Source organism: Salmo trutta, chromosome 14 (assembly GCF_901001165.1).
Source record: "Salmo trutta chromosome 14, fSalTru1.1, whole genome shotgun sequence".
In the NCBI taxonomy this organism is placed as follows: Eukaryota; Metazoa; Chordata; class Actinopteri; order Salmoniformes; family Salmonidae; genus Salmo; species Salmo trutta.
This window is the reverse complement of record NC_042970.1, coordinates 37109529-37234978: the sequence shown is the minus strand read 5'-3', so window position 1 is coordinate 37234978 and position 125450 is coordinate 37109529. Positions and strand designations below refer to the sequence as shown.

Genomic DNA, 125450 nt, shown 5'->3' with positions numbered 1-125450 from the left:
TGATTTGATTTAGTCCTATTCTCTAACTTTGATTCTTGATTGAGATGGAGACGTGAACCCAACATATCAATTATTAATTTAGGTGATCAAATACTTATGTCATGCAATAAAATGCAAATGAATTACTTAAAAATCATACAATGTGATTTTCTGGATTTTTGTTTTAGATTCTGTCTCTCACAGTTGAAGTGTACCTATGATAAAAATTACAGACCTCTACATGCTTTGTAAGTAGGAAAACCTGCAAAATCGGCAGTGTATCAAATACTTGTTCTCCCCACTGTACTGCCCACCACTGCGACCTGTATGCTCTCGTTGGCTGGTCCTCGCTATATATTCGTTGCCAAAACCAATGGCTCCAGGTCTTCTATAAGTATTTGCTAGGTATAGCTTTGCCTTATCTCAGCTCACTGGTCACCATGGCAATACCCACCCGTTGCACGCACTCTGGCAAGTATATTTCACTGGTCATCCCCAAAGCCAACACCTCCTTTGGCTGCCTCTCCTTCCAGTTCTCTGCTGCCAATGACTGGAACGAATTGCAAAAATCACTGAAGTTGGATACTTATATCTCCCTCACTAACTTTAAGCGTCAGCTGTCAGAGCAGCTTACCGATCGCTGCAGCTGTACACAGCCCATCTGTAAATAGCCCATCCAACCAACTACCTACCTCATCCCCATATTTGTTTTTGTTTTTCTGCTCTTTTGCATACCAGTATTTCTACTTGCTCATCCTCATCTGCACATATATCACTCCAGTGTTTAATTGCTAAGTTGTAATTACTTTGCCACTATTGGCCTATTTATTGCCTTACCTCTTTACTTAATTTGCACACACTGTATACAGATTTTTCTATTGTGTTATTAACTGTACGTTTGTTTATCCCATGTGTAACTCTGTGTTGTTGTTTTTGTTGCACTGCCTTGCTTTATCTTGGCCAGGTCGCAGTTGTAAATGAGAACTTGTTCTCAACTGGCCTACCTGGTTAAATAAAGGTGAAATAAAAAGAAGAAAAAATAAAATAAAACCTGGTCTCAAGCATGGATTTCACTTGAGGCCCCTGCGATCTCCACAGAGTTGGGTATTGCTGCCTTTTCCTGTTTTGCTCCTTGCTTATAGAATATCCTGCAAACCAAACTTAAACTTGTGACTCTTGTCCCCCTTGCCCATTTTAAACATTTATTGGAGGATTTTTATTTTTGTATTGTTTGTAACTGCTTCGGGTAATGTAAGTTCTTGTGCTATTAGGGGAATAACCTATGTGTAAATGTAACAATCTGCTGTTGTATTTTTTTGTGTTATCTGTGATCGTTTTGTTTGTCTTGTGTAATTTCTTAATCATTATTCCTAAACTGTATGTGTAAACATGTATACGCAGGGCCCAGCTGTAAAAGAGACCTTGATCTGAGTCTGTGTTCCTTGTTGAAATAAAGGTATAATAACTAATGATTTGTTTGATTCACATCTCCATCTAATCCTGAAGTTAAAGAATAGGATTAAGCCAGTGGCTCAGATGAAACTATCGAAGCATTAGATATCCTTTAAATATTGATATGTGATTGTGTTGGCAACCAAACAAAACTAAATTTTACTTTTGTAATACAGTAATTAGCTGTAATAAGTTAAGGCTATTTTATAAACTAATGTAACAGTATTTATTCAAATTTAAATGAGTAACACATCCATGGCCACATTTTGAAGTTAGCCTACTGTAACTATAAATGTCTTATGTAATCATAGAACACAAGATAGCATGCAAAGGTTGCAGGTCTGTGGAGATCTTCACAATTGCTTTAAAAATCTGTGCAGAATCTCGAACAGTGTTGATCACTTGCACCATGTACTTTTCACATAATCTCAACTGCAATCCAGATCATTTGATGAAGCACAGTGATAAGACATTAAAGGGTTGTATAAATACAAATTAAATATTGTATTCCCATTGGAATTTGGTTGTGCTTTTAGATGGTTGAAAGCATAATGATAACACATCAGGAACTCAACAAACTTCTGGTTGACTTTTCTTTATAGGTAAAAAAATATTACCCACATTTCTGTGTTGAAATTACATGACATGCCCAGTGGGAGGGTTCTTCATTACACTGTTGTTAATTTCCCTGCTGCTGGTTGGAGTAAGTTACTGTATTTTTTTCTATCTGTATTAAGGTATTATTGCTGAAAGGGACAGTATGCTGCTGTATTGTGATTACTTGGGAGTCAACATCACTTGGGATTTGAACTCATAACCTCTCGGTTGCCAGCAACCTGAATTTCCTGCTACGCCACTGTGTCTGTGGGTATAACAGAGATTAGAACCAATAGACATTATGTCATTTGTTCCAATGGGGGAATCCTTTCTGGTGCCATGGAGAACCTTTAGATTGTTTAGAACCCTCTCATGAAGAACCCTCTTGATCCAGGTAGAACCAGTGACCTATTCTACAGTTATACTTATAGGATACTTCAGGATGTGCTTATGGCACACAAAATGTAGTATAAATGGTACATTTTTCTACCCAATATATTCCATATATAAGGTACAATTATTACAGCACTTTAAAATGTAGGTGGGGTGGCTCATTAGCATATTTGGGGGTATGTTGTATTTGTGCCAACCGTTAGTGGAAGTGTTGTACCAGTTTGAGTGGTTTTATCATTATGCTGATGAAGGTTGAGCACCTCATTTGTCCACTCCCAGTGCTACAATCTTTGTAAGAGCTTGTGACAATCAACAACTGTGCATTTTCCAATAACTCAATGACAGTTGGTCACCAGGAAGTTCATGTTTATTTTTTCAATAATATACTGTCAGCTTGCTGGCAGGAAGCACAAGTGGGGCTGACTACATTTAGTCAACTGGTCGATTGTTTGTTTGATAGGCTTTTGGTTGACCAAGATTTTTTTAGTCGAGCAGTGGCAAATATACACTGCTCAAAAAAATAAAGGGAACACTTAAACAACACAATTTAACTCCAAGTCAATCACACTTCTGTGAAATCAAACTGTCCACTTAGGAAGCAACACTGATTGACAATAAATTTCACATGCTGTTGTGTAAATGGAATAGACAACAGGTGGAAATTATAGACAATTAGCAAGACACCCCCAATAAAGGAGTGGTTCTGTAGGTGGTGACCACAGACCACTTCTCAGTTCCTATGCTTCCTGGCTGATGTTTTGGTCACTTTTGAATGCTTGCGGTGCTTTCACTCTAGTGGTAGCATGAGACGGAGTCTACAACCCACACAAGTGGCTCAGGTAGTGCAGCTCATCCAGGATGGCACATCAATGCGAGCTGTGGCAAGAAGGTTTGCTGTGTCTGTCAGCGTAGTGTCCAGAGCATGGAGGCTCTACAAGGAGACAGGCCAGTACATCAGGAGACGTGGAGGAGGCCGTAGGAGGGCAACAACCCAGCAGCAGGACCGCTACCTCCGCCTTTGTGCAAGGAGGAGCAGGATGAGCACTGCCAGAGCCCTGCAAAATGACCTCCAGCAGGCCACAAATGTGCATGTGTCTGCTCAAACGGTCAGAAACAGACTCCATGAGGGTGGTATGAGGGCCCGACGTCCACAGGTGGGGGTTGGGCTTACAGCCCAACACCGTGCAGGAGGTTTGGCATTTGCCAGAGAACACCAAGATTGGCAAATTCGCCACTGGCGCCCTGTGCTCTTCACAGATGAAAGCAGGTTCACACTGAGCACATGTGACAGACGTGACAGAGTCTGGAGACGCCGTGGAGAACGTTCTGCTGCCTGCAACATCCTCCAGCATGACCGGTTTGGCGGTGGGTCAGTCATGGTGTGGGGTGGCATTTCTTTGGGGGGCCGCACAGCCCTCCATGTGCTCGCCAGAGGTAGCCTGACTGCCATTAGGTACCGAGATGAGATCCTCAGACCCCTTGTGAGACCATATGCTGGTGCGGTTGGCCCTGGGTTCCTCCTAATACAAGACAATGCTAGACCTCATGTGGCTGGAGTGTGTCAGCAGTTCCTGCAAGAGGAAGGCATTGATGCTATGGACTGGCCCGCCTGTTCCCCAGACCTGAATCCAATTGAGCACATCTGGGACATCATGTCTCGCTCCATCCACCAACGCCATGTTGCACCACAGACTGTCCAGGAGTTGGCGGATGCTTTAGTCCAGGTCTGGGAGGAGATCCCTCAGGAGACCATCCGCCACCTCATCAGGAGCATGCCCAGGCATTGTAGGGAGGTCATACAGGCACGTGGAGGCCACACACACTACTGAGCCTCATTTTGACTTGTTTTAAGGACGTTACATCAAAGCTGGATCAGCCTGTAGTGTGGTTTTCCACTTTAATTTTGAGTGTGACTCCAAATCCAGGCCTCCATGGGTTGATAAATTGGATTTCCATTGATTATTTTTGTGTGATTTTGTTGTCAGCACATTCAACTATGTAAAGAAAAAAGTATTTAATAAGATTATTTCATTCATTCAGATCTAGGATGTGTTATTTTAGTGTTCCCTTTATTTTTTTGAGCAGTGTATATATTTTTAAATTATGGTACGAGACAACTGTCTGATTCACGACTTTCTGAGTGGACTAATACATTGGGAGGCCGCAGGGATGGCACACCAGTAGTACATTTACCATTAATTCCCATAATTCCTAATCTACAATGTTTGTTTGGTTACGGTAATTTCTGTTAATGCATTCAATATATTATTACTACAGTCTTACCGTTGTCATTGTAAGAGTGGACACGTTGTTTGCAGAGCACATAACCTAGGCTACACTGTTTATTTCATTCCATTTACGAGTTGTCAATTTATTTATTGTCTTTTGTTTGGAGCGATGCTGTCAATCTTGAGTAAGGACATGTACCTGATTACGCATATAAACTCAGCAAAAAAATAAATGTCCTCTCACTGTCAACTGCGTTCATTTTCAGCAAACTTAACGTGTAAATATTTGTATGAACATAAGATTCAACAACTGAGACATAAACTGAACAAGTTTCACAAAAATTGAATAATGTGTCCCTGAACAAAGGGGGGGTCAAAATCAAAAGTAACAGTCAGTATCTGGTGTGGCCACCAGCTGCATTAAGTACTGCAGTGCATCTCCTCCTCATAGACTGCACCAGATTTGCCAGTTCTTGCTGTGAGATGTTACTCCACTCTTCCACCAAGGCACCTGCAAGTTCCCGGACATTTCTGGGAGGAATGGCCCTAGCCCTCACCCTCTGCTCCAACAGGTCCCAGACGTGCTCAATGGGATTGAGATCCGGGATCTTCGCTGGTCATGGCAGAACACTGACATTCCTGTCTTGCAGGAAATCACGCACAGAACGAGCATTATGGCTGGTGACATTGTCATGCTGGAGGGTCATGTCAGGATGAGCCCGCAGGAAGGGTACCACATGAGGGAGGAGGATGTCTTCCCTGTAACGCACAGCGTTGAGATTGCCTGCAATGACAACAAGCTCAGTCCGATGATGCTGTGACACACCGCCCCAGACCATGATGGACCCTCCACCTCCAAATCGATCCCACTCCAGAGTACAGGCCTTGGTGTAATGCTCATTCCTTTGACGATAAACGCGAATCCGACCATCATCCCTTGTGAGACAAAACCACGACTCATCAGTGAAGAGCACTTTTTGCCAGTCCTGTCTGGTCCAGCGACGGTGGGTTTGTGCCCATAGGTGACGTTGTTGCCGGTGATGTCTGGTGAGGACCTGCCTTACAACAGGCCTACAAGCACTAAGTCCAGCCCCTCTCAGCCTATTGCAGACAGTCTGTACACTGATGGAGGGATTGTGAGTTCCAGGTTGTTGCCATCCTGTACCTGTCCCACAGGTGTCCCGCAGGTGTGATGTTCGGATGTACCGATCCTGTGCAGGTGTTGTTATCCTGTGCAGGTGTTGTTACTTGCCACTGTGAGGACAATCAGCTGTAGCACTGTCTTAGGCGCCTCACAGTACATTTACATTTACATTTACGTCATTTAGCAGACGCTCTTATCCAGAGCGACTTACAAATTGGTGCATTCACCTTATGATATCCAGTGGAACAACCACTTTACAATAGTACATCTATATATTTTTTTTGGGGGGGGGGGGGGGGGGTTAGAAGGATTACTTTATCCTATCCCAGGTATTCCTTAAAGAGGTGGGGTTTCAGGTGTCTACGGAAGGTGGTGATTGACTCCGCTCTCCTGGCGTCGTGAGGGAGCTTGTTCCACCATTGGGGTGCCAGAGCAGCGAACAGTTTTGACTGGGCTGAGTGGGAACTGTGCAGGGCCTGATCAGAGCCTTCAGGCTCTGATCAGGCCCTACACCCAAACAAGGGCACTGCGTTCATCCACCTCTGGCCTGCTGGCCCTGCTACCTCTGCGGAAGCACAGTTCCCGCTCACAGCTCCGTTCCCCTCACAGCTCCGTAGGCAAGCACCATGGTCTTGTAGCAGATGCGAGCTTCAACTGGAAGCCAGTGGAGTGTGCAGAGGAGCGGGGTGACGTGAGAGAACCTGGGAAGGTTGAACACCAGACGGGCTGCGGCAATTTACCAGTATGGACATTGCAATTTATTGACATGGCCACATCTGCAGTCCTCATGCCTCCTTGCAGCATGCCTAAGGCACGTTCACACAGATGAGCAGGGACCCTGGGAATCCTTCTTTTGGTGTTTTTCAGAGTCAGTAGAAAGGCCTCTTTAGTGTCCTGAGTTTTCATAACTGCGACCTTAATTGTCTACCGTCTGTAAGCTGTTAGTGTCTTAACAACAATTCCACAGGTACATGTTCATTAATTGTTTATGGTTCATTGAACAAGCATGGGACACAGTGTTAAACCCTTTACAATGAAGATCTGTGAAGTTATTTGGAGTTTAGAAGTAGGACTAGTGTTCCTGGCCTTTGTGTAAATGTAGGCCTATAAATGTCCCCATTTGGGAATCTGATAATATTTATGGTTGTCTTAACTCACCATCACTGTGGAGTTTCTCAAAGTAAGTTTTTCTTTGCCTCAAACAGCAAGTAAACAAAGTCTGTTTTTACATCCATTGATAATGACAATAGCTCCTCAAAGTCATCTTTCCAGCTCTCTCCCTTTCAATTACAACTCAGCATGAAAGGGGGAAAACAATTGTATGCTCTGATCTGGTGGAAACGTCAAAATAGGCCTACTTGACTACTTCCTATCACCTTGCAGAAATAGCCTAAAGCAGTGTCCCGAGCTCACTGGCGCTGAGAACTCAGAAAATTTTACACTTCAGTCATTTAGCAGACGCTCTTATCCAGAGCAACTTACAGTAGTGAATGCATACATTTCATACATTTTCATTTCGTGCCTTTTTTAAAATTTTGTACTGGCCCCCCCGTGGGAATCAAACCCACAACCCTGGTGTTGCACACACCATGCTGGCGTTGCAAACACCATGCTCTACCAACTGAGCCACAGGGAACACAATGTTGCAAGTTTGCTAGCACAAGCTTCTGGCCTGACCAAGTTAATACAATGTTTCAAGTTCCTTGCAGACAGGCCATGCATAGCCAATGTGATTTATAGGATATTTATTTTTATCAGGATAGTTTCTGTTGGCTTTATGTAGGCTATTTTCACATATTGGCAATAGAAGTTACTTTTAGATTTGTATAATTTTCATTTAGATATAATTTTGAGATATGAAGACTTTATTATAAATTCAATTAAACTGTTCCACGAAAATGTGCATATGAAAACCATAACTGGCACGCAGATCAGTAGAAATGGTACAATAACTTGTCACTCCAAATTGAAAAGATTGCCGACCGATGGTGTAGCCTATTACCGGCATCTTCAGGAGCATAATGGCAGAATCTGCGAAGGCCAGCAGAAGCGAGCAGATGAGGGTTGGGAACATTTTTTTTTCTTCTGGTTAGGCTATATTGATCTCTGGCGCCCTCTTAGTAATTTGTGTGTCTTCATTTTTAATCGCAGTGCTTAAAGCATCAGACAAGCTCAGTAGCCTATACATAGTTGATTTCTTTCAAACAGAGTGTCTATACATGGAAAAACACACTTTTAAAATGTCGACCAATTAATTGATAGAAAGAATAGATGATTCTTGGTCGGCTAAGGTTTATTTTGGTTCGGGAACAGACCTAGTCCCATGTGTGCTCACCACAAAGAATGCATAGTAGTTACTGGCAGCTAGTTGCAAGTAAGTTACTAGCAGTTACTGGCTATTAAGATACTGAGATTTTTACAATAACTGACCGACAGCTGGTTGTCAGTTAGGTCATGTAAAATTCACAGCAAATTCCAGGCAACTAACTGCTATTCGAGTTACTGTGAAATGCACGTTAAGGTTGAATCGGGATGTGGACATGAAGCTAGGGTTTGGATTTGGATTAAAGGAAAAATCCACCCAAAACCACTCATTCCTTTAATTTACAGTGTTAAATAGCACTAATGAGTGGGAACAATATTTTTGGTAAACAAATGTTTCATTTTGGCGTTATAATAAGGTTGGTAGCAACCAGTGACGATTTTAGTATGTACATCTTGGTGGGGCAAAAAATAAATACACTGTTTTTGATGTATGCCAGAAAGCCACTACACAACACAACACTAAACAATATATTAATTGCACTATAACAGTGGCAAACCGTGCCCACAAACTATTAGTGCCTACAGAAAACTGTACCTGCAGAGTCCTAACACCTTACCAATGCTAATTAATTACTTAAAAATCATACAATGTGATTTTCTGGATTTTTGTTTTAGATTCCGTCTCTCACAGTTGAAGTGTACCTATGATAAAAATTACAGACCTCTACATGCTTTGTAAGTAGGAAAACCTGCAAAATCGGCAGTGTATCAAATACTTGTTCTCCCCACTGTAGCATGCAGACAGAGAAACATAGCACAAAAAGCAACAACACAAAATCCAGAAAAGCAACAAAATGTTTCCACACCTCACAAGCTACAGATAACATGGAAAGCGGCAATACACAACTAGGGATTATGTTCACAAATCTGATTGGCCTTTAGCCATGTCTTCATGTTTTTTTGTGAAAGTGTGATAGGTGGTGCAGTTATGTGTGTCTGATGGCAGTGAATTCCAAACATGGGAAGCTCTCACAGAGAAGCAGATTGACTAAAGGTGCTTTTCCTTAAGGGAATTATACAGTCACCTCTCATGGCAGACCTTGTGGATCTGCTGCCATATGTTTGGGTTTTCTGTTTAACAAAAATACTGAGTGGAAGGGGAGCCAGGCCATTTAGGATCTTGAATACAAGACATGCGTCGGTGTATTGCACAAGATTTTTCCAACTCAGGAGCTCATGCATTCTGAGGATGTAACAGTAATGATGGCTATTGGGCTTCCTATCAAGCACTTTGAGAGTCTGTTTGTAGACAGACTGAATGGGTTTTAATGTTGTACAGCAAACTTGGGCCCAACTAGTCAAGCAGTATGTTAAGTTGGCGAGTATCATAGATTTGAAGTACAGTTTTGCTATCTCTGTAGTCAAACAATTTCGTATAAATCGGAAATTAGCTAGGTTGAATTTGGTTATTTGATTTACCTTTTTCACCTGCTTTATAAAAGAGAGGTTGGAATCAACTATGATGCCAAGGTACTTAAAATCAGATACCACCTGGAACTTCTCCCCTGACACATAGACATCTGGCTCAGTAGCATCAGTTGCCCTCTTTGTGAAGAACATGCAGACAGTTTTTTTTCACATTGAGATGCAAACATGAGTCACTGAGCCACTTTGTAACCTGGTCCATTACAGTAGTGTGTTCTTGTGCAGCTTGTTGTTTGCTCTCTGCATGCACATATATTACTGTATCATCTGCATACATTTGAACTTCAGACCCAGTACAGACAGAAGGCAGATCATTAATGTACAGGCTGAACAGGAGGGGCCCCAGTATTGACCCTTGGGGCACGCCCACATCATAGCTAAGAGTGGGCGACAGCTCATTGCTCACTCTGACACACTGAGTTCTGCCTTCAAGGTATGATTTCATCCATCTCAAGGCATCGGGGGAAAAGTTGAACTTCATGGAACCTCATGGTTAAGAGTATCAAAAGCCTTCCTTTGTCCATCTTGTACTTCACATTTTCCAGACGAAAGCAGTTGGCCGTTTTTGTGGAGTGTTTTGCTCTGAAGCCAAACTTCATTGAGTGTAATGTGAAGGGGCTGTTGTTGAGGTGGGGAATCAGTTGCTCTGCTACACACTTTTCAACAACCTTCGACACCACAGGTGGTATACTAATGGGCCTGTAGTTACTCACCTCAGCAGGGTCACCAGATTTAAAGATGGCCGTTATTATGGCCAGCAGTCACCGGATCTCACAGTCACCGGATCTCAACCCTATTGAGCTGTTGTTGGAGCAGCTTGACCGTATGGTACGTAGGAAGTGCCAATCCAAATTGTGGGAGGTGCTTCAGGAAGCATGGGGTGAAATAGCTTTAGATTACCTAAAATAATTGACAACAAGAATGCCAAAGGTCTGCAAGGCTGGAATTGCTGCAAATTAAGGATTCATTGACGAAAGCAAAATTTGAAGGACACAATTATTATTTCAATAAAAAAATCCTTATTTATAACCTTGTCAACGTCTTGACTATATTTCCTATTCATTTTGAAACTAATTTCATGTATGATTTCATGGAAAACAAGGACATTTCTAGGTGACCCCAAACTTTTGAACAGAAGTGTGTATATGTATGTATGTATATATATATATATATATATATATATATATATATATATATATATACAGTGAGGGGAAAAAGTATTTGATCCCATGCTGATTTTGTACGTTTGCCCACTGACAAAGAAATGATCAGTCTATAATTTTAATGGTAGGTTTATTTGAACAGTGAGAGACAGAATAACAACAAAAAAATCCAGAAAAACATGTCAAAAATGTTATAAAATGATTAGCATTTTAATGAGGGAAATAAGTATTTGACCCCTCTGCAAAACATGACTTAGTACTTGGTGGCAAAACCCTTGTTGGCAATCACAGAGGTTAGACGTTTTTTGGAGTTGGCCAGCAGGTTTGCACACATCTCAGGAGGGATTTTGTCCCACTCCTCTTTGCAGATCTTCTCCAAGTCATTAAGGTTTCGAGGCTGACGTTTGGCAACTCGAACCTTCAGCTCCCTCCACAGATTTTCTATGGGATTAAGGTCTGGAGACTGGCTAGGCCACTCCAGGACCTCAATGCGCTTCTTCTTGAGCCACTCCTTTGTTGCCTTGGCCGTGTGTTTTGGTTCATTGTCATGCTGGAATACCCATCCTCGACCCATTTTCAATGCCCTGGCTGAGGGAAGGAGGTTCTCACCCAAGATTTGAAGGTACATGGCCCCGTCCATCGTCCCTTTGATGCGGTGAAGTTGTCCTGTCCCCTTAGCAGAAAAACACCCCCAAAGCATAATGTTTCTTGGGGTCATAGGCAGCATTCCTCCTCCTCCAAACACGGCGAGTTGAGTTGATGCCAAAGAGGTCCATTTTGGTCTCATCTGACCACAACACTTTCACCCAGTTGTCCTCTGAATCATTCAGATGGTCATTGGCAAACTTCAGACGGGCATGTATATGTGCTTTCTTGAGCAGGGGGACCTTGCGGGCGCTGCAGGATTTCCGTCCTTCACGGCGTAGTGTGTTACCAATTGTTTTCTTGGTGACTATGGTCCCAGCTGCCTTGAGATCATTGACAAGATCTTCCGTGTAGTTCTGGGCTGATTCCTCACCGTTCTCATGATCATTGCAACTCCACGAGGTGAGATCTTGCATGGAGCCCCAGGCCGAGGGAGATTGACAGTTCTTTTGTGTTTCTTCCATTTGCGAATAATCGCAAAAACTGTTGTCACCTTCTCACCAAGCTGCTTGGCGATGGTCTTGTAGCCCATTCCAGCCTTGTGTAGGTCTACAATCTTGTCCCTGACATCCTTGGAGAGCTCTTTGATCTTGGCCATGGTGGAGAGTTTGGAATCTGATTGATTGCTTCTGTGGACAGGTGTCTTTTATACAGGTAACAAGCTGAGATTAGGAGCACTCCCTTTAAGAGTGTGCTCCTAATCTCAGCTCGTTACCTGTATAAAAGACACCTGGGAGCCAGAAATCTTTCTGATTGAGAGGGGGTCAAATACTTATTTCCCTCATTAAAATGCAAATCAATTTATAACATTTTTGACATGCGTTTTTCTGGATTTTTTTGTTGTTATTCTGTCTCTCACTGTTCAAATAAACCTACCATTAAAAATGATAGACTGATCATTTCTTTGTCAGTGGGCAAACGTACAAAATCAGCAGTGGATCAAATACGTTTTTAGTATTTGATCCCCTATATAATTTATAGGTCCAAAAATGGATGTAGCAACTACAGATTAAGTCTATCAAAAGTGTGCAAGTTTGAGCATGTGTCCATTGGGCCCATGGATTGTTTTTTATCAGCATGAATTAGATTGAGCAATAAAAGCCCCACTTTTATTCCATAGGCTTGGATCCACGCTATGCACATTCAACTGGCTGTCCACTGGTTTCAAAAACAATGACTGATAGGCAGCTTAATTCAACCATTATTGGGTTCAAATACACATTTATCCGTAAGGCACAAATAGCAAAATAAGAGAGCAGCAGTGTGATTCACATCAATGCGCTATGAAGATATCCATAATAAGTGATCTCCGTATTGACGTAGACTACACCACTGCTGTCATCCTTACCTCCAAGCGTTTATTGAAGTTGGATAATCTTTTGGATGCCGACAGCAGTCGCATCATTGGAAGACAGCTTGGACTGTAGCCTACAAAAGCCTATCCCTGCTCTTTTCCCACCAAACAAATTTGGTGTGTCATCATAGTGGTCTCTGAATTTTGGTCAGACTCACTCACGTGGAACAAACTTATACTTGTTCCTTTTTTCAATGCTGATTTGAATGTCAGAGAAGTGTCAAAGATTTTTTCCACAAACATCCTTTCTTAATTTAAAGTAATCCTCGAAGTAATCAACTAGTTTTTCAAAAGTATTATCAAGGCACAAGGCGAGACCCAAATGCAGACACAGGACGCAGATGGTTGGAGTCTTACAATGTTTATTAATCCAAAAGGGGTAGGCAAGAGAATGGTCGTGGACAGGCAAAAAGGTCCAAACCAGATCAGAGTCCAGGAGGTACAGAGTGGCAGACAGGCTCGTGGTCAAGGAAGGCATAATGGTCAGGCAGGCATGTACAAAGTCCAGAAACAGGCAAGGGTCAAAACCGAGAGGACTAGAAAAAGGAGAATGTAAAAATGCAGGAGAACGGGAAAAACGCTGGTTGACTTGGAAATATACAAGACGAATTAGCACAGAGAGACAGGAAACAGAGGGATACATACACTGGGGAAAACAAGCAACACCTGGAGGGGGTGGAGACAATAACGAGGACAGGTGAAACTGATCAGGGTGTGACAGTACCCCCCCCTCTAGGGACACTACCTGGCGTCCTACCTGGGCGCGTTCCCGGTTGACCGGGGTGTCGGCGGTGGAAGTTGGTGATGAGGGCTGGATCCAGGATGTCTCTAGCGGGAACCCAGCACCTCTCCTCCGGGTCGTAACCCTCCCAGTCAACCAGGTACTGGAAACCCCTGCCCCGTGGTCGAACACCCAGGAGACGTTTTACCATGTAGGCCAGATGACCATCAATGACACGGGGAGGGGGGGTGGGCCTAGGGAGAAGAAGACAAAGAACAGTGACACACGGGCTTAATCTCAGACACATGGAAGGTAGGGTGAATACGGAGGGTACGGGGTAACACAAGATGGACAGCAGTGGAACTCAGGACTCTGGAAATGGGAAAGGGAAAGGGACCAATGAAACGAGGGGACAGTTTGCGGGACTCTACCCAAAGGGGCAGGTCCCGTGTGGACAGCCATACCCTCTGCCCAATGCGGTAGCGGGGAGCTGGGGTCTGGCGACGGTCCGCTTGTCGACGATACCTGGAGTTGGTCTTGAGAATAGCGACCCTGCCTCTTCTCCAGGTACTTCGACAGTGGCGGACAAACATCTGGGCAGAGGGTACGCTGACCTCCTGCTCTTGTTCAGGGAAGAGTGGAGGCTGATACCCCATGGAGCACTCGAAAGGGGAGAGTCCCGTGGCAGAACTGGGAAGAGTGTTCCGGGCATACTCCACCCAGACCAGTTGACAGCTCCAGGTAGTGGGGTTGGTTGAGACCAGGCACCTTAAGGTGGTCTCCAGGTCTTGGTCGGCTCAGTCTGACTGACCGTTAGTTTGGGGATGGAATACAGATGACAGGCTGGCCGACGACCCAATAAGGGTGCAGAACGCCTTCCAGAACTGAGACGAGAACTGAGGACCCCGATCGGAGACCATGTCTACCGGAAGTCCATGGATCCGGAAGACATGCTGCACCATTAACTAGGCCGTCTCCTTGGCAGAAGGTAGTTTGGGGAGAGGGATGAAATGGGCGGCCTTGGACGACCGGTCAAATACCGTCAGAATGACAGTGTTGCCATCAGATGGAGGGAGCCCAGTGACAAAGTCCAGAAATATATCAGACCAGGGACGATGAGGAACCGGTAGTGGGTGCAGGAGGCCAGAAGGAGCTTGCCATGGAGTCTTGTTTTGAGCACACACAGGTGCATGCGGTGACAAAGGCAGAGACGTCAGGGACCATTGTGGGCCACCAGAAACGTTGTCGAAGGAAGGCTAGTGTACGACGGGACCATGGATGACAGGTCAGCCTGCAGGAATGAGCCCATTCCAGGACCCGGGACCGGACTGGATTAGGGACAAACAGCTGGTTAGCCAGGCCCCCTTCAGGTCCAGGCTGGGAGCGTTGTGCCTCGCGGACCAGGTTCTCAATACCCCAATCCACAGTGGCAGCAAGGCATGAGGTAGGTAGAATGGTTTCAGAGGTCGAGGGTGTGGCAGAGGGACTGTATAGGCAGGAGAGGGCGTCAGGCTTCACATTCTTTGACCCTGGGCGGTAGGAGATGGTGAAGTTAAATCTGGTGAACAGGAGGGCCCACCGGGCCTGCTTGGAGTTGAGGCGCTTGGTTGTACGGAGATATTCCAGGTTTTTATGGTCGGTCCAGACCAGGAATGGCTGTTCTGCTCCTTCCAGCCAGTGCCTCCACTTTTCCAACTCCATCTTCGCCGCCAGGAGTTCTCGGTTGCCAACATCGTAGTTCCTTTCAGCAGGATTGAGACGATGGGACAGGAAGGCACAGGGATGAAGCTTCTGGTCCTGGGCAGATCGCTGGGACAGGATGGCCCCCACTCCAACATCCGAAGCATCCACTTCCACAACAAATTGACGCAAGGGGTCCGCATGGATGAGGATGGGTGCTGTTGTGAACCGATGCTTCAGGTCCACAAAGGCTTTGTCGACAGCTGGAGACCATTTGAACGGTACCTTGGGAGAGGTGAGTGCCGAGAGGGGGGCCGCCAGGGTGCTGTAGTCCCGAATGAAATGGCGGTAGAAGTTTGCAAACCCAAGAAACCATTGCAACTGCACCCAGGACGTTGGTTGAGGCCAATCCACCACTGCTTTCACCTTTCCAGGATCCATCTGAACATTGCCCTCAGCAATGACATATCCCAGAAAGGTGATTGTAGAGAGGTGGAACTCACACTTCTCGGCTTTCACGAACAGTTGGTTCTCCAGGAGGCGCTGGAGGACCTGTCTGACATGAAGAACATGTTCTTGGGCAGGTCGGGAAAAAAACAGGGTGTAGTCAAAGTACACAAACACAAACCGGTTTAGCATGTCCCGAAGCACATCATTAACCAAAGCCTGGAAAACAGTTGGTGAGTCCAAATGGCATGACCTGGTACTCATAATGTCCACTGGCTGTGTTGAAGGCTGTCTTCCACTCATCCCCCTCGCGTATCCGAACCAGGTGGTAGGCATTTCGAAAGTCCAACTTGGAAAATATGGTAGCCCCCTGGAGAGGTTCAAATGCCGAGGAGAGGTAGGCGCCATATCGGGTGCACAAGTATGCCCAAGACCAAACCTCCTCTCACTCTTGCATTCCCTTAGGCGTCCATCAATTTTAATGGTTAAGGCGATAAGGAAGTCGAGGTCCACCGGCAGTTCCCGAGCAGCTAGCTCATCCTTAACCTCCTCAGATAATCCGTGCAGAAAAGTATCGAAAAGAGACTCCAGATTCCAGGCACTCTCGGCAGCCAATGTGCGAAAGTCCACCGCGTAGTCTGCCACACTACGGGAGTTTTGATGTAAGACAAGCAGTTTGCTGGCCGCCTATTTCCCGGATACCGGAGACTCAAACTTTTCTCACCTCTGCCATGAATTCCTCCAAATACCCGCAAATGACAGATTGTTGCTCCCAAACTGTCGTAGCCCAGGAGAGCGCCCTTCCCGACATTAGCATAATTATATATGCTATCTTCAATCGGTCTGAAGAAAACGAAGATGGCTGTAGCTCAAAAATAAGCGAGCACTGAGAAAGAAAACCTCGGCAGGCATCAGGATTCCCCGAATATCGCTCTGGAGGAGGTAAGCAGGGTTCACGGGGAGTCGGGATAGGCTGTACTAACTCACCACAGATAGGGGAAAAATTACTGGGTGATTGGGGTTTTTCCAGAGGTGGCAGACAGTCTCTGAGCTAACTCCCTGATTTGCTCCATAATAGCCTTTAACCCATGGTCGTGGCGCTCCGTCAAGGAACTGAGTACTTCCAAAAGGCCCTGTAGCAACTCCTGATGTCTTCCAATGGTAGCTCCCTGCAGGGAGACAGCGTGGCGGAGCTGGTCCAAGTCTGCTGGGTCTGTCATGGCCAGTTCGTACTATCAAGGCACAAGGCGAGACCCAAATGCAGACACAGGAGGCAGATGGTTGGAGTCTTACAATGTTTATTAATCCAAAGGGGTAGGCAAGAGAATGGTCGTGGACAGGCAAAAAGGTCAAAACCAGATCGGAGTCCAGGAGGTACAGAGTGGCAGACAGGCTCGTGGTCAAGGCAGGCAGAATAGCTAGATCTTATCTGTTGGAAAGATATCAGTTTGTCTCTGTGAATGGTTTGTCCTCTGACAAATCAACTGTAAATGTCGGTGTTCCTCAAGGTTTCGTTTTAGGACCACTATTATTTTCACTATATATTTTACCTCTTGGGGATGTCATTCGAAAACGTAATGTTAACTTTCACTGCTATGAGGATGACACACAGCTGTACATTTCAATGAAACATGGTGAAGCCGCAAAATTGCCCTCATTAAAATCAAGACGGAAAATATTTACACAAGAAGCAACCTAATATTACAAAGTCAAACTCTCAGTCATTTAGTATGTCCACCATTGTGTTTCAGACATAAGGAAGTGGATGGCTGCAAACTTTCTACTTTTAAAACAGAGATGCTTGTTCTAGGTCCCAAGAAACAAAGAGATATTCTGTTGAATCTGACAATTAATCTTGATGGTTGTACAGTCGTCTCAAATAAAACTGTCAGGACCTCGGCGTTACTCTGGACCCTGATCTCTCTTTTGACGAAGATATCAAGATTGTTTCAAGGACAGCTTTTTTCCATCTACGTAACATTGCAAAAATGTTCTGTCTGACATTTTCTGTCCAAAATTGATGCAGAAAAATGTATCCATGCTTTTGTTACTTCTAGGTTAAACTACTGCAATGCTCTACTTTCCGGCTACCCGGATAAAGCACTAAATAAACTTCAGTTAGTGCTAAATACGGCTGCTAGAATCCTGACTAGAACCCCAAAATTTGATCATATTACTCCAGTGCTAGCCTCCCTACACTGGCTTCCTGTTAACTTCTTGGTGACAGGGTGCAGTATTCGGAAATTCAGATGAATAACGTGCCCAAATTAAACTGCCTGCTACTCGGGCCCAGAAGGTAGGATATGCATATTATTAGTAGATTTGGATAGAAAACACTCTGAAGTTTCTAAAACTGTTTGAATGATGTCTGTGAGTATAACAGAACTCATATGACAGGCAAAAACCTGAGAAAAAATCCAAACAGGAAGTGGTTTGTAGTTTTTCAAGTGATTCCCTATCCAGTATACAGTGTCTGTGGGGTCATTTTGCACTTCCTAAGGCTTCCACTAGATGTCAACAGTCTTTAGAACGTTGTTATATGCTTCTACTGTGACTGGGGAGAGAATAAGAGGTCCTGGAGTCAGATGACTGAGAGAATGACATGAGTTCAGTGGCGCGCGCTCCCGTGAGAGTTAGCTGTGCTCCTTTTCTTTTTTGAAGACAAAGGAATGGTCAGGTTGGAATATTACTGAAGATTTATGATAAAAACATCCTAAAGATTGATGCTATACATCGTTTGACATGTTTCTACGAACATAAATATAACTTATTTTGACTTTTTGTCGTGACATTTTGCGCGCGCTTCCTGCATTTGGAGTAGTGGACTAAACGCACGAACAAAAAGGAGGTATTTGGACATAAATGATGGACTTTATCGAACAAAACAAACATTTATTGTGGAACTGGGATCCCTGGGAGTGCATTCTGATGAAGATCATCAAAGGTAAGTGAATATTTATAATGCTATTTTTGATTTTAGTTGACTCCAAAATGGCGGGTATCTGTATTGCTTGATGTTGTTGTCTGAGCGCTGTACTCAGATTATTGCAAAGTGTGCTTTCGCTGTAAAGCTATTTTGAAATCGGACACAGCGTTTGCATTAAGGAGAAGTGTATCTATAATTCTTTGAATAACAGCTTTAATATTTTATCAACGTTTATGATGAGTATTTCTGTAAATTGATGTACTCATTCACCGGAAGTTTTGGGAGGCAAAACATTTCTGAACATTACACGCCAATGTAAAATGGGGTTTTTGGATATAAATATGAACTTTATCGAGCAAAAAATACATGTATTGTGTAACATGAAGTCCTATGAGTGCCATCTGATGAAGATCATCAAAGGTTAGTAATTCATTTTAGCTGTATTTCTGTTTTTTGTGACGCCTTTCCTTGCTTGGAAAATGGCTGTGTGGTTTTTCTTGTCTCGGCGCTGTCCTAACATAATCTAATGTTATGCTTTCGCCGTAAAGCCTTTTTGAAATCGGACAATGTGGTTGGATTAACGAGAAGTGTATCTTTAAAATGGGATATAATAGTTGTATGTTTGAGAAATTTGAATCGTGAGATTTTTGTTGTTTTGAATTTGCCGCCCTGCTATTTCACTGGCTGTTGAATAGTGTGTCCCGCGGGTGGGACGCACATTTCCCAGAGAGGTTTTAAGGCAAGGGCTGATTTCAAGGTTTTACTGCTAACCTACAAAGCATTACATGGGCTTGCTCCTACCTATCTTTCCGATTTGGTCCTGCTGTACATACCTACACGTACGCTACGGTCACAAGACGCAGGCCTCCTAATTGTCCCTAGAATTTCTAAGCAAACAGCTGGAGGCAGGGCTTTCTCCTATAGAGCTCAATTTTTATGGAATGGTCTGCCTACCCATGTGAGAGACGCAGACTCGGTCTCAACCTTTAAAGTCTTTATTGAAGACTCATCTCTTCAGTAGGTCCTATGATTGAGTGTTGTCTGGCCCAGGAGTGTGAAGGTGAACGGAAAGGCACTGGAGCAACGAACCGCCCTTGCTGTCTCTGCCTAGCCGGTTCCCCTCTCTCCACTGGAATTCTCTGCCTCTAACCCTATTACCGAGGCTGAGTCACTGGCTTACTGGTGCTCTTCCATGCCGTCCCTAGGAGGGGTGCGTCACTTGAGTGGGTTGAGTCACTGACGTGGTCTTCCTGTCTGGGTTGGCGCCCCCCCTTATGGTTGTGCCGTGGCGGAGATCTTTGTGGACTATACTCGGCCTTGTCTCAGGATGGTAAGTTGGTGGTTTGAAGATATCCCTCTAGTGGTGTGGGGGCTGTGCTTTGGCAAAGTGGGTGGGGTTATATCCTGGCTGTTTGGCCCTGTCCGGGGATATCATCGGATGGGGCCACAGTGTCTCCTGACCCCTCCTGTCTCAGCCTCCAGTATTTATGCTGCAGTAGTTTGTGTCGGGGGGCTAGGGTCAGTCTGTTATATCTGGAGTATTTCTCCTGTCTTATCCGGTGTCCTGTGTGAATTTAAGTATGCTCTCTCTAATTGTCTCTTTCTTTCTCGGAGGACCTGAGCCCTAGGACCATGCCTCTCAGGACTACCTGGCATGATGCCTCCTTGTTGTCCCCAGTCCACCTGGCTGTGCTGCTGCTCCAGTTTCAACTGTTCTGCCTGCAGCTATGGAACCCTGACCTGTTCACTGTGATTACTATTATTTGACCATGCTGGTCATTTATGAACATTTGAACATCTTGGCCATGTTCTGTTATAATCTCCACCCGGCACAGCCAGAAGAGGACTGGCCACCCCTCATAGCATGGTTCCTCTCTAGGTTTCTTCCTAGGTTTTGGCCTTTCTAGTGAGTTTTTCCTAGCCACCGTGCTTCTACACCTGCATTGCTTGCTGTTTGGGGTTTTAGGCTGGGTTTCTGTACAGGACTTTGATATATCAGCTGATGTAAGAAGGGCTATATAAATACATTTGATTTGGTCAGGCAGGCGGGTACAAAGTCCAGAAACAGGCAACGGTCAAAACCGAGAGGACTAGAAAAAGGAGAATGCAAAAAAGCAGAAGAACGGGGAAAAACGCTGGTTGACTTGGAAATATACAAGACGAATTGGCACAGAGAGACAGGAGACAGAGGGATAAATACACTGGGGAAAACAAGCGACACCTGGAGGGGGTGGAGACAATAACGAGGACAGGTGAAATTGATCAGGGTGTGACAAGTATCTGTAAGCTGATTACAATATTTTAGTTGGTAACGTAACGATTTACAGTTACCGTTTTTTATAATCCTTTACATGTAACGGATTACATGTAATCCGTTACTCCCCAACCCTGTCTGTGGCCAATGACTGAGCCTTGTTGGATTGGCACTTCTAATGCAACTTTATTGCAGCACCCCAAGGGGCTTGGATTTTTGAGCTCTACCCGTAGATTTTGCAATGATGTAGTGACCCATGAGTGACAGAACACTGAGCCAATCACGTCGTAACTACAGAACATTACCAACCCCTACGCTCCATTTTTTCTGTTGGCTTCCCCACCACCACAGACAGCACTGAGCTAGGCTGAAACACCTGCCTTACTCAAGAAAGAAAAAAAGAGACCATGTTTGTATGTGGCTTTATTAACTAAATTGTTATTTTTTTGTACAATGTTTGCAAACTGATATGTAACACGTATTGATGCCAAAATAACAGGCAAAACTGGCACAACATTTGTATTTTATTTTAGCTAAACAGGTGGGGCTCAAAATAGGTGAGCTCTGCCCTGAATGACGGGTCGCCACTGATAACATGGTAACATGGAAGATCGTTGTGGAAATCTGTTGCAGCTCAAGTCAATTCCAAAATCCACAATGCAATGCTCTCGCTATGGGCTGGCTAGGTAGCTAGCTAGTAAACGTAGCCACACAATAATACCAAATACAATATCATCATGTGAAGTAGCTAGTTAGCAGTAAAATCGGCTAAATAAACTGCATTATCAATATAGGGGTCCACAATCTCACCATGTTCAACCTGCAGATCGATTTGCCCCACAGAGTGGAGTCTAACATTCTCAACGGCAGATATACTTTTGAGGAGATGGGAATCGTTGCCCATGCTACGTCAATGGGCCGTGCGGTGCATTCTGGGAGATTCTGGGACAAGGAGCGCCCTCCTTCAAGGAGTGAATGGGAGTCTATTGGGCTCTAGCTCAAAAACCCAACATTAGCACGAATTTTGTCCACAAGAAGTACAACATTACAAATATTTCCCGAGATGTGAGAATTAACTTGCTATCTGAAATATTGTATAGCTTTGGAATCGTGACAATCCTAGCTTCATGTCCACATCCTGGTTTAACCACAATCAGGGTTAGAAGATACCGGTAATTTACCATAAGTAATTTTTATGAAATAATTCCATTATTTTCAATTAACTATGCAGACTATTGACTTTTTTCACAACTGCCACCAGTTTGGCACCAAAACATTTACAACAAAGATATGAACATAGTAAAATAATTAAGTGTGTAAAAAAAAAAGGATATTTCATGCTGAAACCCTCATATTAAAAAACGATGGTATTCACTAAGTTGATGGTTTATATTTAGTTTAGTGTTTACAGCTTTTCCATTGTATTTTTGTGATCATCATCACAGGTGTCTCGCTGTTAGGAACGCTGGGCCAGTAACTGAAAGGTCGTTGGTTCGAATCCCCCAAATTGTCTGTTAAATGATTAAAATGTCAAACGAAATAATTGGAAGTTCTCAAAAAGGTCACTAGATGTCATCTGATAAAATCGTTTTTGTTGTTGTTGAAAAATATCAAAATTCTGGTAGTTTACTGGTAAACTTCAAAGGATTCCAGTAATATACCTTTCCTTTGCAACCTGAAACCTAGCTTTAACCACAATCCTAACCCTAGCTTCATGTCTACATCCCGGTTCAACTCGAACCCTTAACTACAACTCTAACCCTAGCGTCATGTCCACATCCTGGTTCAACCCTTACCCTAGCCTCAACCACAACCCTAACTCTAGCCTCAACCACAACCACAATTTGGCATAACCCTAACCCTAGCCTTATGTTTAATCCTGACTCAACCCTAATCCAGAGTATTGTATATGCAGAGTATTGAAACAGCAAGAATGTTTTGTTTGTGTCAAAATAGCAGGCTCTGATGCTTTGTGGATTTTATATACATAGCAGGTGAGCTTTTCAATCAATAGTCTTGAATGAATAAATGAAGAATGTCAAGCGAGCTCAGAGAGATTTTTATTTGTTGGGTTCTTGCATTTGTTTAGAGACATAAACTGAACATAATCATCATCATTGTGTTTTTACTGCCTTGATAAAATACATTACGGTTTATGGCTTCATTTGAGATCTGGTGGAAATTCTATGTACATAACACCTTGAAATACTATTTACAAATAAATGAGTAGTAAAATGAGAATACCCCAGTCAACAAAACAAAAGACAGACCTCTGATGAAAATAACAACCTTTCACTCAATAGAATAAAATAAGAGTATAGTACAAAAATAAAGGGTATCAGAATAAAAACAGCAATAACTTCAATGACTCAACAGAAAGAAAAATTTCATTTCAGTATGATTTGACCTAAAAAAATAAATAAGTACATAAATACAACAGATAGAGATAAATCCCGAGTCCATAAAGCAAACGTACTAGGTAAAGATTCCACTACATCGCCACGCCAGGAGTCTTAGCCACCATGGTGTTGCTAAGACTCCTGACCGGGGCATGACCCATGTTTTTTGGGGTTTGGCCGCAACGTAGACCAAAGGATACTATGTTTTATGAGATGATTGTAAAGCGAACGGCCTTCATGTCAAACCCTTGTTTTCATTTTGACATAAACCAGACGGGCTTGAAAGGGTGGAATGGTAGCAGATTTTCCTGAAGACTACCTCTTCAATTCATATCTATTTGTTCTCACAGAGGACTGTGTATACAGTAACAGTCGGATCTCCATTTTTATGGTATAACAGAGTAGTTATTTTTTTAACTCAGAGGGGGGAGAGGAGGGAGCTAAAGGACAGGCAAGGTTGAAAGTGGGATTATGAACAATTTTCAACTAGAAAAAGGTCAAATTCATGTCAGTTTTGAAAGATCACTTGCTTCTGAAAGCTCAGAGTTTGGAAGCACAAGGATGTCTTATCCCTGAAGGAGTTTCTGGGGAGTTATGAAGTTGAAGTGGATGGACCTATACTGAACAAAAATATAAAATGCAACAAGCAACAATTGAAAAGATTTTACTGAGTTACAGTTCATATATGGAAATCAGTCAATTGAAAATAATTAATTAGGCCCTAATCTATGGATTTCACATTAGTGCGTAAACAGATATGCATCTGTTGGTCACCTTAGAAAAAAGGTAGGGACGTGGATCAGAAAATCAGTCTGTATCTGGTGTGACCACCATTTGCCTCATGTAGCATGACACATCTCCTTCACAGAGAGTTTATCAGGCTGTTGATTGTAGCCTGTGGAATGTTGTCCCACTCCTCTTCAATGGGATGGCAGATAGCCTAGTGGCTGGACTAGTAACCAAAAGGTTGCAAGATCGAATCCCAGAGCTGACAAGGTAAAAATATGCTGTTCTGCCCCTGAACAAGGAAGTTAACCCACTGTTCCTAGGCCTTCATTGAAAATAAGAATTTGTTCTTAACTGACTTGCCTAGTTAAATAATGGTTAAAAAAAATGGCTGTGCAAAGTTGCTGGATATAGGCAGGAACTAGAACATGATGTTGATCCAGAGCATCCCAAACATGCTCAATGGGTGACATGTCTGGTGAGTATGCAGGCAATGGAAGAACTGGGACATTTTCAGCTTTCAGGAACTATATACAGATCCTTGTGACATGGGGCTGTGCATTATCATCCTGAAACATGAGGTGATGGCAGTGACAATGGGCCTCAGGATCTCTGTGCATTCAAATTGCCATTGATAAAATGCGTGTGACAAATTCTCTAAAATGACATTGGAGGATGCCTATGGTAGAGAAATTAACATTGAATTAACATTGAATTATCTGGCAACAGCTCTGGTGGACATTCCTGCAGTAAGCATGCCAATTGTATGCTCCCTCAAAACTTGAGACATCTGTGGCATTGTGTTGTGTGACAAAACTGCACATTTTAGAGTGTATTTTTATTGTCCCCAGTACCAGGTGCACCTGTGTAATGATCATGCTGTTTAATCATCTTCTTGATATGCCACAATTGTCAGGTGGATGGATTATCTTGGCAAAGGAGAAATGCTCACTAACAGGGATGTAAACATATTTGAGAGAAATATGCGTATGCGTTTGTGCGTATGGTACATTTCGGGGATCTTTTATTTCAGCTCATGAAAACAACACTTTACATGTTGCGTTTATATTTTTGTTCAGTGTACTTATGAGGACATAATCAAGTACACGGGCAGGAAGGGAGGGAGGAGTCCATGTCCTTCTTAGTGTCTCTTGGTGCTGTTCTGAAGTGGGCGTTTAAACAAGGGGTGTGTCCCAAAATGGATCCCCATTCCCTATAGTGCACTTCTTTTGACTAAAGTAGTGCACTATATTTAGGGAATAGGGTGCCATTTGAGATGCAGTAAAGTTCTCTAATCGGCTAGGATCTCCTATCAGTTTATATTCTGTTCGCAAAAGAAGAATGAAACAACTGTACCAAAAAAAAGCGATAGGTGTTTAGCCACAGACAGGGTTGCCACAACCTGAAACTACACACAGTTGAACATAAAAAACATGTTTTTGGCAGCCAGAGGGAATTTAAAAGACATTTACATACAGCACTTCTCCATTAGCATAACCTCAGATTCTAAGAAATGCTAAATGTATGTAGAAACACAATACTCTTCCTTCTGCAACAAACATCTGTAAGCCTACCTAAACACTTGAGTGTATCATGGTGTAGCATCTGCAGTACAGCACTAGTGATTGAATAGCACATATGTTGTCTTAATTGTACAACAGTAAATTGATTGAATGTGTGTCTGTCTAGGCAAACATTGGCCCATATTGCAGAAGTAAGTAACTACTCTATGTCCAGTGGGGCTGGATCGTTAATACTTCACAAGGAAGGACTATATATATATTTTTGCTTTAGTGGAGCATTTTGTGGACCCAAAGTAGGGTTATCGTTTCTGGCAGAATAAAGATGGACCCTGTGCCAAACTAAATGTCAGAAGACTATAGCAGGGATTCAATCCAAGGTGAGTTATAGAGCTGTGGACTAAACAGTCGACAATACACCTTTTAAAGGCATTTCCCCGACATTCACAGAGATCGCATTCATGGTAAACACTGTACGTGTCAGATAAAGCATGCATTATCTTCAAAAGTCTGTTACATTACGCTGCTCTTGAACATGCTTTGGATTGAATCATGGCCCATGTATGCAAACTCAGTTTATAGTCAGTATAAAGGTGGATGAGTCCTGTTACTTGTTTACTGTTTCAGCATGTCAAACTCTCATTTTGAGTATTAAATGGCAGCTTAGTTGAGAACTACATTTTTAATGGTGGCAGTCACACGCTGCCTTTATAATGCTGTTATAATGGTATTATTCCTGACATAACTGTTTCACTACGTAAAACAGTCTGACAATGCATCAAACACGTGTAAAACATTTGACTCTTGGTTGAGATTCTTAGAATTTCATTGTCCATAACACATACACTACTAGGTAATATCTGGTCATAAGGCTAATATAATGGCTGTTGTCTTGATCCGCCACTATCTGTTACTTCAGATGTTAGGTCGATTTCTTTGTCAGTGTTACAGTAAGTTGTGATACAGTACAGTATATGGCAGCTTCAGGGAAAGAGTGAACTTCAAGAGCTCAAAGCTATTGTGGAGACACTGCATTAAGTCTCACTCACATACACTCATCCATCGATCCATACATACCCACCCACACTTTTTTCTTTAACTTAACCCTTTACACTCATGGGAATTGGCCTAGATGGATAGGGCTAAATGTAAATGTTTCTTACAGAAGAAATATGAAATGCATAACCATGGTATCAAGTGAAAGGGAACAGTTTGAAGATTATGGGGAAATGAGTTGACCAAAGGTGAGGACAACAGTTCATCTGACACAAGACTGAATCCAAACATAACACTTGATTACATGAGCATTTTACATTTACTGTACTTTTAGCCGCATTCGTTGATAACGAAATCTGAAAATACTCTGGATACATTCAGTAACATGATAAGAATATTCCTGGAAATTGTGGGGTAGGTGCAACATAAGACAAAACAATGACAACGATTTGAGTGGCTACACACCTCTCCAAATTGTGCACAGTTCCTAAGTAATGTCAATGTACTTTTATCACTCAAATAAGAGTCTTCAACTATAAGGTGCTATTTGAGCTCTCCTAGCTGTGCCGTTCAGGAACTAAAGCAAGCACATTTGTAGTTGTTCAGGTTGGAACGCAACCCTGCATCCCCTCCCTCACACAATTACTGTTGTTTTTAATGCAATCCAAAAACGGTCCATTATAAATTGCAATCTGGGTCAGGTGGGCATCATTTGAAAGCTTATTCTATTACCAACATGACTAGCTAAGTAATAAAATACAATATTACAGTGTTAGGTTTTACAATGGAATTCAGGGAAACAGATCGTCATTTTGGTGCGCATAGAAAGGAGTCATGAGTGCTTGTGCCTCGACACATTTTCTTCACAATAGACAAAACACAGGCTTATTCTGTTCAGAACATCTTGTAACTGTACATCAAACATATTGATCATAAACGTTGACACTGTATATGACATGAGTTTTATCCTATGAAAATGTGAAGTACACATTTGGATTCATGGGTGTTTGGCTTGCTTGTATGACATCAAAGCGGTATTTATTATAATCCATCTTTCAAAATACATCGAGTCCTCTTAATTTACAGAATGTCCCTCACTCAGACAACAAAAATGTGCAAAGGTTGCCCAATTAGCTGGAGGGATGGGGGCAGCTTCTTGTCGCACGTGGTGCTCAAGTTCAGAATGGCTGTCAGTCAAAACCCATACAGCGCTGTGAAGCACAGAGACAGAGATCTGAGGTCATTTATAGCATGTTACTTTACAGCCACTGCATTCCAATTTAGGCGTTTATCAGTGCCCAAATCTGCTATTTTCAACCCGTATACGTGTATGAGTGTAAAGGGTTAAAGTAACATGATATATAACATATGAAAAGCACAACAGTTAAAAAATAAATAATAACATTACAACTGAAACCATGGAAGTCTATGACAAATGTATGATCGATCACCACATTGCATCACATTTAATGGACGGTAACATGTTATTTTTTCTGGCGTTAAAGGCAGCCCAGTTCTACGTGACCAAAACATCTCTACGTCCAGGGCAGACAAGATAAACCCCTGATACCAGCCACTTCTTGGGAACCGATGATCCCAGTTACATGATTTAACAACAATTCTTCAGAACCAGGCCAGAGTGAGCGTGTGGCTGTGGCTGTCTCGAACTAGATGATGTTTTTTCCATGCATCTCGTTGGTGTGTGTTAGGCTTGGGCGGTATACCGTATACCGGGGTATTTGGAAATAGTCACGGGATGGTTTTTCAATACAGTCGCGTTCTTCATTTCACCTGTTAAATAATTATTCATTATGAAGCTTACTGGTAGTACCCAGACACGTGGTGTTTGTTTTACAAGCACACAATGACCGGAGCCTTGTGAGTCACTCACTGTTGTGCAGCACGCGCCATCTAGTTAAAGTATGACATTCACAGCTAAATGTTTGCCAGCTAGATATCTTATAACTATTAAGTTACCTGTCTAAAATGTGCTAAATTCTCTGCAGTAGCTAGTTAGCGATCTAGCTAAGTGGTTGGTTCTTCCAAAATCAAGCTTTGCTTGCCAGTAACAGCAGAGAATCCCGTCCTGGATCAAGAGCCTTGCTGTCTAATATTTGTTTTGTGCATGCAGCAAACTGTGAGTAGCATTTACTTGTATAACTTTATGAGCTGGGATATCTGTCCTGAAAACAGTTTAGGTCAGAGACTGTATAAAATGTTCGCAATGTGCTCATTAGCATTTAGTTAGCATTCTCTATGGGACTTGACATGTACTTGTTAGCATTGCTAACCTTCGGATTAGGCTCAGTGGGGTTTGAAAATAGTGCCCCTTATGTCCAGTGCCAATATTACCAAATATCCCGGTATGGCACAAGGTCGGTATGAAGGTATGACAATCTGGATACCGCCCAACCCTACTGTGTGTGTGTACAGTTGAAGTTGGAAGTTTACATACACTTAAGTTGGAGTCATTAAAACTCGTTTTTCAACCACTCCACAAATTTTGGCAAGTGGGTTAGGACATCTACTTTGTGCATGACACAAGTCATTTTTTCAAAAATTGTTTACAGACAGATTATTTCACTTATAATTCACTGTATCACAATTCCAGTGTGTCAGAAGTTCACATACACTAATTTGACTGTGCCTTTAAACAGCTTGGAAAATTCCAGAAAAAGATGGCTTTAGAAGCTTCTGATAGGCTAATTGACATCATTTGAGTCAAATGGAGGTGTACTTGTGGATGTATTTCAAGGCCTACCTTCAAACGCAGTGCCTCTGCTTGACATCATGGGAAAATCAAAAGAAATCAGCCAAGACCTCAGAAAGAAAATTGTAGACCTCCTCAAGTCTGGTTCATCCTTGGGAGCAATTTCTAAACGCCTGAAGGTACCATGTTCATCTGTACAAACAATAGTACGCAAGTATAAACACCATGGGACCACGCAGCCGTCATACCGCATCGGAAGGAGACGCGTTCGGTCTCCTTGAGATGAATGTACTTTGGTGCGAAAAGTGCAAATCAATCCTAGAACAACAGCAAAGGACCTTGTGAAGATGCTGGAGGAAACAGGTACAAAAGTATCTATATCAACAGTAAAACGAGTCCGAAAGCAAGGAAGAAGCCACTGCTCCAAAACCGTCATAAAAAAGGCAGATTACGGTTTGCAACTGCACATGGGGACAAAGATTGTACTCTTTGGAGAAATGTTCTCTGGTCTGATTAAACAAAAATGTAACTGTTTGGCCATAATGACCATCGTTATGTTTGGATGAAAAAGGGGGAGGCTTGCAAGCCGAAGAACACCATCCCAACCATGAAGCACAGGGGTGGCAGTGGCAGCATCATGTTGTGGGGGTGCTTTGTTGCAGGAGGAACTGGTGCACTTCACAAAATAGATCGGATCATGAGAAAGAAAAATGATGTGGATATATTGAAGCAACATCTCAAGACATCAGTCAGGAAGTTAAAGCTTGGTCGCAAATGGGTCTTCCAAATGGACAATGACCCCAAGCATACTTCCAAAGCTGTGGTAAAATGGCTTAAGGAGAACAAAGTCAAGGTATTGGAGTGGCCATCACAAAGCCCTGACCTAAATCCTATAGAAAATTTGTGGGCAGAACTGAAAAAGCGTGTGCGAGCAAGGAGGCCTGCAAACCTGACTCAGTTACACCAGCTCTGTCAGGAGGAAAGGGCCAAAATTCACCCAACTTATTGTGGGGAGCTTGTGGAAGGCTACCTGAAACATTTGACCCAAGTTAAACGATTTAAAGGCAATGCTACCAAATACTAATTGAGTGTATGTAAACTTCTGACCCACTGGGAATGTGATGAAAGAAACAAAATCTGAAATAAATCATTATCTCTACTATTATTCTGACATTTCACATTCTTAAAATAAAGTGGTGATCCTAACTGATGTAAGATAGGGAATTTTTACTAGGATTAAATGTCAGGAATTGTGAAAAACAGAGTTTAAATGTATTTGGCTAAGGTGTATGTAAACTTCCGACTTCAACTGTATATGTGTCTGTGTGTACATTTGAGTTGCGCTGGTCTGTCGTATGATGCTTGTTGCTTGGAGGACAACGGTGTCCAATTCTCAGCCTAGTTCCTCAAATGATGTATGTGAACATCAGTCAACCTGAGGGTGAGTTTTCCAGCAGTATTAACCAGATCTCAGTAACACAGAGAGGGTCAGCAGTAAGAGGTGTATGTGGAAGCGGGAGGAGGTACTTCAACTCGGTCTGCCTCAGGGGCTGGCCCCACCACTACAAGAAGGGATGGGTGTGCCTCATAGCAGGGGTTTAAAGGGTGTCAGTCGTTCCGTTTCTCTCTCTGCTCCCCTCTCTGTCCATGGGTCCTTGGGCCTGTCAGCCCTGGCTGCCACAGGAGGACAGGCTGTCGTAGAGGGAGTCACTGAGGGATTCGGGCGTCTCTCTCGGGGACATGATATCTTCTGGTCTCTCCTTCACCAGCTCCAGCCCTCCGTCCTTCCCCACCTCTGGGGCGCTGGGCGTCCTTCCCTTACCCCGTGGGCTGAGTCCCGTCTGGGGTGGCAGGGGGAGGCTGCCTGGGTCAGCAGCCAGGGGGCCCTGGGGGACACACTGTTTCAAACTCTTGGAGGAGAGGAAAGGTGGGCACATGAAGAAGGGGGTGGGTGGATGGGGAAAAAAGGGGAGGATTTGGATGGTAGGGATAGACAGGGATCAGAAGGATGCTATAGTTAATTATTTTATTTTTCAAGGGAAACATGCATTTATATCTGCCACTTCAATAAATGCTTTTGTCAGTAACCATGTTTCCAGCCAACCATTTTTATGGTAGTAAACTACCTGTTGGATAAAAAAAAGAACTCACAACAGGCCTAATGTCAGTAAATTTCCTAAATGACATCAAAAAAAATATATTTCACAGGAGTGGATAAAATTTTTCTTGGTGAAATAGATCATGCGACAAATGGCAGTGAACATTTTTTTTTTTTTCATAGAATATTGTTGATATTGCAATTGTTGATAAATTTGCAGTCACGTAATGCTATGTTGTGTGGTCCTGCCACTACGACTTGGAAAAGCATGCAGTTTATTAGGCTACCGATCAAATAAGTTATGAACTTCACATGGTGGTGAATGTGCACTGTCATAAGATTGATTCTCCTTTACAATAAATATTGAGGGTCTTAACTTGTATGGTGGTGACATGATGATCGCTGCTTAACTGCCAATTGACAAATAAAAATGATCTAGCTTTTATTAATTCCCTCAACATGTACCCTCTACACTGTATCTGTGAGCACGTGCCAAGATGAGTGGGCACATTTGCCATTTTTCGCAGGTCTTTGAGACAAAACCATTAAAATCGGTACATGAAAAGTTATACGACGAAGTGATTGTTATATGCACTAGCTACGTCATTATGCACAGCTCTTTATTTGCAAAAAGACCGTTTGTTTGAAACACACTGTTGCTGAGAAAATGCACATATTTCTTTGTGCAAATGTTAGAATAATTTATTGCTGGAAAATCTTTCCAAAAATGGGATGGAAACCTAGCAAAATATACTCTGAATGGTGGGTTGGAGTTTGAATGGGCCATTGCACTCTTTCCCCCCCATGAACTTTCTTGCTGTAATTTCTTAAGAAAAGCAAAGGAGTCTCCGGAGGGAACTTGCTGTGCATTTCAGCCCAGGCTGCCATTAACACAGCCCATTCAAAAGGAGAGAGTCAAAAACAAGTTAGTCAAAACTCTTTTTGACTCGAGAGACATGATTGTGCCTCGTTCATTATGACTGAGACTTGTAAAAGTGTGTTTTAAACAATGTACATTTGTGATAGCTAGGCATAAAATAAGATTATTTCTCGATTCCCTTGAAACAAGGTCTAGTTGCGACAGCAACCGGACTATATTGTGAAACATTTTTGGCAGAATGCTTGACTGCTGAGAGGATTGACGGACCTTCATGTCTTAAAGTAATGATGGACTTGGTCTTTTACCAAATAGGGCTATCTTCTGTATATCACCCCTACCTTGTCACAACATAACTGATTGGCTCAAAGCCATTAAGGAAAGAAATTCCACAAATTAACTTTTAACAAGGCACACTTGTTAATTGAAATGCATTCCAGTTGACTACCTCATGAAGCTGGTTGAGAGAATGCCAAGAGTGTGCAAAGCTGTCATCAAGGCAAAGGGTGGCTAATGTAGAAAATAGTAAAAATAAAGAAAGTAGGTGTGTCAAAACTATTGACTGGTACTGTGTATACACACACACATATTTTTTGCTCAATCTGATTAGGTGGGCCTGGCTCCCCAGTGCCTACACACCTGCCTACAGCAGGACTGATACATGCTCCTCCAGCTCACTGGCTCCAGAATTATCCGACCAACTACTGTCTATCATTTGTGCGCACAGGCAGCATAGAGAAGAAAAATGCATGTTTAGAACTGATAATCGGCCGCATGGTGCAAGAATTAATACAATTAATTGATTACAATACTGTGCTTAACACCCTCTCGGCAGTCAAGCATTCCGCCAAAAATCTTTAACAATCTAGTCCGGTTGCGGCCACAACTAGACCTCGTTTCAAAGGAATCAAGAAATGATCTTATTTTATGCCTAGCTATCACATATGTACATTGTTTAAAACACACTTTTACAAGTCTCTGTCACAAACAACTGCTCCAATAAGCCCCTTATGGTGAAAGAGGGGCTTGCAGAATCATGACCCTTTTGAGTTTTCAGTTCATCATTCGCCTGTAGGGGGTCCTGAGTGCTCTGGGCATTACTGAATCGAATGAACGAAACGAGTCGGGGAGACGGGGAGTGACTGAACGAGTTGAAAAGATCAGAGTCAGTAAGCTGAACTTCCCATCACTAGTCAAAACCCCTTCTCCATCTAATTTCCACAGCAACCCCCACCTCCCCCATCCCTGAGAAGTGGCATGAGGAGTTAGGCGTCTTTCAATCTAAATGCAGATAACTAACATTGCACTCCTCTTCATCCCTCCCTCCTTCCCTCTCTCTCTCTCTTGTTGGAGGGCAGAATCTGAGGATAATAATGTCAGCTAATGGGACTACGGTATAAAGTGCTGACAAGGGATGACAACTGACAGGCGAGAGTGATCAAGGCCCCAGCTGTCTTTCTATCAGCCTCATCTCTTAAAATATTAATGAAGAGCGGAGCTTTCGTCATTTCATTTTTCACTGTAGATGAGAAAGTTGGCACGTCAGCACAGAGTACTACATTTCTTGTTCCGATGGGAGATGAACTCAGCTCGCTGACTCACTCACCCTTCTGGAGGGGGTCCTCTGGCTGCCCGGGTCTCCCTGCACATCCAGGTAAACATCACTGACTCCTGCAGAGCCTTTCAGGTTGGGAAAGGTCCAGTTCTTGGTTGGGGGATTTTGCATATGATCCCCGTAGGCATCAATGTCTGCATAAGAACAAATGTAATTCAAGATGTAAAAACAGAGCTTAGCTCAGGTGTTTTGTTTCAAGATTTAAGCTTATGTGAATAGTTAGTCTACAGTTTTAATGAGACACAAAATGTTGGTTTTGCAGAACTGATCAAACTTACGCAACCATATCTAAACCACTAATGTAAAATGTCAGCATTGAAATGGTCTATATGGGAACACAACAAGTCCTATGGGAATACAAAGTCCAAGATTCCAAGCTGACCCTCATGGATGGTGCTGGACAGGTGCATGTTGGGACCTTTTCCCTCCAGTCCTGAGCCATACAGGATAGATGGGTTGACCTCATCCAGAGATGACAGCTCTCTCTCCAGCGTATGGGCCTTCCGCAGAACTTTCATCTTGGCCCCATGTTTCCCCTGGGAGCCTGAAAACCCTTGCTCTCCCTGTGGCTTCCCCTTAGTGATGCTCTTCCCTGCTGCGTTACTGGCATAGTCTGGCATGGGGAACGTGCCGATGCCACTGTCGAGGGTACGCATGGATGCACCAGAACCTAAACAGTGAGGAAGGAACAATGAAGTGAGACTAGAGTCAGGGGGAGACGGGGAGTGTTAGTCAAGGGAAATGGATGACAGACATTATTATGACTCAGCATTATGCTGCTCTCACCTGTAATGTGCTGGGAACTAATGGACTCTGCCAAGCTCTCGTCTGATGTGACCTCATCCTTGCCAATCATATCAGAAGCCTGAAACAACAAGGGTTACACTCCACGTAAGATTGAATCATATTACTGATGTGTCATTTATTAATTTGTCTATAGTGTATAAGAGGAAAAAGAGAGAGAGAAGAGAGTTTACCTGCTCCATCTCATCCCTGCTCTTTGTGTGGCTGATCCCATCCCTCTGGTGACCGAAGATGGGCCGCGACCTCTTCGAGTCAAAGGAGAGGCGCCTGTGTGCCATTCCAAAGGTGGTAGGTATAGCTCCCCTCTCGTCCACCCTGTTTCCAGAACAAGACGTCGAGGGACTTAAGAAAGAAGAAGTTACAAACTCATAGGGGAACTAGCTTTCGACATATACTAATCAAATTAGATCAGATTTGATCATACGAGAAAGAGTTTAACCCTCTGGCAAGTTTTGTAATTACAGTGCATTCGGAAAGTATTCAGACTTTTCCCACATTTTGTTACGTTACAGCCTTATTCTAAAATTGATTAAATCGTTTTTCCCCCCTCATCAATCTACGCACAATACCCCATAACGGGATTTTTGCGAATTTATAAAAAACTGAAATATCATATTCAGTATTCAGACCCTTTACTCAGTACTTTGAAGCACCTTTGGCAGCGATTACAGCCTCGAGTCTTCTTGGGTGTGACGCTACAAGCTTGTCACACCTGTATTTGGGGAGTTTCTCAAATTCTTCTCTGCAGACAATCTCTAGCCGGTGAAGTTGGATGGGGAGCGTCGCCGCACAGCTATTTTCAGGTCTCTCCAGAGATGTTCGATCGGGTTCAAGTCCGGGCTCTGGCTGGTGCCACACAAGACCATTCAGAGACTTGTCCCGAAGCCACTCCAGCATTGTCTTGGCTGTTTGCTTAGGGTAGTTGTCCTGTTGGAAGGTGAACCTTCAACCCAGTCTGAGGTCCTGAGCACTCTCGAGCAGGTTTTCATCAAGGATCTCTCTGTACTTTGCTCCGTTGATCTTTCCCTTGATCCGGAATAGTCTCCCAGTCCCAGCCGCTGAAAAACATCCCCCAAAGCATGATCCTGCTGCCACCACCATGCTTCACCGTAGGGATGGTGACAGGTTTCCTCGAGACGTGACGCTTGGCATTCAGGCCAAGAGTTCAATCTTGGTTTCATCAGACCAGAGAATCTTGTTTCCCATGGTCTGAGAGTCCTTTAGGTGCCTTTTAGCAAACTTCAAGCAGGCTGACGTGTGCCTTTTACTGAAGGGCGGCTTCCATCTGGCCACTCTACCATTAAGGCCTGATTGGTGGAGTGATGCAGAGATGGTTGTCCTTCTGAAAGTTTCTCGCATCTCCACAGAGGAACTGCGGAGCTCTGTGAGAGTGACCATCGGGTTCTTGGTCATGTCCCTGACCAAGGCAATTCTCCCCTGATTGCTCAATTTGGTCTGGTGACCAGCTCTAGGAACAGTTTTGGTGGTTCCAAACTTCTTCTATTTAAGAATGATGGAGGTCACTGTGTTCTTGAGGACCTTCAATGAAGGTACCCTTCCCCAGATCTGTGCCTCAACACAATCATGTCTCGGAGCTCTACGGACAATTCCTTCAAGCCTTATGGCTTGCTCTGACATGCACGGTCAACTGTCGGACCTTATTTAGACAGGTATGTGCCTTTCCAAATCATGTCCAATCAATTGAATTTACCACAGGTGGACTCCAATCAAGTTGTAGAAACATCTCAAGGACGATCAATGGAAACAGAATGCACAGGAGCTCAATTTCGAGGGTCTGAATACTTACAGTACCAATCAAAGGTTTGGACACACCTACACATTCAAGGGTTTTTCTACATTGTAGAATAATAGTGAAGACATCAACACTATGAAATAACACATATGGAATCATGTAGTAGATTCTTCAAAGTAGCCACCAGTTGCCTTGATGACAGCTTTGCACACTCTTGGCATTCTCTCAACCAGCTTCACCTGGAATGCTTTTCCAGCAGTCTTGAAGGAGTTCCCACACATGCTGAGCACTTGTTGGCTGCTTTTCCTTCACTCTGCTGTCCAACTCATCCTAAACCATCTCAATTGGGTTGAGGTCAGGTGATTGTGGAGACCAGGTCATCTGATGCGGCACTCTCCTTCTTGGTCAAATAGCCCTTACACAGCCTGTGTGTTGGGTCATTGTCCTGTTGAAAAACAAATGATAGTCTGACTAAGCGCAATCCTGATGGGATGGCGTATCGCTGCAGAATGCTGTTGCAGCCATGCTGGTTAAGTGTGCCTTGAATTCTAAATAAATCACAGACAGTGTCACCAACAAAGCACCCCACACCATCACAACTCCTCCATGCTTCAAGGTGGGAACCACGAAGATCATCCGTTCGCTTACTCTGCGTCTCACAAAGACACGGTGGTTGGAACCAAAAATCTCAAATTTGGACTGGTCAGACCAAAGAACAGATTTCAACTGGTCTAATGTCTATTGCTCGTGTTTCTTGGCCAAACAAAGTCTCTTCTTCTTATTGGTGTCCTTTAGTAGTGGTTTATTTTCAGCAATTTGACCATGAACACCTGATTCACGCAGTCTCCTCTGAACAGTTGATGTTGAGATGTGTCTGTTACTTGAACTCTGAAGCATTTATTTGGGCTGCAATTTTGGAGGCTGGTAACTCTAATGAACTTATCCTCTGCAGCAGAGGTAACTCTGGGTCTTCATTTCCTGTGGCAGTCCTCATGAGAGCCAGTTTCATCATTTGATGGTTCAACGCTTGATGGTTTTTGCGACTGCACTTGAAGAACTTTTAAAGTTCTTAAAACTTTACGGGTTTGACTGACCTTCATGTCTTGAAGTAATGATGGACTGTCGTTTCTCTTCGCTTATTTAAGCTGTTCTTGCCATAATATGGACTTGTCTTTTACCAAAATCTTCTGTATACAACCCCTACCTTGTCACAACAAAACTGATTGGCTCAAAGGCATTAAGAAGGAAAGAAATTCCACAAATTAACTTTTAACAAGACACACCTGTTAATTGAAATGCATTCCAGGTAACTACCTCCTGAGAGAATGCCAAGCGTGTGCAAAGCTGTAATCAAGGCAAAGGGTGGCTACTTTGAAGAATCTCAAATATAAAATATATTTAGATTTTTTTAACACTTTTTTTGGTTACTACATGATTGCATATGTGTTATTTCATAGTTTTGATGTCTTCACTATTATTCTACAATGTAGAAACTATTAAAACCCTGGAATGTGTAGGTGTCCAAACTTTGGACTGGTACTGTATGTAAATAAGGTATCTGTTTTTTATTTTTATCACATTTGCATACATTTCTAAAAACCTGTTTTGCTTCGTCATTTTGGGTTATTATGTGTAGATTGATGAGGATAATATTTTTTATTACAAAATCTGGAAAAAGTCTATGGGTCTGAATACTTACCGAATGCACTGTATTTTGTAATCATCATTCAGTACACTTATGGCTGCAATATTATACGTTTGTGCAAGACTTCTGATGAATTTAATTAAATCTTAGTAACATAATTTCAGATTATATATCATTCTGACCTGTTGAGGAGCTGCTGCATGAAGTTGTCTGCGGTCACTCCTCTGTACATGAGTGACAGTTGGCCCTGGGCCTGGTCCATCACCACCTCACAGGAGTGGCCCCTGCCGGAGCGGTCCATCCCGACCCCGTTCACATACGCCCGCTCCTCCTCCAATGCCTTCCGCAGGTCCTCTGCCTTCTCCATCAGCATGGAGATGTTCAGGCTCTCCACCACCTTCCGGGGCCCACCTGACTTAGAGTCCTTAGCCCCTCCGCCGGAGGCAGAGGACGACGAAGGAGAGGACGACATGTTGTTCTTGAGCTTGGACACTTCTGGTTTACGGCTGAGGGCGGGGAGCTTGCTCTTCCTCAGGCCGAACCAGCTGGCGATGCCGTTGGAAGCCTTTTGCTTGGGCTCAACCAACTGGCCCCGGTCCTGCTCCTGCAGCTTAAGCATGTTCTCCTCGATGCCACGCATTACTTTCTGCTCGATGGCCGACTGGGGCACTGGTGGGCCGGACGAGTACTGCTTCTTGTCGTTTTTCACGATAGTTTCAGTAGACGACCGCGGTGGCAGAGGAGGAGGAGGCGGGAAGCTCTCTGCATGGACAAAGGTCTTCTTCTTGCTGGCCAGGAGTTTGCTTTTGTCCTCCAGCCTAGGCGGGTGTCTCTGAGCCAGGGCGCGGTCCTCATGAGCAGGCCTGACCCCTCGGGGGTAAGAGGAAGCCTGGCCGACCTTTGAAGGGGACTTTGAGGGAACTTTAGTGGGGCTGTTTTGGGGGCTAGGGGCAGTTTTACTGTGGTGGCTCCGGGTGATGGGGCACTTCCCATAGCTCCTCACCACTGAAGGGGTCTCTGTACTGGAGGATAATGTGCCCATCTTAATCTTTGGACCATCTGCTTTCGCTACATATATCCGGGGAGAGAATGATGACTCCTGCTCTCCCTTGGGTATGGATGATGGGGTAGCTGATGATTTGGCGCCTGATTCATGTATTGGACCTGGCACCCTGGGGTGACTGCAGGGGCTGGTTTTGGGGTATTGCTTCCCTTCCAGGGAATCAGTGTATTTCTGATGTCTGTGCTGCTCTGTCCCAGTTCTCTCGCCTTGCCTTTCAGCAGTCTTGCTTTTCTCAATATTGTTGGTGGGGGGTTTACCCACATTACTTTGTGCATTCTTCTTGTCCACGGACTGTGCGCCTATTGGCAGGTTCTCTGTGCTCTTCAGTTTCCCCAGAGCAGCCAGGCGCTCTTTGAATGGGTGGTGACTGGACTCACTCTGGGGTTTTCCCTGCACCAGCCTCTTGGGGGTGGAAGACCCAGGTGACCGGTCACCTTGCCTGGCTGCAGACTGGGTTGGCTGGGGGGGTTCACAGATTGGCTGACTGGGCTCCAGAGTTGCACGGTGCTCCTGGTGCCTGTCCCTCATGCTGGAGTAGCTGGGGCGACTACTGTGTGCTTTACTAGCAGCGGCGGAGGATGAGGAGGGTAGGCTGAAGTGTTGGTGGGGCTTGTGCCAGACAGGGCTTTCTGAGTCAGTGCCCTGGTCAGTGCCCTGGTCAGTGTCCTGGTCAGTGTCCTGGTCAGTGTCCTGGTCAGTGTCCTGGTCATCTGGTTCTGGGGATGAGTCAGGGTGTTGTGAAGATGGTTGGCTGAGGAGGTTCTCCTCCTGCTGCTGCTTGTCTACAGGCCCCTCAGGTTGGGTGTAAGGGAGGTACTGGGGTGTCCCATCTGACGTGCAGACTTTCTCGTAGTGGGCCACCTTCTGAGAGCCCCTTTGTGTGTGAGAAGAGGAGGAGGGGGCTGCCTTTGTATTGTGGCTGGGTTTGGGCGCAAAGTGGCTGCTGAAAGCCATCTCCTTGACTGTGGAAGAGGGGCCCGTGCTGTCCTCTGGCTTGGGTGGCGAGGTGGGGGCAGAGTGCGTGGCAGGGTAGGGGGATGAGGACAGCTGCTTCTCCCTCTCTGTGGTGGTGGCTTTGCGGGTCAGGACAGGTGAGTGGTACACCTCATAGTTGTTGTTATTCCTGCAGGGGATCTTGGAGCTGCGGGTGAGCTGGGGACTTAGACGGAGGGGGTTGCCTGGTTGTGCCTGGTTGATCCCTGTCGGGATCTTCAGGAACTTGAGCAGCCGGGACGGGGAGGAAATGGGGGAGGGCTTGACTTCACCCAGGCCTGAGGAAAAGGTGGGGCTGAATGCAAGCTTGCTCTTGCCAGAGGGAGGCAGGGCCTGAGCTGAGCTGGTCCTCTCGGGAACCGGGGCTGGAGAGTACAACTCCACCGCCACCTTCTTGCAGACAGCCGTCTCATTGGAGGAGAAGTAGAGCCCGTTGCAGACCTGCTCGCTCACTTCCTGCTCCTCTTGATACCCTGGGTCCGTCTCCGTGGCAACAGGGTCTGTATGTGAGTTAGGGGTGTGCAGGCTGTTGTTCACATTGGGTGCCACTGATGCGGCCTCTTCTTCCAGGTAGCAGCACTCCTCCGGACTGTCCCCGTTTTGGGTCAGCGACGTTACCATGACTGCCTTTATGTGCTTCACATCCTCACTGTGAGAGGGTTGCACCTCAGCCCGAGGCAGTGGTTTGCCAAACGGATGCCTGTCTTTGTGTCTTTGAATGTTCCTGGTCTCCTTCCGTAGCATCCCGTTGAGGTTTGCTTGGATTAGCGAGGAGATTGGATCAGAAAAAAACAGAAGTTCTGGAGGCTGCTCTAGAGAGTCCACTGCTGTTTTGTGCATGTAGCACTGGCTTGTGCTGCCAGTAGAAAGGAGGTGGGGGAGAGCTGCTGCCTGGGGAAGGCCTGTGCTCTGTGCCAACGCCCCCTGGTCCTCTGCCCAGGCCTGCCCGTTGAGGCTCTCCACTCTGCCCGGGTGTGCGGTGCCGTGGCCCTGGGCACACTTCAGCAGGCTGTCCAGGCTACTCTTCTGGGAGAGCATTTGGCAGGACTGGCAGTCCCTGTGCTGGTGCTGTCTGTGCAGGGCATGGTCCTCCTGGAGAGCCCCTTCTCTGTTGGTATAATCATGGATGTCCGAGTCTGAGCTGGAGAAGTGGCAGTGTGACGAGGGATGTGCTACCAGGCGCTGAGAAGAGGGTAACCCCACAGAGGACATCAGGGACATCTGGTCTCTTTCCATGGAAACCAGCGCCTGACCCAGGTCGTGGTGTGGGGACAGGCAGGAGGAGGGGTGGAACTTGAGGGGGTCTGACTCCTCCAGCTTGCGCAATACTTCCAGGATGTGTGCTTTCTTTTTGAAGAACGGAGACAGGGCCTCTATGGAGGTGGCAGGGGCTGGGGCCAAGCCGGCTGTTCCGTTCTGTGTGTGGTCCCCATTGCTCTGCATAAACAAGGACATCAGGTTGTAACTCCACTACATCTTCATCAGACAATACAAACTAAAAAAGTTAAGTACAGTATGGCTAAAATCTAAAGAAAAGTTCAAACAGCCTCCAACATCTAACACATTGCGTGCATAGTGCAGCAGGAGTCATATGTATTGATTTCTTGTTGACAATCGATTGCGGAGGTTCCTTTTTACTTTGAGGAGAACAAAACAACATTTGCTTAGATACTTCAGGACTTTTTGAGGGGACCTGTAACTCATGTTTCAAGTGAATGTACTGCAGTGAACTAACCGCCCAAGTCCACAATGACTGTCACAGCAAAAGAGGACATCCTGAGAATGCTGAGCACCCCAGTCCTGACAGGGGGAGGAATAAATTAACGAAGGAGAGAAGAGTGGAGAGGCAACTGAAGTCACTTTGGTTACACATGGCCAGCCAACCTTAGGAAGCAGTCTTTATCTTTAATTAAAGAAGCAATTAATTCTGTAATCAGTGAGAAAACTTATCCTCCACCCTCCTCCTCCTCATCCCGTCTTCTTGGAGAGGAGCCAATCTGTTAACTAAAATAGTCACCGCCAGTGGGGACCTCTGGGATTATCCAATTAAGACAGAGGGGCGTGAGACAGAGCCACTTGCTTAGCTTACACAGACCATTCATTCTCTTCCCCTGTCATTATTTCCACTACTACTCCACTGGCATTCTCCAAAGCCATGGCATGTCAATTTGATGAATCCAAGCAACAGGCCTGGTTTCTACAGGTTAGGGCCCACTTGATTACCTCAGCATACACTGTGCATTGTTTTCCCTTTTCAGTCTCCCTCCATCTCTCCCAAGTGAACCCAAAGAGCCATCGCGTGCAAATTTGACAAACCCAGTCGAATGAGGTGACTTTGAAAACCACTCTGCCATCCTGCAGAAGTGCCTATTCTGATGCAATGATTTACGTCTACCTAATAAATTCTCAGTCTACACCTGGGAGCTCTGATAAACCCATATATATGCAGTATGTATATATACACAATCTGGACGGGTGCTGCACTTGGATCAGGGGAGCTGGGAGTGATGCAGAGCTTAGCTGAGGATGTGGGGATGGAGAAATGAACTGTATGGGATTCGGTCAGTCAGTCAATGCATTTCTCTACTCATGGTCCATTAACGGCCCAGTGCAGTCAAAAACATGAATATACATTGATTTTACCAAACATTAGGAACACCTTCCTAATATTGAGTTGCCGCCTCACCATCCATGAGAGAGGATCTATGTTGTAAAGTAGCCCTTCAACAGTGGACTCCATCAATGTGTGTGATGGGTTAGTGGTATGGGCTCTCTTAAGGGGTGCCGCATTGATCCAAAACCTCCATCCCACTATATTCTTGTTTAAAATCCCAGAGCCATATGGATGGTATACTAAATGCTTTGAGACTTGGGGCCAGAGAGAAACCATTGGCCAAGGAGATCTGATGGAAATAAAGCCTCAACCTCACAGAATTACGGAGGAGTGGAGACGGAGGGAGAGAAAGAGAGGAATGCATAAGGCGAGTGTTTGTTCAGAGGGAAACAAAAATCTATATTCAATTTGACACCTCTCTCCCTGCCTGATAACAAGAAACCAATCAGTTGCCCTCAGGGTTGAAATGACTGGGTCTCTCTCGTTCCTGTCTTCCACTTGCTTCTCAGTCATTTGTCAGCAGGAGTCTAGTGCTGCTCCTGGGGGCAGCAATAACACCGGCCTATTTTAAGAGAGAACATTACAGAGGGGCACGGTCAGCGCCGTTGGGGGTACTTTGGTGAGTGGTGGGGCAAAACAGGAGGAACCTTCAAAGCAGAAAATGTTATGGTGGCGCTAGAACATTGAGCGAGCCGAGCCCCTTTAAATTATATTAATTTGTGGTTGAATTAATCCTGGGAATGAGAATGGACTTTGTTCACTGGGGAACCTCCTTGGAACATATTAAATCCTTGCAGACATCAAATTAGTGGATTTGGCTATTTCAGCCACACCTGTTGCTGACAGATGTATAAAATCGAGCACACAGCCATGCAATATCTACAGAAAAACACTGGCAGTAGAATGGCCTTAGTGAAGAGCTCAGTGACTTTCAACGTGGCACCGTCATAGGATGCCACCTTTCCAACACGTCAGTTCATCAAATGTCTGCCCTGCTCGAGCTGCCCCGCTCAATTGTAAGTGCTGTGATTGTGAAGTGGAAACGTCTAGGAGCAACAACAGCTCAGCCGCGAAGTGGTAGGCCACACGTTCTCACAGAGCGGGACCGCCGAGTGCTGAAGCGTTGAAAAACAGTCTGTCCTCGGTTGCAGCGCTCACTACTGAGTTCCAAACTGCCTCTGTAAGCAACATCAGCACAAGAACTGTTCCTTGGCCTAAGATCACCATGCTCAATGTGAACCGTCAGCTGGAGTGGTGAAAAGCGCACCGCCATTGGACTCTGGAACAGTGGAAGCGCGTTCTCTGGAGTGATTAATCACACTTCACCATCTGGTTTGGCGGATGCCAGGAGAACGCTACCTGCCTGAATGCATACTGCCCACTGTAAAGTTTGGTGGAGGAGGAATAATGGCCTGGGGCTGTATTTCATGGTTTGGGCTAGTCCCCTTAGTTCCAGTGAAGGGAAATGTTAACGCTACAGCATACAATGACATTCTAGATGATTCTGTGCTTCCAACTTTATGGCAACAGTTTGAGGAAGGACCTTTCCTATTTCAGAATGACATTGCCCCCATGCACAAAGCAAGGACCATACAGAAATGGTTTGTCGAGATCGGTGGGAAAGAACTTGACTGGCCTGCACAGAGCCCTGACCTCAACCCCCTTGAACACCTTTGGGATGAATTGGAACGCAGACTGTGAGCCAGGTGTAATTGCCCAACATCATTGACCGACCTCAATAATGCTTGTGGCTGAATGGAAGTCCCCGCAGCAATGTTCCAACATCTAGCGGAAAGCCTTCCCAGAAGAGTAGAGGCTTTTATAGCAGGCATTGGAGGGGGGACCAACTCCATATTAATGCCCATGATTTTAGAATGAGATGTTCGATGAGCAAGTGTCCACATACTTCTGATCATGTACTGTAGTGTGTGAGTATGAAAATAAACATCATGATTACTAACAGAATGTGTCCAATGCTGGTGAAGCAGAGGTAAAGAAAATATGAGTTTGCTGAGCTGATTAACTTCTTGGTGACAGGGTGCAGTATTCGAAAATTCAGATGAATAACTTGCCCAAATTAAACTGCCTGCTATTCGGGCCCAGAAGGTAGGATATGCATATTATTAGTAGATTTGGATAGAAACACTGAAGTTTCTAAAACTGTTTGAATGATGTCTGTGAGTATAACAGAACTCATATGGCAGGCAGAAACCTGAGAAAAAATCCAACCAGGAAGTGGGTTGTAGTTTTTCAACTGATTGTCTTTCCAAACTACAGTGTCATTTTGCACTTCCTAAGGCTTCCACTAGATGTCAACAGTCTTTAGAACCTTGTTTCATGCTTCTACTGTTACTGGGCAGAGAATAAGAGCTGTCTCAAGCCTGGGACCAGTGAGTTGTTTACTGCGCGCCCACACAGGCGCGCCGCTCCTTCTTTTTCCTCTGTAATGAATACGCTATTGTCCGGTTGGAATATTATCGAAGATTTATGTTAAAAAGACCCCAAGGATTGATTGTAAACATCGTTTGACATGTTTCTATGAATGGTAATGGAACTATTTGACTTTTCATCTCGGTTTTTGCGCTCATGCATTATGCCTTTAGATTAGTGATCTGAACGCGCAAACAAAACGGAGGTATTTGGACATTAATATGGAGTTTATCGAACAAAACAAACATTTCTTGTGGGAGTCCTGGGAGTGCATTCCAACAAAGATCAGCAAAGGTAAGTGAATTTTTATAATACTATTTCTGAGTTTAGTTGACTCCAGAACTTGGCGGGTAACTGTATAGCTTGCTTTGATGGCTGAACTCTGTACTCAGAATATTGAACAATGTGCTTTCGCCGTAAAGCTATTTTGAAATCTGACACAGCGGTTGCATTAAGGAGTAGTGTATCTATAATTCTTTCAATAACTGTTGTAAATTTTATCAACTTTTATGATGAGTATTTTTATAAATTGATGTGCTCATTCACCGGAAGTTTTGGAGGCAATACATTTTCTGAACATCACGCGCCAATGTAAAATGGGGTTTATGCATATAAATAATAACTTTATCGAACAAAATGAGATTGTTGTTGTTTTGAATTTGCCGCCCTGCTATTTCACTGGCTGTTGAATAGCTAGCGTCCCACATGTCCCAGAGAGGTTATGGGTCCCTCCCTTTGCCCTCAGATCAGCCTCAATTCGTCAGGGCATGGACTCTACAAGGTGTCGAAAGCGTTCCACTCCAACGCTTCCCACAGCTGTGTCAAGTTGGCTGGATGTCCTTTGGATGGTGGACCATTCTTGATACACACAAGAAACTGTTGAGCGTGAAAAACCCAGCTACGTTGCAGTTCTTAACACAATCTGGCTAGGGCTGTGGTGTTCACGAAATTTCATCAGCCGGTGATTGTCAAGCAAATAACTGTCGGTCTCACGGTAACTGACCGTTAATTAAGATAAACACATTTAGTATCTCCTGGCTTCCACACAAGACATTTTAAAAAGAATAATAAATCCATGTAATATAGCTTATTACACCTTCACAATAAATCCATGATTTATTTTAGACAGGTCTAAAGAAGCACGATATGAAGAAAAATGTAGTCTATTTCAGAAGAACAGAATAGCATACTATGAGTTTCCTTATGTTAGGTCCCGATGTGGCTATGCCAAATGGCTGTGGGCTACAATAGTTCATTTAGCAGACACAATTTGCTTAGAATTCCGTGGCATTACTTTATATTATTTTATAGTTTTAAGAATAGAATTGAACAAAAATATAAATATTTTCTCCAAACGATTTGAGGGAGTGCGCACGTGTTGAGCGGTTAACAAAGAAATGGGTACTCCTATACACTTAATTTAGAGTTATTAATGTAACTTTAGTTCTACAAAGGTTGGGCTGTATGTTTAGATTTTTAATACATTGTAAGGCTGCATGATGAGACCAATGATGATTTGAAAAAAGTCGCTTGAAAGGCATGAGCTCTGCTCAGTTTTTTTGCGCAGGCTGTACACACTCCAATTGTCTCTTTCACAATTTGACAAGCACTTGATAATGCCTCGAATTTCACGGCGGCATCCCCTTTGTGGCCGTAATACACCCTAAAAAAAAACATGCCTTTTGCGGCCCGGAGTGCTGCGTTGTGCCCGTCTCCCTGAGTGTGCTGCTTAATCCAAACCTTCTCTCACTCACATGGCTCTCCGTCACGTGAACGGGTCTTTCTCACAGGCTATAAGTTAAGACAGACACATCTGGGACACAACTGCACACGTCCTTATCCAATTCCGAGGTGCATATTGAAGATATTGGAAGAACTGTCCACATTTACTTTTCGTCAGCCAACAAGATGAGTAGGCCTAATGAACAGCAGAAGCACTAGCCTATGTCAATCTACTATCCCCCATATTACAAAAGTCAACCTATTCTATTCTGTGCAATAAATAATATTCCAAACAGTCTGGGACAGTTGTGGGATGCGATAGATCCCAAATTAATACAACCACTAGTATCAAAAACCTTTTTTATGCAATGAGGCTGACGCAACAGATCAGAACATTTAGCTTAAAATGTTGAAAACTATTAGGCTATTTCTTCACATTATAAACGCAGCAATGCACACATGGCAGTAGGCTATAAGCGCAAATGTTCCATTAGCGGGAAAACACCATTATCAAAAGTGACCGCAAATGCAATTATGCATGTAATGTTTTTATTATAAAGGTGCATTGTTATGGTAAAAATGATCTTCCTCAAACTTGAAACTCAAGAGCTGCTTTTATATGCCAGTTAGGCTCCACAACCCTTGTAAAGCGGTTTTCATGTGCTTAATTTTAAGAAGTTATTTAGCCACTTTAGTTGTGATACAAACCTTATTAAAAAAAATGTAAATGTTATTCCCTGTGGCTCAGTTGGTAGAGCATGGTGTTTGCAACGCCGGCATGGTGTGTGCAACGCCAGGGTTGTGGGTTCGTATTCCCATGGGGGGCCAGTACAAAAAAATATATATAAAAAAATAAATGCATGGTATGAAATGTATGCATTCACTACTGTAAGTCGCTCTGGATAAGAGCGTCTACTGAAATGTAAATGTAAAAATGTTATTAAAACATATAGGCCTATGGGCTAGGCTACATGAGGTGTGAGACTATAATTTGAACATTCACAAGTGATAGGCTAATATTGTCACCCATCAGACTATTCTTGATTTAATATTGTCTTTACATATACTAAATAATATATGTGTGACATTAGTTTTGATTTAGAATGGACCATTATTATGCACCTGTATCGAAACAGGGGCAGCTGGAAAAAATACATGTCAACTATGCACTTAAATAGCGACTGGAGGACGCTTTCCCCCGTGGTTTATTTTCATCCCAACCAGGTATGCTGTACTCCTGTTGTAAAGAGAAACAATAATATTAGGAAAGTCCAGAAATAAATATAGTAGGCCTAGAAAGCTGATGGGATCCTCCTCTTTTCAGTAGAGGCCATCACTCCACTTTCTCCTGCAATTGCATAGCCTATTGAAATGTTGCACAACATGAGTTCATGGGCTTTCATGATGTTTGATTAGATTTTTCGAATACTTTTGCATTGATGTCAGAGGAATTAGAGGGACAATAGAGTGCTGAGTACCAGGCAGTTAGAAAGTTTGGTAGGCTACTAATAACCATCAGCAGCATCAGAGCTTGGAGAAGCCTAACTACCATGACTAAACATTCATGTGGAATTTGACTGCCTTCATTTTGCACAAATTTGTTTACATCCCTTTTAGTGAGCATTTTTCCTTTGCCAAGATAATCCTTCCACCTGACGTGTGGCAATTTAAGAAGCTGATTAAACCGCATGATCATTACACAGGTGCACCTTATGCTGGGGACAATAATAGACACTAAAATGTGCAGTTTTGTCACACAACACAATGCAACAGATGTCTCAAGTTGAGGGAGCATGTAATTAGCATGCTGACTGCAGAAATGTCCACCAGAGCTATTGCCAGAGAATTGAATGTTCATTTCGCTACCATATGCCATCTCCAACGTCGTTTTAGAGAATTTGGCAGTGCATCCAACCTGCCTCACAACCGCAGACTACGTGTAACCACGCCAGCCCTGGACCTCCAAATCTGGCCTCTTCACCTACGGGATCGTCTGAGACCAGCCACCCGGACAGCTGATGAAACTAAGGAGTATTTCTGTCTGTAATAAAGCCCTTTTGTGAGAAAAAATGTCATTGATTGGCTGGGCCTGGCTCCCCAGTGGATGGGCCTGGCTCCCCAGTGGATGGGCCTGGCTCCCCAGTGGATGGGCCTATTGACTGATTTCCTTATATGAACTGTAACTTAGTAAAATCTTTGAAATTGTTGCATGTTACGTTTATATTTTTGTTCAGTATATGTGTTTGTAATTCTATGGTCAAAGTGAAGTTTTAGTCAGGGGTCAGGGTTTATGTGTGGGTCAGTTGCTCACCTTGAGCTCCCTTTGGCTCTGGGACACCAGCAGCTTGTCACTGTCCATGGTCAGGGGTTCTGTGCTGTGCTCTGGGACAGACACCAACTGCAACTGGAACGGGAGAGAACAGAGAAAGAGGAATGACAGTAAGGGCACCATATTGACAATTGTCATTCTCTGCACCCTCTCCTGATTTCCTTTAACCTGCCTCCTAATACACAGATAAAAATGGCATTAATGGAGCGAGCCAGGCTCTTTTCATTCCCATCTCAGCCCTGAGTAATTAAATTGCTTCGACAGTGAGATGGCATCAGTTTTCCTTATGATTATTATATTCATCACAAAGAAAGGCGATGGCGGGGGAAGAGGCTCTCACTCCGTATGCGAGGAAAGATGTTTATTCTTTCCTCACAGGTAAGAGACGCAAAGAGAACGATTGAAGAATACAGAAAAATGGAGGCGTGGGGGGAGAAGAGAGGTAGGGAGAAGGGGCTTTAGATTTGGGGGGAGTTGGGGACAGTTGAAATTTTCATTTACAGTAATAGAGAATGTGCCATTTTGATCCCCTGGCAATTACAGGGCACATTTGTTTAGATTAAATACTGTATTGAGATTTCTGCAGCAGATTGCTTCTTTCTCCTATCCGCTCGCTACCGTGGAGCGGTTGGAATACTAATAGAGTTGATAAGAAAGAGAGAGCGAAGGAGTTGGGGTTAATAAACAGAGCTGAAGAAAGAGCAAGGGAGGGAGGGGGATAGAGAGGGAGACAAGTGGAGAAAGAGGTGCCCTGTGTCACACACAAAGAAATGAAAAATATGACCAAGGTCACTTAACATCTTTATCAAAGACAATCTCTGCCTCTGTTCTTTTGAAGCCAAATTCTCAGAAACTTAAAGAGTTTCTGTATAAACACCTCAGCAGGGGATTCTAAAACTATACTATCACAACAGCACTTTTGTCCTTGGTTTCTTTCAACAAGGCCAAAATGGATAGAGAGTAAGAGCTCCAAAGAGCTTTCGGGCTCCAAGCTACAGTCCATGTTACAATTAATATTAGATATCAGTTAGGATAAAATAAATCCAAAAGAAGGGATATCTAAACATCTATCGGACCTCATATCAATGCATAATACATCACTAGCTACACTTCAATAGAACTACAAATAACCGTTCCACATTTCACCTTGACAACAGTCACCTAAGCAACAACAGTGATGAGATCAGTGTGACAGAGATGAGGGAGAACTTCTCATCTCCCTCCCAAATAAAAACAGATTCAAATCAGAAACACTGTGCTTATTAGGTAGGAAACAGAAACAGCATGACACATAGGACAATATTATCTTTTAAATAAAAATGTGATAAATCAGCGATATAATCATAATGAACAGGAGACAAGCAAGGCAGTGGTTTAGATACAGATGTACGATCTTCATTTGATCACTCTGTCACAGAGAATTTTCCTGCGCACTTGAAATGCAAACTTGTAGTGTATTTGAGGTTTAAAAAGGCTTTTACAGTGCCTTCAGAAAGTATTCACACCCCTTTACGTTTTTGACATTTTGTTGCGTTACATTTAAAATGGATTCAATTGAGATGTTGTGTCACTGGCCTACGCACAATACCTCATAATGTCAAAGTGGATTTATGTTTTTCGAAATGTTTACAAATTAATTAAAAATGAAAAGCTGAAATGTCTTGAGTCAATAAGAATTCAACCCCTTTGTTATGGCAAGTCTAAATAGGTTCAGTAGTAAAAATCTGCTTTATTAACACGTTCTATAATAAAGTTGCATGGACTCGCTCGGTGTGCAATAATAGTGTTTAACATGATTTTTGAATGACTACCTCATCTCTGTACCCCACACATACAATTATCTGAGTCTCAGTCGAGCAGTGCATTTCAAACACAGATTGACCCACAAAGACCAGGGAGGTTTTCCAATGCCTCGCAAAGAAAGGCACCTATTGGTAGATGGGTAAAAAAACAGAATATCCTTTTGAGCATGATGAAGTTATTAATTACACTTGGAGAGGGATAAAAATGCTCAGGGATTTCACCATGAGACCAATGGTGACTTTAAAACAGAGTTTAATGGTTGTGATAGGAGAAAACTGAGGATGGTTTGACAAAATTGTAGTTACTCCACAATACTAACCTAAATGACAGAGTGAAAAGAAGGAAGCCTGTGCAGAATACAATTATTCCAAAAACATGCATCCTGTTTGCAAAAAGGCACTAAAGTAAAACTGCAAAAAATGTGGCAATGAAATTAACTTTATGTCCTGAATACAAAGCATTATGTTTGCGGCAAATCCAACACAACTCATCACATTTTCAAGCATGGTGGTGGCCGCATCATGTTTTGGTTATGCTCGTCTACGGCAAACACTAGGGATTTTTTTTTAGGATAAAATAAATGGAATAGAGCTAAGCACAGGCAAATCCTGGAGGAAAACCTAGTCATTCTGCCTTCCTACATACACTGGGAGAATAATTCACCTTTTAGCATGACAATAACCTAAAACACTCAGCCAACTAAACACTGGAGTTACTTAACTAGATGACATTGAATGTTCCTGAGTGTCCTAGTTACAGTTTTGACTTAAATCGTCTAGCAATGATCAACAGACAGCTTCACAGAGCTTGAATAATCTTTTAAAGAATAATGTGCAAATATTGTACAATCCAGGTGTGCAAAGCTCTTAGAAACTTACCCAGAAAGACTCACAGCTGTAATCACTGCCAAAGGTGATTCTAACATGTACTGACTCAGGGGTGTGAACACTTGTGTAAATGAGATATTTCTGTATTTCATTTTAAATAAATTAGCAAACATTTCTAAAAACATGTTTTCACTTTGTCATTATGGGGTATTACACGTAGACGGGTAAAACATGATCATATTTAAACCATTTTGAATTCAGGCTGTAACAACAAAATGTGGAATAAGTCAAGGGGTATGAATACTTTCTGAAGGCACTGTAATTTCCACAAGCATTTTAAACTTGATTCCACTTACCAAAAAAATTGATCAACCCATGCAAAAATGTCCATGAATTATAATCCACATTTCTTGTTGCGTCGGGCTAATTTTCCTGCTCTAAGAAAATTGTCAAATTAAGATAGTACATCTGTATGCATTGCGTACAAGCACACACACACACACACACACACACACACACACACACACACACACACACACACACACACACACACACACACAAATCCCTTCTTTGGTCACACTTTCAACAACTGTCTGTCAGTACTCATGACTAAATCTAATTAAATTCTCCTGTCACATTCAATCTAGGGTAGAAAAAAAATGACTGAAAATAAAATGAAAAGCAACTTACTGCTGAGAGAGAAAAAATGTCACACACACACGTTCTGTACCTGTTGCAGAGAGCTATCCTGGGGGTGTAGTTTCTGGGCAAAGAGCTCAGTCAGAGTTCTGTTCTGTCTCTCCAGGTCAAACACACGCATCTTCAACTTAATACACTCCTCCCGCAGGTCCTAGGACAAAACACACAACACAAATAAAAAACAACAACCGACACACACACACACACACACACACACACCTTGTTGTGTAAAGAACTGTTCCTTGACCTGTTAGACTTCAGTCTGAACATCATTGATTTGTCTTGATGCACCATATCTTACCTTTTGACTCAGAAGGGCCTGTACCACGTGGTTGGCAACCTGAATGAAATATAATACAAGTTAAATCTTTGCTTCGGTCTGTGGTCAGAAATTGAGAATGATTTTGGAGTCTTAAGAGTGGACAGTAATCATAGCAGAGTATACAAGCTGAGACATTTTATGTGATGGGTACAGAGACAGAATACAGTGTGAAAGTGTCAGGATGACATTCTAATGTATATGAAAACTCACCTCATCCAGACACCTTTCATAGGCCTCTCTCTGGCTCTCATTCGCAAGGGCCAGGACTGAATTATCAGCCTACAAAGGAGAGAGAAAGGAGAGAAAAGAGATAGACGTATGTAATCGGTGTCTCTATCGAAAGCATTCATTTGACAACAAAGATCAACCTCAGGAGATTCATCCCCACCTCTGTTTCATATGATCAGTTTCAAATGTCTACACCTAGAATGAAAAAAAACCTTGATTTCACAATCTTTCCCAACAATATGTTCTGTTTCATTTCATGGAGAATTTAACAGTGTTAAAGAATGGAAGAAAGAGGAAATTATGAGGTATGTCTTTTTCTCTTCTTCTTCTCCTTGCTCTGATAGGTGCAGATGGAGTCAAAGACAATCCGGCCACCGTCTCATTCGCCATGATCAAAAGCGCGAATATGTCACCGCGGCGAAGACGAAATCGAAGGGCTGATAGGGGACAGGCTGAGTGATGGGGAAAGAAGGAACAATGTAGAAAGAGAGGAAGTGGAAAGAAAGGGAAGCATTCTGAAAGACTGAATGAAAGAGGGAAACAGAGACTAGATGAAGAGGGTTAGTAGTTTGATTTATTTGAAATTATTAGGATCTCTTTTAGTACTCATTTGGACTAATCTTCTAAGTGTCGTTAAGTAGTGGAGGAAATAAGGAGAAAGAAAAAAGAACGAACAGGCTGATTGGAATAAAAAAGGGAGTGAGAGCAAGAGTGACAAAGAAGAAAAAAATGCATCCATAGAAAGAGGCACTAAACCCACCAGTGTCTGCACATCAAAACAGCCCTCACACATTTAATGCTCCCTCTACAGTGGGTCACAGGAGCTGTGACGGGCCCAAGTGCTCAATGATCAGGTGAACGGTGAGGGGAAAAGGAGGACGAGAGACCAAATCATTTCCCCGCACTATAAATTCACATCTCACCCGAGCAGAGAAAACAGAGTTTTCTATCGGCTTGTTTATGAGGTTTCGAAGCGGAACACGAATCAGAGACTAGCTTAGTCAAAAATCATTGCATTCTCAAGTAAGGGAGTGTGTGTGTGTGTGTGTGTGTGTGTGTGTGTGTGTGTGTGTGTGTGTGTGTGTGTGTGTGTGTGTGTGTGAGTGACAGAGAGGGAGAATGTGTGGGCAAGCCAGTTCAGTTCAAGCCAGATAAATGGCGAGATAAATTCTTAAATAGATAAACATATACACATTGGTCAATGTATAATCTTATGGAGATTTGGTTCGGCCTCTGATTTGAGCATTAATCACCTTTAAAGTAGGGCTTGGTGGATCCCTCAGTGAGCAGTACAAGATGATCACAATCAATATAATTACAGAAATTCTACCCAGAGACACCGCAGAACGGGGAAGAGACACAGCAGCAATTACAGCCTGATTCACACATCAATACACCACTGTGCTAAGGGTGAAGGTGTGTGCACGTGTATACAAATAGGGACAGGGAGAGACAGTTTGTGAAAGTTTCATCTTTGTAGTGTGTGTGTGTGTGTGTGTGTGAGTATATATATATATATATATATATATATATATATATATATATATATATAAATACACTCAAAAACACACAGAAAAATTCCCTACACACACTACAAAGATGGAACTTTCACAAACTATATATATATGTATGTGTGTGTGTGTGTGTGTGTGTGTGTGAGATGTGTGTGTGTGTGTGTGTGTGTGTCACGTCTGAAACTCAATGGGTCGCTCAACTAACTACCCAACCTGAGAGCAATATGTGTAATAAGCTTCAATACATAGTGTGGGTTGTCTGACATATAGAAGGCAGAGGACCATCACCTGATTCTGCAACATTTCATAAGTACTGCAGGGCCTCAGTCGAGAGTATATAACCACAGTAACAGTAAGAGCCCTCTCCATCACAGTGGCATGATTATAAAACACAAAAATGTAGTTTTTTTTCTAAAAAGAGGCTCTGAGGAGAAGTGTTTTAAAGCACTTTCTTTCCCACCTCTCATTCTGCCACTAGGGCTCGGGAGATAGGGTCAGAAGAGCTGGGAGACTTCAAGGTGTTGTAACAACTTTTAAAGTGCTGCAGCGGTCTATAGTGCCGCGTTAAGAGATTTAACACAGGCACTTAAGGCTCTAATGGCAGAGTATTTTAGATTTGTCGATAAAGCAAAGCCCTGAAAGTAGCTGCAGGTTACTCAGTCGTGTGATATCCATCATCTTGTACTAAGCTGAGAGGAGAGTGGGGGTATGTCATGCAAAGTGGCCCCTGGCTCCCCGAACATCCCTTCCAAAATACCCTCATCGCCAAAAGAGATAAAAATAGTGAATTAGTAAAATGCGGTGAGGGATCTTTGACTGACAATTCAAATCCAATACTATTATTGAGCATATAAATGGTATATTCACTTGCCATGCCAGGCTCTCAGCTGACTTCTATGGCCTCTCACCCATCACTACATACATAAGCACCCTATTCATTCAGAGATCAGACTGTATGTTAAAACAGCTTATTTCACGGGAGGAGGGAGACACCTGGTGGAATATGATACAATTAGACGCATAATCAGGGCTATCAAGAGTCTAAGAGTAGGAGTGCCGATCTAGGATCAGGGCCCGTATCCACAAAGCATCTCAAAAAAGGTTCTAGGAATCCTGCTAAAACCTGTTTTAAGACAAAAACAAAAACAACTCTTAGCTCAGAGTAGGTTTAAGGATGGTGTTAAGACTGCCCTGACAAACTGTGAGCCAGGAGTAAAATCAACTTCTAAAAGTTTCTCAGCTCTGTAATCACAACAACTTGAGGTACAGCAAAGATAGTGATGACTCTCATTGACATTGCTGCAAATTATGGGGAATAACCAATAGCAATGAGGCATGCCAACTGCGAACTCCATAGCACGCTTCAGACAACCACAGTGAATGTGACTGTACATCAAATGGTGCAGCCCGTCAGAAAGTTCAGGACCCAATATCACAGGGCAGGGTTGAGACCCAGGGCCTCCAGCTTGATGATGAGCTTGGAGGGTACTATGGTTTTGAATGCTGAGCTGTAGTCAATGAACAGCATTCTTACAAAGGTATTCATTTTGTCCAGATGGGATAGGGCAGTGTGCAGTGTGATGGTGATTGCATTGTCTGTGGACCTGTTGGGGCGGTATGCAAACGGAAGTGGGTCTAGGGTGGCCAGTAAGGTGCAGGTGATATGATCCTTGACTAGTCTCTCAAAGCACTTCATGATGACGGAAGTGAGTGGTACGGGGCGGTAGTCATTTAGTTCAGTTATCTTTGCCTTCTTGGGTACAAGAAAAATGGTGGCCATCTTGAAGCATGTGGGGACAGCAGACTGGGATAGGGAGCGATTGAATATGTCCGTAAACACACCAGTCAGCTGGTCTGCGCATGCTTTGAGGACGCGGCCGGGGATGCCGTCTAGGCCAGCAGCCATGCGAGGGTCAAGACATTTAAAATGTTTTACTCACGTCAGCCACGGAGAAGGAGAGGGGGGGCACAGTCCTTGTTAGCGGACCACAACGTCCCACAGTTTGTTGTCTAAAGTACTTTTAGATCCCACATCAATACAACTTTGAGGAAATACACTTTAGAATTAATTTGAGCTGTAAATAGGGTAGAAATGCTATATTATTCAGGCCAAATGCTGACATCAGCTCTTGGAATGGTATCTTATCTCCGTCCCTTACAACCTACCACACCTGACTGATGTTTTGGCGTTGCCAGGTGATATTAGCCAATGTTTTTCCCCTGCAGTAAACATATTGTTCCATATTGGACATGAAGGGAAGGATTCTCCATTGATAGATAACCTTAAATTAAGTATCTTTGCCACTTCACAAGAGAACTCCTGTAGTGGGTAATCTATCTTGCAGTGGAACTTGGGGTAATACCATAGTGATAAGGAGGTCGACTTATGTTCCGTCACAATTTCTTCCTCTAACCAATCCCAGGTGCCTGCTATTCCCCCATTTGTATAGCCACATGCCAGTGGGTATCTTGCATTATATGACAAGTAGTACAAATACACATTAGGAACACCTAAACCACCCTAACTTGTTGGCATGGATTGTTTTTTTGTGGTTAATTCTAAGTTTCTTTTCTTCCCACAAGAAGCTTGAAAAGAAACTGTTTATCTCTTTAAACCAGTGCTGAGGGCACTGAAGTGGTATAGCTGACATAAGGAAAGATAGTCTAGGGAGTATGCTCCTCTTTATCACCTCTGCGCTACCCCATAGTGATAAAAGGTAGAATATAATGTTGTAATGTCGTCCCGAATGGTTTTAAGGAGACCTGGTCCATTTAGATGAAATATCTTATTAACTGGTGACTTGATATTTCCCCCAAGGTATTTCATGCAAATGGAGCAGTACCCTTGTGAGCTGGAAATGTGTGGTGGTTCAGAAGAATAGCCTCACTCGTACTCCAATTATACCTTATATCCAGAAAATTGGCCAAATGCTCGTATGAGCTGTTGCACACCCAGTATCGAACTGCTGGGATTTGACAGTGTTAATAAGATATCATCAGCATATAGGTTGACTTTGAAGTTATGATCACTCAGATTGATAGAGATCGATCAGACCCCCGGGCTCTGGCTGGGCCACAAAAGGATATTCAGAGACTTGTCCCAAAGCCACTCCTGCGTTGTCTTAGCTGTGTGCTTAGGGTCATTCTCCTTTTGGAAGGTTAACCTTTGCCCCAGTCTGAGGTCCTGAGCACTATGGAACGGGTTTTTATCAAGGATATTTCTGTACTTTGCTCCATTCATCTTTCCCTCGATCCTGACTAGTCTCCCAGTTAGGTCTGTGGCGGTCACGAAATTACGTCAGCCGGTGATTGTCAAGCAAATAACTGTCGGTCTCACGGTAATTGACCGTTAATTAACATAAACACATTTAGCATCTCCTGGCTTAGAGGTGGATCAGGGAATCGCCCGCAGCAAGAGCGACATCATTGATATATACAGAGAAAAGAGTCGGCCCAAGAATTGAACCCTGTGGTACCCCCACAGAGACTGCCAGAGGTCCGGACAACATGTCTGCAAAGTAGTTGGTGAGCCAGGCGAGGCAGTCATTAGAGAAACCAAGGTTATTGAGTCTGCCGATAAGAATACGGTGATTGACAGAGTCGAAAGCCTTGGACAGGTCGATGAAGACGGCTGCACAGTACTGTCTTTTATCGACGGCGGTTATGATATCGTTTAGTACCTTGAGCGTGGCTGAGGTGCAACCGTGACCGGCTCGGAAACCGGATTGCACAGCGGAGAAGGTACGGTGGGATTCGAAATGGTCAGTGATCTGTTTATTAACAGGTCATCTATGCACTTAAATAGCGAATGGAGGACGCTTTTCCTTGTGGTTTATTTTCATGCCAGACAGGTATGCTATACTCCTGTTGTAAATATAAGCAATGTGCTTAATAATAGGAAAGTTGAAAAATAAATATAGTAGGCCTAGCCTATAGAAAGCTCATCCTCCTCTTTTCAGTAGAGGCCATCACTGTTTTCTCGCACAATTCCATAGCCTATTGAAATGTTGCACAACATCAGCTCATGGGCTCTCATGAAGTGTTTGATTAGATTTTCGAATACATTTCCATTGGTGTCAGAGTGATTAGAGGAACAATAGAGTGCTGAGTACCAGGCAGATAACAAGTTTGGTAGGCTACTAATGACCATCAGCAGCATAAGAGCTTGGAGAAGCCTAATTACCGTGACTAAGAGGCCACGTGGAATTTGACTGCCTTCATGGCTCATGACCGTGGTAATACAGTCACCGCAATAGCCCTACCCCCAGTCCCTGCTGCTGAAAAACATCCCCACAGCATGATGCTGCAACCACCATGCTTCAGTAAGGATAGTGCCAGGTTTCATCCAGATGTGACACTTGGCATTCAGGCCAAAAAGTTCAATCTTGGTTTCATCAGACCAGAGATCCTTGCTGACCGCTTCTCTCCCAATTGCTCAGTTTGGCCGGGCGGCCAGCTCGAGGAAGAGTCTTGGTGGTTCCAAACTTCTTCCATTTCAGAATGATGAGGCCACTGTGGAGACCTTCAATGCTGCAGAAATGTGCTGGTGCCCTTCCCCAGATCTGTGCCTCGACACAATCCTGTCTCGGAGCTCGACAGACAATTCCTTTGACCTCATGGCTTGGTTTTTGCTTTGACATGCACTGTCTACTGTCTACTGTGGGACCTTATATTGACAGATTCTACCTGTGGATTAACTTATGATCCAACCTCTGCAGGTTACTTTAAAGGCTTCCCACACCATATGGACAGAGGGGACAGAGTTTAGATTAGTGGTGATGAATTCAGATATTTTCTCCCTCATTGTCGACACAAATTCCTCATCTGTCAATAGAGAGTTGTTGAATCTCCACTGTTTAGTTCTGCTTGTGTTGACAGGTGGGGAGAAAATGACTGACATGGGAGAGTGGTCTGAAATGATAATGCTATGAATCTGAGAGTCAATCACATTCTCCATTAGAGATTTTGATAATGAGGTTGTCTATTCGTGAATACGAATTATGAGCAAAAAGTATATTCACGAGAGTGGGGGTTGACTAACCGTCATACATCAGTCAATGCCAAAATCCCATTCACGTTCAATGAAATCAGATTTATATAGATTTAGATTCCATTTGTGACAATGTGTATAATATCAGCCTTAGCGTAACCATCATAGTAAGGAGAGAAAGGACTCGGTATCAATGTACAATCGTTTGTATTCTGTACCAGTAGGGAGGGAATGTGGAGGGAACACGCATGACAAACAAACATAAAAGATGTCACGAGGCAAATAGATAACGCGAAACAAAAGTTAGATAGATGCCCTATCCAGCTCTTATTCGTGAAAGAACAGATGTAGGCGCTGTTATCCACCATAGCCAGACCTCTTATTAGGTGGATTTGTTTCACCCTCACTGTGCTCTAGGTGGGCGGGGTAACCCCCAGACCAGTGCATTGTTCGAGACTGCACGGCGACCGTGCGCAAACGAGAGTCAAAACGAACCCACCAGTTTCAAGTCTACACCAAAACACTATTTGCACAAATTTGTCTCCGTTATTGCATAATGTAAGCTTATATGGCTATAGCTGGTAAGCTGACTATAGCCATATTTTAGATTGCCTTTAAACGCATTTATAGCCCTTTTTCTGTATATATTTTACCAACCCTCGGTCAATACAAGGGGAGAAAAGTAACAATCTCAACAAAAACATTAGAGACTAGTGCAGTCCTTCATCGCCTCATTAACTTGCCCGAGTTATATATAAAAAAAATGTTAGGCAGCTGTAAATTCAAGTCCTTGACCGCATCTTCTGCACTACTGTAGATACTGTATGTTTCACCCCATCTGTGGTGACGATGTGCCTGTCTGCGCTAGAGATACTGTTGCATATGGGTCTAGATTGTTTATGGATTGATCACATAGAAATGTCAAAAACATTATTTTAACTCCAATTCAAATTGCATGTGGCGCAGGAATCACTGACTCGCTACATCTTTCTATTATCAAGACACCTGCTGTTACCTCTTAAATGGTTAGGACAGCTCATGAGGTCTCCTAAATATCTGTCAACTACGTGTGACTCTTATGACTAAAGACGGTTCATGCATAACTTTTACTTTTACCCATAACAGTAGGAGTAAAATGTCTCTATTCGCAGCAATTTTCTACTCTGAGACACTATGTGTAAACGGGCCCTGGTTCTTCCAGTCCATGTAATCTTATTCATTGAGATCTAAAATGCATAACTGTTCCTGAAATCAGCACTCCTACCCTGAGACACTTGATATATACGCCACCAGGTGCACATCTATCAAATTGGCATCATCTTGAAAATAAATATGAAATACAAATTCTACTAGCATTAATAATGACACAGTGCTACTGATGGTATTACAAGTAAATATCACTGCTGCTCTAGGATGAATCAAAGACTGATTCTTTGAGTTTGGTTGTTTGGACTGAAGCATGTGATCGTTTCGACAGCTGCAGGTCTCAGTCAAAGCAAGAAACTGCATTAATGAAATGTTGCAAACTGTTATTCGTTTCCATTGAATGCTTTGACTGATGCAGCTCTCAGTCTCCAGGTGTACCCAGATAGTCACCAGCTCCAGGGGTCAAGACTAAAGGCCTTTTTCAATTCATCTTTCTCTCCTTCACAAAACCAATTGAAGAAGAAGATCCAAGGGGAGGGAACCTTGGACTTTCTCATCCAATACAGTTGAGTAGGTGAGGAGATTAAATTGGCATACAGCCTAGAGTTCTCCCAGCCCTGCCCTCCTTCTCCCTGGGTCTCACCTCCAGCTCCCTGAGCCTCTCTAGGAGCTCCCTGCTGCTCGCCGGCTCCTCCAGGTATGGCTCCACATCGCCCTCTTCTGACTCAAAGGCCTTATCACAATCTCTCAGCTCTGTCTCCTCAGACTCCATTACTACCTGCAGTGTAGAAACGACGGTCAGGGACACGGTTAGTAACGGTGCAGGGTTAAGTTGCCCCTAGAAGATGATCTTGGGTCAGTTTTGCATCCGGCTAAGAATTAAGGTTAGGATTGGGAGAGGGGACCTGAACCTAGGGGAAAATTCACCCCGAAGCTTAGAGAGAGGTTGGGGACACGGTTACCATAGTAATACAGAAGCCGGGTAATAATGTCACTGCACACAATAACAACATCAACATTTCATGGGGATTTGTCATGGTTCACACTCTTTCCAGGGTGATAATTAAAAGAAGCTTTTATATTTTCACCTACATTTCCCCTTTGACAATGAAAACTGGATTAATTGAGATTTAAATGAATGCTGTACCTGAATAAAAAGCTGTACATATTAATTTTTAACACCCCTGATCACACGTGTATGACAATCACATTCATGAAGCAGCGGATGATTCTCTAGATATAGTTTCATTTGATCACCAGGTCACCATGGCTGGGCCAGAGGCGGCGAGACAGAAGCTCTGTGGTTTATACAAACTTGCCAGACTCACTTTCCATCTAAGGTTTCAGAGTCCTTTATCAAACCATCAATCACAATCTTGTGAAGGTGAGGTCTCGTGATTTATTAGGAAAATAATAGAGTTATTCAGTAGAAAGTACATTAGAGTTTTAGTCTGAAATACATAATAACACTACATTTAGGCCCTACTTTGAGGTTTAAAAATGGAACAGTTGTGTCTTTACTCTTCTCCCCAGCTCCCCAGTTTTGTGCTTTTTTGGGAAGGGCTGCCACCTCAGGCCATAAACCAACCAACCAGTCTATTGTATCCATAGGATGGGCGGTAGTCAGGGCCAGTAAATTAAAGCATAGTCGCCCCTATTCTAACCCCTTTCTCTGCCCATCCAAAACAACCTATTGACCCCTTTCAAGACGGCCAGAGGTATCTGAAGGGTGGACTACGTGGGGCAAACTGCAGTCTTCTCGCCTGTATGCGATTCCGCAGAGTTTTAAATGGCTGATTTACATCTATAATACATTATAAAAAGGAACAAAAAGATGAATAATGATGGAGGACACAGCAGACATAAAACAAGTATGGGGTGACAGAGAAGTAAAGAGAAACTCTCTCAGGTGAAAAATACATGAGGTACCGCTTTGAAGCACACTCCACAGAGCAAAAGTTCATCCTTTGCATAACTGCCAGTGTTGCGACAGTCTGCAGTAATTGTCAGTTTATGGTCCAATGCAGCTGATCAGAGCTGAGGTAACTGTCTTTGACCAGGGGATTAATTTAAGGAGGGATCAAAGTGAACACGAGGCTGTGTGCCAGGGTCTGATACTGCACTATATAGGACAGGGGTGGGCCATCATTTTGTCTCGAGGGCCACATCGGGATTTCAAAATTCTATGGAGGGCCGCACAGATTTTTTTAGTCAAAAACAATTTGCTGGCCAGAAAAAGGGCTTTTGAAAATATAAGTCCATTTTAATTTCTCCAAATTTTGTAACTACTTTTAGATTTTCAAGTGTGCCCTGGAGTCTTTTTTTAACCCAAAATAATAATCCCCCCCTCAAATATGGGTTTTGCTATGGTCAACCCCTAATATAGGGAGTAGGGTGCCATTTGGGACGTACACAGAGAGTCCAAAGAGTCTAGGCCAGACAGAGAGCACTCTCAGGGACATGTGATGGGTGCCACATGCCGGCTTGGATCAATACACTGCCGCCGCTGCAGCCTCTCCTCTCCCATGTATCCCTCTTTCTGAGAATCCAAAATAAACAGGGCAGTTGTATAATCAGACTTGCGTAGGTAGGGGCTAATTTTCACAAAGTCACATGAAAGGTAAAAGGGAACATTGACATTTTGAGTGTTCCTTCACCTTTTCCTATCAGTCTGCAGATCAGTGCTCTTTTCCCTTCTATTTTGTGACGACGTCTGTCTGTTGACGTGATACAGCTAAGGGGTTGGCTTTTGATTCAGCTAAGAATTCAAATAGACATGGCCTAAGTGGTTCAAAAATGACTAAAATAGACTCAGGTGAAATAGACTGAGTAGAGTAGACAAATAGACTCATGGTGATGAATGTGTGTGTCTGTGTGTGTGTGTGTGTGTCTGTGTGTGTGTGTGTCTGTGTGTCTGTGTGTCTGTGTGTGTAGAAGGGGGTACCCACCTGTCAGGCTGGCTCTACAATGTGCAGAAAGGACAAAGTTTAGTTATGATGCCCTTCAGGCCCGCTCCACAATTTACCTGAGAAACACATAAAAAAAGGACAAAACTTTAGTCTCTCCAGAGTTAACTATTTAGTTTAACATACATCTTCTGTGAAAAAGACACATCAAAAAACAACATTGTAATCCCCCAAAATGTAATGCTAAACATTCTTTCACTATTTTCGCAGCCATCCTCTTTAAGCATTTGCCATAGCATGTGGCACTTAGACATGACACAAGACAAACTAAAAACAGCCTACGCCATCCAGTCCACTTCATTGACATTTACAGTGCCCTATCCAAATAAACCTGCAAAACATTCTCTATCCAACCCTACAGATAAACAACTGCATCCAAACTATAAAGACAAGACACTATGTGACATTAGGTTCATTAAACTAACCCTCCCGTTATGCTAGCCCTGTCTGGCATTTCCAAATCACCAGATATAAAGTGCTACATCTTTAACCATTTTCAAACCTTTTCAAATAAAAACATTATAGCAATAAAGCTCATGTCCATTCCCCACTATGGGATTTGTAACAAGTTCATATGACTTAACAGATAGGGTCATGAACTGATAGTACCTCAGATGGTAAACCAGGACACTACAATGCATTGTTTCTCATTAGCTCAAACCCTGCACCTAACTCAAAGCTCAGGGTTTGCGATATACCTGCAGGGCTGAGTTCCAAGTGGTTAGTCTACTAATGGTTATGTGGGGGTGGTAAGTTTAGAGATGGTTGCGGTTTGAGATCTGATTGGGAGCGGATCGGATGTTTAGGCGTCGGCCTGATGGAATGCACAGCCTTTGAGAGGAATTTGTTGACATAAAACATAGCCAAATATGGAAGCTTATATGACCTATTGAGAGCGAAAAGCTGATTCATCACCAGAGTGAAAGCTGATAGATCAGAGTGAAAAGTGAGAAACAAAGGAAGACTTAAAAAAAAAATTTAAACTCTGCAGTGAAAGATTCTTGGCAGGCATTTTCTTCCTCTCCCCCTCTCCACACCCTGTTCCTCTCACCGTCCGTCCCATGTCACTTCTGACAGGCAGTTCCCCATCTCATCCTCCCCTGGACTCCCTTGGACCCCTTCAGGGGCCAACGTTTACAATTAGATAAGCATTTGAGAGTATGTGCCCTATCCTCCCAGGGTTCCCCTCTCTAGAAAGCACAGACAGGCAGGGCTGGCGCTGCCAGGTGGGATGTGCTTTCCCACCACCAAACAGGTGCTTCAGAAGAGCCCCTTAAAACCTACCTCAGTCTTGACATCAGCTGCTGCCTCCCAGACATTACTGTAACCCCCCCCCCACCCACACGTTAGGGGAATGCCTTCTGTTCGGGCAGAGGGAAAGAGAAGGTAAAAAAAGAGATTGCGATGGACATGGTGTTGTTTTATCAGCCCCGGCTGTCTCCCTTCAAACCTAACAAAGATAATCCACCACACATAGAAAACAAATAGACGCCGCAAAGATGCTTATAACATAATTGAATAATACTGATCTATCTATGCAGCAGAATGTTAGGCTACATCGTTCAGTAGATAACCTAATAACAGTGCTCTCTCTACAGTGGGCCGAACGTATAACCTATCTAATCTCTGATCTACAAGGTAAACTCTACAGTGAACGGGGACCCGTCTTATGACTACAGACACTAATTGCTAGGGTTAGGCTATAGCCTCACGTGCCAGGTTTCGATGGTGAACAAGACAATGTATGGGCTGAACCCAATGCTGGGATCCTGTGAATCATTCCAATGATAAAATGCCCTGAGGAGTCAGCAGACAATGCATCGGAATGAGGAAGACCTATGAGGCCTGACTTCACCAGCAGCCTCCGCAGCGTTAGGGCTAGAGAGACTAAAACTGCTCTGTGTCACTGTGCACCTGGAGGCTGGGGAAGGGGGATAGGCAGGCGGCAGGACATTATTTCAGCGTGAGTATCAGGGAGGGTAATTCCACTATTGTCTGCCAGGAGTGGGCATCAGAGATGGAGGCTCAGTGGGTTCACAGGTTAGTTTTTCGGAGAGTGGGTATGTGGAGTCAACACACAAAAAGAAAGAGGCATAAAGAAAGATATACTGAACAAAATATAAAAACGCAACATGCAACAATGTCAATGATTTTACTGAGTTACAGTTCATAAGGAAATCAATACATTTAAATCAATTCGGCCCTAATCTATGGATTTCACATGACTGGGCAGGGGCGCAGCCATGGGTGGACTTGGGAGGGCAGAGGCCCACCCACTTGTGAGTAAGGCCCAGCCAATCAGAATGAGTTTTTCCCCACAAAAGTACTTTATTAGAGACAGAAATACTCCTCAGCACCCAGCACCCCTTCAGACGATCCCGCAGGTGAAGAAGCCCGATGTGGAAGTCCTGGGCTGACGTGGTTACATGTGGTCTGCGGTTGTGAAGCCGGTTGGACGTACTGTCAAATTCTCTAAAACAACGTCAGAGGCGTATTATGGTAGAGAAATTCATATTAAATTATCTAGCAACAGCTCTGGTATACATTCCTGCAGTCAGCAAAACTTGAGACATCTGTGGCAATGTGTTGTGTGACAAAACTGCACATTTGAGAGTGGCCTTTTATTGTCTCCAGCACAAAGTTCACCTGTGTAATGATAATGCTGTTTAATCAGCTTCTTGATATGCCACACCTGTCAGGTGGATGGATTATCTCGGCAAATCCGCTACAAGTCCATGGTGCTTGCCTACGGAGCTGTGAGGGGAACGGCACCTCCGTACCTTCAGGCTCTGATCAGGCCCTACACCCAAACAAGGGCACTGCGTTCATCCACCTCTGGCCTGCTCGCCTCCCTACCTCTGAGGAAGCACAGTTCCCGCTCAGCCCAGTCAAAACTGTTCGCTGCTCTGGCACCCCAATGGTGGAACAAGCTCCCTCACGACGCCAGGACAGTGGAGTCAATCACCACCTTCCGGAGACACCTGAAACCCCACCTCTTTAAGGAATACCTGGGATAGGATAAAGTAATCCTTCTAACCCCCCCCCCCCTAAAAGATTTAGATGCACTATTGTAAAGTGGTTGTTCCACTGGATATCATAAGGTGAATGCACCAACTTGTAAGTCGCTCTGGATAAGAGCGTCTGCTAAATGACTTAAATGTAAATGTAAATGTAAAGGAAAAATGCTCACTAACAGATGTGCACAAAATACGCTTTTTAATGTGCATATTAACATTTTCTGGGATCTTTTATTTCAGCTCATAAAACGGGATCAACATTTTATGTTGCGTTTATATTTTGTTCATTATACAGTGCAATCGAAAATTATTCAGACCCTTTGACTTTTTCCACATTGTTAAGTTACAGCCTAATTTTTAAATTTATGAAATTGTTTTTTCCCCTCATCAATCTACACACAATACCCTTAAAACAGGTTGAAAAAAATTGCTACAAACTTGGCTCACCTGTATTTAGGGAGTTTCTCCCATTATTCTCTGCAGATCCTCTCAAGCTCTGTCAGGTTAGACGGGGAGTGTCGCTGCACAGCTATTTTCAGGTCTCTCCAGAGATGTTCAACTGGGTTCAAGTCTGGGCTCTGGTTGGGCCACTTAAAGACATTCAGAGACTTGTCCCGAAGCCACTCCTGCGTTGTCTTGGCTGTGTGCTTAGGGTCATTGTCCTGTTGGAAGGTGAACCTTCGCCCCCAGTCTGACGTCCTGAGCACTATGGAGCAGGTTTCATCAAGGATCTCTTTGTACTTTGCTAAGTTCATCTTTCCCTTGATCCTGACTAGTCGCCCAGTCCTTGCTGCTGAAAAACATCCCTACAGCATGATGCTGCCAGGTTTCCTCAAGATGTGACGTTTGGCACTGAGGACAAAGAGATCAATCTTGGTTTCATCAGACCAGAGAATCTTGTTTCTTATGGTCCTAGAGTCTTTAGGTGCCTTTTGGCAAATTACAATCGAGTTCTTGGTCACTTCCCTGACCAAGGCCCTTCTCCTCCGACTGCTCAGTTTGGCCGGGCAGCCAGCTCTCGGAAGATTCTTGGTGGTTCCAAACTTCTTCCATTTAAGAATGATGGAGGCCACTGTGTTCTTGGGGACCATCAATGCTGCAGACATTTTTTGGTACCCTTCCCCAGATCTGTGCCTCGACACAATCTTGTCTTGGCGCTATAGACAGGCGTGTGCCTTTCCAAATCATGTCCAATCAATTGAATTTACCACAGGTGGACTCCAATCAAGTTGTAGAAACATCTGAAGGATGATCAATGGAAACAGGATGCACCTGAGCTCAATTTCGAGTCTCATAGCAAGGGGTCTGAATGTCTAGACCTGTTTTCGCTTTGTCATTATGGGGTATTGTGTGTAGATTGATGACGATTTGCATTTATTTAATCAATTTTTGAATACGGCTGTAACGTAACAAAATGTGGAAAAAGGGGTCTGAATACTTTCCGAATGCACCGAATATACACAGAAATGACGACGGGGAGAAAAAGGTGTCATGACAGAATTGGAGGAGAGAAAGTGGTATAGCAGGAGAAAATTAAAGGGGAGCAAGAAGAAAGAGATATACCAATATAGAGATGCAGACAGAGGTGTAAATTGTGGGGGTGGGGAGGTGGATTTGACTACCCCGTCTGAACGCAAATCAAAAAGAATTCTACCCTCGGGGGCATTTCTAAGCTCCTGCCAAGAGCCCCTGCCCCCTCCTTCCTCCCCCCCACCCACCCCAACCCGCCTTGGGAGCTCTCATTTCCCTAAAAGACTGGGTTAGGGTACGATCACAGAAACTAGAATATTAATCCACACTCCCATGCATGATAAGTCCCATTCCACTATAATTAGCTCATCAAAACAACTCAAATATATGCAAACGTTAATTAATCGTGTTTCGGGTGGGTGGAAAGGGAGGGGGAGTGATCGGAGCTGTGGTTTACAGATTAAAATCAGGTGCTTATAGGAGTTAAAAATAGAGCAGATTAAACAATAAAACAGTCAAACAATAACACATTTGAGCCAAGGGCCCTTTGAACATGGCAGGGTAAGAATTCTGCACGTTCTCCAAAACAAGCCACCATCTGTTGAAATGAATTGGTCATGACAGCGGGAGAAACTCCTGGAAAGGGCATAGAAGAACTGAGTCCGAACTGTACAGCTACAAGGAAAAAAGTTATCCAAGCGTTTTAAGAAACCCTATCCATTACTACTGCAATAAAATAGCTGTGTCTGTTTGCTGTAAGTCACAGGGTGAACTGCAAAGTTTGGAAAACACTAAATCCTTCCCATCTTTAAACTTAAAACAGAGGCCAACATTAACAAAGAATTACAATCTTATCAAAGACCCCTCAGACATCACTCATCAACCCCCCCCCCTTTCATCTTTGCCAACTCTGATGGGCACAAGGACAGACAACCCCCACATCCATGTTTCTCCCGCGTCCCTTTATACACAGAACTCAGCTAAACATAGAATCACATGGTTTATTCATCTCTCTGTGACCGCCGGTAACTTCATAAAAAAGTTGACTACAAATACAAAGTTGCCAATGTCTTTGCAATTGATGCAAACAAGTGACGTATGAAAACCGAGATGACTGCATTCAAATATAAACAGTAGGCCATAGGCCTATTTCAACCATATTGAAATACATTACCGTGCCAGTGTCTAAAGCTCCCCCATCTTGATCAACTTTACCTCAAAAACTCCTTCGAGTTTGAGCTCCTGAGAGTTACAGCCTCTGTCTGACTGAGTCAGTGCTGTGACATTGCAGTAGTCAGCAAATTCACCCAACCGAGCGTAGCGGAGCAGAACAAAACATAGGCTGGGGCAGCTGAGGAGCTATAAAAACCAGACCCCGTCGGTCATTAATGAGACATAACCTCAAATACCTCAGACTGGCTTATCAACAGAAACAGCATCTGTCTGTACTTTAGTGGAGGACCCACTGTGTCCTGACTTCACCAAGGGATATTTTTGAGGCTTCGTGAGAGTGTTGTAAATTCACCACTCATTCGAGGTTTTTAGGCTCTTTTGAGCCCTTCTGTCTCTGTGAAGGTTGGTTGGCTGTTCTTTGAGGCACATGACAAAGTTAGCTGTATCAAACTCTGCTGACAAGATGAGTTACAGACGTGTCCTCAAAGTCACGGGCATGTCATCAAAGTCACGGTCACGGTGAGATGTCTAGCTCTTTGAACATCCCCAACTGCATGGCATACATACCCAACACGGGCCAGCCATCTGGAACGAATACCGCGTGCTTAGATGACTCCTGAAAAGGGATAAAATACTGTCGACTGGGTCTCACATTTGAGGAGACCAGACCAGAACAACAAATCAATATAGTGTATGTCCCAAATGGCACCCTAGTATTCCCTTTATAGTGCACTACTTTTGACCAGAGCCCATAGTGCCATTTGGGACGCACACTTGGCCTTTGTTCTTTGTAAAATAACAGCAAGCACTAACTAGTCCAGCTATTAAAACAATTTAGCACGCAATACCTAGTGAGAATTGAGAAGTTATGTGTTCAAAACCCTTCAGTCTGGAGGAGTTGAGGCACACTCAAACACCACCCTCATTGCTAAGCCTTATGTCAACACACCAGTGTATCACTTCCCCAGGACTTATTACAGTTTAGCAGTATGAAGGCCCACCCACAACACAACACTGGTTAAACAAACAAACCAGTGATTTTAACAAAGAGAAATACACATACGGGAAGATCATGATAGAGCTTGGTATAGGGCCATGGCGCGGGGGTGATATTGGTATAGGGTCATGGCGCGGGGGTGGTATTGGTATAGGGTCATGGCGCGGGGGTGGTATTGGTATAGGGTCATGGCGCGGGGATGATATTGGTATAGGGTCATGGCGCGGGGATGATATTGGTATAGGGTCATGGCGCGGGGGTCATATTGGTATAGGGTCATGGCGTGGGGGTCATATTGGTATAGGGTCATGGCGCGGGGATGATATTGGTATAGGGTCATGGCGCGGGGATGATATTGGTATAGGGTCATGGCGCGGGGGTGGTATTGGTATAGGGCCATGGCGCGGTGGTGATATTGGTATAGGGTCATGGCGCGGGGGTGATATTGGTATAGGGTCATGGCGCGGGGGTGATATTGGTATAGGGTCATGGCGCGGGGGTGATATTGGTATAGGGTCATGGCGTGGTGGTGATATTGGTATAGGGTCATGGCGTGGGGGTGATATTGGTTTAGGAGCCTCTTTTCCCTGTTTTGCCCATATTCCTCTAAGTACAGTCACGCCAGAGCTGCAATTGGCAATAATTGTAATGTGTGTAGTGTAGGATAAGAATGCCATTCTACTCTATAAACAGTTGCTTTAAGCTTTGTTGAAACATCTTATACACACTATAATATCATGCTGCTGACTAAGTAGAACGGAAACATCAAATGAAGCCTGCAATGCCCCCTTCCCAATGCCCCAAATATGGGTTACTCCCCCTGCGGGCATCTGGTTATGACTACGCCAAGTTGAGTATTTGGGGCTAGTAGCTGATCCATGCCAACGGGTGACTCCCGGTCACGCACCCCTTTCCACAGCAGCCCAGCTGTTCCATCCTGCTCCCCCTCCCCCGTCATCATGTAGAGAGCTTCTGATCACCGCCCGCCACAACAAAACCCAGGCAAAAGCCTGCCAGCCAGGGGATTAGCAACCCGCTGACAAAATTAGACACAGAGAGAAAAAACAACCATACACACACACACACACACACACACACACACACACACAGAGAGAGAGAGAGAAAGCATATAAAAACATGAACCTAAATTCTATTGCGTACAATGCAAACGTGTACACTGACACACACATGCTGCATGCAAAAATGAGCTACAACACACACACATGCACACGATCTAATAAACACATCCACATGCATACAGTCCACATACACAAATGTGCACAAAGAAGTACACATTATGCACAAAATAAGTAGGCCACCATCTTCTGAAAATACACAAAATAAATACTCACACACGATAAACAAAGCACACCAGCCCACGTCGACAGAGCTCCGCATTTACAGATCTCTGGCAAAAAATAGCATCCCTCCTTTCTTCCAGTTCATCTCCACTCTTCCCTGATCATCACCTCATAGGGAAAGCACCGTCACAGCATCCTAGACGTTCCAGAGCTCCTGTGTGGGGAATGTCTGGGATCAATATGGAATAAACCCTATGAACATACGATAATGAGAAAATGTCCCAAGCACAGAGCGCCTCTGCCAGCCAGTCACTGCTCCTAGTCCCAGTGTCAGCTGGGCCAGCCTCGTGCTGCAGTTACAGCCTCTCTCCCCACCAAGAGAGGAGGCAGAGGAGGAGGTAAAGAAGGGATGTGTGTCGTCTCTAGAACTCTCTCTATCTGAGGCTCAGTGCTGAGACGTCAGGGCCATCCTAGTGCAGCAGTAGCAGTGGTAGCAGCAGCAACGCTGGCATATTGTGTGTGTCTGCAGTAGCGACTGTCATTGTTCCAGAGGCCGAGCAGAGAGAGAGAGAGAGAGAGAGAGAGAGAAAGAGAGAGAGCACACTAGCCAGAGCTAAAGCACATAAGAGCATGTACTGTAATAGACAGAGGAAGGGGTAGAGCGAGTGAAAGAGAGTTAAGCCCTCCTCCACTCAGACAAACCCAGGCTACTACACTACAACAGCTGTGGACGAGCCCACGTGCGCTCCACCTCCTCCTCTCCTTGTGCCCAGAATTAACTCTGTAGTTGCTAGCTTGCTGAGAGGGAGCAGAGGAGCGAGGGATGAGCGAGGGAGGGAAGGGGATGTCATAGAAAGAAAAAAAGGGGATATTTTTTTCTAAAAGGGAACAGAGTTAGCCTATAGACAAAGCCTGGGGAGGGGAGCGTAGTGTACAGTACATCCACTCAGCTCCACAGACATTTGAGCTGGACGGGAGGGGGGACGGGGACGGGGGGGGACAGGGGTACGGGCAGGGAGCTGTCAGCTAAGAGGATTTCCAGCCCCTGAAAACGAGTGCGCAGTCAAAAAAGTCACACAATGAAATGAATGGGGAAGTTGAGCACTCCTAACTGAGAATCGATAATGTCAAATGTTTCATTTTATTCTGTCAGGAATAAGAGGATTTATAAAACTGAAGGGGAGGGGCGTGGAGGTCTCCTACACTACGATTGTAGATTAATCTACGTCTTTCATCTATTCAGTAACCACCTGATTATTTTTATTTGAGATCTATTCAAATATGAAATACAGTCACGGAATCCAATGCTATCAATGACCTTTTAGATGAATAACTAAAGGGGTGAAAGGTGAATGTGTTTTATGAGAGCTGCCGGCCGCAGAGTGTTTTTCCATGCACCATATGTGGAGGGTGCAGAGATGGAATTAGACTGATGTAGAGACATGTGTCGTCACACCAAGACAGGTGGCTACAACCTGCCACCATCTTTACCCTAATAAGTGTGTGTGTGTGTGTGTGTTTGTGTGTCTCCGACTGACACTATAACCTAATTACAGCTCTGGAATGCTGGGTATTCATTGGTACTCTGTAGTCCTGACTCCTGGGCCCACCCTGCTGCTGTCACACCCACCCATCCACCCACCACAAGACTGCCCTTCCTCCTCCCAAGGAACAACGGCATACCATGTAAAATAGGGAATTGACATCTATACTATAGTACTCACAATGTTTGGAATCTACCTCTCACTTAAACTGACATACCACACTTACATACGCTCTCCTATAAAGATTCCATTTCCTGTAAAGACTATTTATTCTACTGTGACCCTCTTTTGGTCCTGCTGTCAGACAGTGTAGTGGGTTGGAATCTCAGCATTGATTTACAGTCCATGAGGTACACTACCGTTCAAAAGTTCGGGGTCACTTAGAAATGTCCTTGTTTAAAGAAAAGCAAAAAAATTCTCTATTAAAATAACATCAAATTGATCAGAAATACAGTGTAGACATTGTTAATGTTGAGGCGTCTGTTTCTCAAACTAGACACTCTAGTGTACTTGTCCCTCTTGCTCAGTTGTGCACCGGGGCCTCCCACTCTTTCTATTCTGGTTATTTATCACCGGGAATAGCCTTCATTTCTCAGAACAAGTATAGACTGACAAGTTTCAGAAGAAAGGTCTTTGTTTCTGTCACAACTTCCTCCGAAGTCGGTCCCTCTCCTTGTTCGGGCGACATTCGGCGGTCGACGTCACCGGTCTTCTAGCCATCACTGATCCACCTTTCATTTTCCATATGTTTTGTCTTGTCTTCCCACACACCTGGTTTCAATTCCATGTTGTGTATTTAACCCTCTGTTCCCCCTATGTCCTTGTCCGGTATTGTTTATTGTAAGTGCTTGTGCACGTTATGTCTGGTGTGTGTCGGGTTTTGTACCCATTTATTGATTGTTCTGTTTTCTGGTGGTTTTAATTATTAAAGTGCGCCGTTGGAAACAGTTTTTGCTCTCCTGCGTCTGACTTCTCTGCCGCCAGTACGCACCCCTTACAGTTTCTGGCCATTTTGGGCCTGTAATTGAACCCACAAATGCTGATGCTCCAGATACTCAACTAGTCTAAAGAAGGCCAGTTTTATTGCTTCTTTAATCAGAACAACAGTTTTCAGCTGTGCTAATATCATTTCAAAAGGATTTTCTAATTATCAATTAGCCTCTTATAATGATAAACTTGGATTAGCAAACACGTGCCATTGGAACACAGGAGTGATGGTTGCTGATAATGGGCCTCTGTACACCTATGTAGATGTTCCTTTTTCTTTTCTTTTTTAAAAACAGATGCAATTGGTGTGTTCGAGCCCTTATAGCCTGACAATTCTTAGATCACCCTCTATCCATTTCCTTCCCTGTGGTGGAAAAGAGAATGGAATTCCATATGAAACCTCCTCCCATGACCAAAGCATCTATTGGGGTGATCGAGAACTCGTGTCTGGGGGGGTGATAGTGGGGTCAGATGGGGAATGTTTTACTTTGAGGCTTTGTAGTTAAAAGAAGAAGCCCAGTAGATGCTTATAAACTCAAACATTATCTGTTCTTGAAGAGTTAAAAATGCTTGTTTTGTCTCCCCTATACGGTTAGCGTGTGACTAGTGTTGTCGTCAAAAAGGTCCTCTTCATTACACACTGTTGACTGTGTATTGTGGTTCGTCTCTCACTGCTCAAGGGGCAAATGGTAGACACACCACAGAGACTGTTTTAATACCCGACTGTCTGGCAGGGTCAACAAAGCTCTTGCATTAAAAACAAGACTTGAAAACCCCCTACACTACTCAGTCAAATGGCGTGCGTCATCAACATGGTACCCCAACATGGCTGGCTTTCTTCAAGGCCCCAAGGGAGACAGTGAATAGCCTCTTATTGGAAAATACACATTTAGCCAAGCTAAAGGGTTCCTAGCCTGAGCGGCTAATTCAACTACGTGGCTCAGACGTATATTGTGCGTCCCAAATAGCACCCTATTCTCTTTCTAGTACACTACTTTTGGTATGGGCCCATAGCGCTTTGGTCAAAAGTAGTACACTACATGGAATAGTGTGCCATTTGGGCCACATTCATGGTGTGGCTCTGGGTCTGACGCTAGTCACTGTAGCTGGCTCAAAAAGGTTCTGGGGCACGGTAAAGTCCTTGGAGAATAAGAGCACCTCCTCCCAGCTGCCCACTGCACTGAGGATAGGAAACTCTGTCACCACCAATAAATCCACTATAATTGAGATTTTCAATAAGCATTTCTCTACGGCTGGCCATGCTTTCCACCTGGCTACCCCTACCCCGGTCAACAGGACTGCACCCCCCCACAGCAACTCGCCCAAGCCTTCCCCATTTCTCCTTCTCCCAAATCCAGTCAGCTGATGTTCTGAAAGAGATGCAAAATATGGACCCCTACAAATCAGCCAGGCTAGACAATCTGGACCCTTTCTTTCTAAAATTATCTGCCGAAATTGTTGCAACCCCTATTACTAGCCTGTTCAACCTCTCTTTCGTGTCGTCTGAGATTCCCAAAGATTGGAAAGCAGCTGCGGTCATCCACCTCTTCAAAGGGGGGGACACTCTTGACCCAAACTGCTACAGACCTATATCTATCCTACCCTGCCTCTCTAAAGTCTTCGAAAGCCAAGTCAACAAACAGATTACCGACCATTTCGAATCCCACCGCACCTTCTCCGCTATGCAATCTGGTTTCAGAGCTGGTCATGGGTGCACCTCAGCCACGCTCAAGGTCCTAAACGATATCTTAACCGCCATTGATAAGAAACTGTGCAGCCGTATTCACTGACCTGGCCAAGGCTTTCGACTCTGTCAATCACCACATCCTCATCGGCAGACTCAACAGCCTTGGTTTCTCAAATGATTGCCTCGCCTGGTTCACCAACTACTTCTCTGATAGCGTTCAGTGTGTCAAATCGGAGGGCCTGTTGTCCGGGCCTCTGGCAGTCTATGGGGGTGCCACAGCGTTCAATTCTTGGGCCGACTCTTTTCTCTGTATACATCAATGATGTCGCTCTTGCTGCTGGTGATTCTCTGATCCACCTCTACGCAGACGACACCATTCTGTATACTTCTGGCTCTTCTTTGGACACTGTGTTAACTACCCTCCAGACGAGCTTCAATGCCATACAACTCTCCTTCCGTGGCCTCCAACTGCTCTTAAATACAAGTAAAACTAAATGCATGCTCTTCAACCGATCGCTGCCTGCACCTGCCCGCCCGTCTAGCATCACTTCTCTGGACAGTTTTGACTTAGAATATGTGGACAACTACAAATAGCTAGGTGTCTGGTTAGAATGTAAACTCTCCTTCCAGACTCACATCAAACATCTCCAATCCAAAGTTAAATCTAGAATTGGCTTCCTATTTCGCAACAAAGCATCTTTCACTCATGCTGCCAAACATACCCTCATAAAACTGACCATCCTACCGATCCTCGACTTCGGCGATGTCATTTACAAAATAGACTCCAATACCCTACTCAATAAATTGGATGCAGTCTATCACAGTGCCATCCGTTTTGTCACCAAAGCCCCATATACTACCCACCACTGCGACCTGTACGCTCTCGTTGGCTGGCCCTCGCTTCATACTCGTCGCCAATCCCACTGGCTCCAGGTCATCTACAAGACCCTGCTAGGTAAAGTTCCCCCTTATCTCAGCTCGCTGGTCACCATAGCAGAACGCGCTTCAGCAGGTATATCTCTCTGGTCACCCCCAAAGCCAATTCCTCCTTCGGCCGCCTCTCCTTCCAGTTCTCTGCCGCCAATGACTGGAACGAACTACAAAAATCTCTAAAACTGGAAACACTTATCTCCCTCACTAGCTTTCAGCACCAGCTGTCAGAGCAGCTCACAGATTACTGCACCTGTACATAGCCCATCTATAATTTAGCCCATACAACTACCTCTTCCCCTACTGTATTTATTTATTTAGCTCCTTTGCACCCCATTATTTCTATTTCTACTTTGCACTTTCTTCCACTGCAAATCCACCATTCCAGTGTTTTACTTGCTATATTGTATTTACTTCGCCACCATGGCCTTTTTTGCCTTTACCTCCCTTATCTCACCTCATTTGCTCACTTTGTATATAGACATATTTTTCTACTATATTATTGACTGTATGTTTGTTTTAATCCATGTGTAACTCTGTGTTGTTGTATGTGTCAAACTGCTTGCTTTATCTTGGCCAGGTCGCAATTGTAAATGAGCACTTGTTCTCAACTTGCCTACCTGGTTAAATAAAGGTGAAATAAATAAAAAAATAAGCTCCATTACCCATACACTTGTTCCGACACACCCCACTGAGTCATTACTGAAGCATTCAGCCACATGCCTCAAGACACGCTTTAAATCAGCTGCCATCTACTGGATTCCTAGAGCTCACCATGTATGAGCCATCCATCATGTAAATCTAGGCTACATCGACAATTGGGTAGGTTTCCGTCCAATTGGTGACAGATTTTCATGCGAATATTCAAAAATCTGCGCATTTTCCCACCAGAGATGTGTTTCCATCTAATTGACTTGTTGCAGATAAAAAAGGCTGTGCATGATGATGTAGTGCACATAAAATAACTTGTGGTTAAATTCCCATGTACTGAATAAGTACAAGGCAAATGGGTTTTCATTGCATTTTGAACTCTACTAATGATTTTGTCACAACAAATGTTGCTTTATATAGCGAATGTGCACATTCTGGTCTTAGCACGTGTGCTCTAGCCAACAGCTAGCAGATACAGTGTGGTTAGGCTACTTACGACATGATGAGATTATTATGTATGAGAGCAAGAAAATGTTTATTTGTCAAACGGCAGCCAAGTATCGATTATCATGTCACCAGAATAAGACCCTCGATATCTATTGGAAAGGAGCATCAAGCTCATCACCTTGCACTTTCACAACCATGTGAAGTTCATCATAACTTATTTAAACTGTAGCCTAATGAACTGCATGCTTTTCCGTGTCGTAGCGGGAGGATCTCACACACACACACACACACACACACACACACACACACATCATCGCGTGACTCCAAGTTTACTTCGACACGTTATTATATCAATATTTGTGTATAAAAAAGGGGTTTACACTGCCATTTCTCACATAATGAATTTTACAGATACAAAAAGATCCCACCTTGTCTAGCGTATATTGTTTGTCGACATTTGGAAAGTTTACTGACAAATGTGCTGTTTCCATCAGGCCTGTCGTGACATTTCATCCCACGCAACTTACTCTCATAAAAAAAGAGTTGGATGGAAACCTAGTTTAGATCAGCAAATATCCCCCAGAACAGGTGAATCATCAGTTTGAGAATGAACATCAGTAGCAATAACACACAACTGTTATGGATAGAGATGTTTTTAATGTAATGGGATGGTAGTTCTGACGCTCCATGATCAGCAATCAATCAGCACCTATGGTTTGTGCATTACAGTAGGAAGAACTGCAATAATAAGACCTTCGCAAAACACTGTTCCTCATGTGGACCGACTCAGACAAACAAAAGCCCTAACAACACAAAGCCAAAAACGACAAGCTCACTTCCCTTTTCACAACGGCTTCATACCAACAAAAACACACCCGTCAGCAAATTTGGTTTCATCATAATGTTTGTATAGTGCTAGCACACACTAAACATGTGCGTGCTTGTGTGATAAAACTGTGTGAAAAATGTAATCGTCACACTTCCCTCATTCTACACTATGGCTTGCTCTCTTTTGCACCCCCCCCCACTACTACTTCTGACCCCAGAACAGTTTGTCTTTGCTTGGGGTGGGGGGGGATTTTCTCTGTCTCCCAGTCGAGGGGTGGGATTCCCCTGTATCACATCATCCCTGGGGGGTAATCAAGCCAAGTCATCTGATAAACAAGACGAGACACACCGAGTCCCCACCCAAAGTGGTTAATTAAGAGAGAGTGAGATTAAGAGGAAAACGAGAGTAGGGTAGAGGGAGAAGTAGCCTACAGAACGTGAGTCAGAGCTGATCAAAGAATATTAGACAGATATCCTGGTGTAATGAAGCCACTCCAGGGACCAACAAGGACACAGACACTGGTGACAAAATCAATGAGGGTTTATAGTTCCCCTCTCAATTACAATAAAGAGATCTCCTGTCTGAATTATACGTCAGCCCCCTCCCTGCATCTCACAGAGGAACCGTACAGGGCGTTTTAATGAGTACGGTTAAATGCACAAAATAATACGATTATCATCAATATCAGATCAATATAGTTTGATTTAAACATTTACGTGCTTTGCAAGGAGAAGAATTTCCCTAATAATTATGTTTAAATGGAGACATCTGAAATCAAACTACCTGTTGGGACTTAGATACATGCAGAAAATCACCAAATCAAAATAAAACCACCACAGCAACCATATTATTCGTGGGAAACACATTTGATTCTGAGTTCGGACACATAAAGTTTGCATGTGAAAACTTTTTCTAGCTGCCCTCTTGGCCAAGTCTCACCTTGTAAAAGTAGTCTTCTGACCTCATGGGACTTCCTGGATAAATGATGTTACAAATATATACTGAACAAAAATATAAACGCAACATGCAACAATTTCAAAGGTTTTACTGAGTTACAGTTCTTAAAGGAAATCAGTCAATTGAATTGTCACAAGCGTCGTAAGGGACAGACCAAGGCGCAGCAGTTATAGTGCTCATCTTCTTAATTTATTAGAAAGAACACTCAAAACAAAATAAACAGACGACGAAACAGTTCCATAAGGCACACAGGCTATACAGAAAATAACCACCCACAAAAACACAGGAAAAACAGGCTGCCTAAGCCTGGCTTCCAATCAGAGACAACGAAAGACACCTGCCTCTGATTGGAAGCCATACTTGGCCACACATAGAAAAATAAACATAGAAATACAAAACTAGAACCAAAATCCCCTAGAACCAAAAACCCCCAAAACACACAAAACAAACACCCCCTGCCACGCCCTGACCATACTACAATCGCAAATGACCCCTTTACTGGTCAGGACATGACATGAATAAATGCATTAGGCCATAATCTACGGATTTCACATGACTGGGCAAAGGCCCAGGCATTGGTGGGCTTGGGAAGGCATACGCCCACTCACTTGGGAGCCACTGAGGAGCCAGGCCCAGCAAATCAATGACATTCTTTTCCCACAAAAGGGCTTTATTACTGACGGAAAGACTCCTCAGCACCCTCTCAGATGACACCGCAGGTGAAGAAGCCCGATGTGGAGGTCCTGGGCTGGCATGGTTACACGGTCTACGGTTGTGAGGCTGGTTGGACGTACTGCCAAATTCTCTAAAACGACATTGGAGGCGGCTTATGGTAGAGAAATTAACATCCAATTCTCTGGCCACAGCTCTGGACAGTCCTGCAGTCAGCATGCCAATTGCACACACCCTCAACACATGAGACATCTTTGGCATTGTGATGTGTGACAAAACTGCACATTTTAGAGAGTGGACTTTTATTGTCCACAGCACAAGGTGCACCTGTGTAATGATCATGCTGTTTAATCATCTTCTTGATATGCCACACCTGTCAGGTGGATGGATTATCTTGGCAAAGGAGAAATGCTCACTAAAAGGGATGTAAACTAATTTGTGCATAAAATTTGAGAGAAAAAAACTGAGCGTATGGAACATTTCTTGGATCTTTTATTTCATGTCATGAAACATGGGACCAACACTTTACATGTTGCGTATATATACAGTACCAGTCAAAAGTTTGGACACTTACTCATTCAAGGGTTGATCTTTATTTTGACTATTTTCTGTAGAATAATAAGGAAGACATCAAAACTATGAAAACTCATATGGAATCATGTAGTAACCAAAAACGTGTTAAACAAATCAAAATATATTTTATATTTGAGATTCTTCAAAGTAGCCACCCGTTGCCTTAATGACAGCTTTGCACACTCTTGGCATTCTCTCAACCTGCTTCAAGAGGTAGTCACCTGGAATCCATTTTCAATTAAGAGGTGTGCCTTGTTTAAAAGTACATTTGTGGAATTTCTTTCCTTTTTAATGCATTTGAGCCAATCAGTTGTGTTGTGACAAGGTAGGGGTGGTATACAGAAGATAGTCCTATTTGGTTAAAGACCAAGTCCATATTGTGGCAAGAACAGCTCAAATAAGCAAAGAGAAATGACAGACCGTCATTACTTTAAGACATAAAGGTCAGTCAATAATGAAAAAAACATCAAGCGCTACGAAGAAACTGGCTCTTATGAGGACCGCTACAGGAAAGGAAGACCCAGAGAGTTACCTCTGCTGCAGAGGACAAGTTAGAGTTGACTGTACCTCAGATTACAGTCCAAATACAGTTGAAGTCAGAAGTTAGGTTGGAGTCATTAAAACTCGTTTTTCAACCAACCCACAAATCTCTTGTTAACAAACTATAGTTTTGGCAAGTCGGTTAGGACATCTACTTTGTGCATGACACAAGTAATCTTTCCAACAATTGTTTACAGACAGATTATTTCACTTATAATTCACTGTATCACAATTCCAGTGGGTCAGAAGTGTACATACACCAAGTTGACTGTGCCTTTAAACAGCTTGGAAAATTCCAGAAAATTATGTCATGGCTTTAGAAGCTTCTGATAGGCTAATTGACATCATTTGAGTCAATTGGAGGTGTAACTGTTGATGTATTTCAAGGCCTACCTTCAAACTCAGTGCCTCTTTGCTTGACATCATGGGAAAATCAAAAGAAATCAGCCAAGACCTCAGAAAAAAATGGTAGACCTCCACAAGTCTGGTTCATCCTTGGGAGCAATTTCCAAAAGGCTGAAGGTACCACGTTCATCTGTACAAACAATAATACGCAAGTATAAACACCACGCAGCCGTCATACCGCTCAGGAAGGAGACGCGTTCTGTCTCCTAGAGATGAACGTACTTTGGTGCGAAAAGTGCAAATCAATCCCAGAACAACAGCAAAGGACCTTGTGAAGACGCCGGAGGAAACAGGTACAAAAGTATCTATATCCACAGTAAAACGAGTCCTGTATCGACATAACCTGAAAGGCTCCTCAGCAAGGAAAAAGCCACTGCTCCAAAACCGCCATAAAAAGCCAAACTACGGTGTGCAACTGCACATGGGGACAAAGATCGTACTTTTTGGAGAAATGTCCTCTGGTCTGATGAAACAAAAATAGAACTGTTTGGCCATAATGACCATCATTATGTTTGGAGGAAAAAAGGGGAGGCTTGCAAGCCGAAGAACACCATTCCAACCGTGAAGCAGCATCATGTTGTGGGGGTGCTTTGCTGCATGGTTTTGGATGAGTGGTGGTGCACTTCACAAAATATATTGAAGCAACATCTCAAGACATCAGTCAGGAAGTTAAAGCTTGATCGCAAATGGGTCTTATAAATGGACAATGACCCCAAGCATACTTCCAAAGTTGTGGAAAAATGGCAACAAAGTCAAGGTATTGGAGTGGCCATCACAAAGCCCTGACCTCAATCCTATAGAACATTTGTGGGCAGAACTGAAAAAGTGTGTGCGAGCAAGGAGGCCGACAAACCTGACTCAGTTACACCAGCTCTGTCAGGAGGAATGGGCCAAAATGTACCCAAATTATTGTGGGAAGCTTGTGAAAGGCTACCCGAAACGTTTGACCCAAGTTTAAATTGTTTAAGGCAATTCTACCAAATACTAATTGAGTGTATGTAAACTTCTGACCCACTGGGAATGTGATGAAAGAAATAAAAGCTGAAATAAATCATTCTCTCTACTATTATTCTGACATTTCACATTCTTAAAATAAAGTGGTGATCCTAACTGACCTAAAACAGGGAATTTTTACTAGGATTAAATGTCAGGAATTGTGAAAAACTGAGTTTAAATGTATTTGGCTGAGGTGTATGTAAACTTTCGACTTAACTTCCGACTCTGTAAATGCTTCACAGAGTTCAAGTAATAGACACATCAACCGTTCAGAGGAGACTGTGTGAATCAGGCCTTAAAGGACACCAATAATAAGAAGAGACTTGCTTGGGTGTAACGCCCTGGCCATAGAGAGGGGGTTTTGTTCTTTATTTTTGGTTAGGCCAGGGTGTTACATTGGGTGGGCGTTCTATGTTCATTTTTCTATGTTTTTGTATTTCTTTGTTTTGGGCCGTGTGTGGCTCCCAATCAGGCACAGCTGAAGTTCGTTGTTGCTGATTGGGAGTCACACATAAGTAGCCTATTTTTCCTTTGGATTTTGTGGGTGATTGTTTTCTGTCTCGTTCGTTTTTGACCAGACAGGACTGTTTGCTATCGTTGCTGTTTTATGTTTTGTTTATAGTGGTTCATTTGATTAAATATTCATAATGAATCCACAACCTCTGCTGCATCTTGGTTTTCTTGCGACGACAGCCCTTACATTGGGCCAAGAAACACGAGCAATGGACATTAAACCGATGGATATTTGTCCTTTGGTCTGGAGTCCAGATTTTAGATTTTTGGTTCCAACCGCCGTGTCTTTGTGAGACACGGTGTGGGTGAACGGATGATCTCCGCATGTGTATTTCCCACTGTAAAGCATGGAGAAGGAGGTGTTATGGTGTGGGGGTGCTTTGCTGGTGACACTGTTTGATTTATTTAGAACTGACCTGGCCTCCACAATCCCCTGACCTCAACCCAATTGAGATGGTTTTGGATGAGTTGGACCGCAGAGTGAAGGAAAAGCAGCCAACAAGTGCTCAGCATATGGGGGAACTCCTTCAAGACTGTTGGAAAAGCATTCCAGGTGAAGCTGCTTGAGAGAATGCCAAGAGTGTGCAAAGCTGTCATCAATGCAAAGGGTGGCTACTTTGAAGAATCTCAAATATAAAATATATATTGATTTGTTTAACACTTTTTTGGTTACTACATGATTCCATATTTGTTATTTCATGGTTTCGATGTCTTCACTATTATTCTACATTGTAGAAAATAGTAAAAAGAAAAGTAAAAACCCTTGAATGAGTAGGTGTTCTAAAACTTTTCACCGGTAGTGTATATAGATATAAGCTTTCCAAATGTATTTTCATATCTTGTAATAAGGTTAGAGAAGACAAGCATGTGTAGTATCAGCTGTTCTTCTGAGTGTTTATCTGGTACAGAGGCCTGTGTCTCGGTCATGACAAGTATATAGGACTACCCCGTTGTCTGCTGTGTACCTATTCATCATACCTTTATTCATTTAGCAGATGTTCTTACCCAGAACCAACCATCCAGAATTGTTTTTCTTTTCTAACTTAGATCGCCAAACACTCGTGAACACACAACGCACTACTGTACATTTTGTAGACTACCCCCAGAGGGACATTTTCGGTGTCCTTCAGGCTGCCTGTTATGAAGATGTGCTTTATAAAAAAATCTCTTGCTTTTGTGGTAATATCCGTATCAATTAGGTCCCCAAACCAGCCTGCACCCTGCTGATACAGAATCCTACTGTTTAATTGTGACCAATTCAGTCGGTTGGATTCCAGTTTGCTTATTTTGAGAAAGAGAGGGAGGTGAGGAGGGAGAAAGAGAAGGCAAGCCAAGTGGGACTCAAATCCATGCCTAGGGAGAGGGTAAGAATAAATAAATATATAAAAATAAGTGGGGCTGCATCCACACAGAACACATCAAACGGAAGGGGGAAGCTAGGAGGGGAACACTGTACGCACTGTGTGTATGCATGTGTCTGTACACACACTGCCTGACACCCAAACCAGCGAGACCACACCAAGGTGGGATTTGTTTAGGGTGTGGGTGAGGGGGCTTAAGGCGTCCGCATACATAGGTTTGGTTTGCTCCTAGCAGAACTCGGCTAGGCAAAATGAATGTCTGTGCTCGCATCCTCCCTTAAAAGACTATCACTTGAAAAACAAGAAAAAAGCTGCAATATTAGCGTTTGTCCCTCTTGATGCACCGTAGCCAGTACACTTCTTCAAAATAGTCTTTATTAATGTAAGATAACAAAAAAATATGTAATTAATTGAGACGTTTTTGCAGAAGAGTTCTTAAGTCACGCAATTTTACAACTAAGATGGCAATAGCCGGCTAACACACTTGGGATTTTGAAGCAAAGTCAGGTAAAGCGCTGGAACTTAAAATGTGCAGTATTTCTCAAGTGAAAAAAATGTGCATGAGAAAACTTGTCGGCTGTCGTTGAATGACAAACACTTAATTGAAGAATTCCTACTGTTGACCAATCACCAACTTCGGCAAGCCTCAAGAAAAAAATAATGTGCTCGAAAGCTGAAAGAAATCCTGCTGAACACCAAAACAAATAAAAATGTGTCATAATATATTCACAAACTGTTGACTGTGAAGCATACGGTAAGTTTTACTCTACTGCATGTTGAGGGTAGAGTGTCTGACACCAGGGCAAAAGGATTACTCTACATTAAACCTTCTCTTCTCCACTTCATCCGAAAAGGTCACAGAAAGTAAGTACCCATACAGATAGAGATAGCATATTGAAATTTGAAATAGCAACCATGTGCCTTAGAACAGAGACTTAACTCCCTATCAGCAAAAAGTGAGAACAAAACGAGATTGGATGGATGGTGAACGATGGCACATCTGAACAACAACAGTGAGCTTGATTTAGGTTAACAGACTACCTCATCTGTGTGAAGTGAAATCTAATCAAATGTCCTTGTGAGTTATTGTAAGGAAGCAGTGGAACAATGTGTGAATGTGTAAATGTCAGAGGGCTAGTGTCCAGGGAGTTCTCAAGTATAATGGACACACACACACAGAATTCAAGCAGACAATGTGAAAGCATGCCTGACCCTGCTCTGTCACCTTAAGCCAGTGGTATTCAAAGTCGGGGCCACAGGGGAACAGCAGCTGGGTAATATAAAAAAAGAAAAATAATAATAGTACAGATTATTGTACGGGAAATTACAAATGTTTGAGAAAGATCATTTGGAGAAGAAAAATAAAATTGTACATGTATTTATAGAGATGAAAATGCAATGAATTGAAGGTTATTTGTTGATGTGTCATTAGATTTGGGGTCGTGTTGGGTCGCAAGAAATCCGTGGGAAAATAAAATGGGTCACCAGAAATTCTGCCAGAAAAAAAAAATGGGGTCCCCGCTGAAAAATGAATACATTTACATTTTAGTCAATTAGCAGATGCTCTTATCCAGAGCGAATTGCAGTAGTGATTGCATACATTTTCATTCGTACCATTGGTCGTCATACCGGTTGTCACGACTTTCGCCGAAGTCGGTCCCTCTCCTTGTTCGGGCGGAGTTCGGCGGTCGACGTCACCAGCCTTCTAGCCATCGCCGATCCACTTTTCATTTTCCATTTGTTTTGTCTTTGTCTTACACACCTGGTTTCAATTCCCCAATTACTTGTTCATTATTTAACCCTATGTTCCCCCATGTTTGTTTGTGAGTGATTGTTTTTATGTAATACAGTCCGTTTATGTGGGCTCGCTTATTTTGTATTGTCTCTGACATTTTTGAGTAAAATACGTTTATTTACTCATATCTGCTGTCCTGCGCCTGGCTCCTCTACACCAGATACACACAGACCACATTACATGGCTGTATTTCTGCCTGTTTGAATGGAATTAGCTCAGATTCCCATGAAATTACCATGAGAATCGATAGAACATCACTCAGAGGTGAAAAAAAACCAATATAACATTCAGAATGGGTGAATCTTTCTTTTAAAAAGGTGCAATATGCAGAAATCGCACCCACATTTTCTACAATTATAGTAGTTCGCCTAATTTCAGTTTGTGACAAAACAAGCAATGTATAGTGTAGAGAATCATTGTACCATCTAAACCGCTGTGAAAAGTATTTCCAATAACCAAAAATATAGTTTTTTAAATTTGTTTGAAGCTGGTGTACATAACCAAGAGTAAAAGACTCAAAAACTAAACTTAAAAGAATGGGAAGAATAAAAATAGCACACAGAACAGATCTACTGCTTCTTAAGTTTCAAGTTAATGTCACATGCACAAGTACAGTGAAATTACTTTCTTGCAAACTCAAAAACCCCCCAAAAAATAATCAATAACAATGTAATACTAGGCCCACCCACTTGGGAGCCAGGCTCAGCCAATCAGAATGAGTTTTTCCCACAAAGGGGCTTTATTACCGATAGAAATACCCCTCAGTTTCATCAGCTGTCCAGGTGGCTGGTCTCAGATGATCCCGAAGGTGAAGAAGCCAGATGTGGAGGTTCTGGGCTGGCGTGGTTACATGTGGTTGCGGTTGTGAGACCGGTTGGACATACTGCCAAATTCTCTAAAACGACGTTGGAGGCGGCTTATGGTAGAGAAATGAACATTAAATTCTCTAGCAACAGCTCTGGTGGACATTCCTGCAGTCAGCATGCCAATTGCACGGTCCCTCAAAACTATCTTGGCAAAGGAGAAACGCTCTTTAACAGGGATGTAAACAAATGTGTGCACAAAATTCTTGAGAAATAAGCTTTTGTGTGTATGGAAAATGTCTGGAATCTTTTCTCTCAGCTCATGAAACATGAGACCAACACTTTACATGTTGTGTTTGTATTTTTGTTCAGTGTGTGTGTGTGTGTGTGTGTGTGTGTGTGTGTGTGTGTGTGTGTGTGTGTGTGTGTATGTATATATATATATATCAGTAAAGGCTCTTCAGAGGACGAAAAGTTGCAAATTAAAAGCGAGGGTCGACCTCTGCCTGAGATCAGTTTCATGAATAAGGATGAAAAGGTGAGGGCATTCAATACCAACTGGTATCAAATGTATAGCTGGTTAACACGGAGCCTTTCATCAAGCTGCCTGTAATTGCACATTACGATGCATTACATGCTGAACATCTTTTCTGGGATGTCAAAAACAATTCTGAATGATTTGATAGCTTCCATCGCATCATCCATTAAAAGTTAGATTAGAGAGGTTGACGCATGTTTTCGCGTGCACTCAAGTAGGCTTTGAACTTTCCTTGGGGATTTATTTAGCAAAGATGATAATACATAAATCACTCCGGACAGACACAAGCAAAAACTCATGACATAAATGTTGTAGCAGACTAGGCTACACCTAAACATTAGAAATCTGACATGCTGTATGGGATAAAAATGATACTATTTTTATACTATTAACTGTAGGCTACTAATAAGAGCAGCTGCATACAGCCAATGCGCCCTGTCCATCTGGTCAGGGTAAACTAATTGGTAACGTTATGTATTATTAGTCCATTTGTGTGTCAGGAGAAAATGTGAATGTGATCAAATTTAGATTATAGCTCCTCAATGTTATCGGCGGAGTCTCGAAATATATTCTAATCAAGGCTAGTAAAGCAGTCCTGTAGCATAATCTCAGATTCTGGTGATCATTTCTCAACAGAGTGAGTCACGGGTACTTCCTGTTTGGGTTTCTGCTTGTTAACAGGAAGCAGGAGTACAGAGTCATGATCTGGTTTGCAGAATGGCGGATGAGGGAGGGCCTTGTATGCTTGCTTGGGGGTAGAACGACAGTGGCGTTGTTGATGGAAGTTGGCCATCACGCATTTTGGTGATGCGGAATTAAAATCTCCGGGCAACCAGACAGGCAGCATCTGGATGTAGGTTTTCTTGCTTGTTTATAGCGTTGTACAATTCGTTAAGTTCCAGCTTGTTATTTTTATTGTACTGAGGTGGAATGTATACAACAGTCACGATAACAGCTGAAAATACCTCCCGAGGGAGTTATTAAGGTCGGCATTTGACCATCAGGTATTCCAAGTAGGGTGAACAGTGGGTCGACACACACCAGTTGGTGTTGATGTAGAGGCAAACCCCTCCCCACTCGATTTCCCCAACTGGAAAATCGATTGAGTTGGATAGCCATGGGGGGTGCTGTCCAAGAGCCATGTTTCAGAAAAGCAAAGAATATTGCAGTTGAGATTCCCATTGGTAGCAAATCCGCAATCGGATTTCATCCATCTTATTCTCGTGTGACTGGTTAGTAGAATGAGGGAAGACGTGGCCGGTTTTCCCTTCGCCTCCATATCACCAGGACCCCCCCCCCCCCACCCGCCCCCGCCTCTGTAACGCCGGCGTTTGCTCTTGGGTAGCCCAAAAATTGGGTCGGAATTACTGAGAGCCCAGGGCAGATGAGTTGAAGTAGAAGCCGGAATTGGGGTAAGTAACTGCTGATCTGATGTTCAAAAGTTATTGGTGGTTGTAAGAAATAATAGCATACATTCTGAAAATAAAATTAAAATAAACAACAAAATAATAAGTTGGGTCGGAGCTTACAAAATGACAGCCATCCAGTACGGTGCCATCTTAGACTTGCTTCCAATGAGAATGACATATAACTCACATTTCTATGTGGATTTGATCGGGTCGCCCAGCTTTAATCCAAAGAAAACTTCCCCACATTCACACACAATCGAACGTGCATACATATAGGCACACACACCTCAACTCCCCCCTCATAGTGCATAACTCAGAAACCCATGCATACATATTACACACACTTGTCCCCAGAGATTTGAGGAATGTGAGATCAGTTGTCATAGGTCGTTAATCTTCATGAACACCCACACAGTAAGAGTAGCACATGTGCTACAGGGACCCTCCAGGGGCTCTCAGTGTGTCCCACTGGGACGGCCATTATGGAGAATCAGAGCACATTTTCACATAGAGTAGACACTTCTAATGAGATCTGGTTGTGAAAGTAATAATGTCCTGGAGGTCTGATAACAAGCAAGACTGTTCCTTTCTTAGTCTTTCGTGGTAATATTTTTTGGCCTAGGTTTAGAGAACTTATATTAGACTACCAACAGACTGAACTATATCTAACCAATGTCCACAGAAGCCAACTTGACAAAGTGTGGAAGTCGAGTAAAGAGATTTGAATTCATAGCCCATTAGGTCACCCAGCCTACATCTTTTTGTGAAGAGGGATATTGGTCATCATTATCCCCTGTATGGCCCCACCCATTCCCTCTCTCCATTGGAATGTTTGCCATCCTGGGAGGCTAGCAGTTGTTAGCGGGCATGTGTGGCTGCAAGTGTCAGTGCTGTTTGTGCACCTGGTCCCAAAATGAGTCCCTAAGACAAGATACATTTTTCTAAATATCACTTTATACCAGTCACTACTGGTAAGGAAGACAGGTAGTGGACTCTGTACTGTAGGTGTATCTCTTTTCCAAAACAGCAGGGAAAAAAACATTGTTGAAATCATTTGGTGATACAGTATAACCTGTTGACTGAAAACCAAGAACTCGACATGAATTCCGAGAATGGATAGAAACCATATTCATGAACTACTGAGACAAATGGACAGTCGAGTGGATGAGGATCCTGCACAGCGATGTATACAAAATCAAAGGGAAATTTTCAAAGTAATTTAACCACAGTGCCAGAAATAGACCGCCGCACTGATAAAACAGAGTTTCCACAACCAGACAGCCTCCTCTCATGCATTTAAATAATCTCACAGCAGATTACAACCGCAGCAGAAGTGCCGTTTGGCATCAATAGCGTCCATTAATTTACATGGGAGAGAGTAAACCGCCCAGAGAAATAATACACTCCTTAAAGAAAGACGAAGAGAAAGGAGAAAATAAAGACGAAGAGGAAGAAAGGAGCAAAAAAAACTGCCTTTTGATGAAGACTTGAATAATTCATCAAGGAGAATCTCAGATTGAAAATAATTACAAATCAACAGATGGCCTCTCTATTACTCCCTCTTTCGTTCCCTCTCTTCACTTCCCACCTCTATCACTCACTTAATCTTGCTCTCCTTTTGGCATTCGGTTCACTCCAGAGAAGCCCCTTGCTTTCCCCACTCTTCCCCCATGCAATGGTGGCGGGACTGACCCTGGAACCCTGGACACAGTGGACAGATGACTCCATTCACTCTTTCCTGTACAAGCCAGCCTCAATGGAGACGCAATGGAGGGGCTCAGTCAGGGACCACTAAATCTCCAAGCTCAACAGGAGCTTGGGGGGGGGGGTCTAATCCAGCTAAGCCTGTAGCACTGTGACACTCAATTCTCGGGCATGGCCCACTGTTGTAACCGACACCAATGGAAAGTCATTAGCTGGACGTACTCAAGGTCACGGTGCAGACGTTAGACTGGCTAATTCTAATGGTCAACATAAGCTAGCTAGGTGAAATTCCTTCTCAATATTAGCTGTAAAATGCTCACCTCGCAATCCTTCTTAACCCTAATTTCAACAAATAGCAAAAGAGTTGATCAGATCACTTTATGACATATGAAGTAAAAATGACATGTCCCCATATATAGCTACTGTATGCCAAGGTGCATTGAAGCTGTTCTGGCTCAACACCCTATTAAAGACATGCTCTGGAACTTTGACGACTACTAAATATTTTTTAAACCTCCCGCTTTGGGCTGGATGTGTCAATATGTAGTTCATACATTGTGCATAATCTATGAGCAGAACTACTGTTTTACCTCAATTAGCCACAAAATCCCTAGTTTGAAAGCGACTGTTTTCTGGAAGCTGTGCTGCGCCATTTTCCCTACATTTTCCCCCACGTCGGCCAGCCCCATAGCAATTAGAGTTCAACCAATGAGCTTCTGCCCCTCGCCAGTTGAGTGACAGCTAGCAAGAGGCACATCATGCACACACACAGCAGAGTGGGAGAGAGCGCAATGACGTGGTCCACAAATCTGCACGTGACGTAGTATGCCATTTTTGGGGATCACTTTTGGCTCGAGAGTGCTACTTTCAAGAACTACTGGCTAAAAAGCATACAAAAGTTCCAGAGAATCTCTAATGCTATGTTTGGTTGTTACCTGTACGTCCCCAATACTGACCATCCAAGTGACAATCACCAACAAGGGCTTGAGTGTAATACCTCAACAACTATACTAAACCTAATTTAATAGAAACTGTAAAGTGTATTCTTTTTTAACAGTCAATTTACTAGCACTGCAGATATCAGTGACACAGACCTAATAGTCATAGGTGAGTTCACTCACCTCAGAGCTAGCTTCTAGCCGTCTATCGTGTGGCCCTCAAGGGCCAGGGACCTCAACCTCAAGAATAGGAGTGTGGTTCCTGTCTCCGGGGGGCAATCCCATGCTTTATCACACTCTCCCACTGGCGCCACTGATGTTCCTGTATCACATTATACCACGTTGAATCACCAGAGATAAGGGAAGATGGAGGGTAAGAATCCTGTTAACAAAGACAGAGATGGATGAGTCACTATGGCAAATTCATGAAGAATGCGCATTTCCGATTTTTGCCCCAATAAGTGAGGCAGTAGGCATCCTGCTGGCATCAGAATTTATAGAAATGTAGCATATTCAATGCTGACACAATCACTTCTTGGTACGGAAGTTGCTGATACCTCAGGGTCTAATGATTTCACAGCTGATACATTTCCATCAAGTCCAAGATAGACAGGTTGAGGAACCATTGCACAAGGATATGGAAATGCCATCTTTTAACAGTGGTTTGCAATTTATCTTTGAAGATTTCATTTCCTCTTTGTGCTTTCTTAGGCAAAGAAGTGACATAGCCTGCAGCATCGTTCAGCTCATTTCATTTAACACCACACTGCTCAGCTGATCAAGATCTTCTATACATTTCCTGTTTAAGTAAAGTCAATACAAAAACATTACATAACCTATCTGTAAGCTAATTGGGAAACATGACCAGCACACCTTGTCTCAGCCTGAACATGTCAACAGAGTGAGCCTTCTGGATTTAGACCATTGTGGGGAGGTAACCACAACAACAACCTATGGGTACCCTTTGAACACAAAGCTCATGTATCTCTCTACCAGTAACTAATGCCCAACAGTCTTCTGCCGCGTCAATAAACTAAAAGGTGATACCACCATCCGTCTCCAATCCGAAGCATGTAATTAAAAACAAAAAAGGATCACCCTGGTCATGACAAGTCAAGACCTTTGACCAGGAACCCAACTTATAAGACACAAGGAGCTAGCTGGCATGTGGCCTTCTGGCTGACTCATCAAGCCAGTGTCCAGCTGAACCCTGAGAGGAAAAGACCCCCCAAAAATACGTGGTCCACAGTTAGCAACCTTTATGCCCGCCACGTCTAGTTTTACATTTGGCCTAAAGATTTCATTAAACTCCTGAATGTTGCTTTGCCTTGCTCCACACGTTTCCTGTGAGAAACATCCGGAAGAAAATCCCACTAATATACCTTTTTTTTTTAAACAGCTTTTTGTATATCTGAAAGGGGTAGGGGGTAGAAAACATGGAAAAACAAAAGCCACCTAAAGACTTACACTGAGTGTACAAACATTAGGAACACCTGCTCTTTACATGACAGAATGGCAACGTGAATCTAGATGAAAGCTATCATCCCTTATTGGCGTCACATGTTAAATCCACTTTAAAATTTTTTTTTTTATTTCATCTTTATTTAACTAGGTGGGCCAGTTGAGAACAAGTTCTCATTTCCAACTGCAACCTGGCCAAGATAAAGCAAAGCGACACAAACAATAACACAGAGTTACACATGAAATAAACAAACGTACAGTCAATAACACAATAGGAAAAAAAATCTATATACAGTGTGTGCAAATGAGGTAAGATAAGGGAGGTAAGGCAATAAATAAGCTGTAGTGGCGAAGTAATTACAATTTAGCAATTAAACACTGGAGTGATTGATGTGCAGAAGATGAATGTGCAAGTAGAGATACTGGGGTGCAAAGGAGAGAAAAGAAAAATAACAATATGGGGATGAGGTAGTTAGATGGGCTATTTACAGATGGGCTATGTACAGGTGAAATGATCTGTGAGCTGCTCTGACAGCTGATGCTTAAAGTTAGTGAGGGAGATATGAGTCTCCAGCTTCAGTGATTTTTGCAATTCGTTCCAGTCATTGGCAGCAGAGAACTGGAAGGAAAGACGGCCAAAGGAGGAATTGGCTTTGGGGGTGACCAGTGAAATATACCTGCTGGAGCGCGTGCTACGGGTGGGTGCTGCTATGGTGACCAGTGAGCTGAGATAAGGCGGGGCTTTACCTAGCAAAGACTCATAGATGACCTGAAGCCAGTGGGTTTGGCAACGAATATGAAGCGAGGGCCAGCCAACGAGAGCATACAGGTCGCAGTGGTGGGTAGTATATAGGGCTTTGGTGACAAAAACAGATGGCACTGTGATAGACTGCATCCAATTTGCTGAGTAGAGTGTTGGAGGCTATTTTGTAAATTACATCGCCGAAGTAAAGGATCGGTAGGATAGTCAGTTTTACAAGGGTATGCTTGGCAGGATGAGTGAAGGATGCTTTGCTTTGTTGATTTAATTTAGGATTAGAGATGCTTAATGTGAGTCTGGAAGGAGAGTTTACAGTCTTACCAGACACCTAGGTATTTGTAGTTGTCAACATATTCTAAGTCAGAACCGTCCAGAGTAATGATACTGGACAGGCGGGCAGGTGCGGACAGCAATCGGTTAAATAGCATGCATTTAGTTTTGCTAGCATTTAAGAGCAGTTGGAGGCCACGGAAGGAGAGTTGTATGGCATTGATGCTCGTTTGGAGGTTTGTTAACACAGTGTCCAAGGAAGGGCCAGATGTATACAGAATGGTGTCGTCTGCGTAGAGGTGGATCAGAGAATCACCAGCAGCAAGAGTGATATCATAGATATATACAGAGAAAAGAGTAGCCCTAAGAAGTGAACCCTGTGGCACCCCCGTAGAGACTGCCAGAGGACCGGACAACAGGCCCTCCAATTTGACACACTGAACTCTATCTGAGAAGTAGTTGGTGAACCAGGCGAGGCAGTCATTTGAGAAACCAAGGCTATTGAGTCTGCCGATAAGAATGCGGTGATTGACAGAGTAGAAAGCCTTTGCCAGGTTGATGAAAACGGCTGCACAGTATTGTCTTTTATCTATGGCAGTTATGATATTGTTTAGGACCTTGAGCGTGGTTGAGGTGGGATTCGAAATGGTTGGTGATCTGTTTGTTAACTTTGAAGACTTTAGAAAGGCAGGGCAGGATGGATATAGGTCTGAAACAGTTTGGGTCTAGAGGGTCTCCCCCTTTGAAGAGGGGGATGACCGCGGCAGCTTTCCAATCTTTGGGGATCTCAGACGATACGAACGAGAGGTTGAACAGGCTAGTAATAGGGATTGCAACAATTTCGTCAGATAATTTTAGAAAGAGAGAGTCTAGATTGTCTAGCCCAGCTGATCTGTAGGGATCCAGATTTTGCAGCTCTTTCAGAACATGCGGGGAGGCCTGGAGATGCTAAACGTGTGTGTTAATTAAGTTAGTCAATTACCGTGAGACTGGCAGGCTTTTGCATGACAATAACCGGCTGATAAAATGTCATGACCGCCGCCTTACCACATCTTCTGTCTGAAATTTACTGTCTGAAATGGGTGTACAAACCAGTTGTGGCACTTCAAACGCTCCTTCGATTGTGTAACTGGTCAAACAAAATGATAATAACTACTGTTTTGACTGCTTCTCTACGGTTGTAAAAAACCAAACGACATGAAATGTCTCGCTATCAAGTACCAGTCTCTCCATCTGGTAAACCAATGTGAGTCGCTCTCTTCTTCTCCATCCCACTGCCACCAACACAACTCTTCCCCGAAGGCAATGAATGCATGATCAAGTACTCAAGCATCGCTTCTGACCTATATTCCTGCAGCAACACCAGAGATGTGTCAAGTTGTCACTGATCCCCACCCTTTGCCATTTTAATTAATCAATACTTTAAGAGCTTCTGCCACTCTCCCAAGGCTAATATGATATGCCATATGGCACCTTTGACTGCCACCCACATTAAGTTATGGTCATAATGCAGAGGCCCTATGACCACATGCAATACATTATTACATGCCTAACATATACATACATATGCATTCTGAAAATGGATCATCTGTGAAAACCAAAAGGGGAAAGAGTGAAAGAGAGAATGAGTCGGGCACAAGAAAGGGAGGAAGAAGTACCTTGGAAGGACAGACAGCTGGGCACAACTGCATGGCAGTCTTTGCGACTCGGCATTGACTGTGCTTCAGTGCCTTTTAATCTGGTTGAACTAGCCCCTACCAACACATACACTGACCCACACAGGTTTCGCAACCCTGTCCCATTTCTGATACACATTCTGTCACGTCCAGTTAGCCACGTGGCTTCTGCAGTGTTTATAGTCTGAAGCATGTGAAGGTGTCCATGTGAAGGTTGGTCACAACCCCGTAACTCGCATTCAAAGGTATGTTGGAGACGGCAATGATTACGTGCGCCAAGTCAACTTAATCAAATTGGTTGTTTCTGAGCAAGCAGCCATATCTGGGGTAAAATACTGTGGGGCTCAACGGTCAGACACACATCCAAAAAACTGCTTGCCGTCCAGACACAGCTATTGTTCCTAACCGCAGAGCCTAAAACTCAACTAGATTTGCAATATTTCAGATCACTAACAAATGCTTACATTTCCCACCATCTCTTTCTATAACAATTGTGTCTCAACCCAGTATCAATCAAAGCACAACACTCAATACTTCTATGAATCTTAAAGATTCACAGGACATGGATAGAGAAACCAAGGCATTTTCCTTTTACTGTACCTGCTTTTTCACTTTTTGTCTTACTCAAGTTGCATTTTGTCAGTTGAAGACTTGTACTGTGATATCAGAGGTGACCTCTAAGAGCTCTGAATGTGGTTTTCTACGACTACCGCTGATTTATCGTTGTCTGTACGTCACCCCAAATACAGAATCAGAGGGGATTTTGTCCCCGATAGGAGTGTTTATCCGATATAACTCCCCGTATTGCACTGCTGTCCCACTCCACTGGTCCCTCCACCCTTTAGGGCAGGGCACACACCTATACAAACATTCCCTTCGCTTGTACACTGTTGACCAGGGAGTAGGAGGCAGGAGAGGGGGAGGAGGGAGGGAGAAACAGTGCTCTCCTCTCACATCTGCAAGTAATAATCTATAGTATGTGAATGCTTGTGGGCTGGATTAGCGGCCCTGTTGTTTTAAAAAGCACAGTAACCCCCTTTTGCAGAGAGACGTGGGTATTAACGGTGGGGCAGGCGGGGGAGAAACCAGAGGCTAGTAATCTTCTTATGGGAATGCTTTGGCCTTGATTACCATACCACTGTGCCCTTTCAGATGACCCCCTTTTCATTCAGCCACATGCAGACAAAAGACAGAACATTCCATATATACATCACACCGACCAGAGGTCACAGTTATTCCTTTATTCGTTTAGAAACACGTAGAATTTCTGTAAGCATTGAAATCTGATTGAAGGAAACATTTCTGAAGGGTGTGTTACCACTTGGCAGATATGGATCTGGCATAAGAATATTTATGTTTCACTTTGATTAGATCAGCAGGGGTTTACATTTGGTTGGAATTAAAAGGGTGAAAAGGTTAAATAATAAATGCTTAGTATGACAAGACCTACAAGACTGTTGCAATGAAAATGTCACAATGTGAACAGGAAAAAACAAAGGCAGAGCACAATCAAGATGGGTGAAAAACTTTAAGTGCCAGACTGCTTTAATTTCTTAAGGGTGTAGACATCAGCAATGTATATGAATTAGTAGAGATATCTCAAGAAGATATGGCAACTTATTCCTCTGTGTGTGTGTGTGTGTGTGTGTGTGTGTGTGTGTGTGTGTGTGTGTGTGTGTGTGTGTGTGTGTGTGTGTGTGTGTGTGTATTATTTCTCCCCCTAGTGATTTCAGTCATCTATATCCAGCTCTTGGTAGTAATTACCAAATATTTCTAAAAAAACAAAACCACCCCAAAAAATTACCAAACTAAATCTCTGCTGCTTTGATGAGGAGCCAAGGCAACCGTACATAGATAATGGGGAAAGGAGAGAGAATGAGATAAGATAAGACAGTGGAAGCCTAGATGCACAGGGGGTGGGGTAAAAAATTGGTGGCAGTGTTGGGTTGGGCGGTATCCAGATGTTCATATTGTCCTTCTCTTATCCCGTGATTTATGGCATTACTGGCTTAGTACACAAGGGGGCGCCAAAAACAGAAAGAAAGCCCATTGGGCGTCTACAAGAATGTAAAAAAAATTGCACAAGTAATAGTACATTTCCATGGAGGATGCTAGCTAAATATGGTAACAAAAAAATAAAACAATTGCAAAGACAGGCAGTCCAGCTCATAAAGTTTTATATATATATATATATATATATATATATATATATATACACACACACACACACACACACATACATACATACATACATACATACATACATACATACATACATACATACATACATACATACATACATACATACATACATACATACATACATACATACATACATACATATACACACACACACACACATATATATGTAGGAGCTACCGAATTACATTTGTTGGTGAGTTTGGACATTTACAAGCGAATGTGAACGAGAGACATTGTTCAAATGAACAGTACTGGCTCTGGAGCAGCAGATCCGCTGTGTCTGTGTAGAGTCTGGCTGCGCTAGGGCAACATGCCAGCCTGCTCTGAGAAGACGGGGGAGGAGCAGACCGGCCAAGAACTGAGAGGAGAAAAAAAAACGCAAGGAAATCAAAAAGATAGCAGCGGCAGCTGTACAGATAACTCATTCCTAAACAGGCTTTGCTTCCTCGAACAAGGCAGAAAGCCAACACAATAGAATGCCCCATCAACTTATTAATTAAGCCACTTAATTAACTAGCAAGCTAAACTTATGGGTAACGTTCAAGTAGAATTCTTTGTTTTTCACGCATGAAAAAAAAGATACAACACAAGAAATATCTTGCTTCGTTTCGTAAACACAGATCTAATATGCTTCTTATTGTAATTTCTGCTCGACATCAGACGAACAAGCATTCTATAAGCAGACAGCGCTCTGACTGACGTGTAGCTACTTTTCTCCTCTGGTACCTACTTTTCTTGGTGTAGCCAGCCTACTTTTCTCATTTGAAGAAAAAGATTAGGAAATGTAGCTGGATACATTCTTTCTATGATAAACAGAATTATGGTCATCCATAGTTTTTGCAAAAAATACCTTTCTTTTTCATTGTAAGCATTTTTAGCCTACTTGTGTGGCTGCCAGCCAAATAGAATTGCACTTCGGTTGTCATCTGATGAAAATGAAGTTGTGCTAACTCCTTTGAAGGAAAACTATAGTTGCATGTCCCGGATCACTCCATTGAAGCAAAAAAAACAAAAAAACACTTGACTTTCAATATAAAATGCGACCCCTGTCAATACACAGCTGGACTCACTGGCTCCCGCTTTCTCCAGTTGTGCCATTTACAAACAAACACGTGATTGGCTCAACCGTTCTGGGGAACTACGGTAAGCTTCATAATGTCAAATATTGTGACAAGTGAAATAAAGAAAGCAATCTGCTTTATCTTCTAACATATTGTACAAGTTGACTGCAGGTATTTACGTCAAAAGTAGCAACAAATATTAAAATGTAAAGAAATGTTTAACGGTATTGAAAAACCATCCCGTGGCTATTTCCAAATACGGTACACACACACACACACTTTATTTTTGTACTATTTTCTACATTGTAGAATAATAGTGAAGACATCAAAACTATGAAATAACACATATGCAATCATGTAGTAACCAAAATAAAAGTGTTAAACAAATCTAAATACACTGCTCAAAAAAATAAAGGGAACACTAAAATAACACATCCTAGATCTGAATGAATGAAATAATCTTATTAAATACTTTTTTCTTTACATAGTTGAATGTGCTGACAACAAAATCACACAAAAATAATCAATGGAAATCCAATTTATCAACCCATGGAGGTCTGGATTTGCAGTCACACTCAAAATTAAAGTGGAAAACCACACTACAGGCTGATTCAACTTTGATGTAATGTCCTTAAAACAAGTCAAAATGAGGCTCAGTAGTGTGTGTGGCCTCCACGTGCCTGTATGACCTCCCTACAACGCCTGGGCATGCTCCTGATGAGGTGGCGGATGGTCTCCTGAGGGATCTCCTCCCAGACCTGGACTAAAGCATTCGCCAACTCCTGGACAGTCTGTGGTGCAACGTGGCGTTGGTGGATGGAGCGAGACATGATGTCCCAGATGTGCTCAATTGGATTCAGGTCTGGGGAACGGGCGGGCCAGTCCATAGCATCAATGCCTTCCTCTTGCAGGAACTGCTGACACACTCCAGCCACATGAGGTCTAGCATTGTCTTGCATTAGGAGGAACCCAGGGCCAACCGCACCAGCATATGGTCTCACAAGGGGTCTGAGGATCTCATCTCGGTACCTAATGGCAGTCAGGCTACCTCTGGCGAGCACATGGAGGGCTGTGCGCCCCCCCAAAGAAATGCCACCCCACACCATGACTGACCCACCGCCAAACCGGTCATGCTGGAGGATGTTGCAGGCAGCAGAACGTTCTCTACGGCGTCTCCAGACTCTGTCACGTCTGTCACATGTGCTCGGTGTGAACCTGCTTTCATCTGTGAAGAGCACAGGGCGCCAGTGGCGAATTTGCCAATCTTGGTGTTCTCTGGCAAATGCCAAACGTCCTGCACGGTGTTGGGCTGTAAGCACAACCCCCACCTGTGGACGTCGGGCCCTCATACCACCCTCATGGAGTCGGTTTCTGACCGTTTGAGCAGACACATGCACATTTGTGGCCTGCTGGAGGTCATTATACAGAGCTCTGGCAGTGCTCCTCCTGCTCCTCCTTGCACAAAGGCGGAGGTAGCGGTCCTGCTGCTGGGTTGTTGCCCTCCTACGGCCTCCTCCACGTCTCCTGATGTACTGGCCTGTCTCCTGGTAGCGCCTCCATGCTCTGGACACTACGCTGACAGACACAGCAAACGTTCTTGCCACAGCTCGCATTGATGTGCCATCCTGGATGAGCTGCACTACCTGAGCCACTTGTGTGGGTTGTAGACTCCGTCTCATGCTACCACTAGAGTGAAAGCACCGCCAGCATTCAAAAGTGACCAAAACATCAGCCAGGAAGCATAGGAACTGAAAAGTGGTCTGTGGTCACCACCTGCAGAACCACTCCTTTATTGGGGGTGTCTTGCTAATTGCCTATAATTTCCACCTGTTGTCTATTCCATTTGCACAACAGCATGTGAAATTTATTGTCAATCAGTGTTGCTTCCTAAGTGGACAGTTTGATTTCACAGAAGTGTGATTGACTTGGAGTTACATTGTGTTGTTTAAGCGTTCCCTTTATTTTTTGAGCAGTGTATATTTTATATTTGAAAATAGCCACCATTTTCCTTGATGACAGCTTTGCACACTCTTGGCATTCTCTCAACCAGCTTCATGAGGTAGTCACCTGGAACACATATTAATTAAACAGGTGTGCCTTGTTAAAAGTTAATTTGTGAAATGTATTTTCTTCTTAATGCATTTGAGCCAATCAGTTGTGTTGTGACAAGGTAGGATTGGTATACAGAAGACAGCCCTATTTGGTAAAAGACCAAGTCCGGGCCTCCCGAGTGGCGCAGCAGTCTAAGGCACTGCATCACAGTGGTAGCGCTTGTGCCACTAGAGAACCTGGTTCGGGTCCAGGCTCTGTCGCAGCCAGCCACAACCGGGAGACGCATGGGGCGGCGCACAATTGGCCCAGCATCGTCCGGGTTAGGGGAAGGTTTGGCCAGCAGGGATGTTCCTGTCCGATCACGCACTAGCGACTCCTGTGGCGGGTAGGGGCGCAATGCACGCTGACACGGTCACCAGGTGTACGGTGCTTCCTCCGACACATTGGTGCGGCTGGCTTCTGGGTTAAGCGGGCGTTGTGTCAAGAAGCAGTGCGGCTTGGCTTGGCTGGGTTGGGTTGTGTTTCGGAGGACGACGGCTCTCGACCTTCGCCTCTCCCGAGCCCGTACGGGAGTTGCAGCAATGGAAAAGGACTGTAACTACCAACTGGATACCACGAAATTGGGGAGAAAAGGGGGTAAAATAATTTAAAAAAGACCAAGTCCATATTATGGCAAGAACAGCTCAAATAAGCAGAGAGAAACGACAGTCTATCATTACGTTAAGACATGAAGGTCACTCAAAAAGGAACATTTCAAGAAAGTTTCTTCAAGTGTAGTCGCAAAAACCATCAAGCGCTATGATGAAACTGGCTCTCATGAGGACCGCCACAGGAAAGGAAGACCCAGAGTTACCTCTGCTGCAGAGGATAAGTTCATTAGAGTTACCAGCCTCAGAAATTGCAGCCCAAATAAATGCTTCAGAGTTCAAGTAACAGACACATCTCAACATCAACTGTTCACTGCATGAAATCAGGCCTTCCTGGTCAAATTGCTGCTAGGAAACCACTACTAAAAGGACACCAATAATAAGAAGAGACTTGCTTGGGCCAAGAAACACGAGCAATGGACATTAGACCGGTGGAAATCTGTCCTTCGGTCTGATGAGTCCAAATTTGAGATTTTTGGTTCCAGCCACCTAGTCTTTGTGAGATGCAGAGTAGGTGAACGGATGATCTCCGCATGTATGGTTCCCACCATGAAGCATGGAGGAGGAGGTGTGATGGTGTGGGTGCTTTGCTGGTGACACTGTCAGTGATTTATTTAGAATTCAAGGCACACTTAACCGGCACGCTTACCACAGCATTCTGCAGCGATCCCATCTGGTTAGCGCTTAGTGGGACTATCATTTGTTTTGTTTTTCAACAGGACAATGACCCAACACACCTGCAGGCTGTGTAAGGGCTATTTGACCAAGAAGGAGAGTGATGGAGTGCTGCATCAGATGACCTGGCCTCCACAATCTCCCAACCTCAACACAATTGAGATGGTTTGGGATAAGTTGGACTGCAGAGTGAAGGAAAAGCAGCCAACAAGTGCTCAGCATATGGGAACTCCTTCAAGACTGTTGAAAAGCATTACAGATGAAGCTGGTTGAGAGAATGCCATGTGTATGCAAAGCTGTCATCAAGGCAAAGGGTGACTACTTTGAAGAATCTAAAATATATTTTGAGTTGTTTAACACTTTTTTGGTTACTACATGATTCCATATGTGTTATTTCATAGTTTTGATGTCTTCACTATTATTCTGCAATGTAGAAAATAGTAAAAATAAAGAAAAACCTTTGTATGAGTAGGTGTGTCCAAACTTTTGACTGGTACTGTATATATCGTATGTAACGTATGTATGTATCGTATGTATATGTATATGTATATGTATATATATATGTATATATATATATATATATATATGGTATACCGCCTAAGGCTAGCAGTGTGTATGTGTCCGTCTCATGAGTCACCTCAAAGTGACAACCTGCAGTTTCCACTCATTCCATAGGACATCTTTACACAGGACATACATTATACATACAAAGTATGTGGACACCCCTTCAAATTAGTTAAAAGTTAATTAAAAAAAAAAATTGAGGAGTCGGCTATTTCAGCCACACTCGTTGTTGACAGGTTGGTAAAATTTAGCACATAGCCATGCAATCTCCATTGACAAACATTGTCAGTAGAATGGCCTTAGTGAAGAGCTCAGTGACTTTCAACGTTGCACCGTCATAGAATGCCACCTTTCCAACAAGTCAATTCATCAAATTTATGCCCTGCTAGAGCTGTCCCTGGTCAACTGTAAGTGCTGTTATTGTGAAGTGGAAACGTCTAGGAGCAACAATACCTCAGCCGCGAAGTGGTAGGCCACACAAGCTCATAGAACGGGACTGTCGAGTGCTGAAGCTCTTAAATATAGTCTGTCCTCGGTTGCAACGCTCACTACTGAGTTACAAACTGCCTTTGGAAGCAACACACACAAGCCTAAGATCCCCATGAGCAATGCCAAGCGTCGGCTGGAGTGGTGAAAAGCTCGGCGCCATTGGACTCTGGAGCAGTGGAAACACATTCTCTTCGTTCCAGTGAAGGGAAATCTTAACAATACAGCATACAATGACATTCTAGACTATTCTGTGCTTCCAACTTTGGGGAAAGAGTTTGGGGAAGGCCCTTTCCTGTTTCAGCATGACAATGCCCCCGTGCACAAAGCGAGGTCCATACAGAAATGGTTTGTCGAGAACTTGACTGGCCTGCACAGAGCCTTGACCTCAAACCCATCGAACACCTTTGGGATTAATTGGAACACCGACTGCGAGCCAGGCCTATTCGCCCAACATAAGTGTGCCTGACCTCACTTATGCTCGTGGCTGAATGGAAGCAAGCCCCTGCAGCAATGTTCCAACATCTAGTGGAAAGCTCTCCCAGAAGAGTGGAGGCTGCTATAGCAGCAAAGGAGGGACAAACTCCATATTAATGCCCATGATTTTGGAATGAGATGTTCGACGAGCAGGTGTCCACATCATTTTGGTCATGTAGTGTAGGTAAACAACTGCCAGGACTGACGAAAAAAAAATAAAAAAAATACATACTCTACACTGAAACAACAGTTCAAGCATCCCCATGTCACTATACCAGGTATAGGCATCTTAGATGGGGGTGGGTGCCACAAAAAAATAAAAGAAAAAATAATAATTATCGTGGGAATTTATCACTGGTCTACGTACTCACATTCATACCAACACATGCAGTCGGCCCTAGTCTTTTGGGGGGCCTAAGCTTATTATTATTACTATTATGGACCCGCCCCCAATCCTGCAAGTTTGAGTAAATGTCCTTAAATTCAACTAATTTTATCGTGGGGCAGAAAGAAATGTGTGCAGTTAACATGATATCCAAGTGAGTGTGACTAACAAAATCAATGGGGCCCCCCCGGTCGATAATTCGACCATGATTACTACAAGTTTAGATAGCTGACCGCTAGACTAACTTACCAATAACAACAATATTTAGCTGACATGGGCTAATTGAGTGACTGTCAGTGACTGACAGTGACTGACAAGAGAAACTGCTGATGCACAACCAAATTTCAAAATTGCACCTTGTGGATTGTACTGTTCTAACTCTCAACAGTAAATTGAGTCCCCTATTTTTTTTGTCTTTGGACTTTGATCGGTGGGCCTACAAATCCCGGTTTATACAATTGCAGGAGTTACTGGTTGAGAACTCATATTTCATTTTAATTCCCCACAGAAAAGTTAAAGCGATGCCGGTTGACTGCTATCTAGCCATGTTAGTGATATCAATCCACTAAAATGGTGACAGTTAAGGTAGAGATTTGGGTATACAATCCCTTTTATGCAGATATAGGATCTTAATCTGACCCATTTCTCACAGCAGGGAAATAATCCTGCAACAACAGGAAATGTGTATTATACATTTATAATTAACATTTTTTGTAGGGGTTGATAAATGTTTTAAGACAAATCAAGTCTGCCATTTTTAAAGTGGAAATTACACATTTTAGAAGCATTTTTAAACCTTGAATACACTACAAGTTTGCTTTTCCTGCCGTGCAGGACATTTCTTACAACAGGGGGATCAAATTCTAAAACCAAATTTGATTGATATGCAGATGTTATCGCAGGTGCAGTGAAATGCTTATGTTTCTCCAACAGTGTAGTAATAGCTAGCAATACAATACACACAGAATCCCCCCCCCACAAAAAAAAGAACAAGCCTGGAATATAAATATAGCTATAAGTAAATGTGTGTATAGACAGTATATTAATATAAAAGGTGTGTACAGTAGTAGTTATATAGGATGAGCAATGACTAGAATACAGTATATAAAGTGGGTAAAACAGTATGCAAACATTAAAAAGTGACCAGTGTTTAATGACTATGTTCATAGGGCAGCAGTCTAAGGTGGAGGGTAGTGTACCTGGTGGTAGCCGGCTAGAGACAGTTCTCAAGGTTCAGAGCAGGGTACCGGGCGGAGCCTGGCTAGTGATGACTGTTTAACAGTCTGATGACCTGGAGATAGAGCTGTTGTCCGAGCTTTGATGCCCCTGTACCGTCTCAGCCTTCTCGATGGTACCGGGGTGAACAGACCGTGGCTCGGGTGGCTGAGGTCCTTGATGATCTTCTTGGCCTTCCTGTGACACCGGGTGCTGTAGATGTCCTGGAGGGCAGGCGAGTGCCCCCGGTGATGAGTTCGACTAACCGCACCACCCTCTGGAAAGCCCTGCGGTTGCAGGCGGTGCAGTTGCCATACCAGGGGGTGATACAACCCGACAGAATGCTCTCGATGGTGCATCTATAGAAGTTTGTGGAGGGTCTTAGGGGCAAAGCTGAATTTCTTCAGCCTCCTGAGGTTGTAGAGGCGCTGTTGCACCTTTCTTCACGACGCTGTCGGTGTAGAGGGACCATTTCAGGTCCTCAGCGATGTGCACGCAGAGGAACTTGAAGCTTGACCTTCTCCACTGCGGCCCGTCGATGTGGATTAAGATCCTACATCTGTATACTCCAGCCTAGACCTGCAGTGGCAACAAAGCTGTAATCTTGCACCCTCAATATTTAGCATAGGCAACAACATGAGGCTTTTTAGAGCCAAACAGCTAAATATTTAAATGTGCCTCCTTGCAGCCCGCCGTAGCAAAGTCAAAGTGAATGTGAAATTCGACACGTGGCAGCTTCTTTAAAACGCACAAAAAGAACATTTCATGTGACATTGTCTGCCTTGCCTTCATACTGCCCGTGGTGAACAAATCAGGAGGGTTAGGTTGTAGCAAACACTCCCCCTCCCGCTTCCCTACCTCTTAGTGAAAAGTATGGATGGTGGCTAGAAGCTGTCCTCTACTGTATATGTGGGACACCCATCAAACCAACTAAACTGATCAGTACATATCTCCCGCCCCCTTCCCCATTACAGCTCCATTACTATGCACATATATTTCACACGTGTTTAAATATCAGCCAGACTCCTCAGCCAATTCCTAGCCTCCCGGGCACAGCTTTGCATAATTTCGGATAAGGCCCTCTCAATTTTCTATTTTTTTCCCTGGCTGTAATATACTGAGGACCTAGTCAACATAGGCACAAAGAGGCTGTGATTTCCATACTGTCCCCGACTTTATTCATCTGAGCCATTTCTGCCAGTGTTATATTCTTAGGACCCTATAAAATCTGCATTGCAGACGGGGTCACAGAATCCAAACATTAAAACTGAATTCAACAATATTCACAAATGAATTGAAGTTAATAGGAAATCAACTAAATGTATAGAATTTCTTAGTAAATAAATGAATTTGCCCAAGTGAATTATAAGACATGAACAAAATGCATCAGTGATGCGTATTTCCTGAAACGGCACAGGAATGCCCTTGTCTGTGTGCGTTGCTCCTTGGTGTAGCCATTAGTGATGACGCTAACGATAAACTTTTTCCTGGTAGAGATGGAATGGCTTTCCCCAAAAACCTTCTCAATTAAAATTGTTACTACAAAAGTAGCCTATGCGTACCTGGCAGAATGATATCATGATTATTTGCATCAATCCAGTGGCCATTTGTTTCGCAAACTCTGCAATCACATGAGCGCTACAGCAACACCAATTACCCAAACGGTCTACCTGGTAGATCAAATCAAAGTTTACTTGTCACGTGCACCGAATACAACAGGTGTAGTAGACCTTACAATGAAATGCTTACTAACCAACAGTGCAATTTTTAAGTAAATAAATAGGTATTAGGTGAACAATGGATAAGGAAATAAAAAACTACAGTAAAAAGTAATAACAGTAGCGAGGCTATATACAGGCACCAGTTAGTCAGGCTAATTGAGGTAGTATGTACATGTAGATATGGTTAAAGTGACTATGCATATATGATAAACAGAGAGTAGCAGTAGCGTAAAAGAGGGGTTGGCGGGTGGTGGGTGGCGGGACACAATGCAGATAGCCTGGTTAGCCAATGTGCGGGGGCACCGGTTAGTCGGGCTAATTGAGGTAGTGTGTACATGAATGTACAATTAATGTGACTATGCATATATGGTAAACAGAGAGTAGCAGCAGTGTAAAGAGGGGTTGAGACACACAATGCAAATAGTCCAGGTAGCCATTTCATTACCTGTTCAGGAGTCTTATGGTTTGGGGGTAAAAGCTCTTGAGAAGCCTTTTGGTCCTAGACTTGGCACTCCGGTACCGCTTGGCATGCGGTAGTAGAGAGAACAGTCTATGACTGGGGTGGGTGGGGTCTTTGACAATTTTTAGGGCCTTCCTCTGACACCGCCTGGTGTAAAGGTCCTGGATGGCAGGCAGCTTAGCCCCAGTACCAGGCAGTGATGCAACCAGATCTGAGGACCCATGACAAATCTTTTTGCATTAACCTAAAAAGACAATTGCATTAACCTAAAAGTGGTCTCCTGTTGTGGTTTAAACATTATTGTAGACTTAGAACATCCAATTTTGTTTTTCAATAAAAATAAAGTGATTTTGAGAGTGAAAACAAAATGGCTAAAAATGGAATTTGGCAGTTAACTTCTGTTTTAGGGATGGCTCTGCGGAGAAGGGGGTATTTTTCACTGCAGACAAGTAGTATGGGCAGGCCCGTAACTAAGGAGGACATGGGCACAATGGAATCAAATCTTAAATGATGTCTCCATTCCAATGTAGAAAAATAATAAAACATCTCCAGTTGGTCTCTTGTGCCAGGATGGCTTAGTTAAAATACTCCAGAGTCTGCCATTGTCAGTGCATTCTGAACAGCATTACAAACTGCTTTGCACACCAATCTGTTGCAAGGATTAATCAAAACACTGCCATTCTGGACAAGCAGAATATATAAGGTTGTCCAAAATGGCACCATATGTGCCCTGGTCAAAAGTAGTGCACTACATAGGAAATAGGGTGCTATTTGGAACGTACTGTATAATGTTGAGATGACAAATCCTAAAGCAATACAGCGCGGGTAATGGGATTGACCACTGGGTTTATTTAAAAAAGGTCACTCAAGGTCGATCCGTCTGAAGCAAAGAGACCTATATGTTGTGTCACCTAAACTAGAATAGGGTGTCATTTGGAAGACATCCAATCTACTCGCATAGAGAAACAAAACTGATCTAAGGCTCTTTAAGACCACAATTCATGCACATCTAGTGATGATGAATATCAAAGGTGATGAATATCAAAGGCTGCATCCATTAGCCCTGAACACACACACACACACACACTCACACACTGCAGCTTCCGCACATCAACAACAAACGCTGTCTATAAATAACTCAGGTCCTTTGCGTTTCACACAGCCTTACGTAACAGCACAGCAGCTCCATTGTGAGAAAGACACTAATAATAAAAGAAGAGCAGAGAGCCTTTGAAATATACATGAGTTATGATGTGCAAACTGGCATGTGATGGTGCAGGGCAGAGAGACTTGAACTCCGTCCCAAATAGCAACCTATTCTCTAGATAGTGCACTACTTTTGACTGGGGCTGATAGAGCCCTATGTAGGAAATACTGTAACATTTGAGAGGCAACCAGTGATGTAACCCGAGGCGTTGGTCTTTCACATTACACCCCCCCCCCCCCCCCCCCCCCGCCAGGAAACATCTATCCAGGAACAGAGCAGAGCACAAGGCCATTGCCATTTTCAACATCTCCCTGACTGAGTCTGTCCTACCTACATGTTTCAAGCAGACCACCATAGTCCTTGTTCTCAATGTGAGCAGAGCAAGACAAAAGGAGCCGATCGTGGCCTACAGGAAAAGGCGGCGGGCCGAAGACGCCCCCATTCACGTCGACGGGGCTGTAGTGGAGCCGGTCAAGAGTTAAGATCCTTGGTGTCCATATCACCAACAAACTATCATAGTCCAAACACACCAAGACAGTCGTGAAGAGGGCACGACAACACCTTTTCCCACTCAGAAGACTGAAAAGATTTGGCATGGGTGCCCAGATCCACAGAAAGTTCTACAGCTGCACCATCGAGCGCATCCTGACCGGTTGCATCACCGCCTGGTATGGCAACTGCTCGGCATCCGACCGCAAGGCCCTACAGAGAGTAGTGCGTACGGCCAAGTACATCACTGGGGCCAAGCTTCCTGCCATCCAGGACCTATATACTAGGCGTGTCAGAGGAAGGCCCCTAAAAATTGTCAAGGACTCCAGTCACCCAAGTGATAGACTGTTCTCTCTGCTACTGCACGGCAAGCGGTACCGGAGTGCCAAGTCTAGGTCCAAAAGGCTCCTTAACAGCTTCTACCCCCAAGCCATAAAACTGCTGAACAACTCATCAAATGGCCACCCTATTTACATTGACACCCCTCCCCCCCTTTATTTTTAACACTGCTGCTACTCAAAGTGTATTATCTATGCATAGTCAGTATCTATGCAAAAACAGGCGAGAGTCATTGAGAACACATCATTCAAACACGTTCTCAGTAAAATGTGCAGTCAAATGTGGTGGTGTTGCATTTGATGTTTCATGAAATGGCTCGTCCAACTTGGCAGCTGGATTGTGAGGATGATTTATTGAGTCACGGATAAACAAAGTGCATTCCTATAAAGTTAAGTATAGTCTGTTACATTACCAAGCTGCTGTAAGCCAAATTCAAAATTGCTTCTCACATTCACTACAAATGCTGACAAGAGAGATGATTCAGTGTGCAAAGTGCCCTGGCTGACAAACATGTTCACTTCTAGGTAAAAGGACGCATGAGCACCAACATGTGAAGTTCATAGGATCATGTCAAATTGGGTGTCAAATGAAAGCTAAGAGTCTGTATATATTTTTGAATTAAGGCATATACATTGCAACATTTACCTCAAGCTAACTCTGCAGGTAGCACTACTAGGTGATTTGAAAAGTCTGTCAAAAATCAATCAATAATATAATAATTTTAGCAACAGGAAAATCTTACAAATGTACAATCTGTAGAAACTATGAGAATAGTAATGTTCAGAACCTTTGTGAAACATCACAGCACAATTGAAAAATATATGGCAAATAGAAATCCTATATGGATGGTGTTAAGAGATAGATGGGAGCGGTTGAATGGAGGTTAAGGGTGGGACTAATAAACAAGATAACTAATGTAAAATGTATATAGGTTCAGAACTTTGTTAAACAGCACAGTTAAAAAGGTATGGCATAGAAACAAAACGGGATGGACATCAGAAATATATGGGAGAGGTTGAGGAAGGACAGAACTAAAAACAAACAAAATATAACTATTGTAAAATAGATTGTCATATAGGGCTGGAAGTAGAAGCCTAAGTGTTGTTGTTCATTAGTGTTCTCCAATTAGGGGAGGGGTAGTAGGGTTAGTGGAAAATATATTTACAAAATAATATATTGGGGGTTCTCTTTATTTTTACTATTTTCTACATAGCAGAATAATAGTGAAGACATCACACTCTTGGCATTCTCTCAACCAGCTTCATGAGGTAGTCACCTGGAATGCATTTTCAATTAACAGGTGTGCCTTGTTAAATTTCTTTCCTTCCTAATGCGTTTGAGCCAATCAGTTGTGTTATGACAAGGTAGGGGTGGTATACAGAAGATAGTCCTATTTGGTAAAATACCAAGTCCATATTATGGCAAGAACAGCTCAAATAAGCAAAGAGAACGACAGCATTCATTACTTTAAGACATGAAGGTCAGTCAATGCAGAAAATTTCAAGAACTCTGAACATTTCTTCAAGTGCAGTCGCAAAAACAATCAAACGCTATGATGAAACTGGCTCTCATGAAGACCGCCAGAGGAAAGGAAGACCCAGTAATGAATTATAAAAAGTGATTCAAACTTTTTTTTTTACAAAACCGCTATCAAAATGTCTGTAATTGAATTGGCTACAACGGGAAATCATAGCAGTCACAAAGCACAGTTGGGTTCACAAGTTTGGACAGCACAGCACAGTAAAGAAAAGTATAGTTCTGTACAGTAAAGAAAAGTAGAGTACAGTGCTGTACTGTAGAGCAGAGTTCAGTACAGTACACAGTAGAGCACACTAGAGTTGAGTACACTATAATGTATTGAACTATACTCTACCTTGATGTCCAAACTTGTGAAACATAGGCGTCTGACTGGTTCGGATTTGTTCCGGTCCAACTAAATGTGGTCTTGTTTGGGGTCAGAGCTCATTAAAATAGTGTAGAATAAAACCCAAATATGCAAAGGAGGATATTTCATATTGATACATGTGTAACTATTTAGGATACATCTATAACGTTTCAGGTAAGACCCAAGTGCAGACTGTGTTGAAGTAACAATGTTTATTACAGAAACAGCGGCAGGCAAACGACAGGTCAAGGCAAGCAGGGGTCGATAATCCAGAGTGGTGGGGCCAAGGTACAGGACGGCAGGCAGGCTCAGGTCAGGCAGAGGTCAGAAATCCATAGTAGGGGCAACGGGTCAGGCAGAGTGGTCAGGCAGGCGGGCTCAGAGTCCGGACAGGCAAAGGTCAAAACCAGGAGGGCGAAAAAGAGAGACTGGGGAAAAGCAGGAGCTGAGAAAAACGCTGGTTGGCTTGACAAACAAAACAAACTGGCAACAGACAAACACAGGTATAAGTACCCAGGGGATAATGGGGAAAATGGGCGACACCTGGAGGGGGGGGGGGGGGGTTGAGACAAGCACAAGGACAGGTGAAACAGATCAGGGCGTGACACATCACAATGAAGAGAATGCCATTCATATACATAATTATGCATTTCTGTGAAATACATTCCGTTACCGGGTGTAAATCCACTTCACTTACTGTAGTTCAATAACCAAAATAGATTTTTTCTAAGTTAATGTGTCATGTCATAGCCGACTCCCCATTCTTTCTGCAGACATCGTTGAATCTTAAGTCGGGCAGATATTTTTTAGTTTTTGGAAAACTAAAAACAAACTGAGGGAGATTTGACTGAAATTCTGTTACCAAACTTTGCATCTGCACAGTTCTTCCAGTAAATGTGTCTTTGTAAAATTCTGTGTAAATTGTAAAAAAAACATAATAATACTAAAGTACTCCTTGTGCATAGACATGTATGGTTTGTTAAACTTGAAAGCAAGGGTTTTTGTTTGGCATACATTTGAAGTGAAAAAATCTGAGTCTCAGCACAATTTGGTCACCGTGGAATTGCCCACATACAGTGCACTTGAACTTTTGACATAACTCATTCAGTATTACTACTCAATTTACTTACAAATTCTGCAACTGTTGTTTTGAATGATAACACCCACTGTGGTTAACACAAACTCTTATCCAACCAGTGGCAGTTCTAGACCATTTCAACTGGGGGGGCCAAGCTGGGGCCAGTTGTACTGTTAGAGGGGCCAGTTACATTAGACGTTATTCTTGTCATATCGTTTTCTTCACTGCATTGCAGGCATTAGCAGGCAAAAGACCATGTTCATAATCATCATCGTTGCCACTGTCTAATAACGGATGTAAAAAAAGAACAATAGCAAAAAAATGTATGTAAAAATTATTTCATACTCCACATTTAGGGGGGCCACAAGGGGGTCCAAAATTGTTTTCACAGGGGCACTGGCCCCCCCCGACCCCTACCCCCCCAGAACCGCTAGTGTATCCAACATGCATAGGATGCTAGCCTGTGAGGAACATTTCTCTCAACAACCTCTGATCATTTCAGCTGACCTCATTATTTCAAGGGAGAGCGTATTAGTGCGTCCCAAACGGCACCCTGTTCCCTACATAGTGCACTACCTGAGACCAGGGCTGTTCAAAAGTAGTGCACTATGTAGGGAATAGGGTTCCATTTGAGACATGGATATAATAGTTTTGAATTTCTGGAAAACGTATTCATACCCTGGAAGACAGCCCTTTCAAAACACAGACTACAGGTCAACGTGATTGCGTGCCTTCAGTTGGAGAAGAAAACCAACCATAGATTTGACTAAACTTCTTGAACAAGAAAATCCACTCACTCCATCCAGCCCACCCAGGCCTTTGAGCAGGCGGCAGGGAGGGCTAATGTTTCTGCTGTAGTTGAGGGCTGGGGCAGATCCCTTAAGCAGGATTTGTGATTTCAGAATGATTAGAAAAGGGTGGCAGACAGGAGGCGAGAATAAAGAAACCAGAGGAGCACCATCTGGGATGGGCATGTGAAAGTTCAGAGTATAGGCCTAGATAGGGTATTCATGCTGGTGTTCATCAGAGCAATCCTTGCATTCAATAACGGGATAACACTTCCCACAATGGGCAGACAGCACACTGATCTATACTGGTCAGCAAAAAATCTATTTTGATATACAGTGGTTAGGTCACATTGAAAAGTTTCTAAAGGGTTTAAATGTCCCTAAACATCAGTAAGATGTTTTCACTTTAAAATAGGGGGTCAAATAAACTACATAACAAATAAAGTATATTCCACTAAGACATTAATTCTTTACTCTCCACATGTAGACAAACTAAGGACAAGATTAAGGCCTTCAACGAGCTTTGATGTTTTGATTCTCTGGAGGACTGAAACATTAGAACAAAGCAATGTGGAAAAACAATGGAAGCAAATGGAAGAATGGAGGAAGAGAGGGCGAGAGACAAAATTTGTTTGAAATTCTGCAGTCGATTTAAAAGGGACTACTACACCCTGTGGGAGTGCCTTGTCCAAGAGACCCAAAACAAAGTCAAATACTGATGCAGCACAAACTGACACTGTGACAGACTACATCACAGGAGACAGTACAGATCAGAGAGATGAATATCCTCAACATCAAATAAATCACACACTAAAACAAAATCGACACAAACAATCTGATGTCTTCCTAAATAAATCTCCCCAAGACCCCTAAAACAATCTCCAAACAGTGTAGGAAAACTGACGAGGGGGCGATTCGGTTGGGCTGAAACTATTAGCAGAACGTAATGAGTATTCCCTTTTAATGCACTTTCAGATGTTTTAGTGCAGTGAGAAAATAGGCTTGTAAAATAAAATGAAACCAATTAGTTCGGATCTGCACAGACAACTTACACAGCAATAGGTTATGATGGGGGGTGGAGGCACTCTCAAGGGCTCGACCCAGATGTTCCCCATTTAAAGCAGTGCACGCACCAGCCCTGACAACCACACTTACATCATCAAAGTGAAACAAAATAAAAAAGGAACTCATATTAAATTGTTTCCTCTCCATTTCACTTTATCGTTTAAGAGGGGACCGGCGATTGGTTGATGCTTAGCAACGCGGAAACCTGAGTAGGTGTCTGTTAGGGTAATGGGCGGCTAATGATGCGTGGGAGTGTATCTGAGCATTGGCCTGCTCAACGGACTGTGATCAGATACTCACTTTCCCTACATATCAAACGCATTGCTTTCTAACAAGGTCACATTGGCGGTATAATGGTGTTTGAGGATCTACTGGTGACACTCCATCTGAAAACAATGGTGTTGACTAGTATTGGACATAAGGTGTGTGTCCCAAAAATAAACCCTATTTCCTATTTAGTGCACTACTTTTGGCTAGGGCTCATATTCAGAATACAGGAAGCAGGTCTAGTTTCAAAGTTGAGCCGTGTTACATGCATCTGAAATGTCTCACTCCGTCCAGCACAGATGGTAGATTTGAGCCCAACAGACTTCCCCATGGCTTGACCAGTACCTGATTGAATCTCTTAAAAAGGGTCAGAGATACTGCATGTTCATGACTAGAAGGTTTACCTATGGCTTTAGAGATGATGGCTTCTGTAATTCCTCTCTGCCGTCTCGCTGACCTAATGAAATCAAGACATAAATCAGGCTTGGGCGGTATCCAGATTATAATACATTCATACCGACCTTTTGCCATAGTGGGATATTCGGTAACAGAAGGGCCGCTGTTTTCAAACCCCACTGAGCCTTTGTAATCCGAAGGTTAGCAATGCTAACAAGTACATATAAGATCCCATAGAGAACGCCAACGAGCGCACAAACTTTTATACGGTCCCTGACCTAAAGTATTTGCAGGACAGATATCCCAGCTCATAATGTTATACAAGTAATTAAAAAATGCTACACAGTTTGCTGCACACACAAAACAAATACTAAACAGCCAGGCTCTTGATACATTTAGGGATTCTCTGCTGTTACCAAGCAAAGCTTGATTGTGGAAGAAGCTAACCACTTAGCTAACTAGCTACTAAATTTGCAAACCAAAAATGCATAACTGCAGAACATTAAGCACATTTTAGACAGTTAACTTAATAGTTAAACAATATCTAGCTGGCAAACATTTAGATGTGAATCCCATACTGTAACTAAATCACACGGCTTGTACTGCACAACAGTGAGTGACTCAATCAAGATACGTTTTAAATGTCACATGCACAAGTACAGTAAAATGCCTTTCTTGCAAGCTCTAAATCCAACAAAAACAAACAACATTTAAATAAGAACACGAGAAAGTAAGAAGTTACAGTTGAAGTCGGATGTTTACATACACCTTAACCTGAGTTTAAATGTATTTGGCTTTCACAATTCCTGACATTTAATCCTAGTAAACATTCCCTGTTTTAGGTCAGTTAGGATCACCACTTTATTTTAAGAATTTGAAATGTCAGAATAATAGTAGAGAGAATGATTTATTTCAGCTTTTATTTATTTCATCGCATTCCCAGTGGGTCAGAAGTTTAGACACTCAATTAGTGTTTGGTAGCATTGCCTTTAAATTGTTTAACTTGGGTCAAACGTTACGGGTAGCCTTCCACAAGCTTTCCACAATAAGTTGGGTGAATTTGGCCCATTCCTCCTGACAGAGCTGGTGTAACTGAGTCAGGTTTGTAGGCCTCCTTGCTCGCACACGCTTTTTCAGTTCTGCCCACAAATGTTCTATAGGATTGAGGTCAGGGCTTTGTGATGGCCACTCCAATACCTTGACTTTGTTGTCCTTAAGCCATTTTGCCACAACTTTGGAAGTATGCTTGGGGTCATTGTCCATTTGGAAGACCCATTTGCGAGCAATCTTTAACTTCTTGACTGATGTCTTGAAACGTTACTTCAGTATATCCACATAATTTTCCTTCCTCGTGATGCCATCTATTTTGTGAAGTGCACCAGTCCCTCCTGCAGCAAAGCACCCCCACAACATGATGCTGCCACCCCCGTGCTTCACGGTTGGGATGGTGTTCTTCATCTTGCAAGCGTCCCCCTTTTTCCTCCAAGCATAACGATGGTCATTATGGCCAAACAGTTCTATTTTTGTTTCATCAGACCAGAGGAAACTTCTCCAAAAAGTACGATCTTTGTCCCCATGTGCAGTTGCACACCATAGTCTGGCTTTTTTTTATGGCGGGTTTTGGAGCAGTGGCTACTTCCTTGCTGAGCGGCCTTTCAGGTTATGTCGATATAGGACTCGTTTTACTGTGGATATAGATACTTTTGTACCTGTTTCCTCCAGCATCTTCACAAGGTCCTTTGCTGTTGTTCTTGGATTGATTTGCACTTTTCGCACCAAAGTACGTTCATCTCTAGGAGACAAAACGCATCTCCTTCCTGAGCGGTATGACGGCTGCGTGGTCCCATGGTGTTTATACTTGCATACTATTGTTTGTACAGATGAACATGGTACCTTCAGGCGTTTGGAAATTGCTCCCAAGGATGAACCAGACTTGTGGAGGTCTACAATTTTCTTTCTGAGGTCTTGGCTGATTTCTTTTGATTTTCCCATGATTTCAAGCAGAGGCACTGAGTTTGAAGGTAGGCCTTGAAATACATCCACAGGTACACCTCCAATTGACTCAAATTATGTCAATTAGCCTATCAGAAGCTTCTAAAGCCATGAGATAATTTTCTGGAATTTTCCAAGCTGTTTAAAGGCACAGTCAACTTGATGTATGTAAACTTCTGACCCACTGGAATTGTGATACAGTGAATTGTAAGTGAAAAAATCTGTCTGTAAACAATTGTTGGAAAAATTACTTGTGTCATGCACAAAGTAGATGTACTAACCGACTTGCTAAAACTATAGTTTGTTAACAAGAATGGTTGAAAAACGAGTTAATGACTCCAACCTAAGTGTATGTAAACTTCCGACTTCAACTGTATAAACACAAGGGTCAACTCAGCTAGTCCGTGTAGCCATTTTGTTAGCTATTTAGCAGTCTTATGGCTTGGGGATGGAAACTGTTGCACCGGTACTGCTTGCCGTGCGGAAGCAAAGAGAACAGTCTATGGCTTGGGTGGCTGGAGTCTTTACCAATTTTCTGCGCATTCCTTTCACGCCACCTGATTGGGCTCCCGAGTAGCACAGTGATCTAAGGCACTGCAGTTCAGTGCTAGAGGTGTCACTACAGACACCCTGGTTTGAATCCAGGCTGTAGCGCACAATTGGCCCAGCATTGTCCATGTTTGGCCGGCGTAGGCTGACTTGCATATATATATATATATTAGGTCCTGGATGGCAGGGAGCTCAGACCCAGCGATGTACTGGACTGGCTGCACAACCCTCTGTAGGACTATGCGATCGAGGTGCTGTTGCCATACCAAGCAGTGATGCAGCCAGTCAAGATATTCTCAGTGTCGCAGCTGTAGAACTTTGAGGATTTGAGAGCCCATGCCTAACTCCTTCAACCTCCTGAAGGGGAAGAGGTGCGGTCGAGCTTTCTCCTGCACGCCAACTCTCAGAACAAAGTCTTACTCCGTTAATAATATCAGGAGTAGAGATCAAAGTAAATCAATTTATGAAATTATTATAGCTCTAGTCAACAACTTGGTAATTCAATTACTATAAAAGATCACTGTATAATCAATCATGTGTTGGTACAAAACATGCAAGCACAAGATCACCAATTGAGTTATTCCCCCCCTTTTGATCAAATAGAGAGATGAATAAACCAAATCGAATTATGGTTATTGACCAATGATCTGAATGTGAAGATGGGTGATGTCTAAAGGGTTTTGGTCTCAGCAAATGAATGCCATATCCTATCATATTGAGCATTTCTACTCAAATTTGCAGGTTGCTTACTTATCTTGAGGATGCATTAAAGCATCACAACTTTTTAATTCTAGGCAAATTAAAATAAAATTGTATTTGTCACATGCGCCCAATATGACAGGTGTAGACCTTACTGTGAAATGCTTACTTACAAGCCCTTAACCAACAATGCAGTTTATGAAATAGAGTTAAGAAAAATATTTACAAAATAAAATAGTAACACAATAAAATAACAATAACGAGCCTATATACAAGCAAGTCAATGTGCGGGGGTACAGGTTAGTCGAGGTAATTTGAACATGTATGTAAGGGTAAAGTGACTATGCATAGATAATAAACAGTGAGTAGCAGCAGTGTAAAAACAAGGGGGGGGTCAATAAATTGTCTGGGTGGCCATTTGATTAATTATTCAGCAGTCTTATGGCGGTAGAAGCTGCTAAGGAGCCTTTTGGACCTAGACTTGGCACTCCGGTACCGATTGCCGTGCAGTAGCAGAGAGAACAGCCTATGACTTGGGTGACTGGAGTCTCTGACAATTTTTAGGGCCTTCCTCTGACACCACCTAGTATATACACAACCGTTCAAAAGTTTGGGGTCACTTAGAAATGTCCTTGTTTTCCATGAAAACATACATTAAATGAGTTGTGAAATGAATAGGAAATATAGTCAAGATGTTGACAAGGTTATAAATAATGATTTTTTATTGAAATAATAATTGTGTCCTTCAAACTTTTCCTTTATCAAAGAATCCTCAATTTGCAGCTATTACAGCCTTGCAGACCTTTGGCATTCTAGTTGTCAATTTGTGGACGTAATCTGAAGCGATTTCACCCCATGCTTCCTGAAGCACCTCCCACAAGTTGGATTGGCACTTCTTACGTACCATACGGTCAAGCTGCTCCCACAACAGCGCAATAGCGTTGAGATCAGCAGACTGCTTCTTCCCTAAGTAGTTCTTGCATAGTTTGAAGCTGTGCTTTGGGTCATTGTCCTGTTGTAGGAGGAAATTGGCTCCAATTAAGTGCCGTCCACAGCCTACATCAAGATCCCTTTTACCCTGTACAAATCTCCCACTTTACCACCACCAAAGCACCCCCAGACCATCACATTGCCTCCACCATGCTTGACAGATGGCGTCAAGCACTCCTCCAGCATCTTTTCATTTTTTCTGCGTCTCACGAATGTTCTTCTTTGTGGTCCAAACACCTCAAACTTAGATTTGTCTGTCCATAACACTTTTTTGAAATCTTCCTCTGTCCAGTGTCTGTTCTTTTGCCCATCTTAATCTTTTATTTTTATTGGCCAGTCTGAGATATGGCTTTTTCTTTGCAACTCTGCCTAGAAGGCCAGCATCCTGGAGTCGCCTCTTCACTGTTGAGACTGGTGTTTTGCAGGTACTATTTAATGATGCTGCCAGTTGAGGACTTGTGAGCCGTCTGTTTCTCAAACTAGATACTCTAATGTACTTGTCCTCTTGCTCAGTTGTGCACCAGGGCCTCCCACTCCTCTTTCTACTCAGGTAAGAGCCAGTTTGCTCTGTTCTTTGAAGGGAGTAGTACACAGCGTTGTACCAGATCTTCAGTTTCTTGGCAAGTTCTCGCATGGAATAGCCTTCTTTTCTCAGAACAACAATAGACTGACGAGTTTCAGAAGAAAGTTATTTGTTTCTGGCCATTTTGAGCCTGTAATCGAACCCACAAATGCTGATGCTCCAGATACTCAACTAGTCTAAAGAAGGCCAGTTTTATTGCTTCTTTAATCAGGACAAGAGTTTTGAGCTGTGCTAAGATAATTGCAAAAGGTTTTTCTAATGATCAATTAGCCTTTTAAAATGATAAAAACTTGGATTAGCTAACACAACGTGCCATTGGAACACAGGAGTGATGGTTGCTGATAATGGGACTCTGTACACCTATGTAGATATTCCATAAAAAAATCTGCAGTTTCCAGCTACAATAGTCATTTACAACATTAACAATGTATTTCTGATCAATTTGATGTTATACTGGCAACATTTTTTTGCTTTTCTTTCAAAAACATGGACATTTCTAAGTGTCCCCAAACCTTTGAACGGTAGTGTAGGTATTACAGACTCGGTCAGGGACAGGTTGAAAATGTTAGTGAAGACACTTGCCAGTTGGTCAGCGCATACTTGGAGTACATGTCTTGGTAATCTGTCTGGCCCTGCGGCTTTGTGAATGTTGACCTGTTGAAAGGTCTTGCTCACATCAGCTACGGAGAGGATGATCACACAGTGGTCCGGAACAGCTAGTGCTCTCATGCATGCTTCAGTGTTGCTTGTTCCAAAGCGAGCATAAAAGGCATTTAGCTCATCTGGTACGCTTGCATCACTGGGCAGCTCACGGCTGGGTTTCCCTTTGTAGTCCGTAGTAGTTTGCAAGCCCTGCCACATCCGACGAGCATCAGAGCCGGTGTAGTAGGATTCAATCTTAGTCCTGTATTGAAACTTTGCCCGTTTGATGGTTCCTCTGAGGGCATAGCCGGATTTCTTATAGGCGTCTGTATTAGTGTTCCGCTCCTTGAAAGCAGCAGCTCGCAGTATGCTTACTGATGCTATACATCTAGGTATCAGATGCAGACTTTGCAAATCACACTATCATGTATTGAGACACTGTTAGAAACAGCCATGTACTCACCACATTAGCACTGACCAAAGATATCTGGCTATTAGTTTAACATTTACAACCTAGGTAGCAGTCATCATGATGACTGACTCTCAGGGCCGGCTCTAGCCTTTTGAGGGCCCATGCAATTCGACATATTTTGCCATGATTTATGCCATGTTAATGATATATGAGTGAGAGTGACTAACACAATCAATGGGGGCCCCCTGGAGGTCAGGGCCCCTGGGCACCTACAGCTGGCTAGAATAATTTACCAAGGAGCCGGCCCTACTGACATGACTGTGAGAGTGGTGATGTCAGAATCATTTGGAGTCAGTGCTGCTGGCACACATTACTGGCCCATTTGGACCAAGATAGGCTCAAGTAAATATTTGAATACGCAAACAGGTGCAGCCAATGTCCAGAATATATTGCAGCCATTTACTCCAGATTTACTGTACTTTCCAAACCAAACAATCAGTCTGAAAAATAATGGAAAACGATTTCAAGATGTGTGCATGCCGGATTCACTTGAGAAGCTGATGACAATGCATTCATTCTCTTGACATAGCTGTGCAAGTAAAGGCATAAACTGACTGCAGGCTTACAAATGTGACATGCCTTAGAGTACAGGACTACAGAGGATCAAGGCTAATAGTTTTAGCAGATGTTGACCCATGTTGTCCTTCATTGTTCTGTAGCCTAAGAAAAGTATCAAGTTTGTATCATGTTCCATAATGACACAATAAGACAATAACAGCAAACTACTATTTACTAATGATAGTGTTGTAGCCCATTAAAACTCCCACTTACATGCACTTACATGGCAATAAGACTTCCTTCACCATAGAGTTGTTTTTAGTCAGCTAGTATTTAATAAGTATTTTGCTATAGAAAAAAAATATTAGGTGATGTGCAATGCATGGCAAGACTTTAATTTGGTATATTATCGTGATGACCGTCTGGGCGCGATAAATGTTCCCCGAGTAACCGGTTTCCTGTTCACGTTAAATTAATACAGCGACATGAACGTCACATAATAATTCATTGTTTACGTACCACAGGCACCAAGTAGGCCTACATGGGAGTAATAGTAGGCTACTACAAACACATCTCTGTGGCATCCTCATACATTGTTTGCAACGTTCTTCATCACATTAAATACCCAGGCTAAGGTTTGTCCCACCACCCTAACGTTACTCGTAAGCATTTTTTTCAAACGGCACATCGATACACGGTGATGAATATAACATTCACTTACCTAGTCTAGAAAAATGGTGCCTTATTGGGAGATAAACGGACAGTCATACAGCACCAACGTTAAATAAGGCACGTCTACAAATACACATCAAGCCGAGATACTCCGTATTGTCAACAAAAAAAAGCTGCATTCCTTATTTTCCTCGAACAGAGAAAGATTGAAATAAGAGCCGCACCGAGGTCTTTCCGCATTTGGATGCGGTCGTCATGAAATGTGATGTCATGGCTTTAAATTGCTCTCGACTCCCCGCTCTCATTGGGGCAGCCAATGTCTGTGTGGTACTCACATCTCATTTTGAAAACGAACACAAACAAATCTTACTCCATTATTTTACTAAGTACAAGACATCCCATGGTACTATTATGTTGTTATAGTAAATTAATGACTACTATTCTATATACACTCTACTATAACCTACTATACAACATACAAGCTACTATAGGTAGGCTACAATACCATACCATAATAAAGTATACTATAATATACTATTAAAAAATAACTTTTTTTTGTTGTTGATTATATCCAATGGGTGTAAATGCTCAGAAAGTCCTGTGTTCCAGTCATGCCGTGATTTATTTCCCCATAATCTCTCGTGGACAGATCTATGTAAACGTTAATGGAGCAACTGACCAATTACGCGCGAGAGACTTTAGTTCTGGTGGAACCGAGATTAATTTACCCAACATGTAATTTTGTGTTTTACATAGTAATTTCCCATTCCCGTCTTTCCGACACATTAACTCTATATAGGTTTGACAACTATAAGTGAGTAGATTGACCATGGTGACCCTGTGCATGTATAGAACTTCTAATGTAGATGCATAATTGTATTTCATGTACATCATAGACCTAGAGTTTGCTATCTCCTCAAATCCCTTGACTGCTTTGAGAGAGGTGGAAATGGAGGAGACATACGAGGTGGGATAAGGTTTTTTATTATGGCTAGTCAGAAATAGCATTTTCCCATACACTCATATACTCCTTCCCATCCTGCATCCTTTAATAATCTCCAGCATAACCGCTAATAACCACTACCCACCATACATGTCTAATAAACCTCAAGGGAATCAAAACAAAGAAAGTACTTCAACATCCCATACTCTTCTATCTTTCACAAGAAACGTTAACATCAGGTCCAGCATAGACGCAATTATGTCCTCAATTGAAAGGGTACTGTCCTAAGCTGTTTTTGTGAAGAAGGCGCCCTCATGTGACGTAAAAGGGAAATAATAACAGGCTCCGGCACACCAACATCACAGCAGACCTCAGTTCAAATACTATTTGAGATCTTTCAAATGCTTTGAGCGTTTGCTTTAGCCTGCCTGGAGTGCCAGGTGAGCAGGGTTTGCACTTTTGAAACGTTTCTATTGGTTCCATTGCAACAGGCAAGTTCAATCAAGCGCAGCTAAAGTTGTTGAAATTATTTCAAATCATATTTGAATCCAGGTTTGCATCACAGTAAGGCTGGGATGGACAGACTGGCAATCTCACAGTATCCAATGTGAGTAGTGGTTGATATTTATAATGGTGATTTCCATAAGTAGGACAGATGTCTCCTCTCTAACACAGCACTGTGAGACCAATGGTTCCGTAAACAGGAATTCTGGCTTCCTCTCTGAGGCCTAAAAATACCTGACCTCAGGAAGTTAGGGTATTGTGCTACTACACTGCATTCCACTGTCCTGACATCATTGTATATGTTTATTTAAAAATATGCAAGGTGGGCATCTGAAGTTAGATAAAGTCCATGGGCCAGACCCTCACATTTTCGCTGTCGGGCTCACTTGGGTGACAATGTCTCATAGTGATTTTCTTGAAGGTCTATGTCCCTAGAGTTGGAAAATGTGTGATAACAGTCCAGAAATGGCATCTTTCTCTGTGTTAACATGCTTTCTTTCATCCCTCCAACCCATATGTTTTTCCTATAGGGATTATACCCTATGACTAACAATGTCAGTATACAACAAGTTATTGCACACTGATACCCTTTAATCATATATCATTGGAAAGTTTAGATTCCCAACTACCCATCAGACACATTTTCGGGAATGTTCAGGTCAACAGAACTTTGACCTTTGACCTATAGGGTACATATCAGAACTACCTATATAAATGAGTTTAAAAAGGAAACCCTGATACATTTTAAACTTTGTTTGACAAGTGATTCTGAAAGGTCATGAGATTAACTTTCAAATTATATATACTGTAGCATAACCAACTTTGAAAGCACCATTTACAAATATTGTTATAATTAGCCCATATTTTCCCATTGTCATTAGAATGTTGTAAGCTTAGCCATATAATTCCATGTAGTGGGGCAGCTATGTTTTTGGATTGTAACAGAACCATCAAATTGCACACACACAGCTAGAACAGGGTTTTAAAAATATTTGTATATACAGGGTAATCACAGGATTCATGCATTAAAAAGCCTTTTTCCAATATGGCCGCCAAACAACTTAATGGGGTCTTTTTGGATAAATTTCGCATGACCATACCTGTATGAAATATATTGTTGTATGCCCAATAATATCTTAAAACATTCATAGTGATGTAGAATACACAACCAAATTAGCCAGGTGTGCCAGATTGGAAAGATGTTCAATTATTCACAGCATTGAATATCTTCAAAGTGAAAATTCATGGATGTGATCTGATTAAAATGATATACAATGTCATTCTGTTAACTGTTTCCATAAAACAGAGGACTAGAAACGTGTAAAATTGCATAGGAATTGCAATATGTTTTAACCTATTATCTTGATGATGAGAGCAACAAACCATTACACATAGTTAGTCTAATTTAAGATGTATTATTACTATGGGGCCATAGCAGATTGGTCTGTTACTAGAATACTAAAAGCATCAAGTTATATAATTGGCCTCAACAGGCCCAACATGGGATTTTACTACATTGTA

At 43.2% G+C, this 125450-nt stretch overlaps 1 protein-coding gene across 6 annotated transcripts; it reads right to left on the bottom strand.

Annotated features, from left to right (window-relative positions):
* Positions 1-30342: 30342 nt before the first annotated feature.
* Positions 30343-122736, bottom strand: LOC115207969 (nck-associated protein 5-like). 6 transcript variants are annotated; one of them, XM_029775624.1, is made up of 14 exons: positions 122532-122736; positions 91943-92141; positions 63505-63581; positions 61200-61334; positions 52889-52957; positions 52658-52696; positions 52388-52507; positions 49010-49102; positions 38059-41369; positions 34652-34820; positions 34461-34539; positions 34057-34344; positions 33666-33808; positions 30343-30994 (listed from the first exon to the last, which is right to left on the bottom strand). In XM_029775624.1, the coding sequence occupies exons 4-14, from the start codon at positions 61326-61328 to the stop codon at positions 30749-30751; spliced, it is 4686 nt and encodes a 1561-aa protein (XP_029631484.1). In that variant the 5' UTR covers positions 61329-61334; positions 63505-63581; positions 91943-92141; positions 122532-122736; the 3' UTR covers positions 30343-30748. The 6 variants fall into 6 exon arrangements, with proteins under 6 accessions (XP_029631484.1, XP_029631487.1, XP_029631488.1 ...); XM_029775627.1 differs by having other exon boundaries at positions 30343-30970; XM_029775628.1 differs by having other exon boundaries at positions 34652-34793.
* Positions 122737-125450: the final 2714 nt, after the last annotated feature.

What these genes read in the sequence shown, in the direction of transcription:
- LOC115207969 (XM_029775624.1), bottom strand. Translation starts at nt 61,328, where the DNA reads ATGGAGTCTGAGGAGACAGAGCTGAGAGATTGTGATAAGGCCTTTGAG. An exon ending in GCAGGGATGAGATGGAGCAG is followed by an intron (nt 34,540 to 34,651) that starts GTAAACTCTCTT and finishes TTGTTGTTTCAG; the next exon opens with GCTTCTGATATGATTGGCAA. An exon ending in GTCCAGCACCATCCATGAGG is followed by an intron (nt 33,809 to 34,056) that starts GTCAGCTTGGAA and finishes GTTCTTATGCAG; the next exon opens with ACATTGATGCCTACGGGGAT.